At 47.2% G+C, this 102,500-nt stretch overlaps 1 protein-coding gene across 1 annotated transcript; it reads left to right on the forward strand.

Annotated features, from left to right (window-relative positions):
• Positions 1–7,124: 7,124 nt before the first annotated feature.
• LOC146182583 (uncharacterized) lies at positions 7,125–90,150 on the forward strand. The gene is made up of 3 exons (XM_084608868.1): positions 7,125–7,748; positions 64,255–64,427; positions 87,765–90,150. Exons 1-3 carry the CDS (start codon positions 7,277–7,279, stop codon positions 87,951–87,953), a joined length of 834 nt encoding a protein of 277 aa, XP_084464994.1. The 5' UTR covers positions 7,125–7,276; the 3' UTR covers positions 87,954–90,150.
• The last annotated feature ends 12,350 nt before the right edge of the window (positions 90,151–102,500 follow it).

Consider the following 102,500-nt stretch of genomic DNA (forward strand, 5'->3'; position numbering starts at 1 on the left):
ATATTCGTGATGACGTTGCCCTCCTTGTCCCTTATCGCATACATCTGGTTTTTGCCTATGCCCAATTTCTTCTTTACCGCTTTAAGGCTTCCCCCGTTCTTTACAGCATGCTCAATTTTCTCCATGTTATACTTCCTTATATCGGCCACCTTGCGCTTATTGATTAGCTTTGATATCTCGGCCAATTCGATCTGGTCTGTTTGATTGGATGCTTTCATACTCTGGCGTTTCTTAATCAAATCTTTCGTCTCCTTAGACAGCTTACCGGTGTCCTCTCTAACTATCCTACCGCCTACTTCTACCGCGCACTCAGTAATGATATCTCTGAAATGATTGTTCCTTGCCTCAAGGGTAATGTCGTCATCCTCAGTTAGAGCTGAATACCTATTCTGTAGCGAGATCCTGAACTCTTCTGCCCTCCCCCTCACCGCTAATTCGTTGATGGGTTTCTTTCTTACTAATCTGTAGCGTTCCTTCTTCAGATTTAGGCTAATTCGGGACCTCACCATCCTGTGGTCACTGCATCGCACTTTCCCGATTACCTCTACATCTTGCATAATGGCGGGGGTTGAACACATTATGAAGTCGATTTCATTTTTAGTCTCTCCGTTAGGACTTTTCTATGTCCATTTCTGGTTCTTCCGTTTGCTGAAGAAGGTATTCATGATTCGTAAGTTATTGCGCTCTGCAAACTCAACTAGTAACTCCCCCATGTTATTCCTAGAACCGATGCCCTAGTCACCAACTGCCTTGTCTCCTGCCTGCTTTTTCCCTACCTTGGCATTGAAGTCGCCCATTAGTACAGTATACTGCGTCTTTACTTTTCGCATTGCCGATTCTACATCTTCATAGAAGCTTTCAACTGCCTGGTCATCATAACTACAAGTAGGTGCATAGGACAGTGCAACCTCCAGTTTATACCGCTTATTAAGCCTAATTATGATGCCTGCAACCCTCTCATTAATACTATAGAATTCATCTATATTACCCGCTATATACTTATTGACAAGGAAACCTACTCCTAGTTGTCGCCTCTATGTACGCAGTCCAAAATATTCCTACAGCCTTGTCACAAACTGGAAAGGATTTAGTCAAGTGGGCTAGTTGGTGCATTTCACAGAAAAGGAAAGATTCACAGCGCTAGCAAGTACGCCCTCATAAATAGACACAAATAGAGTAGACGCCGACTCCAACTTTGTTTTTTGTTTTTTTTTTTTCGAAACGACAACAAAATGAAACGTATGTCTTTTTTTTTTTTTAAGAAGTTTGGAGTCAGCGCCTGTCCTGTGTGTTTCTATTTGTGAACGTGTATTTTTTTAGCGCTGTGAACCTTCCCTCTTCTGGAAATTATTGTATAAAATATCCATCCCAAAATTTATATCTGTGTGTTTATATCTATCTTTTTGGAACAAGCTTCATTTTGGTGAAAGGCACTTACTAGCTTAGCATCTGGTGTTACTTGACTAAATCATTTCCAGTTTGCGACCAGGTTGTAGGAAGTTTTTGAACTGCATACAGATCCTTTTTCTTTTTTTAAGAAGTTTCGTTTTGGTGTCCTTTCGAAACAGAAGATTAAGTCAGCGCCTTTATTGTGTGTGTGTATGAGTGTCTATTTGTTAGCGCTGTGAATCTCTCCTTTTCTGGAAATGATTGTATAAAATATCCATCCCAAAATGTATATCTGCGTATCTTTATTTATTTTATAAAATTTCATTTTGTGAAATGAACCAACTAGCCTAGCAATTGTTTTTACTTGACTAAATCATTTCCAGTTCACGACAAGGCGTAGCAATTTTTTGAACAGCATATAGAATTTTTTTTTTTTTTCAAACAAGTTTCATTGTGGTGTTTCGAAAAAAAAAAAAGAAGATATTCAGTGCCTGTCCTATGTGTGTGTATTTGTTAGCGCTGTAAATCTTTGCTTTTCTGGAAATGATTGTATAAAATACCCATTTCAAAACGTTTATCTGTGTGTGGTATCATAATTCTATGAATGCTGCTTTGTGTTTAGCAAAAACAAAACAGCCTGTAAATCTGAAAGCACCGGAATATATGAAATAAAGGTAATAATTTTCTGTGGAATTTAGGCGTGTTTAATAAACTGCGGACTTCATTATTTGAAAAAAAAAACAATTTCATAACTTCTAAGTCTTTATTGCTCCCTTTTATTGTCATTAAAAAAGTGGTTTTAGAATATGTCAATTCTGTAATACTTGCAGATCACTTTGCTACTGAATGGTGGAACTTTTGCCTCTGCATGGTTGTGAAAGAATTGAAAGCCACATTTCCGGGTGAGGCCAGTAAGTATAAATTTGCTATAAATTCATTTATGCCTTCTAATTTCATTACTTTCAATGTTGCATTTTAGGACATCTACCCAGCCTTTGAGCGCGTCCGGATGAACCCTGGTGAGGCCGACGCAATATATGCTAGGTTTGAAGATATCAAGGTCGAATGCTGGACGTCATCGTGGGACTCACGCATGCCATTAAGAGCTACTGGATATTTAATGTCAGGCATTCAACGCGCAACGAAAATGTTTGCGCAGTGCTACAGTATTTATTCAGCCTAAGAAGCTCATCGCCACTATGCCCATTAGCTCTCAGGGCGATTTCTGCCATTGAAAGGGGCACAGCCACACTGCCTTTAAATACGAATAAAGTGAGTTTTGTTGTCCAGAAATTTTGTCGTCATCATTGCTTGAAGACTGGTGCGAACAAGGTAAAATTAGCATCTTGTTTGTAGATCAGCTCAATGTTGCACCGAACTTGAAGCCGATGACAATTGACCACATATTACGAATAATACGATTAATTTTAATTACCAAATCTTTATTAAGATATTCAATTATTTATGCATATATTGGCTCCATACAGGTATCAATTGATACTAGGTTTCTGCCGCAGTAAGCACTAGGACCTATGTAGTGAGAACCTCTATGCCATGTAGTATTTTATACTAAAGAAAAGGTTGCACATTATACTACCTTTTCAATGGTAACCCATAATAAGAACTAGGTATATGTTGTAATAAGTACTACGACCTATGTAGTATACGAATCTCTAGGTGCGGTAGTACTGCGTACTACATAGAAGGTTGCATATTCCCCTACCCTTCAATGGCAAACTAGATTGCACGAAGGTGGTGTTCACTAACCTACTACTAACTGGCGCTAGTACTTCCTGGGGTAGTAAATTTCACTAGCTGTATTTTTACTACCTCGAGTTACTAAGAAGGTAGTGATCTATGGGACAAGTAAAAGGTTAGTAGTTAGTGAATTCACCAACCTTTTTTTTTTTAAGAATGTGGTAAACCTCGATAACACAGTACATGCCCATCCTTCAGTACAGTATAGGCCTCATTCGGCCTCCTAACCTCACTAAGCCCTATGACGTCCCATTTCATGCCCTCTAGTTCCTCTAACAGCATTGCTAAGAATGCCTGGCTCCGCTGGACAGGCCGCCATTGGAAACTGACCCTGGCAACGTTTAATGCTAGAACCCTAGCTAGTGAAGCTAGTTTAGCAACTGACGTGTTCAACCTTAACTCCCTTTTCGGCGACTTCGACCATATATGACGAAAGTCAACGAGTTCAAAAAGGCAGAAAGCAATGTCTCGTGAATTATTTCGTGAAACGTACGATCGGATTTAACTATACGTAGTTACGCGTGAGCAAATTACGCGCAGTGAATTTAGAATTCCGATCGATTTTTTGTTATAATGTCGTTGTATATGCGCGTTCACTAATAACCACCCATGCGATTCCTTTGTATTAAATGGACCACGGCACCATCGCGGCATCACGGAGAAGTATGTCGCTGAATTCCTATTCAATTGGCTCCGGTGGGTGTATTCGAACAATCCCTGCTCATCTCAAACACAAACTTGGACGAATACAACTTTCTTCAGTCATCTTCCGTGACCATGCGTATAGTACATAGTAGAGTTCTGCCTCTTTCCATTGCATTCCTGCCGCTTTGAAGCAATTTAAATTCTGATCGAGAAAGGATCATGAATGCTGCCTGAACGCTGTCTTCAATATTATTGAAAAACTCTGTCCTGACGCTTCCCGAACGAATTAATTTAGCTCTAAATGTTGACCGGAATTCTATTCACATACTAAGATCTATTGGGAGCCGAATTCTATTGAGAGCCGAAAGATGGCGCTACGTCAATGATTTTGGTGAGTCAGATTAATGAAGAAAATGTCAACGCAACTTTTTCAAAAAAACACAGACACAACACCGCACGTGTGTGTGTGTGTGTGTGTGTGTGTGTGTGTGTGTGTGTGTGTGTGTGTGTGTGTGTGTGTGTGTGTGTGTGTGTGTGTGTGTGTGTGTGTGTGTGTGTGTGTGTGTGTGTGTGTGTGTGTGTGTGTGTGTGTGCGTGCGTGTGTGCGTGCGTGCGTGTGTGCGTGCGTGTGTGTGTGTGTGTGTGTGTGTGTGTGTGTGTGTGTGTGTGTGTGTGTGTGTGTGTGTGTGTGTGTGTGTGTGTGTGTGTGTGTGTGTGTGTGTGTGTGTGTGTGTGTGTGTGTGTGTGTGTGTGTGTGTGTGTGTGTGTGTGTGTGTGTGTGTGTGTGTGTGTGTGTGTGTGTGTGTGTGTGTGTGTGTGTGTGTGTGTGTGTGTGTGTGTGTGTGTGTGTGTGTGTGTGTGTGTGTGTGTGTGTGTGTGTGTGTGTGTGTGTGTGTGTGTGTGTGTGTGTGTGTGTGTGTGTGTGTGTGTGTGTGTGTGTGTGTGTGTGTGTGTGTGTGTGTGTGTGTGTGTGTGTGTGTGTGTGTGTGTGTGTGTGTGTGTGTGTGTGTGTGTGTGTGTGTGTGTGTGTGTGTGTGTGTGTGTGTGTGTGTGTGTGTGTGTGTGTGTGTGTGTGTGTGTGTGTGTGTGTGTGTGTGTGTGTGTGTGTGTGTGTGTGTGTGTGTGTGTGTGTGTGTGTGTGTGTGTGTGTGTGTGTGTGTGTGTGTGTGTGTGTGTGTGTGTGTGTGTGTGTGTGTGTGTGTGTGTGTGTGTGTGTGTGTGTGTGTGTGTGTGTGTGTGTGTGTGTGTGTGTGTGTGTGTGTGTGTGTGTGTGTGTGTGTGTGTGTGTGTGTGTGTGTGTGTGTGTGTGTGTGTGTGTGTGTGTGTGTGTGTGTGTGTGTGTGAAACAGATGTAGTTGGTGAATCAAATTTGATGGCCATTTTAAAGCTGCAGTCCGTTAGGCACCCGTTCCCGGCTTCAGCAGCCTCGCCGTCTCCGCGACCGCTGGGAAGGTGGCCAAGAAGTCCACCCTACCACAGTTGGCAGCACTCACCATGGGGCGCATGCTTGACTTCCCTCAGCCCGCCATGGTCATCCGGAACACTGACGTCTCGGACAGTCTGGTGAATGGCAGCATTGGGATTCTGAGGGACCCCTCAACGCTGTCTATAAGCATACGTAGCCGGGATATAAGATGCCCCGTGTGGCCACCTAATTGCAAAGGCCGGCTATAGGGCACTAAGTTCCGCTTGATCGCGAGGGACCCCTCAGCGCTATCGCGTCCTGCTCATAAAAGCGAAGCTTAAGTATTCCCCAAGTTATTTCCATGTTAGAGAAATATCCGGTATAGAGTAACGCAACAGAACAGAGAGAAAAAAAGAACCACAACAAGTTGAATTCAATGACTGTTTTTCTCGGTCAAAAACACGGCTCTATATCATTACGCCCCCTACGCAACCATCGAGAAGTAGCGGCTTTATCTGCGCACTCATTCGTGTTTTTGAAATTGATCCGAGTTGCCAATAGGTGACGGTGCTCAACCGGAAGCACCGTGGGCTTTTGTAGTGCATCTTTGACTGAATGGATGCATGCTTATCACTCACACCGCTGAAGGCGAAGGGGTCGGGTTTTCTGCGACGTAATGAGCTGCTTTCCTCCACGTTCTCATTCTGGAATGACGGCAATCTTTAGTGTTCTTTTTTTTTTTTTTTTGCCAAATAGGGCAAGGTGTAGGGATCAAACCAGTGTTGAATAGTCATTTGTAGTCTCCATGCTCCATTGGCTCCTGCAACACATATATACTAAAGAGAAACATCAAAAACTAACTCCCCCGTGAGCTTGCTTGCCCATATTTTCTTTTTTTCTGAATACCTGAGCGTGCACAAGCTCATTCAAACGAGAAGGGAAACGCGTTCATCCTGAGATACTGCTAATTAGCGCCTTACAAAAATTCATTAGACTGTCTAAATCGCTTGGTCCAATCTGTATCGCAAGGTGAGCGCAGTAATGAGGCGCCAACGAGTACGAAAAAGTGCTGAAACATGGCTAGAAAATCACCCAGTAAAGAAACATCACCAAACGCTTTTGCAAGGTGGCATGGATATACTGTAGTTAATCAGCCTGCACGATGCACAGTGTGGAGCGCTTGAACAGTGCGCTGCATACAGGCTGCAAAAGAACATATCAAGCAGCAACAGATGATGTTGAAGTAAAATGCCTGTGCGCAGGATTAAGTGGGTGTGCTTCAGAAAAAGCGCCGTCAGCTAAATTTAAATCCGACGAAGAGGATTCATCTACTGGCAATATATATATACAGGGATAGTTTTATCGATTCTCTCTGTTTGTTGCTCGACTGCGGCCGTTGCACGGCTGCCGTCGAGCAAGCACGCTGTCGATCGCGATTGTCCACCAACGCTCCCGGTTCTCTACATTTTCACCCGAGGTACTTACGCACTCCGTATCCAAAAGGTAGGCACGATGCTTGGCTGCGCACTCACTGGAGAAACCATTTGTGTTTCCTCATTTGCCCCAAAAGAAGAGGCGTGCATACATATACAAGAGCCGTTTTCAGAATGTTTACTACCTAAAAAAACATAGAGATAGCACTGAAAGAGCGGCACCTCTAACCCGCCTCAAAAGTTGGCAGCGCGCGGCATACCTGCAGATGCGCGTCCCGAACAACCATGCTCGACCGCACACTCCGCGTGCGCTTCGCGAACGAGCCGAGAGATGGCGGCCGGCTCCCTGGATCTGCCTTCCGGAGCGGCGGCGCGCGTGCCACCTCCTTCGTCAAGGGCCGGTCCCCCTACGAGCCGTCCCCTCGCGAAGCCCCTCCCCGTCCGGCCCCCCGCCGGAACTCGCCGGCCAGAGCAGAGCGGACCGACCTGGCGAACCGTCGCTGCCGTGTGCCAACCGATCGTGTAGCAGCGGCGCGATGACGGCCGGTGTGACCCCGCAGTAACCCCCTCCCCTTCGCACCCCACCCTTGTTGGCGAACCTTAGGCTGGAAGATATCGATGCCGGCGGGCTGAGTGGCGGCCAGGCATGGTGTCACCGCCGGAGACCATGATGCCTACAGCGGCCCCAAACAAGCCCAAGCTCGGCTTCTCCATCGAGTCCATCGTCGGCAAGGATGCGGTCGACGAGCGGCGAGCCGACATCGCCGCCACCGCGCACCACCACCATCACTTGCCGGACTCACTTGCGGCCTCGGGGCCTCCCGACTCACCTCGGCCCCCTGCACCGGCCACTAGCGTGGCAATGCCCATGGCCACCTTCCCGCCGTTGGCGGCCGCGTACGCTGCCATGGTGGCCGAGCAGCAGCAGCATCAGCTCTCGCGGGGCCCGCCGCCCTACCTCGGGACGGCCCTGCAGCACCACCATCCGCCACCGCCATCCGCGCTCGGACATTTGGTGGGGCCCGGCGGCCCGTTCATGGTGTCCCGAGACCCTCAGCCCCTTTACCCGTGGCTGCTGGCGGCCAGGCATTCGAGGCTCTTCGCACACCGGTTCGGAGGTGAGCGCGCTCTTTCATCGGCCTGTACCAGACGCGTCGAGTGCACTGTCCTCGGGCATCGACGCGTCTGGTCGTCTCAGCCTTTTCTTCAATGTGCATCGGCGCGTATGTGCCAGGCGGATTTTGACCTGTCAAGCCACCTCCTGGCCGATCTCTGTATTTTGGGGCTGGCAAGTGTTCAAAAGACGTGCGTGAGGAGTGTCACCGTGCCGCATGTCGGCGCTATTCCGCAATAGGTAGTTCTTTTTCAAGGCTGCTAGCTGAGAGCTTTCAACGGCTTTCCAGCGGCCCTGACTGAGAACACTTGTGAAACGGAGTGAATGAAATGAATCGAGAACACTTGTGAAAGGAAAGCGCTGGGGCTATGATATTACTTTCGCAGCCCGATTGCCCCTGTACTAAATCTCGTAGCGGCCCCTTAATTAATGAAAAAGACGGTCATGAAAATGTAAAAATCGATCCATGCCACTTTGCTGCCGGCCGGGTTTCCTCTCCATCTATAGCTTCATTACCAGCTCACAGGTTTCCTGAGAAGCCGCATGTAGGCATGCGCATGCTTGCTTTCTAGCTCATGGTCGCAGAGGGTTGCACGCCATGTAGGCAGATGTAGGTTGTCGAGGATGAACCTACATCTTTCTACCATAACGGCGTTTCACACCGCTGAGCATTGTTTTTCATTTTGCTTGCATCGTATGCGCCTGCCGTCTTCTCCAGGTGCTTCCATTAATGGTTGATAACTGAAACTAAAGCCAGAGAGGCAGAAACGAGTAACTAGGGCCGACTGTCCTAGATATGACGTCGAATGAAAATCGATGCGTAGACTGATCGGGTTCACACCCGCGCATCCCATCACTTTTCTGCTGGAAAACGTGCACCCATGCAGTTTTCACATTCCCCGCAGTTTTCCCGGCCGCCGCGTTTACGAGTATTACAGAGTACGCTGCTGACAGCGGCACAATGTGGGTGGTTGCATGCACATTATCGAGCATTGCTTCACCAAATCAGGCATTGGACACCTCAACCTTTGTTAAATATACATGAACATGTAGGCGTATTTCACTTCATTGCCTTTTTTTTTTTTTTTTTGCATCTTCGACCCTATACCTAAATCTCTGTAAAGAAGACTCTTTTGCAGCCGACGAGCTCTGTCACCGAAGGTTGTCAGTCGCTGCCTACGAAGGCCGTCACCGTGACGTATAACGAGCGGCAGGCTTGAGTTGTTCTTCTTAGCCTTCCCCGCAGTTCGACTCACGCTCGGCAATTGACTCCTGCAATTGCAAGCCGAGTAGTTGAAATTCGTGGGGTTTGGCCGGGCATGCTTAATCATGACGGCTTGCCTCCCGCCAAAAACTGGCGCCACAACGACGTTACTTGTACGACAGCAAAGCGCTGCATGCTAGCTGGTCAAATTTCTTGATGGCCATCACTCTTATTCTGTGCTAAATGTGGAATATTGTAAGATGCTGCTATGCTGATGCCAATATTCCGATGGTAACGAACTTTTGCTTTTAAAGTTTTGTCCAGCGCTCGCACTGTGTAATTGAGGCACCACGGAAAACCATTTGTGTGCGTACGTTCGCCAACAACTTCCCTTTGAAATCTGCTTGTCAGACTTCATGGGTATTTTTTACACATTGCCTCAGTGTTGCTTTGGTAATGATATCAAATGTCCTAAAGCCCTCCAAAGGCAGGGAACGTCCTTGTCGTACAGACACCTGTGAGCCCGTACGAGGCGGAAGCCGGAAGTCATACACACGCACACACTCAGCAAATGAGATGACGTCATGACTTTTTGTTGAATCAGTGACGCAAGTAACCTTTTTTTTTTTTTTTTTTTTTTGCAAGCAAGTAGACTTCTTTCCTCATGAATGCCTTCATGAGCTTCTCTCACCGTCGCTTCGATGAACTTGAATCGGCTCGTCTTTATTTTGCCCTTTTCAGTATTTTGTTAGATCGTTTTCCCCATCACAGTAAAACATCTTTCCTGTTATTGTAACGTGCAGTTGAAATGATAGTGCGCGGAACTTAACCGATCTGAAACCATGCACGTGGGCGATAGGACGGGCGGCTCAGGATTCCATTCGATCGCTTCTAACAAGCTCTGATAACACAAAGCATTGTCTTTGGTATAGCAGTCGGAATGCGGCCCCCGAATTCTATCTCGATAATTTAAACGTGATACTGCTTCATGACGACGGTCGCCATGAAGCACTGCACGTTTTAAATTATCGAGATAGAATTCGGGGTCGCCATGCTTTCTAAAACGGGTGTTGAGGCGACGCGTGCTCGTTGCGTGGTTCAAGCAGCCATGCGCAATGTGCAGATTAATTGCAGTGTTCGCGAGAGAAGCTCTGAAGAATGTTTCAGATGTTTGCTAACTATGGTGATCGGCGTGCACATTGCGGACGGAGTTCAATAATCTATGCACCCCTTTGTACACAGCGGCAAGCGTTCATTGTTTCGTTTTGCTTTTCCACAGAGCACAATTTGCGGACGTCAAGGTGTAGGCTATGACGTCAGCAAGGGTGTACTCCAGATGCATGTCGGGATGCCATTTGTGTGCATGAGCCTGCGCGCAGCGTATACACAGCCGGAGCCAATATAGTGTGGCCTATCTGTATCAAGGGACGCCTGAATTATAGGGTCCGGATTACCTTCGGCCACATTGGGTTGCACCGTACAAGCAGAGTTTTGGTGAATCACTCCGAACATTATGCAACCAATTTCCCTGCCGCTATTGAATCCCCGCCCAGAGAAACATAGTTAACAATACCTCGCATGTTTAGGTAGAGAGTTGTATTAGGTTGCACATGTCGAGTGCTTCATCCGAGCATCTAAACAGGCACTTAAAAATGCCCTGCATCGGTTGAAGAACACATTTGTTTGGGATGTTTGTCACCGAAGCGGCCAGCTGGAAAACGGAATTACCTTCTTGGCTTTTTACCAAATAGAGCTTAACGCTAGGCTGCTATGCCGGGGCTGAATGAACATCATCCATAATTAAAGCGACAGTATTCAGGTAAAGCAGCGGGCTTTTGATGAGAAGCTGTGCGCAATGTCCATAATGCAGCACTGCGAAATGCAGGACTGCATGCTGTGTGCCTTGCCAGGGGAAGATCGCGCATTTACTGGCACGCGATGAGCCGTTTGTAATTTACGCTTCTCAATATGCGGGTCCGGATTGCATTCCCAGCCTTCGCACACACAGCGCAGCACACGGCCATCTTTTTCACCATCGTGAAAATGTTGACTCGAGCCGGCGACCTCATCCTCTATATACATCCACCGTGGCACGGTAACGGTAATCACTCGTTGCAGAGTGATGCACGAATATATCAGTTCGGCACAGACGTCAGATCGTGGATACATCTGAATGGAGGGAATTAGCTGAAGCAGCGCACGAATCAGGCCCAACCTTTTTCATTCTGTCATGGCTTACGCGTCACCATTTCTGGGCAGGTGGTTTAAAATAAGACATGTAAAATATGTCCCTGACGGCAAGTTTCGTTTTATTCTCTCGTGACATGGGACTTTTTCTACACAGATGCATGCAAATGTAGCATGCTCCATTCACCGCTCATAGACACTGACCCCGAGTTGCGTTTAGTTTGCAGCGGTACATACGGCGCTAGAGACTTTTTCTTGAAGGCCAGCACTGGGTTGACTATAATGCTAAGCTTCATCACGCAAGCTACAGCGTCGCCACCGGAATCATTATTGCTTAATGCTGTGATCGCTTAATTTGCGTGCGAGTATTCCTATGCAGACGACGAAAAGGGACATCCAAAATATGTTTAATATGGCAAGTTCTTTTTGTATGTTCACTCTCATTACCTTTTTTTTCTTTTCTGGCGCATGCCGGTTGCTGATTGTGGCTGCTTGCTTATTTATTTATGGAATACTGTTAACGTGCCCCCTGGAGGTGAGAGCAGCATCGGGTCCAAGCATAAAAGCCAAACACTAGTGACGTTCACACGCACGCACGCACGCACGCACGCACACACACACACACACATGAAGAGTGTTCCTCATCTAATAAAGAAAACAGAAAACCGTCAAATTAAGCTAACTCGCGCATACTCGTTGTCATCAGCCGACAGCAGAAATAGTTAACAAGAGGGAAAGGAAGTACAAATCAGGGGCGAAGCCAGGGCGGGTGTTTCGGTGTCAGAACATCCCCCGAAATTTTTTTACTGCTGCGCAACCCCATTTCCCGCTTTTCTTCAGTCTTTTTTCTGTTATAACACCCAAAAAATATATCTGGCTACGTACACGTGCATAAGCGAACGCCCATTGAAAGAGAGCAAAAGAAAAAATACAAGTGGTGCACGCCACAACCCAACACATTCAACAGGTGATGCTTCAGTACGCGAAATCTGGAGAAACGTTCGGAAACGGTATTACACATTATTTACAAAGTATTCGATCAATGACACGCTCATTATCTATGACGACAGTGTGGTACGCTCTGCTATACTTCGGCAAGAAAGGAAAAGCAATGTGCATTATAGTCAACCTTATTATAGTCAGTCGGCGGCATGACAGTTTTTGATCGCGGTTCCACCTCTGGATGGATCATTATATTGCTCATGCATGAGAGTATTGAAATCGAATTTCGTTCTCCAGTATGGGGTATCTAATATGGTATCCAATATGGCAAACCAATATGGTATACTTGGATCATCTGAATAAAATTTTGAATTTTAATACAAAGACTACAATTGATAGCATCCCAAGGAATGGTAAACTTATTAAGGGCGAAGAGCTTTCAAATGAACTAAACAGTTTTTTTTTTTTGTTAATTTCACAAAGGACCTTTGCAGTTCTTTCACTACTACCATAGGGTATGATTATCAGACACCAAATGTCCTGAATCGATGTTTTTTTATCCTGTAACAGACCACGAAATAATAACAGTATTCACAAACCTAAAAAATGGTACAGCAGATGAAAAAGACGGCTTTCAAATCGGGCCTTTTAAGTTTTTGATTAACTTGCTCGCACCGGTACTGGTAGGCATTTACAATCTTACTCTTTTCACTGGAACGTTTCCGGACCAAATGAAAATCGCAAACGTGGTGGCTATATATAACGGAGGTGCGAGAACAGAACTCTCCAATTATAGACCAAGCTCAGTTCTCCCTGCACTGTCTAAGGGCTTAGAAAAAAATTATTTCTACCAGACTAATCAATTTTTTAGGAAAACACTCGGCGGTTTCTGACTGTCTATACGGATTCAACAAAAGGAGCTGATCATAGATTCCTTTGAGGACCGAAAAATTGTTCTTGGAATTTATATTGACTTTACTTAGTCCACCATTGTCTGCTACTGCATAAGCTACACCATTATGGCATCCGTGGAATAGGTTTATCTTTAACTGAATCCTACCTAGGAAACCGAATGCAAATGGTTGTCAATGATCACACATCATCAACATTAAAGGCTATTTGTTCTGGTGTCCCATAGGGCAACATTTTAGGCCCCTTACTCTTCAATATCTATATTAATGATATATTTTACATGCCCTTACCAGTGACTTTAATAGCTTACGCAGACGATCTCACAATGCTTCTGCCAGGTGATAATGAAAGAGATCTATTATTGTATGGAAACCAATTTTTAGAATATTTGCGCGAATGGTCGGGAAAGAATAGTTAAAAAGTGAATGCTAGGAAAACTAATGCAATTATTTTCCATCCAAATAATAAGTCTACATCCAATAACTTTAATCTCATGCTGGTTAACATTAGAATCGAAGTTGTAGACAGTATAAAATGCCTCGGTGTGGTGCTCACGCAAACCCTCAGTTGGGACAAACATAAACACTATCCGCAAGAAAGTTAACCGAGTCAATGGCGTCCTGTGTCGACATACACACTTCCAGCCAAGATAAAAATACTTACCTATAATGAATACTCTCTTCCTATTCTTACCTATTGAATAAGTGTCTGGGGTACCACAACAAAACATAACAAACACAAGCTAATAATTGCACAAAAACGTGCTTTCAGATTGATTGCAAATATACCATGGCATTCTCATGCGATTCCTTACTTTAGGCAATATGGTATTTTGTCTGCTGATATGTTGCACCCGTTCAAATTATTATGCGCATACAAAAATACAGTTAAAACAAATAATCAACTGTTACTTGCAGCCTTTAATCTACATCAATACACACCAGTGTACAATACACGATGTCTTTTACTCTGGCTTCTACCCTTTTGCCGTACCTCATATCGTAAGCAGTCATTACCCTATAATTTAGGAAATTACCTTAACATATTGGCAGCAAATAATATAAGTATAGAAGACATCTCAAAAAATAAATTATTATCTGTCATGTGCAGTTTCGAGTCAATTGCGGAGTAATTGTTACATCGGTTTGTTGCATTGTAATGTATGTTGTTTCTATTATGTGCATTTATTTTGCTGTGTACGCGATCAGCGTTATACTGTTGTACTGTTTCTTTCTTTGTGTTGATGGGGATGTTAAGTTCACCATAAGCTTGATGCTCGCGAAACACATTGCTGCCCATGTATTCTTGGGGCACTGGGTGCTACCTCAAGCTGCATTATGCAGCTTTTTGCCCAGTGTCCCCTCTTCCCACTGTAATGTGTGTGGACAAATAAACTTCAATTCAGTTCAATAGAAAATTCTAGTGTTGATATCACAGTAATTGCTCACAATGAAGAAGTGGCCTCTTAATGCCGTTCTTTCCTTGCGATATATGTGCTTTGTAGATAAACATTAGCGCTCTTTGAACACTTTCAATGGCATTAATGTCATAGAATGTAGTTCCCCAACGACCCAGCCATATTCCAGTAAGATAATTCAGTGAAGTCAACTGCCACGAACATGACTGTAGGTGTGCAGTGTATAGGCAGTGATGTTTCACAACCCAGATGTCTTTTGAAGATATGTACCGAGACATTGCGACTGTACTGCAGTGTAGTGTTAATATGCTATACTTGGTATCTGAACCGTCAGGGACTATTTTAAGGGGATGGTTTATATCGTAAGGGCAGACAAACTGATTCCTATTACGTAGTTACTAACATTTGAGTGCATGTCGAGATGTACCACAAAGTACACGAGTTGTGCATTAATGCTAGGCAATTATTCAGGGCTAGTTGGTGTGCGGATGTCTGAATCTTCTAGTACGTCGTGCAGTCATTAGCGAGAAAGAACGACCGTGGACTACTGAATTCAACTGCACGTCATTATAGGCAAATCAAAGAGACTCGGACAGCACAGAATATTACAAAAACTCCAGAAATACCTGATGTCATGTATGTTCGAGGAGAAGTTGCTTATCTGAACATTCTAGAGGCGTGGTGAAAGATCTGCTTCGATGCAGTTGTCAATTTAGTCCCTGTTTAAAAAAGTGCGAAGCTTTCTCAATAACTTTAGCGAAGCCTGGAGCGCAACAAAGGCAGAAACGTCCTTGTCTTTTTTGCTCTTCAGGCTTCGCTAAAATGAGCAAACTCCACCAACTATATCCCAAGAAACAGCCTTGCTTTCTCAATAAGTTACTGCGCGATAGTCGGACAAGCGCTTTCTCAGAGTTTAGAGAAACCATGTCAATTTGTCACATTTGTCTAATAGCTCCATCGATTCATTTGCTTCTGGATATTACCCTCGGCACGCCGAAACCGGCAATGTGTTTTTGAAAGATGCTATTCGCTTCGAAAAACCAAGATAACTGCCTGACAGAAGTCTGTTAGATGAGTGCATGAGTACAGTAAGAAGACCGATCGTTATATATTGGCATTGAGCCATGATTTATGAATGGCCACTATACTGAGCTGTTTGTTAGTCTGTGGGAACTTGTGTTTTTCGCAAACGTTCATTAATTTTACTATAAAGGCGCGTGCCACATGGCATAAATGGAGCCTGCATGTAAACTTATTAGTCAGCAGAGTTTCGTTCTTTCGTGAATTAACGTGTTATCCAATTTGGCCATGTATTTAAAAAATACCTTGGGAATGAGATTTCCTCCATTCTATTGCGATGGTCAGCGCGCACTTACTGCACCCTCGGAACATAGCTTTCGTGTTACTTCGTCGAGTACACGCCTTTGCATCCGAAACAAACAAATATTCTAAAGGCGCGTCATGAGGGTGGCAGTTCTGTAGCGGAATACCCTCCTTCGCATTCGGAGTCACGTTTCTGTTCCCGCGCTGAGGACACACATAATTCGCATTTTCTTGCATGAGTGCACGAAGGGCTCGGGGAAAGGCGTCGCAAATTGGAAACTTCAAACCCGGGGAGCGAGGAGGGGTAAACGGGTGTGACCGTGGCCGCTTCACGCGAGTTATGCGACGTTGTAATTGGCCGGCGACTGCGCAGTGGGCCGTGACCGATTCGCACTGTTTCTGCCGAGAGGGGCGTGAGACTGTAGCGTAAGCGGCGCTGTCGATTTCAATGATCATGCATGAGTGAAGTGATGGCGCGGTCGCAACCCACGTCGTACTCCTGGAGAACAAGAGCCTAACATAACCATTTAGAGTTCCCAAGATAGCTATCAGGACGAATGTTCCTGTGCTTTCTTGGCCTATATGCAAGTGTTTCGTGCAGGTTCCACATTTCTTTGCCTGTTGGTGTTGAGGTGTTGCGTTCTCCCTTCTTACGTTTTTGGTGTCTGTTGTTAGTTTTGATGCGTTGCTCGTTCCTGATCCGTCTCATCATAGGTGTACTTGAGAAACAGTGTGCACACATTTGTGCTTTGCCAACTGCTATGTCCGTTATCACAGGGTGTCTGGTGAGAACTGCATGTTAGCGTATATACTTCCCATCATGTCGACAGCCTTGGGCAATGGATGCGGGAAGACAGTTCCGAGTGAACACATCGCCACGGCGCTGCACGCATGCAGTCGAGAGTGTCAAGATCGAGCTACTTCGACGAGCAAGAAATTTGGTACTTAAAGCCATTTGACGGCATGGGGCCATATGCATGGTGAAATGGTCGGCACTCGGCAGCAAGCGCCCAAGCCGAATGCGACGGTGCTCATGGGTGCATTCGATTTTCAAGCCTCGGACTATACTTGCTGATAGATCTCGGCTTCCGCTATGACAGAAAGCTTGCGTGAGGGTCACATGACCTTGCAAGCTCCCTCCATTGTTTGCTCTTAGCCGCTCATAGCAGACGATGCCAACCTTCAGTCACCCGACTCAGTTCTTTCTCAGTGACGCCGCGCACACTTTTATCTTTTGGTGCTACTAAACACAGATGACAGAGGTGCGAATCAGTCGTTGATTTTCGCGAGCGGAGCGTGACATGCGTGAATCTGAAGTGTTTTGTAGACCTCAGTTTGAGAGGTTTTCTTGCCGTTGTTTCTCACGAATTTCTTCCAAGGGCACAGCTCACTGCGCTCGAAAGCAGAAGAAATCGTTTGCAAAAGCATTTGCAACAAGCGTTAGCTGCTCCAGCACAAAGCGGTTCGCTTGCGACGCTTTCAGAAACTGCGCGCTGAAAAGATCGCAGAACAGGTGAACAATTTCTGGGCAGCACGAAATAGCAATCCGTGCTCGGGACTGTGGACGCTTCCGTGTACAGACAAATTCAAGACAAGAAAGCAAAGAAACAAGATTCAAATGTCTTACAGCTGCTTAGAGAGCTGTCATAGTTTAGCGCACGATATCGTATGCAGGAATACGAGAAGTACTGCAGAATGCGCTCGAGGTCTAACTAAAAATGGCCTCTAGCCCAGGATTTTACTGGTGGGCGGGGTTTCCGGGCTGCCCGAGGACGGCGGACAGCTGTCAGCAAATAGTCCCGGACAGTCCGGGACCGATAATCGAATGTACCCAGTCAGCCACTTCCGCTGTTTGCATGCTCTTCGTGTTGGCGGTCATTGCCTCCGAAAGTATCCGAGTGATGGGATTTTAAACTTGCATCCATCTTCCACCCATTCGCTCACCGCCTGCCGCGGTAGCGCGACAAGGTTAGCGTTGTTTTGTCTGCGCCAAAGGTGATCCAGGAGCACGCACACGCGCGCTGAGCCACGCGCCGAGGTTGAGCGCGGTCGTCGCGCAGCTGTTAGTTGGGCTGCCGTATGTGGGCCGCTGCATCGCGCCTGTTTTCAGTGTCGCCTCTTGTCTGGACGGAAACATCGCGCACTCGCGTAATCAACTGCGTTCAGTTGAACCATACGCGTGTCTGAAATGCAGTTAAAAAAACAAAGGCGTCTCTAACCACAGATATGGCTTTTCTGGGGGCTCACTGTGAAGAAATTCCACATGACCTTGTTGATATCGCCCCACGCACGGCGCATATACAACGAATCGCTGCAACGCACATCTTTATGCGGCCTCATTGCTTCCCCATAGGTTGTGTGAACTGCACTACATGCAAACATCGGAAATAGCAGCGCCGCTGGTGATGTCATGGCGAGAATGCGAATCAAACTGCGGGCAGCTGTACTACATTTACCTCCCAGATATGACAAACCCATCATTTTAGATTCATTAACAGCACTCATTAACAGTTATTGTGACTGCCGCTTGTGAAGTCTCTGATCATTCTCGTTAGTGGGGTGAGACATAGACAACACAGAAACGCTCGGTCGAGCAGAGCCTTTTAAAACTGCCGGCGTTTGCCTGGCACACTGTGATCAGTGCACACACCCATCTGGCAATGATGGCAGCAGACATTTGCCCAATATTGGCGCGTTCTTACGCCACTGAACAGCTTTCGAATGCTGCGAACTATCAGACGTATATACACAGGAACACATGTGCACACAAAACAGGTAAACCAAGGTAGATGCTGTCTCATGATCGACTATATTCTTTTTCCGAAATATTTTCTGAAAAATGTTTCGTGCGCTCCTTACGTGAATATATCAGGGAGTGTTTTAGATGGTGAAAGGAAAAAGAAAAAAGGATAGGGGGATACCCCTTCAAAATAAATCAAAACGCACACTTCCGCATGCTTGTCGTAGCGTGTGCAGAGCTTATACCTACAGCACATAAAACACAGTCCAAAGAGGCTACCGATGCAGTTTATTCTAGCTCAAGTCAAAGCATTCATTGCGAAGGGGTATACGATACAAATTTCTGCAGTCCGCAACATTTGGTAATGAAAGCCGCTTTTCTTTGCACATAGGCTAATAAGATGTGACGGAAGCTACCTAGCTTTCTTTGGATTGCGCTACCACCCCCATTTTCGCCCTATGGCTTTGTAGGCAACTGCTCACAAAGTGCCCCATATTTGTAGCAATGGCGAGCACAAAAAGAATAGTTGTATTTATTCAATTATTCAACCACTATTTGGGCCAACCGAGCTAACCTGTTAATTGCTGCTGTTAATTGCTGGGCAGTTAATCTGACCATGCATTTGGCGAACGAACGACAGTTGTAGCAGGAGTAAACTAGAAGTGTCAATGCAAGCAGACAAGCGACACAGACGAGCGCTTCACCAAGTCCCGCTGCCTTGTGGTTGTTTGTGGTGACATCCTGCAACATTCATCGACTAGCATAGCGAGTTTTATTCATTGCGATGTTACCGAAAAAAAAAACAATAACAACAACAAAGACTCTGTGCGTGAATATTTCGCAACCTAAAAAAAAATGAAAGAAGTTTTAGCTGGCTGTTTAATCAGGCCACCCGCCGAAAACGGCTGAATAGCTATAGGAGCGGTGGACTTCCTTATTAAAGGTATAAAACCTTTACTGTAGGCAAAGTGGTCGGGAAATAAAGGGCATGGAGATGAACAGGATATCTGCCCATTCACTTTAATTTCTCTGCGGCAGCACTGTCGCCAAAAAGATATATTTTAAGGCGCACTCTCAAGAGAATATCTTCTCCTTCGTTCACATCGATGAAATGTCAAATGGTGACCGAAGCGAAATTGTCACGTTGTGCTAATTCGCTTCCTTTTTCTATAGTCTGCGTGCAGAAAGTAGGCGTAATTAGAATCCGGCATTGTTTTATAACCAAAAAACAGCATTGAAAAGTACTCCGAGAAATAAAGGCACCAGTAATTGCTGAGGGCAGCTATATACCTACTGGAGGGAAGAGTACACTTCAGTTCCACCAAGGCGTCTCTATCAAAAGTATTGATGCCACCATTGGCGCGGACGGCCCCTCGCTGAGAATGAAGACGGCGAAAAAAACGTGGTCCTCGGGTGCCTCTTTGATAGCAGTTCTCGTGAAATACTACTGCGGCGTTCGTTCCGCCAGCTGCTTGCTTCTGGTACCAACTCAGAGGCTTGCGGTGGCCGTGGCGAAGCTGCCCACCGACAGCTTCACGCAGACCGCTTGGTTGTTTGTACTCCTCATTCACAGTGTTTGGCTATTTTGAAGCAGTTGTTTTAGTGGATATTGTTCAACCGAATTACATCGTTATCGTCATTTAAATTACATAGTCTGTTGCGAATGTTTTTTGTTTTTTTCTTGCAAGCGAACACTTAAGTATGTGTGCATAGATTTGTACGCGCTCGGCGACAGCAGTCGAACTGAGGTTATACTACTGCAGTACTGCTCGAAGCCGTTCGGAGAGCGCCGCTGTGGACTGCGTAGCATTCGCGTTATGTTGTTTAGAGTATATATTACTAAAGGTAAGGGCAACCTGTACCACTGATCAGGGCGGCGCATACCTATGGCCGACGGCAGCAAAGGGGAGTACGAGCGCAGTCGTGTAGAGCTCGCCACCTGATTGGCTCAAACCGCCCTTACCTTTCGTATGCAGTGCTGTAAAAACAGCTTGTGAAAAAGAATGTGACTTATACCAATGATTCAACACGGCACCCACTATCGCACTTCGCGCTATGAAGGGTAGTCGACGCATTGTGCAAATTGTTTGCGCGCGCGCCGCTCGCAAAGAAGTGTGTGTGTGTGTGTGTGTGTGTGTGTGTGTGTGTGTGTGTGTGTGTGTGTGTGTGTGTGTGTGTGTGTGTGTGTGTGTGTGTGTGTGTGTGTGTGTGTGTGTGTGTGTGTGTGTGTGTGTGTGTGTGTGTGTGTGTGTGTGTGCGTGTGCGTGCGTGCGTGTGTGTGTGTGTGTGTGTGTGTGTGTGTGTGTGTGCGTGCGTGTGTGTGTGTGTGTGTGTGTGTGTGTGTGTGTGTGTGTGTGTGTGTGTGTGTGTGTGTGTGTGTGTGTGTGTGTGTGTGTTTGTGTGTGTGTGTGTGTGTGTGCGCGCCAGTCGCGCAGAATTCCGTTGCACTGCGTACACGCGGGGCCTGTGAAGACTCATTGCTAGTTCATGTGCGTGATGACGCAACGGTCCCGCAATCGTAGCAAAGGATGGTTACAAAATAACTATCACTTTTATAAACTGTAATAGCGTGACAATAACTTGATAAGTTGACATTAAAAACTTTCCTCACAAATATCATGCATGGAGTTCTAAATTCATTATCAATGAAACATTTCCTGCTGCTTCATCATCACATATAACTCAGCACTCAAAAATTGTGATGGCCTTAAGTAAAATGTGTTGCAAAGCGCTAATTGAACAAAGGTTCATGCTGCAAGCTGGCCGCGCAAGAAAAGAAAAATCTTCCAGGGTAGGGACACTTAAGATGACCAAGCTTAACAGCAGTACATTACATATTGCATTAAAGGGAATAGATGGTGCACAGGCACCATGAAGGCTGTAGTACAGCCTGACCCGGGTGCAGATATGAAAAAAGAACGAAAGACGATACACGGCGCATCCTAGCAAAACCTTGTTTCGATGGCAATATGTGTAAAAACTTTTATCTGAAACAAAGAGAACCTAAATAACCGCGCTCTCCAGCTCATTCTGTCTTCTATTCTCTCTTTTTTGTTTTATATTTTCACAGCAGCTGAATATTCATGCAGAATGTCACATAGGCCAAAATTCCTGTTGCAAGTGCAATTTATTGCCTCGTGTGCCTTCTGTCTTTAGTGTGCACCCCGTATTACGCCGCGTGGTATACATCGAAATTATGGTTTCATTGGGTCGCGGATAGTTCAAATTCTACAGTCGGTTATTTTGAATTCCCTCATGATTTGCACTCTAAAAATAAATCTTATTTCTCACGGGCGAGCAACATGGCTATCATACATAATTTGCGTATGCTTCTCAGGCATTAGCCTTTGGTTGCTATTAGATACGTGCTGCGAATACTGTGCAAGAAAACGCCTTAACATCAGTATGGCACCAATGGCGATCACTGGCTCCTACAAAAATGTATAACCATGTGTACGTTTATGCCCACTTGGCATATTCTGTATAGGGTTTACCTTCTTAAAGCAGAACTGTGCATACGGTAGGTATAGTGTAGTGAAAAGGGAATTGACTCAAGCGACCTCTGGCCATTGCTATATGCCAGTGTGATACGGTAGCGGATAGATTTTATATTTTACTGTCACTGAAGCACGAACTGTTTCAGTGACTTTAGTCGGGTGTGCAGCATACGCTCGGCGAACAAATATCCTTGCATCTGCGCCACCATGACCCGTAAACAAGCAGTTGCTCAAATACGTCTCTCATAGCCTGAGTCGCTTTGAAATGTTAAACCCCACAAACCAAGTTCGTCAAATCTGAAAACAATATTATTTGCGCCGAAAAATGGCTTACTAAGCATTTGGACATACCTTTACTACATAGCGTGTTTGTACGCTTTACAGGCAGCATTTTTCTACAATACTCGGCTCTGCTCTAACATGTTGCAAACCGACTTACGTCCACATCGCGTAGTTCAGCCGCACACCTAGTGTTGCACCGGGACTACAAGTTTCGTTTCATTTGGAGCTTTGTTGCAGACTGCATCTATATGTTTGGTGTAGTATACAGAGACCATGGCGAATTAGGATATCCATTTGCAATAAGCACTATGAGATATTTCTTTTGCATATAGCCGTTCACCTTCTGGAAGCCGCTAACATACTTTTAGTGCCATCAATATTTTCTCATACTAGAAGCCCCACCTAGCGTTTGTGAGGGAAAGGGCGCAAAGCCTGACCCCATAGCAACCTTCACAACTACCTCTTTCAAGGGGCAATGCACGTTTTTACCACCACCTCCGCCTTCTATGACTGCATTCACTCCCCAAGAGAGCCTAGGTTACTATTTTGATTGACGATTTCTGCATTATTCTATCCTTTATAAGGTTAAAAGCCCAGCATGATGAAGGGGCCACTGCACGTAATTTATATTAGGCAAACTCCAGGATAGTGAACAAAAGCGACGTGCTTCGAGCAATAGGCGCCATATATGAGAAAGATTCTAGAGTGAACTTATCCATTACCAATTAGGAGTCAGTTATCAATCTCATAATTTACAAGGGACTACAAAACTTTCTCTCCGGTGGTGTAATTCGTTTCATTTTTTTTTTTTTTGCATGACCGCAGTATTTTAATGCATACCCAATGCAGATTCAGAAAAAAATTTCTAAGGCAGCCTTATTCATTCTTAAAGATATAATTATGGAAAACATAAATAACAGTATTTACGCTTTAGGACTCTGTTGATTTTATCGATGTTTTCAATCCTTTACGTCATGAAATAATTACGTCCAAACTACCCTAGCGTGACATTTGCGGTAAACAGCTCCAACCCCATAATGTAATTATATATAAGTCGTAGAAGGCAGTGTTTACTTACAGGCCCCGTGTGGTCACCCTCTCTCCGTGTTGCATGCGGATCTGCGCAAGGAAGCAAAGCATTTATAACCTCTACTTTTAAGATATATATATATATATATATATATATATATATATATATATATATATATATAGAAAAAAATTCTAGCAGTTCCTTTTCGGGACATAAATACAAACACTCAAACCTAATCACTTTGGTTTGGTTTGTGGGGTCTAACGTCCCAAAGCAACTCAGGCTATGAGAGACGCCGTAGGGGAGGACTCCGAAATTTCGACCACCTGAGGTTCTTTAACGCGCACTGCTATCGCACAGCACACGGGCGCCTAGCTTTTTCGCCTCCATCGAAAAGCGGCCGCCGAGGCCGGGATTCGATCCCGCGTCCTTGGGAACAGTAGTCGAGCGCCGTAACCGCTGCGCCACCCCGGCGTTATCAACTATAGTACCTATGATAGATATCATGCATGAACGCTTACTTGGTGATTTTTTCTCGTGTCTCAGTTGGGATTCACGAGCTCAAAGCATTTTCAAAAAGCTCTCCATGACAGCGAGCTTTATCTCGATGTCGAACATTGCTTCCTACAAGCTGAAAATTTATCCCACAATATTTTGATCTAATTTATATTACTCCAGTGTCTCTTGATTTATCGCCACCAAAACAAACATTAGAAAATACTCGTTGCACAAAAGAAAGCCATTCGTCACAATGGCAATGTTTTCTCTTGTACTCGGCGCAAGAATTGTTTGCCGTGTACAGAAATATGAGCGTTGCTAAAACGTTAATGCAGCAAATCTTACACCCAAAAACCACTTTATCTCTTTTCTCTAGCCTCCGCAAAAGCTATATGCTTCAGTTACTAAAACAAAGCATTCCATACGTGATTAATCAATCTCAATATGCCGAATAATTTTAATTTGAACAGCTGCAAGTATTCTTCTCTAACTAGTAAACAGAACTTCCATGACACATCAAGTTTTTTTATTATTTAATTCTTTTCTTAATTTTGCACAACCTTATTATTAAGTTGCAATTTCATCAGGGCAGTTTCACACACGTATTCATGCGTGTGTTGGTCATGCATTGATGAATAGGTGTATCCTTATGTTTGCGTAAGCGCACAAAAGCCATATTACTACAATGTGTGTTCTATTTTTTGCTGTTGTGCATCTCTTGTATATCATTTCGACACTACAAGGTAGCGTTCTCTGTACTATGCCAAGCTGGTATAGCTCCTTTTAACCCCTACAGATTCTAAAGCAAAATAAACGATATGATTAAAACACTGAAGAGATATCCAGCAGTGCTATCCTGGTCTCGGGGTCGAACAAAGCTGAAAGGAAACTACAAAGCTGGCATTACCCTTACAGTTTCTATCTAAATAAATGCGTCAGACATGTAGCAAGCTATCCAAGGGAGACTTTATTTTGTACATGCCGACGCCATATTAAGCTGTGCCGATGATGGAAGTGCAGGCATTTTAGAAAAATTTGCATTAAAAGTTGTACTTATTCTTTTTCTGGGTTAGAAGCTTATGCATATATGCTCGGACATTGTGCAAGGTGACGCTGAGCAGGTAGCACTCGCTTTGCAGCATTTTCTATTAATGTACGCCATTATAACCAAACAAAAAAAAACCTTTCGTTTCATTAGCGTCTAAGCTGCATGGGTAAAGCAGCATGCTGACGTTCCTTGTTCTGTATACCGTGCAAAATGCCAGTAGAGTGCAAGGAGTGCAGGGTAGTACTTTGCAAACTCCAAGCCTCAGTGAGCTGGAGTTTCTTTATCCAGGCCTGCTGAAGGAGATTAACACTCTCCAACAGCGGTTGCAATGGTCGTCAGAGACGCAGGCATACCAGGCACTGCTCTGCTTCTTGAGAGTGCCGGCCGGATCTACCCAGTATATAGACTAAAGCCTAACCTTACCTTTACTCTTGTTTAGCCTTTACCTTCATATCTCCTCATTCCTTTTTCCCCGTGCAAGTTAGCAGACCACTTTGTTCTGGTTAAACTCCCCCCGTCTTTCTAATCTCTATATTAGGAGGATTTATGGCAGCTGGGGCCCACGACTATAGTACTGTTTTTAAGCATAGGTGATCAGGCGTGTGTATATGCAAGTCATCTGTCCAATAAATTTCATATGCTCATCTCGCGGCATGGAAGTGAATTAGGGGTGGTGTTTGAAAACTGTAGCAATTTTCTGCCGCCGAACTGAACACTGCTGCCCTACAATGTCTAGCATTACACCGGACTGTGGGGAGTTTGGCTGGCAGTTCTCTGGCGTTATCCAACGTGTATCATGTTCTATCTATCACATGACAGGGCTGGTTACATTGAACCAAAGAATGAACTGCAATAAACTGGTGTTATTTTTCAAATCATAAGTGGATACTATCGGGTGTACACTAGTAGCTACATTACACCAGACGTTACTTGTCCCTCACAAACTAAACACACAAAACAATTCAAACCACTAAACTACGCAACCGATTGTTTCAAATATTCATTTTTATTTAAGTCAATAAATGGCTGGAACAACTTAGCAACCGCCAAGCGTAGGGCTGATACCGGACATCTGTGCGAGCTGTCCCTTTGTAACCGCGGTGCGAAGGGACCCAGACACGCTGTCATCTGCGCCACAGCTGGTGCAATCCTTCACATGCAGAGAATACAAAGGTTCTTTATAAATGATACTCTCCCCAGAACTTCCAGTGTTTGAAAATGCTTGTTCAAAATATTTCTTACAGGTGTGATAAATTTCTGGTATGCTGTACAATTTTTGCATAATCAGCACAACGTACCCCTTGCATTGATAGGATTATGATCGGTTTTCCTTTGTAATTGAAGCTGTGTAGACATTTTCTTGTAATTTGTTTTCTCGCGTCCACTGCGTAGGCACGAGTGGATTGCATGCTTTGTTGGCATTTGTTCCTTAAACGTCCTATGTATGCAACCTTCCACTCTTGTCTTGGCCACAGCTCACAGTATGAATAAGTAAATATACTTTGGTGCATGCATTCAGGAAGGTTGCTAAAAATGTGGCATTGAATGGAAATGATGCCGTCTGTGAAGACTAAGTGACCCTAAGTAAAGTGTCAGTTCAGTTCTATTCAAACATTCAGCCGTGTCCGATTCTTCGTGACCAAACCAATCTTCGTGACCCTATGCACAATATCACGCCATGCTTTACGGTCTGTCACTATCTTCCTAACATCACATAACTTAATCTGCAGTGCCTCGAGGATGCCATCTAACCATCGCGTTCGCTGCCTACCCCTTCTCCGGTAACCCTCAACCTTTTCCAACATCAAAGCTTTCTCCAGCGACTCCTCTCTTCTCATCAGATGACCAAAGTAGCTAATATTTAACTTTAGAATTTGACCCTCCAATGAGCATTCAGGGTTTATGGTCGACATTATTGTCTGATTTGATCTTCTGGTAGTCCAAGGAACTGTCAAGAGTCTCCGCCAGCACCACAATTCAAACGCGTCAATTCTTCGGCGGTAAGCCTTCTTGACAGTCCAACTCTCGCATCCATACAACACAACTGGAAAGACCATAGCACGAGTTATACAGATCTTGGTTGGCAGTGTAATGTCTCTGCTCTTTACTAGGCGGTCAAGGCTAGCCATGGCTCTCTTTCCCAGAAGCAGTCGTCTCCTAATTTCACTGTAAATTCAGTCGGAAAATATTCTCCCTTTATTGATTTGCATTTTACGGTTTCGCCAGTAAGGAACAAGCGCGCGGCGCCGCTCTAGCTTCATACCACAATGATATTTGTCTTTTTAAGACAAATATCATACCATGATATTTGTCTTTTTAATGTTCAGTTTAAGTCCAAACTTCTCACTCTCTTCTTGTACGCGCATCAGAAGTCTCTTGAGTTCCACTTCACTTTCTGCCATTAAAGTGGTATCATCCGCATATCAAAGGTTGTTGATACGTTTCCCAGTAATCTTCACTCCAGCTGCTTTTCACCAAATATATGGCGCATTGTTTTTATTAACAGAACACATCTACGCAAAAGCGCACGTTACATTTTATACTTCATCCAACGACCAATAAGGCATTGCGATTCGTTGCCATGTCCTATAATTCCTGCATTAAAACCGAGCTATAATAAGCGAAACACAGAACGACGCGACAGCGGAAAATATGCGCCTGTAGCAAGAGGGCGTCATGAGCTCACGGCATTGACGCGAGAATATGGTCCATCTCCAAATGCGTCTACAGCCGCACGCACAGCGGCTGCATCTCTGTTATTATCGTCTTCCCTTACATTACAGATAGCAGCATCGTCCAAGCAGGAAAGCGTGTCGCGGCCACAGGCTCTTAGCGATGTGTGGCAAATTAATCGCTGAATACTCCTGAAATCGCTTTTGTTTTCGTACTCGAAAGCAAGCACACCCTTAATATGCGCCGTATATGGACATACGTACGTGTTGGTCGAACTCACATACATGGGGCCTTCCTTCCTCACCGCGCGACACATATGCACACTTCCCGCATTTGAACTGGACAGGCATCCAAGCAAGACACATTGACCTTTGTCAATGCCTCCGTATAGCTTCGATATAATATATACGGCACATTACCTCAACATGCAAGAGCATAGCAGCAGATAGCCTATTATAGCAACACGCGAAGAGTCAGCCAGTTGGCATGAGCCTGCTCTGAAGACTGCTCAACACCTGTGTTGCTCGGCTTCTAAGACGCTTTATTTTCCTTAATTGCAAATTATTCGCGGCTCATGCGAGTATACAACGAATGAAGTGCATAGGCTGGGTGAATATTCATCGAAGCCGTTGGTGGTGCTCCCTCTCCTCGTCCAGCTATGTTATGGCGCCGCGTCACCGCCTTGCGGCACAACCTACGCCTCATCTTGTGAGCTCTGGCGGTATGTAACGTCCGTCATCGCTGCACGGGTGTCCGAGGAAGTGCTGACTTCGCAACGCACGAACAGGCTAATACAAGCGTCGGGGGGTGATAAATATATATATATATATATATATATATATATATATATATATATATATATATATATATATATATATATATATATATATATATATATATATATATATATATATATATGTGAAGGAAAGAAGCCAACAGTCGGCGAGGCCAAGGAAAGCATTCTGGATTATGTTTTATGTCTTTTTTTTTTAATTTTTACTTGGATAATCACAGAAATGAGTAATGTAGTCTGCTTAGGGGAAAGATAATTAAAATAATTAAACACAAAGTAGAAGAAAAAACAACGAGCACCGGACGCGATATTCGGAGGTCGTGGGTTCGGTCCCCACCATCGGCACGTTGTGGGACCGTTGTGGAAAGCATTGGGGATTATGTTTTATGTCTTTTTTTTTAATTTTTACTATATATTTTTAATATATAGTAAAAATTTTTAATATATATATATATATATATATATATATATATATATATATATATATATATATATATATCCTGCACATCAAACAATTTCGTGTTTCGTTTCATACATTCCCCGTCCCGCACTTCTTGACCTGCTTGCAGAATTGGCAGGCAAAAGATTTGTTCAGCGTCACTGAGGAGACTTTCCACGTACAATAAGTTAGAGCAAGCTGCCGTTAGTGCAGGTGGCTCTATATAGTATGAAGCCAGTTAGTCATGTGGCCTCAGTCTCGTATAATTACTCATATAATATGCCCCTTGAGCTGCAGGAGTGTTCCCTGCATTTCCCAGAAACACTGACATGCCTGTCATGGAAATTAAAAATTGGCCGTAGCATAGCTCAGAGAGGCCAGGATGTACGGGGGGGGGGGGGGGGGGTCGAAAGTTCCCAGGCCGCAGGTGTGCTTCTGGTCAGCACATTCTGACACGTGAGATCCCATTAAAGCTATAAATGATCTCAGAGGTTAGAATAATGCTTCTTCTACCCTCCACATGTATTTTGAGATTTGGGGCCGTCGTTGCTGCCCGACTACACTGCTCAGAAGCAGACCCTGTGGCCTGGGAACTTTTGACCCCCCCCCCCCCCCCCCCCCCCCCCCCTGTACGTCTCTGCCATTCTCAGCTTCCCTAGAAAACCGAGCCTGGCACTCGGGGTGGTACACGCGGGGAAAAGACAACGAGGTGCGCCTGGTTATCGGTCGACGGAAAGTAAGACGGGGGAAGGAGAGGATAAATTAATGGGCCGAAGCAAAAAGATGAAATTGTATTCACAAAACACAGTATAATGCGATTGGATGTGGGGCACTTTATAAGCTTATCGCACTGGGATTTAACTTATATAACCCAGTTTGTACAAGAATGCGGGAAGAACCTATCACTCGATATGTTTTCCAATAGGCTCTTCTATTGCCAATTGTGATCGGTGTAAATCAATGGCGCTCCATTTTTGTTGCGTAGGAACAACCTTCTAATCGCCTTACAGTCCTTGAACAACATCTCGGATGCGAGACGGACGCGGCACACCAACAGACGAACAACGCGGGTTGCGTCAACACCAACGCTGTGCGCATGCTCGCAACCCATTTTGCACTTCGTGGGATGCTGTCGAGAAGTGTACTAAAGAAATTGCACATAAAATATCCTACGCAACGTATAGGCGAACCTTTTTCATACAGGCATACAAGCGTTACACGCGGAAGTAGCTGCGATCGCATATCGCCGCGTTTCGCAACATGCGGCAATGTAGCGATTTCTAAAGCCGCTCAATTGTGACCAATTGAACACAAAGCAGCGCACGAGACGATCGGTTGCGCGCTGGCCGCCGTGCTTTGTTCGGGGCGATGCGTGCTCAGCGGCATCGGGAAACAACAACACGGGGTCCGCAGCTGTTGTTTTCCCGCAACCCGGGCATTGAGTTGTCAGTTATTACGCGTCTCTTTTGGGACGCGTTTCGCAACAATGCTGCAAGCTCTGTCCCCATTGTCCAGCAGAGGGCAAAAGCGGCGCTGTTTTGGAAATGAGCCGGCCAAATAGTCGCAACTGTCGCCGCAGATGATCGCCCGATGCGGCCATTGTTTCCGCCGAAGGGTGGAGCAGTCGCAGCCTCCATTGTTCGACCACTTAGAGGCGATCGCGAGACGATCGATGCTGATTCCTCTCTTCATATGTCATCGAGATCAGCGACGCGACCGCCTCCCCCATGATATATATATATATATATATATCGATTTGTATGTGTTTGTGTAGGTGCAAGGCGAAACTTTCTGAGAGCTCCCTTTCCATACTTTGGTTCATTCCCCGAAACTCTGAGTGCATACTGCTGCAGAAATACACTGTGTCGTCTCTTTTCGCTTTTGGTTTGCTTTGCCTTTTGGGAAGATTGATGCGGCATGGTTGCGTTTTGATGGACAAGTGTTTTAGCGTGCCTCTGTTTCTTTTGTCCACCGCGATGCTGCAGGTGCTATGCAGCTGTGGGCCATGGTGAGGAGCCTTTTATATCTCATTAGCCGTGAACTGCATAGAGACATGGTGCGCAACGGCAGTTTGCGTGCAACTGCATATGATTACACCCGCGTTAGGTATACGTCTGGATGCTTTGTACCGCAACTATACATCGCAAGAATCAAATTCGTGGCCTCTTTTCAAATTCTTCAGGATGACCAAGTACGCAAACGAAAAAATTAGGGAAATGAAATGAAAGTAAACAAATTAGAGTAGATAATAATGGCTAGGCTCTAAGAAGTACGTGGTTGGTAACCATAAACTTATTACGCTCAAACCACATGACCGCAAATCACAACAGGAACTACCTCCCACGCTATAAGCGCCCGGAATTAAAAAATTGAAGCTTCAAACCCGCACTCAGCGCATGCAGATAAGCGCGGGCAAATTGATGTGTGGCCGCTTTTCACCAAATATGTATATATCGGGGAACGTATCCTAAAGATTAAATAGACAGTACCAGACCATGCCACGGAGGATGACTATAGACTCCAGGGGAAGGCAAACACAGCAAGGTGGGCGAACGAGGTTGGCGCACTTTACGAGAAGGGAGGCCGTAGCGGGGACTGAGTTTAGGCGTTTGTAATGTTCACGGTGGACATTCTGCTATTATTGTTTCCAAAGTGCATCGCGGAACGGGGCAACACGTGGCGCGGAGACGAGGCCGCACGTGTCTCGTGCAGTTGGCGCTATCTTATCGCGGCCGCGTGCGAGAGCTGCTAGCCAGCCGCGCGTGACCGTGTACGATGTGACGTTGCGCGTGTTACGTTCATCGGATACCGTGCAAATGGCATCTGTTAGGCCTACCGCGCTCCTACCGTACCGAGGACAGTGCGTTGAGCCAGGTCGTATCTCAGCGGGTCGGTCGGGATGGCGAGTGAGTTGGGCGCTGCTTTCGAAGGAGGGTTCCTGCGGCGCCCGCGTAGGATCCCACAACCTCATTTGCCAGGATATACGGGACGGGATATATTCAGGAACACTTTTGATAGTCAGAGCTCGACTTTCGTCGGTTTCGCGTTGCAGACCACACCTTATAGTTTACTCCGAACAGAAAATATCCCGATTTAGAAATGCGGCTTTGGCAGCCGACTGCTGCCGATCACGTAGAAAAGAGCATGGGAATATATTTGTGTGAGGAAACCTCAAATGTACGGCGCAAGATATTGATTGAGGGGGTCGTATGCAAGGAGCTTATCTTGGAAAATGTTGCAGTGCTATGAATGCGAACGCGATACCATTGCAACGCGCAATTCGTGAAGACGGCCCCCATCCTCGCCTTAAGAGCACACCTGAGAAGACCGAGAAACGTCTAGACCGTTTTATCTGTTTCGAACTCGGTTGCAGAGGAAAAGGGGTATCGCTGACTGCTATGGAGCAACACATGCAAACGCTGTCACGAGAAAACTGGCACCGGTAGTCCATATTTGTACAGCGGCGCTGGCCCACCCTGGCTGTGCTCCAGGGCGTGAAACTCCTGCTGGCTGAGGAGGGTGCACTGTGTATAGTTTGTCACGCCCGGTGAAGTCTTAATGCTGCGCATCGGGTCGAGTGCCAACGAAGGAGGAAAGAGGCGTAAAGGGCCCAGGAGGGACTTGGTGGATGCCAAAGATATCTTAAACACCTCTGTTATTCGAAATGCATAGCTTAGGCCAAGGATATTTGTTTAGGTACTATAGTTAGCCTGCATTAACTGCATTGCGCTGCTCAAATTTGCGGTATTTACGTACGGCCATATAAATCGCAAGCGCTTATGAATGCTGTACAACTTTAAGAAATGAAAAAAAAAAAAAAAAAAAAACCTCCTTTCGCCCCGCTGCGGTGGTGGAGTGGTTATAGTGCCCGACAACTGTGGTCAAGGATGCGGGATCGAATCCCGGCCGCGGCAGCCGCTTTTCGATAGAGGCGAAAATCAAGGCACCCGAGGACTGTGCGGTGTCCGTGCTCGTTGAAGACCCCAGGTGGCCGAAATTTCCGGAGCCAACCGGCGTCTCTCATAGCTTCAGTCGCTTTGGAACGTTAAAGCTCACAAACCAAAGCCTTCATCCTTTTTGAACACGCAATGTGATGTTCTCTGATGCATTCGCGCCCGCTTTGGTATGTTTGGTATATAGCCTCCCTCGCACGTGCATCAAAGTGCCCGTTCGTGCTCACCGCGTTTGATAGCTTTTTTTATGTCTCTTTAGCGCGTCGTGTGCATATATGGTCTATAAATATGAGCGACAGCGGTCCTCGTTCCTTGCATGCGCCTGAGTGACCTTATCTCTGACGCGACTGGAAAGTAAACAGCGATAAACACAAAAAGCAACTAACACAATTATGACAGTCTTCAGGTGATGTGGCTTTGCAAGCAGTATCAATCCAATGATTTCGCCTCTAAAATGCCAAAAACCCCCTAACGTGTCGAAGAGCTAGGCGCTGTGAGGTAAGGTACACGGATATTCGCGCATAATGTTCGCTACATAAGTTCACCGTTTTGATACAGCTCGAACAATCTCGTCGCACAAAATTTGACCGCACTGGCTTCCTGCGTCAGGTCTTTTCTTTTTTTGTGTGTGTACTTCATAATATGTTAACGAAATTCGCATATGCAAAAAGCCACCGTCAGACAAAGCGATCACGCGAATCACTTAAAACCACGAACGCTGAGAGGGCTCTTTTGAAGCTTATCGAGAGTCGACAAAACCCAACGGGAGCGGTATAATGATGAAAAGCAGGAAAAAAACAAACGCGGGCTTTTAAACCGGAAGAGTTATTCTGGCGTGAAGGCAACTATAGTTAGAAACCAATGGCTCCACTTGCATAGCGCGGCAAGTGTGCGTGTTTTCCGTGCAGCTGGAATGCTGTTTTCGTATATTTTTTGTTCGTTTATTCCTTACCTGCGCTAACATTCGAAAGGACTCAGGCTTCGTGTCTGCGTCAAGGATCGGATCTTTTATCTGTTCCTGGTTTCTTCCTTCTTTTTTAGGGGGTGAGGGGGGCGAAACTTTTTTCGGCATAGCTTAAATTAGTCCGTCTATGTGTTAATGAGATGCGGGTAAACCGTTCACGAAGGAAAGCGTAGATAAACCTTATGCAATAGACCGATAAGTTTTCCTTTAAAAAAATCGAATTAACTTTGGTATGTCTCGCGTGCTGCTTGCTGCACTTACGAAAAATTATTCCCGCCGTTGGTTTCGGGAAAAATACTGACAAAAATTGTATTGCCTGGGTATGAAACCAATGCAGGATGGAATTAGGGAAACATATATTTCACAATAATTATCCGGCCCGTATACAGCGCCTTTGCGCCGTTCAGTCAGTCAGTATCTTGATGGACGTAAACGTGAACTTTCAAGTTCACCTTTGCGTCCGCTGCGCTTTTCTTTTCTTCAGTGCTGTGGTTTGATTCAACGATAGGAGAGTGCACTCCTGCACTTCAAATGTACGTGCCTGCGAAATATCGCAGAAATAAAATTTCGCTCACAATATTGTTAGCAGATAAAATTAGCCTGGGTTTTGCAATCAACGCGAACGTTGAATCTCCAAAAAGATTCAAGCGTTATAAATGTCCGACGTTCGTATTCTACTCAACGGGCATCCCTTCATGGGCTTGTCCAACTCCTTGAGCTGCAGTGGCAATGGGCAACTTATGGCAATATGGTTAGTTTAAAACACCAACATAAATGGCGAGACTAAACGTAATAGCTAGAGCTATTAGTTATGAGGCAACCATAGTGTCAATTTCTAACGTAAGTTTGTTCAGATGCGCAACCTTGAAATATCGCGAAGTATAGAAAGCGATCTTTTTTTAACGCAAAGCTCTTGTTTCCTAAAAACGGGTCTTCTGCGAACCACCTTGTTCGCAGCAGCGATGATGCACGCGTATTTCATTGTGCTGTAAAATGATGCTCGGACAGCGGGGCGCCTTGTTTGCCGGCGCACTCCGCAATTGCGTCGTGTGCGTCCCCGAGACCAGCTGCGCACAAACAGCCAAATGAGGAGATTTCGATTGATGGATGACAAACGGACGTTGTCACAACCCGGCCTCAAACGCTCGCCATGTTCCGAGCCTCGCTGTCCCGAATGCCTATCGCTTGATTAAGGTAGTGATTCTTCCGGCCGACCGCGAAGCGACAGACTTGGCCAGCCACAAGCACATGAGGAGGTTGCCCCTCCTCACTAAAAGCGACGAAATTTACTGACGAAAATAATTCTGAACTCTATTTTAAGGCGAAAGCCTTTCTCTGGTTTATGAGTGACGTCATCAAATTTCGTGCAGAAAGCGCCTTATACTGTAAGTAAACCTGCCGCCTCCACCCGGAATCGAACCACAGAGCGCGCAAATCACTACTCCACGGCGGGCTCGTGTGAGGCACATGTAATTCTCCTTCTCTAGAGTGAGAATTATACTAGGAATGACGATGCTGGTGGAGCTGGTAATTATGATATAATATGATTTTATTATGATATGATGGTATTATTTAATTGATATTGTTACGGACGAAGGAGTAAGAAGAGGGCAGTGGCGCGGGCAGGAGCGCGCGCGCTAGGCCCGCACACAAATTCATTAAACGTCATCTCACGACCGTCGAGCATCTTTCTGTCCTCTGTTCTCCTGTTGTCATCGCTTGCCGCCACGTAGCATTTGGTGGAGGTGCTCGGTACGTCATCCCCATCCTCGCCTTGGAGCATCGACGCCATCTGTAAGCCGGGACCAATGACTGAGGGTCCAGGGACATCGTTGAGCAGCTTCGCCCCAGTCCTTCAAGCCCAGATCTGACCAACTACCACCGCCCAGACCCTGCAGCCCGGACCTGAAGACAAGGAGAACAGACAGACCAATCAGAACCGAGACGAAAGACCCGAAGGACCCGAAGGAACCGATGGACACGAATACGCAACCCCCGCCCAAGCTGCCCGACGTGACCTCGAGCCATCGATCCCATGGACTCTGGTGACGGATGGTTGACAAGCTCCAGGGGAGACGGATCACCCACGCATCAGACATCGTACCGGCAAGCCGTTCTATTCTTACTTCTTCATCTTCAAGCATCCAGACACGCCCATCATCATGCCATAGAATCATCATCGGTAAACTTCCTCGTCTACGGTCGGGACGATCGCTCGGTGGCCCCGGGTCATGTTACGGACGAAAGAGGAAGAAGAGGGCAGTGGCGCGGGCAGGAGCGCGCGCGCTAGGCCCGCACACAGATTCATTAAACGTCATCTCATGACCATCGAGCATCTTCTCGCTGTCCTCTGTTCTCCTGTTGTCATCGCTTGCCGCCACGTAACAATATGATGGCAATTATGATAACTGATAATTATGATGAGAGTAACTATGACAGCGATGGCGCATTTACTAATATGGATGATGATGATGATAGTAGCGATGACAGTTACAATTGAGTTAATGAAAGGAGCAGGAGGAGGAGGAGGAAGATGAGCAAGAGAGGAGGAAAGGCAGGGAAGTTTACCTGTAAAAGAAACCGGTTTGCTACCCCGCACTGGGGGAAAGGGGTGAGTGGATATAAAAGTTGTAAGAGAGGAATGGGTGAAGTTAGTACAGTCACATCAGAGACATGTCACATCACGTCACAGTCATATCACGTAACGTAACAGCAAAATCATAGCCATTTTATTAGTTCCGTGCTTTTCATAAAGCGGAACAGTGCCTGGGAGGCCCTCACCGCAGACGATCCGTGGCCACAGCCCTGAGAAGTGACTTCCGCCATTTCCGCTCTTAACCGGGCGCAGTAGTGTAATTTGTAGTGCGCCAGCACTAGTTTTCATTCCGCCTTGGAGAAGTAGTACTTAGTGTCTGTGTACATCTGTACGCCTCTCAGTGTGTCCGTCCGCCCACATCATGGTTATCATCTCGGCGGTAATTACTTGTTGACTGAATATTTGAGATGGTAAAAACTACAAGTAACTCCTTACTGGAGATATGGAGGAATCCTCTGACACCGAGGAAAGCCTATGACAGTATTTCTATCTTCATTAATTTGTGCTGTAGATCAGTGGAAAATTAGTACCTCAGCTATCTATTATCCGAAATATAATTTATTAGTAGCCTGCACGTAGACGCTTTTAATTTGCCATTGATTAACTCCGGAATAAAAGAAAATAGGAACATTCCTCTATGCTTTGCTTGGTTTGAATGCTGGCTGCCTTTATATGTGTGTCATTACGAAAACTCATTCCCCATCCTTGTCCGCTGAAAAGAAAACATTTACCGCAGAGGATTTGATTATATATATATATATATATATATATATATATATATATATATATATATATATATATATATATGTGTGTGTGTGTGTGTGTGTGTGTGTGTGTGTGTGTATATATATATATAAACGATAATTGAGCTCCGGCAAAAATTAAAAAATAAAACAGCCCCCCCCCCCTGCGGAAAATTGTGTTATAAATAAACGTCGAAAGTAGTCCGCCGAATTTTCACAAAGCACAGCTCCAACACACCGATACCCTATAGATATGACCCCTCATCGCCAGAGCTTGGCCGAGCTAGCTAGTAGAGACTATAACCCGACGCGGCCACAACGCGTCTGTCTTTTGCTGGCGCTATTTTCTTTTCTCTCTTTTTTTTTTTTGCGGAAAGTGCCTGACGGGTATTCTGAAAATACCGCCATGCAGGCGCATTGATGTGCCGTCCACGCCGAGAAATATTCGTGTTCAGGATGGCGCGACGACCGGCTGTGGCCCAAATTTGGAGTCGGAAGCGCCTCAGACGTTCGCGCGGCCCACGCTTTTCCCTTCAAGGCCGCACATTCCTCCTCCGAGACTTTGTCCTTGGGACAAATCTGCTCTCAACAGAGTGCGAGACCGTTGCTCAGTTGGAGGCGACTTTTGGGAGCACCCTGGCCACTCAGTGGGCCAGTTCGACTTTTGAAAATGCTGTAATAAGACAGCCGGTTTGGCGCTGAGCGGACGTGGCGGCCGACGCGTCGTTAACACGCCCGCTATGGGGACAGCGGGGAAACGAATTGTCGACGAGGCGCAACTCTGTTGGGCGCGTGCCTTCCTTGTGGCTCGAAGAGCGGGCGGGAGATTTTCTTCCGAAAGAGAGGGGCAGTGATAAATAGCGCGGAGGAAACACATGTCAGGCCATTCGCAGGGCCGTCATCCATCATGTTTAAATGGCCGACATATTTCTACCCCTCCTCTTCATTTTTCCTCCGTCTCATCTCGCTCGGCGAGCAGCGCACTCTTCTCCGATAGCGCGCTCGGGAATGGGAGAGAAGAAAAAAAAAAAAAACTGGCGCGAAACGAAGCGTCAAGTCCCCAGCGGGGTGGTCTCTCCGACGGCGACACCCCTCCCCGCTTTGTTTTTCTTTTCTTCCGCTCGCTTGACCCGACCGCGCGTCGCGTTGGGTTTCCAGCGGCTCGCGTTTCGCCCGTGTCCTGCTGCGTTCGTCCGGTAGCCTGATTGCAAACTACGCGGCGAGGTGATGGACGGGACACCAGCACGCCGCCTCAGTAACGGAAACGCCGATGGAGGGAAAGAAACAACGTGGCCTCTTATTCTCGCCGTCGTTTAGCGTGTTTGCAGAGCATCTCCTGATCCCCTCCCACTAATAGTTGACCCTGGAGGAACTTCTCTGCAGCAGCGGACCAGCTAATAGCGCTCGGTCGAGCTGCCATCCTGAACCCGCTAAGCGGGTAATCCCCTGCCTTCTTAACATTTCGGGTTCTACCCACACGACGTGAATTTCGCGTGCTTTTGAGACGAAATGTGCGGCGTCGGGTGCTTTTCGGACGCGAGAAGTAGCGTTGACCCTAAAGGCGGGTTCCAACCGTTGGCCAGGCACCTGCATCCTGCGCGTAGCCAAATTCTTTTCTATTTCATTCCCCTTTTCACTTTCTCCGTCCTGCATCGAACTAGGGTTCCACCGTTACCACTGTGAAATTAATCGTGTCGCTATCTTGTCCGAGGTGTGACGTCAAACAATACCTACGCGCGTAAAGTGTTCTGCGCATGCGCGTGAGGGGATGCATAAAAGCAAGTACACTGAGGCGTCTGCCGGGTTTATATTCACGAATGTGCTTTAGCAAGCCATCATGTGCCACGAGTGAGCAGGAAGTGGTGTTTTCCGGATCGATTATAGCCTCCTTACTTCTTCGTGCATCGGTTCTGACGCTACTGTTAAAAATGTAAACGTATTCATTTTCTCATTTACTGCGACATTATATTAGCAATGCTATTCCGCAAAATCCCCTCGTCGAGGGAAGCCTTCGTGACTTATTAGTCCACCGCCACCTATCAGAGCAACGGCTTCACGTACGTACTTCACCTGCCTCCACTGTCCTAAAGCGCCGTCCAGCACCCAATAATTGAACCTGCAGAAGCCCGCCAAAATGATTAATGCAAAAGTCCTAATACTGGGACTCCAAATGTGTGACAGATTTCTGTTGACGAAGAAAGTTTCGACTAGAGTATATATTTGTATGCATTTTGTTGAATTAAAAAATAAATGTCCGGAAAATCCATCAGTTTTCCCTTTCGGTGGTAGTTCTGAGCTTTCCATGCACTCTTCTTACTCCGATGTTTCAAACTGCCAACGACGCCGTGTTTTTCCATAATTATCCGCTATTGTAAGCTCAATAAACCTGCACTGTCCTCTACATTTTTACTCTCTTTTTCTTTGCCGATGCTTTCCGTCATTCCTTTCTTCGTGGAGCGTTTGAAATGTCCACCTAAAATGTGTCTTCTCATCACTCTTTGTTCCAACGTAATTACCTCCTGTTCCCTTTCGTTGTGTCTGCTAAGAATTGAAAGTAAGACATGACAAATGGCCGCATTCACGGCAAAAAATGGCGAGTTTCCGGGCACAATACGCACTATAGGCTGAAACACTAGGGGTCCTTCCCATAGCGAACAGTCGAGCGTTTCCTCGGTTGGGCCAGAAAATAATCAATTTCTGGACCAAAGCAAAGCGTCGGAACGCATGCGCGCCACATGCGAGACCTGAGACGCAAAAAAGCAATCTTCCGACTATAGGAGCGCAGCTTAGTGTTCCAGCTTGCGTACAGCTACAGGGAACGAGCGCACCTGCTGTTTTGCGCGCTGAACGCGGCTGAATCGCCAGGTGCTACTTTCAATTTCACCGCCATTCTTATCGCCCCGTTATATTCCTGGCACCACCGAACGCGGCTACGCTCAGAACGATGCGTTTTGGAGCTCATGGTGTCGCGGAGCACTGTTATCTGGGATTTGTTTCGTACTTCATGAACTTTCTTCTCGACGCGAAGAAAACACGAGAACAAACAACAGCGTCGACCGACGGGACGGTATAGATGCGGTGGTCTTCAGCGCAATTGTATGCCTCCTTCTCTGGCTGTTATATATTGAGGACATACCGTGGCGCCACCTCTCGGAAGCGCCCGCATGACGAAGTGGGATAACGCACGTTGAACTGCTGCTGTAGAATGCTTTCCTAGGCAGTTCAGTTGCGCGTTAGCATTAGGTTCATTTATTTATTTAATAGACACTTCGGTCTGAGCCTGTATAAGCTTATTTTGAGGTATGAGAGCCACTCATGTGGCAAAAAAATGCACTTCACCGAATCAGAGTTATCGAAGTTGCCGAGCTTTACTGCTACGACGACGCGCACCGGCTGCAGCATTTCTGCTGTTATAAAAAAAAAAAATTAAAAGCTACCACACAACCAGTCAGATGTAAGCAGCCAGTGCACAGGTAATAGAATGCAAGAGCAGATAACTGTCAGGAGCCTGACAGATGCCGAGCGCCTTCGCAAAGCGCCGGCGGAAGCGGCACCATTCGCTTGCTCCCTTGAATGTAGTAGAGCAAGCAGGTTTGACTGCGGGGATGACAAGGATTGATTTTTAGCAAGTGTGAAGACATGTGTTCCACGCAGCGAATTCTTGCGCACTGACTACCGTCATTGGCACTCTTGGTTAGAGCGAATATTTGTTCTTCCCGCGCAGGGTAGGTTTCTTTTTTCTTTTTTTTTTACGCATATCTCGATAAGCACATCACAACATGCATGCAAAGCTCCATCTTTAGTTTATTAACGGACTCTGGCATTTGAAATTACTACAGTACTGGAGACGCTGCGTGAGACAACTCAACATGCATACCGCTGCCCGAGCCGGCAGAATATCTTCTAGCTCCCTTCAGTGAAATTTCCTTGTAAACGTGTTCATTCAGAATAATTTGAGACCTTCTGGCCTTCGCACGATCCCTCCTTTCTTTGGGAGGGTACTGCTCCATGAAGAAGCCAGCATCATTTCCATCCTTCCAGCAATAGTATTGTTAGAATGCAACAAGCGATAAGCGCAAATTAAAACGCGCGCGCCGTTTCTTCTGCCGCTCACCGAACCTTTAGCACCATCCACTACGGACAAAATCTCGCTCCCTGAAATTTCTGCAGCGCACGTCACGAGAATGATCGCTCGCTGATTTGCCCATTGAAATATTAATTAAGGAAGGAGAATTCTGTGAGCTTATGTTCCGGGTAGCAATGGGAGCTTAATTGCGCTGGGTTCCCTCGCTTACGTACGAGTACAGAGCAGTAACGGCCCGTAGCAACAGTTTAAATAAACTTCAGCAGCCCCCGTAACGATACAGGATCAAAAGTGCAAGGCTGGCACTCTATACCAATCCAAACTACAGAAATAAACGCGATTATTAGCTTTTAAAATGCACAAATTTAATCGAGCGTCTGCTTCAGCAGCAGTAAGAGGAGTCACGTGATCCCACTTTCTCCCCTAGGTCGACACTAGCGCCATTCGCTCCAGTGGTGGTGCTCGCGCCCAATACCGCAGTTCTCTTGAATCCGTAAATATGAACAAACAAGCTCAAATCAGCGCTCTTCTTGTCTGTACGAAAAAGTGATGAGTTTGTCCTTTTTTGGGACGTTGTATGCAGTTTGACCATGAAATGTTTACTGAAACCATAAAAGCTGGAAAGGTATTTCGCTTTCAACTATAGTGAAAATGTATGTGGGCCTATTTCATTTTTGAGTTGAACAAAATTAACTTGGACACCTTGCATAGTGTGATTGGGTGTATATTGCAACTTTGAGGCACGTGCTAGCAATATTGACAGAGATGCCGGCTTCCGCCGATGGTGCAAGAGATATGATATATCTGTATAGCAAAATTAAGCTCACGATCACCGTGTCCAGCGCGTTTCTCTAGCGTCGAACGAGCGCGAGTGCTTTGACAAGGAGGACTCCGAACGGTGAGCGAAGGAAACGACGACGGGGGCCGACGGCGCCCATCGAAGACAGCGCAGCGGGCGGCGCCCAGAGATAGCGGCCGCCTGAACACCCGTGACGAATCGATCGGCGCGCAAACGAGCGTCGCACTCGTGACACCTTTTGCGCGGTCGTGGGCACGAAGCCGGTGACAGCGATGTCACAGCCAATCACCGGCTCTCCTTCGGGAGGCCTCGTTTGTCAGCCGTCGAGGATCGTCTTCTCTCCGCTGCTTGCCCCGGGTGATTACAGCGCTTACACCGCGTGTTTCGGGAAGGCCTCTAGGGCCACGTGGATGCGTGTTTATCGCTGGGAGGCTGCCCTCGTATAGAGCTTTGTTTCCTAGGAACTCACGCCACTCGAGGAACACAGCAAGGGCCGTAGTGAACATCCAAGGAGAGAGGCATTGCTAAAAGGAGGGTTACCACGCACGGTAGTCACGTCAATGGCGCTTATTATTAGGCGCCGAGTGAAAAAAAAAAAGCGGGCGTAAAGCGTGATACATGAGCGCAGCTGCAGCATTTCGCTCGCGGCGCGAATGACTCGGGGAGAGACTCTCGTGAGGTTGGTTGGCCGCGTGGTCACCAGAGAAGCGGCGCGAATCGACACCGCCGCAGCCCGTTCGTGTTGACGACGACTCGGTCCGGACTGTCTTTGCAGGGTTTCCGCCCTCGACGCAGCTGATTATGTGGCCGGCGCGAGTCGTGCCCTCGATGAGCGCATGACCGACGCAGCTCGTGCGAGGTATTTGCTACACTTGGCCACCAAATTCTTTTCGGCACTATCGAGAAAGCGAGTGAAATGTTCACGACAGGAGCGCGTTTGGGCTCCGTGAAATAAACCGAAAATGCCTTTCCAAAACCAGCAAACTCAATCACTCGGCTGCGCGATCTCCTGTTGCCACTGGCCGGCTTCATCTCTCCCCAGCGAGTCTCCCTCAATTCCCTCCTACAATTAATATATGCCGCTCTAGAAAACATGGACGTTCACCTCTAGCGGCGCGGGCACTCAGTCGGGAGTTATTTCACCGTCTTTAAAGACTTTCCAAGTGGCAAGACATGCGTACACCTACCCGCGGTAGCGCTGTAATAGATTTCACTTATCCTGCAAACATTTGTCAAGATTTATGGAGTATTCTTTGAACGAACAATTTGCCCGATGTTCTCTTAAATCGCAAGCACGGCATCATTTTGAGCGTATTAAACTTGAAACCCGTGGTTAGCCGCATTGGGAACACGATGTTAATGGCGCAGTTGACGGCCGCCATGCAGCTGCGCAGCACGCGTCCTGCTTTAGACGGGATCCGCGCACCTGTAATGTGGATCTAGACTGTGAAAGCTGCTGCCATTTCAGTTTTGTCGCGAAAAAAAAAAAAACAATTTTCATCATTTAGTTAGCGAAAATAGCTTGTGCGGGGTGGCAGCGCTTAATTGTCATTGCCTGCCTTAAACGTGCACATCTAAGTGGCGCCCTTCTGTCTACAGAGGCGTAAGCTTGATGAGGTCTTCCATAGTGAAATGACGCCACTGCGTGACACACCTGCGTTGACCTGATGCTCAAAAGCATGAGGTGAGGGAGGTGAAAATATATACATAGACGCTCTCGTGAATATGCGTCGTGTGAGATATTTTGAAAACGTGTATTCTGAAGCACTCAGAGAAGGCGAGGGACGACTCATCTCTGCAAAAATGCCATGCTTAGCCTTCTCACGAGCTTTCTAGACCGCATCTGTTACTGCTGGGAATCATGACGGGGAGAAGAAAAGGAGGAGGGGGGAGCAAGGGGTGTTGATGCGCGGCTCGAATAACGGTTAAGGCCCACGTGCTCAGTGGAACCACGTTGGCTCTTCGTCCCTTACGCGAAATTACTGTGCGACTGTTGGCAACCGTGGTATGTCCCTCTGCAGTATCCAAGGATAGGCAAAGACGGCGGCCCGAGGAGTGCCCATCCAGAGGGGATCACCGTGTATGCATGCCATATGTGTAGTCGTTACGACTTTTCAGGTGGCTTTGTAACCCATTCCTCAGCTGTTCGAGGTGCTTTTAAACGGGTTGCCTGTTTTTCAGTATCAGTACTTGGAACTCTATAAATAGTGCATGTGCGCAGATGAAGGCCAGGCGGAAACTAGTCGCATCGACCTCACTGCTGCCTACCTCAGTCAAACTAATACTGATCCGGTGAGGATGAGGTCCTCATCACTGACCTCATTCAGGCTAGGGTTTAGCCGAGACGACCTCACCTCACAAGGTGCGGTCGAGGCCACTTGAGGTCGACCTCGTGATACCCCTTTTCACCCACCCACTACTGGTTGGAAAATTGCAATGTTTTCAAGCGATTAGCATTGTGGCAATTAGTGCGCATCAGCAAGCGGCATTTATGAGCGTCAAGGTCCCATAAGCGCACATAGGACCTTGCCCGACTGCAGCCACGCATGTACACAGCACAGTATATATACTGCGCGGTTAAAACCACGACCTCGCGCCGCTTATAGATTGCGCGCACGCATGTAGCGGCGCTGGATTCGTCGTGCATGGTCCCAGTGGCCCGCGTGTCTTTGGGAAGACGTGCCGAAAGACTTTGTTGGCTCTGAGTGAAAGCGTCACGATGGCGCGCTCCATAAACCGTTGAGTCGGAACACGCAGTTGGGCGATGCAGAAGGTCTCCGCATGTGGGGGTTCAAAAGGACGACCCTAATTAGCGGTGGCAGCCAATCAGCGACGGAAGGTGGCGCATGCCTGTTGTCGATTGTGACAGGCTGGCCGTGTAACCAAGAGTCAAGCAAGCTGGCCGCCTCTCTCCGTCAAAGAAGGCGCGGTCCCCACGAGGACAAAGGCTCGAAGGCAGCAACGCGTAACTGGAGCTGTCAATCAGTCTCATCGTCCAGCGGCAGAATGTGCGGCCTCATTAGTGGTGCCTCTCGCTGCGACCTTCGTGCGAGGGATATGCCCAAGGGCAACGCACGGACGGCTGCACCCCTCGGCTGGCAAACCAAGAACACCTGCTGTGTCGGAGCCTAATGCATGTCTGGTAATGTCACAATAAGGGAGAGATGCAAAATAAAAGCATTCGATCGGTATCACCCAATGATCCCATTCTCAAAGAGCGTCATGTAACGAACACACAAGTTCACATAGAATGCAACATTAACGGTATACGTGTAATCGAGTACGGACCCATGTCTTTAATTCAGTCGTCGAGGCCGGTTACCGCCCTCAAAAAAGAACGATTATTCTCCCTTGAACCTTGCCACACTGCAGCGACACGTATAAGCCTGTGCCTCTGAGCGTGGGCCAGTTAAGCACCACGCTTCCTTATATATATATATATATATATATATATATATATATATATATATATATATATATATATATATATATATATATATATATATATATATATATACGGCAGCAAATCTCTGACTTCACGCATGTCGTAGACGTGTGTAACTGCGCTGAAGGTGAGGCGCCGTGGAAGCTGTGCACACTCAAACGGTGGATGGTGCTGCAGTTCGACTACTCCAGACGGCATTCCAAAATTTGTGAGCGTCTCTATTGATGTTTCTTTGTTTTTTGTGTGCAAAAGCTTTAATCCGATGGTTGAGAGCCTAACAAAATGGTCTAACTTCGCCTAACGATCGCGTGTCCCCAAACTAGCCGCAACCGCGCGGCAGCAGCGCCCTCTCAGTCTCGCCTGGGCATTTTCGCTGAGGCTATACTACTCCGTCCAACCGATATCTCGGACACAACACGAAAACATCGGAACGGGTGCTTGCATTCGCTATAAGCGGGATTAAGTAGAGTGAAACATCCTAAAATTTTCCGCTCAGCCGCATCATTTATAGAGAATTTTGAGATATTCAAGCATTCAAATCTACATAGGCTGTAGATAATGCATGCAAAGTGTTTTTGCGCTAGCGGTCCAAACGATGGCGTAATCGACGATTATTCCTCCAGCTTCTCCTCACAGCACTGCTGTTCTGCGGAGAAGCTTCACAGATGGTACTGTTTCTTACGTTTGTTGCCTCCGGCCACATCCTGCACGTCCCATTTCTGACGGTGCTAACCAAAAATTCTAGGGCTTTGCTTTCGGCATCCTTGTTTTTACTTCTGCAGGCCAAGTATATTTATGTAGGAAACGTACCGGTATCGTCAATGACGTCATCGTGCGTCCCCCCTCCCCCCTCGTCGCGGTTCAGTGCTGAGAAGCCTGATAGTCGTCGCGGTTTTAATCGCTAATTGCGGCGTTTATTAAAATGACAGCGCCAAGATATTTCGCATTTAACTGCAAGCTATACGCATTAAACCGCTTGAAAATCATCCAAATCTATAACCTGGCAGTTTCCCTTTAAGGAAACACAAGTTTATTAATTGCTCTGTGTGACAAGAGCCTGAAGGGAAACTTAGTTTTCAATACAAACTCCGCGCTACAGTCAACTATATTATTCATATATTCCCCTATTCAAGGAAACCACGTATGAATGTATGTATCGGCCCAAGTCTTCCCTTCGAATCCGCTGATTACAAAGTACTGTTCTGTTCACTTGTTTACATCTCTCTTTAGAGATGCAGGCAAGAGCCACTAAGCGTAAAGAATATTATAGTCACGCCGTATTCCTGCAGGATCGCTCGCAGCCGACACAGAAGCCGATTTCGGAATAACTTGCCCTTCGTGTTTCCTGCTTCATGCAGTAATGCAAGATTCGTAAGCGTGCGCAACGAGTAAGCGAGGTTGTGAAGAAACATAAGTCAGTCTACTTCAAGTGTGCTGGCGGTATGAATTTAACGGTATAAAAATCCGTTAAGTTGTGGAAATCTCGAAAGAACAGAACAGCGCAACTAAAACAGAGGACGGAAGTAACGGAAATAACGGAGGAGGAAGTAAAAAGAAGTTTATATATATATGTGTGCGTGTGCGTGTGTGCGTGCGTGCGTGCGTGCGTGCGTGTGTGTGTGTGTGTGTGTGTGCGTGCGTGCGTGCGTGCGCGCGTGTGTGTGTGTGTGTGTGTGTGTGTGTGTGTGTGTGTGTGTGTGTGTGTGTGTGTGTGTGTGTGTGTGTGTGTGTGTGTGTGTGTGTGTGTGTGTGTGTGTGTGTGTGTGTGTGTGTGTGTGTGTGTGTGTGTGTGTGTGTGTGTGTGTGTGTGTGTGTGTGTGTGTGTGTGTGTGTGTGTGTGTGTGTGTGTGTGTGTGTGTGTGTGTGTGTGTGTGTGTGTGTGTGTGTGTGTGTGTGTGTGTGTGTGTGTGTGTGTGTTGGGGGAGGCTACATGAATCACAATCATGACACATGACACCATTTTTACTGTTACTGTCAGTGGTGGTCAGGACACATCTTCTCTGCCGTTTTGAAAATATCATTAACGAGTTTAGTTTACGAGAACATCACAGGGAGAAAATTAAATAAAGACTGCCCTATAGTGCGCAAAAACGGCACCTGATAATACCGCGCACACACTGCCACCGATTTCTCCGGATAGCGCCGTGTTGAGGCTTAATTCTCGGTGCGCGGTGACGGTGAAGACGCTGATTGAGCGAATTGTCGACGCTCGCGCAATTATATTACTCTTAGAACACTAACCTAAAGGTTCAAAATTGCCAGCGCTTGTATGCCCGCCTGCAGTACTTTCATATTTTTAAGAAGAAATTAATGCACGCTTAAGCTCGATCGCCTTAAGGGTGAACGCGACAGCGTCCCTGAGACACTTTCATGGCGGGAGTGTTTTTGTTTTATTTCGTTTTGTTACGTTGGTGTTGAGGTAAACGATCGCGAAGTATGTATGTCACTCCTAACAGAACACGTATACACTAAGAACTAAGGTAATGCAATCTCTGGTGCATATGTTGTCGGTTGGAATCCGCAAGCCAACTTGTGCGCGGGTGCATGGATGCGAAAGGGTTGTACATGACACCAACCTGAACTATTGCACGAGGAAGGTTGCCTGGCAACGTTGATACGAAATCACACGCGTATCTTTTTTTTTTTTCGCCATGTTTTCTGTCACGATTCTCGCGTGAGCTAAACTCTGGAGCGCGGCGACGGCTAAGGCTTTTCGGCCGAACCAACGCAATACGCTATCGCCCATATGCTTTGGAGTGGAGCTGAACTCGGGAACTTCTCTTTGGAAGCGAGTCACGGAAAGTCTATCGCAGCAACCGATCACGTCTCGTGTAAAACTGCAACGCTCCACTGCACGTCTTCCTCTCCGTCCGTTTCACTTCTCCTTAACCTGTTAACAACCATTTTTAAATATCATGCGTCTGTACTTCACGCTTGTCAAGCAGGTGAAACTTGCTTTCTCCTTGGCTAATATTTTTGTGTTCGTTTCGTGCACTTGTTGAACAATTTTGATTAATTTTTTAAGCGCTGCATTGACTGTCTGTTTAGGGTGCAGTTTTAAAACGCGCTTTGTGCAAAGTCTAATTGTGTTCTTTTGGCAAAACTCTTATTTACATTTATTTAATTTCCGAACTATATCCTGTAGAGAGTGATCAGAAACACTACCTTTCTTTTCCGCCGTATAGCGGCGCAACGGTAAGGGCGCTCGACTGCCCAAGGATGCGGGATCGAATCCCGGCCTCGGCGGCCGCTTTTTGATGTAGGCGAAAAGCAAAGCGCCCGTGTGTGGTGCCATGTAAGTGCACGTTTAAGAACCCCAGGTATTCGAAATTTCCGTAGCCATCCATGTCTCTCGAAGCCTGAGTCACTTTGGGATGCAAAACACAGCAAACCAAACCAAACTACATTTCTCCTCAATGTCAAGATAACTATAAGACAGTTAGTTGTTTCACGAATCGTCAAAGCTGCATCTCCCTGTGAGCGGCTTTACGTCAGGTGCCTTCGAGCACAACGGCGGAGCATGGGGATCGCTTTTTGTAGATCTGTCATAAAATGTGTGAGAAATAACCTCAAGAAATGCTACCTTCCTTTTGTATAAATTTTGTATAAAGCGATATGTAAAAGTGGCCGGCAGCCGCTTTCCCTGTTTCACTCTATACATGGTACTCAACATACCTTGCATATTAAAGTTCTGGTCATAAAACTTTCAGCTAATGTGACTAAAAAGTGTATGTTGAAGGGTCAGCTGGTCGCTTTTTCCACTCGTGGCATCGATGTGCACCCCCGGTTAACGAGGTATAAACCAAGCCGTCAAGTTCGCTTCGTGATGGCCTAAGTGGTTTCTGCCGCCGTTTAACGTGCGCTAACCGCCGTTTCGCCGGTAACGCTGTCCATATGATAAGTGCGCTAATTTGAGATGGGTTTAATACTGCTCCCTAAAGATTCCCCGATGCTTGGTACGTGTGTGTAATATTTGTCAAGTTTTCTTGCGTGGCCTCGCGGAGAAAGGCAAACGTAATCATGAAATGCATTCCTGCAGTGAATGTCGTGATCGTGTACGGTATACGATCAGAACTCTCGGCGGAAGCCGATCCTCTTTCTGCCAATTTTTCTTTTTTTTTTAATTAATTCGGTGCTTTAAGAAATACAGGACATTTGCAAACCAGCCGACTATAGCTTGGCGCTGCAGAAAGCGCACACTGGCGCTCGGTGATCACCGGAGCGCAGCACGTGAAAGGGGCTCTCTGAGATAGCGGCGTCACTTTTATGCCCGCAATTACATTCAAACGAGGGCCCGATTGTCTCCGCTGCCCATCGGCAGCGTGTGGGCGGCGGAGCGATGGACGCGACAAAGGGCTTCCTCGATCGGCGTCTGTCCTTGTGGCGCGCTTTAAACGCTCCTAATGTCAGCCGGCAGGCCCCGCGGCGGCGTCCGGCCGAGCCTCGGCTAATGAGTGCTGGCCGAAGGCTCGCGCTCGCTGCCCGCCTTTTCCGGCGCCAATTAGGCCGCATGCGCGCAATTGTCCGCACGCCCATTATACGGGCGCTAATTGGCGAGCTATGAGTCCGGAACTCAGGGCTGCCTCCCCCGCGGATAAAAGGCGGCTGACCGGACGTGCGCGCTCGTTTAATGATGAGAGGCATGCGTGACCTGCATGACCGCTCGATGGCTTTTTAACACCCTAAACGGTGTAATGGCGCCCCTCGTGTCGCTGTGCGCAAGTCGTGCCGTTGCGGACCACTTGCTCCGACAGATGGAGTTTGGAAAGCTTGGTCCGTCATGTTGTGGAGTGGATTGGGAAGTGGACACCCATATCACGACCTATAGACGCTGATAAACAAAAGGCCGAGCGCGTGCAATTTGAGCTTGCGGCGTATGCGCAGGATGCCACTGCAACTCAACTGTTCGATCGCCGTGTGTGGTTCTTTCCAATGTTACGTATATTTGCCTCGGCTGGCAAAAAACTTCTTCAACATAATCTACCAGCAGACCCGCCAGTTAGCCTTGGTTAGTATTCAACCTTACTAGTTGACTTGAGTTAGCCTCTTTGATAGGCCGTATACGATAAGCGACTAAGTGGCTGTTATCTCAGCCCACGTGGAAGGCTGCCATCCCCATTAGACGAATGTCACTATAAGCGCGATGCTGTCTAACCGATTGGAAGACAAAATGTGTGGCGCTGTACGCGAACCGACAGCGACCGGCGTCACTTTCGGGTTTTGCCTCGGCGCGGGCGTAGTTTTCAAGACGGCCGTCGCAGCAGCTGTCGCAACGGCGGCGCACACATCGGTCAAGTGGCCGACGCAGCTGCCGCGTCGTCCGTTGACGAGAGCCTGGCCGCTTGCCCGCACAGCGGAGCGTCGAAGGCGCCGTCTCATTAGCAGGTGTTTCTGTCCCCCCCCCCCCCCCTTCCCCATGGCGCGCATTGCAGTCACTCACACTCTGGCGAGCCGCTAATTGGCTCGCGCCAAACCCCGCTTTCTTTGCTGTGTGACGGACGGCGTCACTAAAATAGCGATCACCTCGCTGTCGTCGGATCAAGTCACGGCCAACAATTAGCTGAGACAGTTGAGCACGAAACGTGCCCATTGTTCTGTTTTGCTTTTCTGCCGCTGTTTGTGCGGTCAATTTCTGGGAATACGGGAAACACCAGCTTGCGCGCGTCGCCGCTGCTATATAGAAGTGGCTCGAGTGCAGCAAAGCGAAGAGAGACGTGCAGAGGTCATGGGCCGCTTATAAGGCAACTTATGTATTGCGTCCTAGCTTGGAAGCCATATATTTTCACAAAATTACTTGTCCGTTAAAAACAGAGCCAAATAAGTGAACCTCGTAACTGCCGCCTGTATCAATCGGCTCTCCCTTGTCGCTCTAAAACAGCTGATCTGCGGCAGCGAGCTTCGTTGAAAAAGCGTACATTTATTTCGTTAATATTTCGTCATCGCAATGAAAAACAAAATGTAAAGCGGCAAATTCAAAGCTTGCAACAACGAACTTACGACCGAAACAAGCATGCGCGATGTCCTTTGACGTTCGTGAAACCTGCAGCCTACAGCGATTGCAGGGCCATCAGGAATTACTCAAAAGCTACTGCATTTACTTCCTTGTAAGAGACGTACCTATATACACCGGCCGAAGAAGCTCCTGTTTTCAGCGAAGTTGATCTCTGTCGCGCTCACGGCTCTACGGCGGCGCGCGTAAGTTTATTGAAGCCAGCTAACGGAAGGCCTAAATACCAATCACTCTGGCAGTCGTGCAGCATCGCCTCTCAAAAGCTAGCCTTAGAGGAAACATCACTCTCAGTTTGCAGTAGCAAGACACCTCCACCCTTCCTCTAATATTTCTTCTTGCTTTCAAACGCTGCTGCCAACAGATTTATTCGATCGGCCATAATGAGACGAAAACTACGAAGACTGAGCAGCAGATGTCGAGGTGGCGTCCGCTTAGTACCGGCTGCATAACCATCGTACTAAACGGAGCTGCTGTCCAAGAGATGGCACGTTCGCGCTATAACGTGGTGCGCTTTCAGCCCCGATATGTTGACCTGAATCAGGTTTCCAGCCCCCCCCCCCCCCCCCCCTTTTCTTTTAATAGGCCCAGAATGAAAAGCAGACATCCATTTCTTGGCCCGTTCATCAAGATGTGGCGATAGGCAAAGGGTTTGGGTCTCATAAGGCACAAGGGCTGGTAACCGGATGCGCAAGGCACGAATATCTCTGATGAAGAAATCAAGGAGCATCTTAAGCGTGCGGTTTTTCCGCAGAGATGAAAACTTTTATCACAAGCCAGTCACGCGTAAATCGAGTAGTTCACTAATGACATGGACTGGACGTGACCATATCGTCCCTTCGGAGCCAACGTGGACTTTGACGAACTCGAATACGCAGTTTCACTCCAGCCGAGACTAACTGCATTCGGAACGTGGCCGCCCATGTGCAGATCTCAAGGACCAAATGATTAGCCCACAGAGGGACGGCCGACATTATTTGTGTAGTGCCCGCTCTGTTGTTATACAATGGTGTACCTCACCAACTTTGATGACGTTCAGCAAGGCTGTTTCTTGGGCTGCTTGGTGGAGTCTGCTCATTTTAGCGAAGACTGAAGCGCAAATAAGACAGACGAGAGAGACAGACACGTGTTTGCTTGCTTCTTCCTTTTATAATCGCTCACTGCAATAGTATGTGACGAGCAAAAAATAATGTGACAAAGACATGTATGCCTGGTAGTACTTGTGAAATTTAAGGAATCACATATATAGGCCTCACATCTATGCTACCTGCGCCCGTGCATGCTGCAGGTATTGCAAGACTGGGAAAATATACACTTGTTTCGATCGCCCAAGCTGGCGGAAAGAAGCCCTTCCTATAAACTTTGTTGAAAATGCATTGTGATTCTTGCGGTCGGAGTTGACGAATTGTATGTAATATTATTTGCAAAGCCATTGTGGGGGAAAACACTGAGTCTGCTTTAAAACTTTCTTTTTGAAATCAAAATCGGCTGATGCTCTGCACCTTTCTCGCGCTTTCTTAAGAATTCATATCTCACATTAAAATGTCGCCAAAAGGTTGTTCAACTAGTGTTGCATCGCATAAATGTGGGAACGTCGTTGCCGTTGTATTCAAAGCGGCTTTTATCGTGCAATGACATCGTCTGTGTTTCACTTCTAACAATTCAGTAGCTTAAAATTCAAGAGCAAATGCTGCGTGCGGCAAACAACTTGACGCAAGTCACATTTGCATTGTAAAATATCTACTCTTAGACAAAACAGCTACCGCAACTTGTATCTCTTTCTAATCCGTTCATAGTACGACGTGAAAAAGAGCTTTGTGACATTTACATTGTAGTACAATACCTTCAACGAATGGGCACCTAGAGAAGGATATAAAAACATTCGAATGTGACTAGAAGGCAGAATCGCTAGATATGTTTTTCAGTTCAAATGTCGTTTGTATCAAGTTATTCGCTAAGGATATTAAGGTGCATTCGCGCATGTTAAACTCCTTGCATTGTCAGAAATAAATCGCAGGTTTTGGACGTCCATATAAAGCGACACTTACAAAATCATGTTTCAGCAGAACGGCAATCAGTTGACGTTTCATTATTTCAGCACACATGACAGCAATTGAAACACATTTCCACGTTCTTTGAAATAAATATTAGACAACTAAGGAATGATTACCCTAGGCACAAATCGAATTGCTGAACAAAACTTCCACTATTACGTGTAAATTGTACCAGAAGTGGCACCAATAGCAAAGCAGCTAAAAGCGAATTCATTGCTAGCGAGGAATGCTCTCATTGAGCTGCTGTGTTTTAAACTTCTCGGAAGATATTTGCTGAAATGCGCAAATGCCACAATTATTTCGCGTGAAGACGGTGAGTGCTCGTGCATCCATGGATGTGACGAGTAAAAAGCAACGTCGTATATTTGGAAGGCCGCGCACATATTTCATTGTCAATTTTTGTCATTTGTTTTCTGTGTAGGTTTGAGGTTCAATAGTTTTAGTCAGCGTCCACTCGGTAATGTCTTTTTGTGTGCTTCTCTAAACAAAGCACATCAAGTTTTACTTCGCTTTTGATTTGTGGCTATAGTTTAAAAACCAGACTTCTAGCAACGATCGACACAACCGGGGGGACTGGGTATACCTTAGTGGTAGCGCGCTTGAATTTTTTCGCAACACTTAACGGAACTTAACGCAACTTAAGTCTGGTTTGGTTTACAGAGTTTAACGTCCCAAAGCGACGCAGTCTAGCTTCTTGAAGGCAATGTGATAGTTGCATAGAAGAGAAATATATATGACCATGATCACTTAATTTACACCTTTACATCCGCGACTATTTTTCCGCTCATGATTTTGTAATGAAGAAGGAAATTAATGATCGTTATGGTACAGTGATGCGTGTTGGTACACAAAAAAGTTGGGAAAGCCATTATATATTTCAGCTATAGATTGAAGCTGTGCTCTTTTTAGGCATTTTTGGTTGTGTTGGAATCATAGCATAGAGTTCACATGTATTTTGAGTCATAGGAAAAAACACAGTCAAAGAAGGGATACTTACTTCATTTGAATAACGGTATAATACGGCGAAGACATTAGCGTAATCCGCGATTCGTTACCGTGATCCGTCACAAATGCGCATGCCCGGATCCCCTCGACGGCTATAGGTGCTCTGCACACCGACCTGCCGCGTCGGGACCAATCAGCGAGACGGACCGCAACTCTCTATTGTCACTCTTTTTCACGCAATGCGTTTCCTTTGTGCTAGTAGCACAAAGGTTGAAAACTTCACATTGTGATGGTTGGTAAGAATGCATGTCATTTCGCATTTTTCTTGCGATTTAAACGAGAACAAAACTGACAATCACTAAGGAGCAGGTTTCCAGAAAAAGGTGACATAAGTTGCAAGGTCTAAGCAGATATACCATTCCTTTTTTATTCGTTTATATGAGGCAGTTGAAAACAGGTGCAAGTTTCTTAGTTCAAGTTTAATAGTAAGGTCTTGGAGAATGATCATGTCGCCTGCCACTGTTGACATGAAAGACGAGGAGTACTACTTGAAACTTCCGTGGAACCATTTATCTAGAGCAGATTGCTTTCTGGGATGATCTGAACAATTGAAGATGATGACTCAGTACGCCACATGGGGGGGGCATCATATTGGATCCCGGAATGTGCTCGCAGTACAGGAGCGCGCTAAGGGCTCCCCGACGCTCTCCCTTCAGCACCAGAAAGCTTTTGCAAGAGCTGTGTAAAGGTCTCTGCAGCTGCCGGCCGCGTTCTTTTCTGCGTTTCCGGTTCCTCGGTTTGCTTGGGCAGACAACGTGCTGACTACCTTTGGCGCTGAACCGAGTGGCAGGTACCAGAGCCAGCCTGCAAAAGTGCCACCGCTGCTTCCCTTCTGGACGCAAGCGAAGAAGGCGCGCCTAGTGTTCCGCCGTTTGCAGTAGCACACCCGACAGCCGCCGCCGCGCACAATACTCGTCGCCAGCCGACCGAAGAAACCCGCCCTCGACTGGCGCTGTGTATACACAGACGCGTATTCTCGCCGCGGTAATTGGGGGCAACCCTGGCGTTTCCGGAGGGCGGTTGGCTCTGAGAGCCGCGCCATTGTAGATATCTTTGGAAACGCGCCGGGTCGTGTGCCCGGCTCAGAACCGCGGTCGGAAGCCGTAGACTTCATTGGTGACGTCACGAGTGTATTGCGTGCGAGGGAGATCCCTGCAGCTTGGAAGGGGAGGACGGTCTCCGTAGAAGCCTTCGTGTCCTTGCACGATGTTAACAACGGTTTACGTACTCAATTTATAGGAGACTTTTCCGAGGGAGTCTGTAAGCTGGAATGGTCGCTAATGTCCTTCGGCTTCTGTGGAACGTCAGGGCATTAACCATCTTCCACGTCGAGTTTTGTGCAAACTGCAATGGCGTGGGCATATTTTTTCAGCCTACGGTGCCATATGGGCGGAAGAAGCCCAAAAGCACGAACCTCTGTGGTTCGGGGCCAGCCACCATAGCAGCATCCCTGGAACAGCGCGTTTTGGTAGGCGCACAAAGAACGCCGCACCCTGCAAATTCGCTGGCCCGACTAGCTTTTGGAAGAGTCGGCCAGTTTACTAAATGAAGCTAGCGCTGTGTGCTATTTTCTGCGCCGCACATGCGGTCGCACCTGCGCGGAGTTTTCTCCTGTCACATAGTATCCGAAGCTGCTTTGCTCTGCATGATCGTTCGTGTAAACGAGCCATAACAGCTGAAATTGGGCTAGATGGTGCATTGCTTGACTAAAGATAAAGCGCACTGGAAACACACACAAGAGAAGCGCGAGCCATAACACTTATCCGTGCTGTAGTGCGTTGCGCTTGCCGGATGGAATAGAAAAACAAGCTTCTTGACATCTCCTTCCCTATTACGGCAACGGCGGAAGGCTCAGCATCACGGCATCATTATCAACTTCTAGTTGTTTCGCGCTCAGTCAGTGCATCGTAATCCGTTTGCACATGATGCATTCAAATCGCGATGGTATACGATAATGGCGATCGGCGCAATAAACAAAGCTAAAAAAAAAAAGCGGGAAATCCCCCCTGCAAAAAAATAAAAACGCGCATTCCCACGTGATCGATATCGTTGAATGGGGGAGCGGAGGAGGCTGGGATGACAGGAGATGCGGGAAGCTTCGTGGCGAATGGGGTGTCGGCAAGATTTCATGTTGGGGTTACTTTTCGAAGGGTGAAGAGGTTTGACAGGGGCTGTCCTACTGCTGCCACCGGTTGTGCGCAGTCCGAACTGCGCTCTTTAAACGTTTTCTGCTGTATACAACCAGGCTAATGAGGATGATGCTGAAATAAGGCTACGAAACCGTGTACCTTACTGCAAACATGACAGATAGTTGTTTTTAAAGCGGTTTACAATTTTTGAATTCAAACGTTTTTCATCAGGCCAAAATTCAAGTTAGATAATTGGTCATTACTAATAATTAATTATGACGAACGAAAACTACTGCTGACTATAATGCGAGGCGACTCCGCAATTCTCAGATGGTTTCACTAGGGCTACACACTCCATATTCTTTGCTAGTTCCGACATCTGATACGCGTCCTGACTGAAGATGCCATTCGGTGTTTTGCGCTGCGTTTCTTTCCCGGCCCAAGGGGAAGCGCTAATCGATGGCCCAATTAGGTCCCAATCGCCGAAAGAAACTGTCATGTATTGTTCCAAAACGAGGCTGTGTTGTTGCTGCGCATGTTGCTAGGCTTGAGTGTTTCGTTAACGAAACACTGGTCATCGCGCGAATAATCGTATAGCCCCGGGCTGAGTAGACGCCCCCTAGCGCTCCTTCCTGGAACTTGTGCGAAACAACGTAGCGCATTGTTATTGGCGAAGAGTAACGCTCCGGCACCATCCATCATTCCGAGAGCCTTTCAGTTTGTCCATAAACGTCGGCTCGACCAGCTGCCGCTTGAGTCGCCCCTTTAAGCCGAGGGTCAGTCGCTGTTGTCTTTGTATAAAGACAGCAACAGAGGCAGTGACGTGTTGTTTTCGAGAGAGCGCCGTGGAAAAGATGTGCTCGTCGAACAATATATCGCGTGCTGCAGAGACACGGGGCCATGTTGCGAGATTGCGCAAGTGCTCCCGATAGCTCGCCTGAATCCCGGAAGGAGCGATCGCCGCCTGTGCGGCGTCGAGATACAATCGAGCGGTCATTGGCGACATTTCTCGCATGTTCATTCCCGCTTGTGCTCGCAGTTTCTTATTGTTCGTCGCCCGCGACAATGAGCGCATGTTTCGCGCTCTGCTTGTTTACGGTCGCGCGCCTTACTTTTTTGTTCATCCAATCTCAGACGCGCACACAACGTGGCAGTATAGCGCAGCTCTTTTGGCCTTTGATGGTCGACTGTTGTGTCATTTCGCCTTGTTTGCGGCGTAAGGGAGCTTCATGAAAGACTGATCACTCGCTTTTTCGTCCTTTTGGGCTAAAAATTGGCCCTTTCGAAGACTATCGGTCATCGCTGTCCTCGAAAGGAAAAAAGAAAAGCCACTTAAAATGATGATTATCCGTTACTCAGAATATCTAGCGTAAATCAATTGGCGCGAATTTCCGCGCTCGGTTCTGGTCTCGCAAGTGTCCATCCGCTCCAGGGTTTGGGGACGCCAATTGGGCACGGCCATAGGCATTTTGTGCAAAACACAAATATATCAAGTCGGTCCGAGCTTTTCCCGCGGAAAGTCAAATATCGATTTCTCTCTCGCCGAGAGGACAGCGCCAAAGGGGGAACAGACATAACGTCGAGATAAGTTCCCTTGACGACGTGGTTAATCTCAACTCCGAGCCCACCCAGCTCGATGTTGTGCGCGACCTGTGAACCGGCCGAGGTTCTCATCTGATCCACCTCTCCGTCACGTATGGATTAACATTATGGGTGATCGCGCCCTAGGAGCGCAAATGGGATCATTGAACGCAGAGAAAATAATAAACGTAGATGCTGAATCTCGGATCCCGCACATGGCGCACGATATCTTGTATTCTCCGCTCTGGGGGAAGGAAGTCATTCTTTCCAAAACGGTTGTCTGTAAAGCAAGTGAGCGTCTCATTTTTATCGGGCCTTTTATAGCGCAGCACATGTTTTGTCCCTGTAGCCTTCCACAGAAGGCTTATAATAATACGCAAAGGACGAGTTGTACGTTAATTTTCGTCACATGGAAGCGAAACTGAATGGACTTTATTTTGTGGACTAATATTTCCCAAGGAGCGCTCGGCAACGAGAAGGACATTGAGCATCTACTCAAGTAAAACGCGTCTTTTTGTTACCAAGTGCGAAGAGTTGTTCCTCACACGCTGTGAATCCGTCAAATCGCACATTCCGGCTTCAATTCTGAGTCGATTCTTTTCGGGCCTCCTTCGTTGGCTGCAAAATACGCTTAATAAGGAGAAATTTCAGTATCTGAAGGTAGAAAACGCGGAGGCTGTGCGGGTTTCGAACGAGCTCGACACGGTACTATGGCTTCGTTAACTATTGCGAGCTCAGCTGGCCTGTGTAAGTGGCCTGACGTCACAATAGAGTAGGGGCGCGTCAAAAACGATTCAAGGCGCATCCACACCTGCGTGTTACAGAATGGTTTTTGCCGATTAGTTATGATCTCTCCCCATACTTTCCTATGGCGCTCCGGGAGAAAGGGCATCCGGACCAATCATGGGACAGAACAGTGGGGAATCGGCTGGTCGCGTAGCCCCACAAAAGAGTGCGTAATCATTTTCGCCCGCTCCTTGTCTCGCCCGGGGCGAAGGGTATTTTATGTGGCGCACGGCTCTCCGCAGCGCCGCCGCTCGGACAACAAAGAGGCCGACCGTGTAGAAGCAGGACGACCCAGTTGCCGTCATCATTGCGCGAATGGCAGTGGTCGCCATTGGTCGGATGCCGCGCACACAGCTCGGCCGGGCCAATGGGCGGCCAGAGCGCCGAGCTAGTGCGGTACGCCGAAGGGAGGGTCGGCTTCGATCGGGGACATTAAATGCGCGAAACAGCGCAGTCGGTCGGCGCGGAGGAAATGAAAGCGGCTATGGAGTGGCAGAGCGCTAACACGGGCGCCAACAGAAGGGACGCGCGCTCAAAGGCCGTCACACTCGGATCGCCTGAATGGGAGATTTAGTCGGCGCTCTCTTGAGGGGGAGAGCTCATGAAGTAGATGGAAGCGCAGCTAATGCGCGCTGAAAAGCGGCCGCATATCCGCGACATATGTTCCCGCTTGGGTCTTTTCCCGTCCCCGGAGCGCGCTTGTCAGAGGGGAGCGTGCTCTGTTTGTTCGGGGACGCGGGCGTCTGAATTATACGTTTGTTAGGGCTCCATTGTGAGCGGCCCTCTCCAGTGCTATGTATACATGACACTCCCCCGATCTGCGCCCGCCCCTCCGGTCCAATAGAGACGTTGGCGTAGGGGCGGCGGCTTCTTCGGGGACCCTCGACAATGGCAGCAGCAGCGAGTTTTCATAGGGCGTCAATGGAGTCCTAATTCGGCGCTCTGGTTACCAACCGCCGCGACGCGTTGATGAGACGCGCAGCTATTTACAAAGCGGCGGCCCGTTTCGTCTCCCGCCACGGCTGTCGCGTTCTCACGCAACCCTCCGTCCAGGGGCAGACACTAAATGCCCCGCTGCCATATTGGCATTCATGACAGCAGCTGAATAAACACTGTGGCACGCTGAATTTTAATGCACCTAATGCTGCCAGCTTACCGCTGTACTTTTCTTTCCGCCAGGCCTCGCCTATGCATTCGGAAGCAAATCAGACTGCGTTTTGTTAAGCTTTCCCGTCTTCGATCAGCTCGTGCACTCGAAACGCTTTTTCGCCCATTCGGGAGCAAAGATGGGCCTTTCGGGGACGAACTGCGTTGCCATGTCTCGAGTATGTGGTAAGCGCTAGTTTGCTACGAATCATCCTTTTGGACTTCATCTGAGGCGAGCAACGTTCGTCCGAAGAAAGCAGCCGCTACAGAGAAGAAACAATGCGCGATGATCATCGAACCGCTGACTCATAGTTTGACTCTCCACTAGATCCTGCTTTTATCTTCATCGCTCGTTAAGACTATACGAAACACGGAACGCTCTAACATACTCGTAGCTCAAATCACCTGACTGCGAAATACGAGCACGCTAAAGCTCCGTTCTTGAACACCATCTTTCGCGGTCCTCTTTTATTTAAATTCACCAAGCTGAACACCAATTACGCGTGGCCATCACTTCAGATAGCAGATAGTCAAAGAAAGCCTGCGTACACCGCTCCCGGCTCTAGATAAGCCTGCTCATGGATGTCCATGCGTGTGCATACTTGGGCAGACTTATTTAGAGCGCGAAGAGCCCGGAAGAAGGCGCTGTGCGCAACTGATGTGCTAAAAGAACCAATCATTTAATCTCAGGCGCCCATTTTATTTTTTCGGTGAAATCGAAAGCTTACTTTTTAAAGCGATCTATCATCTATGCGGGTTTTCGTTGAAAAGCTCTATAGAGAAATTGTACCCAGAATTTCGCAGTGCATGAGCCCATTTTTATGTAGACCGATGCTGGATACCATGAGCAGAGACCACGATGACGACTGGGCGTCGGTAATAGTGATGCACCGGAAACTAATATAAACCTCGCCCGCCAGATAATAGTTAGACATATTAGGGCGGAGTGAAGTCCACTCCAGTTTTCGTACTATAGACTGTTCGTACGCTCGTCGACGAAAGGTTTACTTAGGCGTGGTCATCGCTTCACCCAATAAATTCGCAGCATAGTGGCGCCATCTAGTGATGAACGCTAAACACACACACACACCAGGGGACGCGGCGGAGCGTCGCTTAAAATACAAGGCCATGAAATACCCAGAGTAGCAGAGTATAAATATCTGGGGGTATGGGTAAACGAAGGATTGGCGCAATCACTTAAGGCCAAAGGGCGAAGGAATGCCGGGATAATGAAGCACAGGGCATTGTGGGGATACAACAGGTATGAGGCTTTGAGGGGTATATGGAAAGGAATTATGGTGCCCGGACTTACTTTCGGAAATGCGGTTTTGTGCCTAAAATCAGAGGTACAGTCGACATTAGAAATAAATCAGAGATCCGTTGGACGATTAGCACTAGGTACCCACGGCAAAACCACAAATGAGGCGGTACAGGGAGATATGGGCTGGGCATCTTTCGAAGTACGGCAAGCTCAGAGTAAAATATTATATGAGGAACGCCTGAGGAAATTGGACAGTAACAGATGGGCAGCTAAAGTATTTAAATACCTGTACTTAAAAAGCGCTGACTCACAATGGAGGAAAAGAACTACGAAACTAACTAGTAAGTATGCTAGTCGCGAGGACGGAGAAATTAAGAGCTTTAAGCAACAGGTGAAAAACACCGGATCATGGAAAAAGCAAGAGAGTTCCAGAAACCCATCTAGTTCTGATTTATTGATTATGCGAAAGCGTTTGACTGCGTAGATCACAGCAGATTGTGGCAAGCTCTCCAAGAGATGGGAGTTCCAATTCACCTCATCTGTCTCCTCAGGAACCTGTATGAAGGGCAAGAGGCCACAGTCAGAACTGGACATGGTCTTACTGGTTGGTTTCCGATTGAGAAAGGAGTGAGGCAAGGCTGCATACTGTCGCCCTGCCTATTTAACCTGTATGCAGAGTGCATCATGAGGAAGGCCGGTCTGGACGAGTCTTCAGCTGGAGTGAAGATTGCTGGAAAACGTATCAACAACCTTAGATATGCGGATGATACCACTTTAATGGCAGAAAGTGAAGTGGAACTCAAGAGACTTCTGATGCGCGTACAAGAAGAGAGTGAGAGGTTTGGGCTTAAACTGAACATTAAGAACACAAAGATCATGGCGTCTTGCCCTATCAAGTCCTGGAGCATCAAGGGACAAGAAGTGGAAGCTGTGACAGATTTTCTCTTCTTGGGCTCCAAGATTACATCGGAAGGAGACTGCAGCCATGAAATTAGGAGACGCCTGCTTCTGGGAAAGAGAGCAATGGTTAGCCTTGACCGCCTAGTAAAGAGCAGAGATATTAGTCTGCCAACCAAGATCCGTATAACTCGTGCTATGGTCTTTCCAGTTGTGATGTATGGATGCGAGAGTTGGACTGTGAAAAAGGCTGACCGCCGAAGAATTGACGCGTTTGAATTGTGGTGCTGGCGAATACTCTTGAGAGTTCCTTGGACTGCCAGAAGATCAAATCAGTCGATATTGTCGACCATAAACCCTGACTGCTCATTGGAGGGTCAAATTCTAAAGTTAAAGCTCAGCTACTTTGGTCATCTGATGAGAAGAAAGGAGTCGCTGGAGAAAGATTTGATGTTGGGAAGGGTTGAGGGTCGCCGGAGAAGGGGTAGGCAGCGAACGCGATGGTTAGATGGCATCCTCGAGGCACTGCAGATGAAGTTATGTGATGTGAGAAACCGGAAAGCGTGGCGTGACATGGTCCATAGTGTCTCGAAGAGTCGGACACGACTGAACGACTGAACTGAACTGAAAAACACAGAAGGTAAAAATTGGATAAATTCGATGGAAAAGAAACAGAGTGTGGAATTATACCGAAAGTAGAAAATGCAGATCAGGAAGGAAGATTTCTTTGCTAACTCAAGAGGCAGTGCCCTACTTTTTGAAGCTAGATCAGGGTGCCTTAGAACACGCAGCTACAAAAAGAAACTTAACAATGGAGATGACGCTTGTGCTGTATGTGGTAACTCCAGTGAAACAATTGACCATATTATACCCGAATGTAATGGTATCCATCCGGAAGTTGATGCAGGCGCAGTCACTGTTCCTGAAGCTCTGAGGTTTAGAAATGCCAGTGACCGGGTGAATAAACCGGCGGTGGAAGCTAGCAAAAAACGACTGGAAGATTGGTGGCTTAAAAGCAGAGAAGTGACATGATGCTAGTATTGTAGAAACAAAAATTTAATAAATAGAATGATGGTTTAGTTAACCAATCTAAATCAATAATTAAGATATAGGTAGAAAAATGAGCATGATAGCTACTGATACCACCCCGTTTCAAAGATACGCTCCTACATTCCATCCATCCATCCATCAATTAAACTCCAAATGAAATTAAACTCGACGCGCACTGGTCTGCTGCGTCGTCGGGGGAGGTGAGGCCTAACGGGCAGGCATCTTTTATTCTGCATTCATTCATCGATGCAGCCAGCTTAAAGCACGACGATTCATCAAATAAACTCGCATCGAATATCGTCAAACAAAATCTTTGCTTGGAAACATACAGAGGCGATAAAAACGAAACATCACGCTGTGTTGAGCCCATTTTGGTGCCTCAACGGACTCAGAGTGGTCAAGTGTGTGAAATAAACAACACACACAATGCGCAAGATGCGCACTAAACTGAAGAACCGTAAACTTGCCCGAGAAGTCAAGTGTAAGTAATACTATCGCTGTATATATATGTGTGTGTGTGTGTGTGTGTGTGTGTGTGTGTGTGTGTGTGTGTGTGTGTGTGTGTGTGTGTGTGTGTGTGTGTGTGTGTGTGTGTGTGTGTGTGTGTGTGTGTGTGTGTGTGTGTGTGTGTGTGTGTGTGTGTGTGTGTGTGTGTGTGTGTGTGTGTGTGTGTGTGTGTGCGCGTGCGCGCGGCTATAGTGAAGTTCCTAACAACATGGCACGCATAATTCCTCTTTCGTGAAAAAAGTTTACGGGTCGTGCCAGCCATTTGGGGAGTTTGTTTTGTGGGACGACATTGAAAGCCAGGTTTATAGTTACGCAACTTACGGTTTTGGCTTGAGACTCCTATAGAACGCGCATTATAGGAATGTCCATTCATCATGAAATTAAAAATCACCTTGGCAAAGCTCTCGTCGAGCCAACCGGTACAGATTTTATCAATCTTTGGTCCTGATCCAGCCGAGGCGCCGTCATGAATTTCGGGATGCGGGCATCTGCTGAGGGGCACCGTTGTTTGTTCGCAGGTCCCGAGCCGGCGGGCTTCCTGCTCCACCCGTTCCGCAAGCCGAAGCGGATCCGGACAGCCTTCTCGCCTTCCCAGCTGCTCAAGCTTGAGCACGCCTTCGAGAAGAACCACTACGTGGTCGGCGCCGAGCGGAAGCAGCTCGCCCAGTCCCTGAGCCTCACCGAGACGCAGGTGGGTCCCAATTGATTACCGAACGCCAGTGATCTATGGGCCTCGTGACAGCCGCGATTCCGCGAACTTGCCCGAGCGTCTCAGCGAAGTTGTGGCGACATGCGCCGGACGACGCCGCCCGCGCACACGGCCCGCACACGCGTGCCTAATTGGACAGGTGGCGTCCTAATGGAAAGGGCCGTTATTGCGGCTCTGTATCAAAGCCATCTCCCCCCCTCTGCCGTAATTTGGCCGAATATGGCGACGCGTGTGTAACGACGAGACCGTTAGAAGCGCAGCTCGGCTCGCGCTCTGTGCCCATCGCAGGTGGAAAAGAACCCGACTCGCGAGCTGCGCTCCTAATTGCCGGGTCGCTAAAAAGATCATGCACGGGCACTCGACCGAGATGTTTGGGTATATAGTAACGAAGTGAGCAGTTTCGCATTAGAGGACAGCAGCGTGCTTTTACGCCGGGCATCGCCGTCGTATAGCACTTGTTTCAGAAAGCCTCTCCCTTCCGGGCAACCGCTTCACTTTCCCTATAATCCGTGGCTTTTCCACAGTAACCGAAGAGGACAAACCGCGCATGGGTTGCACTGCCGAGTTATCTCCAGAGCTGAGAATCTCGACAGGTGTCAAACCTTCCAATAGGCCAAGCGCTGCTCTAATGCTCTGCCGTCGAGTGAATCGGGCTCGCGTTCAAGGTCTTCCTCCCTCCGGGTTTGGGCACTTGCGCTCAGTGTGGAGTGCACGCGCCTCGCGCTCTCCTGCAGTGCCGCAACGGTCGGAGCAGCGCCGAGTCGCCGATTACGTAATGGAACACCGCGTTGTGGAGCCGATGCTCGGTGGCGCAGGCAATTATTGCGCAGCTGAGCCGTATTCCAATTTGCGAACCTCAAAGAGCGGCCCCCCTTCTTTCGGACCACGTAATCCTCTCACCCTCCCCTCTCATTAGTTGGTATCGCGCATGTGTCCGCCGAGCGGACTAAAGCACATTAACGAGGTCGAGCCGCGCAAGGCCAGCGCAGGTGGAGACGCTTTGTGCCCGTGTTGACGAGGCGCTGACTGTCCGCACGCTCCGAAACGCCGACGGAGTCCCGCGTTATTATTCTTTTTACCTTCCACCTGTGAGGGCCGCTTACGTAATGCGACACAAGTAAGCAGCTGGCTGCTCGTCGGCGTCGCCTCACAGAGTATTCAGAAGTAGCCCAAAGCGGCTTATTCTTTCTAATATTTTTAGTTTGTGTTACTTGTTCCTTTCTCTTGGCGCGAAGTCAATCCAGCCAAGCGAAAACGTGAGCTGTGCAGGAAACACCAGAGGCCAGCATGCACAGTTACGATGGTGTGCGCAAGAGAGCAAGCTCACTTGAACGGGGTCGAACTATACAAGAGAAATCTCTGTCAGCGACTGCGTAGCAACTTGAGCGGGACCATGCAGCGCACTTGCACAAGAAATCAGTAGCCGCTTCTGCAAGGCGACCGGTTTTCCCTATGAGGACCACTCATTAATTGTTAGATTTTTAATTTTAGATTCCTAGTGAGTTTAGTAACGCTGGAGTAATTCCCCATCCAATGAAACGGCAGGTTGTGCTCTCCGGGCTAAGCAGCAAAGCTCACTTGTGTTACAGAGCTCGCACTGCTTTTATTGCGTAACAATGCTTACAAAATCGCGAACAATTTTGGATGTTGCCCTGCTTTGAAATTTGTGTCACATATTTTCAGTAGGGAAATAAAGGATCCTTTTTTTTCTCCCTAGGCTTCATTTAAATGGAATCGTATTCCAGTGGAACCACTTAATTTTTTGGCGTACGTTGTTAAACGTCCGCCATTACATAAGTTGTCAGCTACTTCCTTATCCTTGACGGGACTGAAGAATGTTTTGGGAGGCTGCGATGAGCGCTCAGCTTGATATATGTTGTGATGGTATCAGTATTTTTCTGCCCCTGTTACCACAGTCATGACGCTAAATTAAATCCGCATACTCACCAAAGTACATGCAGCTACATCTACCTAAACGTTTCTGAGCGAACTTGCAGAAAGCAGCATTTATCGATGTTCCCATTTTAGCCCTTAGAAACGAGGGGTTGTACATCCTGCATCTGTTATTACGCACTATAGAGACATAAGATCACAGGGCGTAAAAAGCCCAAAGATTTCCCAAAACGTAAGCCGAAGCTCCAAACGACAAGAACAAAAAAAAAAAAAAGCGGTATGCATATATAAGAATAAATCCCTAGGGATGCAATTAGTAGTGTAAGAAGAAAGAGTGCGAGTCTCTTTCGACCCCCCCCCCCCCCCCTCTCTTTCCTTCTGCAATAAAAACAAAGGCACCAACGCCTTTCGGCGCAGCACGCAGCTACCAGGTTGCGCGCGCCATACAGTCCATGCGATGGGGCGTCTGTTACAACGCCCGTCACCTTCGGCCCAGAGAGACGGGGCGACGCACCCAAGAGGAACCCCGACGGCGCGCAGTGTCGCTGCCAGCCACCGAATTAAAGCGAGCCCACAAAGAGGAAAAGAAGCAACCCCCCTCCCCCTTATGCCATATTCCTTACAGCCTTTCGAGGTGACCGCATACATGAATAATGTGTCGGTGCAACAAACCCGCGAAGTAGTAGATGATGTGCGAGTCGTTCTCGTCCCGCCTAAAACAAGCCCTTGCAGTTGTGTGCAGCTCAGGTGCCCCGTCGCTCGTGGAGACCGAGTAAGGTACCCTCAAGAGGCTATCCTAGGTTGGGTCACATCCTTGCAAGGTGGCATCGTGCTCATTGCGGATGATTGCGTCTCCGCCAGGTGAAAGAACAAGAATACGACTCGATGTAATCGCCGCACGAGGGATGGGTAACCCATTCGGACGTGTGACTGAAAATTGGAGGCTTCTGTCACTGCATGCTCGCCGTCTCTTAAAAAGTTTTTCTTGCGGGGAAGATTCTTTTTCCGCATACTGGAGATGCGGCCATGAGTGATGCACGCAACCGTCGAGGGCCAGTTCCACGACGCGCGCTGCGGGCGAGAAACAAAGGCTGCGGAGCGTCAGCCAACCTGACAATCCATTTCGCGCAACTCGAGGTGCGTCGGGGGTCAGCAGTTGTCGCTCGCCGTTGCTTGCAGGGGCAGCGTCAACATGACAAATGGTGCGAGCCAAGAAGGCCGACGCTCTTTCTCGCGCGGCGGCTGTCGAACCGAGGGGGGCCAGTTCGTCTTCCGGCCGCCTTCTCTTTGTCTTTGACTGCCGCCCGTCATCATCGTCAGCCTCCCTGCAGCTCACGAGGCAACAGCGGAGGCCTGTCGACGGGACTCTTTGCTCCGAGAGGCTTGTTGCCGATGGACCGCAGTGGTTTGCTCGACGAATCACGCCACAGTTTGTGGCAGCTGCGATCGCCGGCTGACCACCTGTGTGGCGGCGGCGCAGTTTCGGGGTTAGGTTATTGTGCCATTATTGGAGCCACCATTCGAGTCCCCAATCGATCAATGCCACTTTGGCAGCTTGGAATGTTTTCGAAAGTGTCTCAAAGCTGTCTTTCATTGCAAGCGAACGACAGCCGCAGTCTGGAGGAAACGCACATTGAAAACGCTCTCGAACCCCTTTGCAGCTACCTCTTCCAATGCCCCCGCATGAGAGCTCTCTGTACTATATAACCTGGCCTGCAAAATTGTCCCGTCGGACGCGCGGTGCATACTAACTGCGGACTTATCAAATACTCGGCCGTGAAATTCACTACAAAGCTCTAAATATGAGGTAATGAGCCGGAGCCAGAGTTTACGACCACGAGAGCGTAGTCTCTACAGAATTCGAGCTGTGTGAGACATCCCTCGGGCAAAGCTATCGCTGTCGCTCCTTCCCGCCGGAACTCAGGAAGGCGCAATCTTCCTTCCGGGTGCCGCAGTGTTGCACGTGGGACGCGCCGGCAAGTGGGCGCAGGTCGGGTGCCGTAAGTGCGGCGTGCATCCTCGGCACGCCCAGCGGCAGCAGCGGTGGCGCCTTCTCGACCGGCGAACAACGCCCACGAGTGCGCGGTCGCCAGAGGTCATTGATTGAAACCCGCCCCTATCGGCCGGACTGCGGGGCGACTCAAATAAGCGCCCTAATCTGCGCGTCTTCTGTCCGCGTATCGCTAAGTGTTCCGATGCCAGCCGGCCGGTTTTTCATTCACCCGCGGCCGAGATATCGGCTCCGCGGTACTACGTCCCCAGACGGCTGACTACAGCAGCAAGAGTGAATCGGCTCAAAAACGGCGTCGTTTAGGCCGCCGCGAACAGGAAGTCGTAAATTGAATCGCCGACTAACATTCACGCTCACTCAAGACCCTTTCGGGGCGACTGAAACATGGCGCGTGTCTTCCCCCTCTCGGCCATTCTGGACACGCACGGTCATTTTTTACTTGCAGTCCCTGCTTCTACGCTCCCCCTATCACCGATGCGTATCGATGACCGGCGTACATATACGACTGCATTCCGGCCCAAGAAGCAAACCCAAGTTGCGTGCAACGCCAACGACGATTCCGCTGGCCCCGATGGCTCGGATAACCCTCCATTCAAGCCTCTGCATGGCGTTGATGCCTTCGATCTGGCCGACCAGACAGACAAAACGAGACCGAGCACGGTTTTACCGAATGAGCGTTACGTTTTCTTGCGCGGAAGGGCGTTTCACAATGTGACAGAACAGGTTGCGCCCGACTTCATGGAGCTGGCTGTGAGCAGAGGTCGCCGACTGTCCCACAGCAGGCGGACTTTTCGAATTATCTGCCCAAATACGTGGGCAATATTTTTAGCTTTTTCCGACTGCTCATTGTTCAACATGGTGGGAGTTTTCTTGACCGTGCACTCTTCAGAAGATGCAGTTTATCCTGAAACCACAGAAGCTATGAGCCGCTGTTCAAGATGAGTACGAACTCCCGTCTGCTAACGTCTCTGCACCGTGCATGCATCTGCGCATGGCTGCAGTCCTGTCTCATGCAGTCAAAGCGAGACACCGAAGAGGCGCGTTCGCGACAGTGTCTGCTGGCATGGCGTCAACATCTCTGCCAGGAAGCTATTGCCGTACAGTGTATGTGGATGCTGTTGTATTCTTTTTTCCTTCTTCATTTCACCTCTCGTCCCTTCACTGCAGCCGGGACTGGTCAATTGTGTGAACGCTGAGAATTCTTCAGTAATGACACTAAGCCATTTCCTTTATTGTCGCGAATTTGACCCTCCAATGAGCAGTCAGGGTTTATTGTCGACAATATCGACTGATTTGATCTTCTGGCAGTCCAAGGAACTCTCAGGAGTTTCCGCCAGCACCACAATTCAAACGCGTCAATTATTCGGCGGTCAGCCTTCCCAATCTAATCTAGTCCAATCCAATCCTGTCCAATGCTAAGTACACGCTCGGCCGAAATGCGCCGCTGAATAGCCTATTATCGTCACTACCATCATCCTCACGCTGGAGGAGGAGAATTAAGATGCTCTGCTCACTATGTCTAGGTATGTTGTTGTTGCATTAAAGACGAGACATCCTCTTCTGGTTGCTTCTTGATTGCCAGATGGCGCCGCGTCCGGCAGCTGGGCGGTTGCTATCGGCTCCCGCAACGCAAAAACTCCTTGTTCGTGGCCAATGTAGCCTTTTCTAACAAAAAAAAAAGAACAAAAAAAAAAAAAACAATTGTGAAATGGCGGTTTTTCTCAGTCGCGTAAATTGAGGGTGCATCTACAATCGTCTTCTGTAATTCTATAGCCGCGGTCCTGATGTTCGATTTATTTTCTAATCGTGAGATGCATTAGTACGCTCTGTGCATGGGGATTGTATAGAGAGAGACGTGAGGTTCTTTCTGCAGACATCGCCGCATGCACAGCACACGCCGCCATCGAGGCCGGAATGGAACTTGGCTGCCCTATCAGCGCTGAGCCATCGTGGGCTGCTTTACGTTGCGTTGGATTCTCGTATGCCAACTTTATAAAATGGCGTCGCTGCTGCGGTATACAGCCGCTGAAATCGCGTCAACTGCTACTGCATCATAAAATACAGAAATGGCTTATGTATTTCTTTCATTCAAAATTTCAGCGGCGCACTTTTATCAGCGTGAAAAGCAAGATAGCCAGCTGAACGAGCTTACAGCTGTGTCTTTGACGATCCACATTTTGAAACACGTTGCTGATCCAGAACATCTAAAATTTGGGTTCGTCTTCCAAGTTTACTGCCTTTAATTTCGCCACGAATATAACCTCGCGCCGTCAAACCAGATAGTATAAAGTTGATTAGTGATATCTGTTCTCTAATCTTTTCTAATTAATTGAATTCTGCCAGGTAATAATATAAGCGTTGCTGTGCAAATCCACTTGCAAATTGGGTATCGACGTATTTTTCGCGATTTTTAGCATAGAAATCTGTTGGGATTAACAGAAATTACCTGTCGTCCATATGGCAGCATGAACTCGCTCATCAAGTGATGGTCGGTCGCCAGTGCACGACGCGGTTGGAAAGGCCGAAGGTAGTTCTGTTTTTCAGCCCGCTTAAGGTTATTCGAGGGCCTCCGAGTTGAGCTCGCGAGTTAGTCTTCAGGCACCAACGTGCATGCCTGTGGTTCGCGCAGTGGCGAACTTCTGAAAACTTCGTCTGCGAAGTCTCTCAATACATTCATGAAAAGAAATGAACAGTAGCTTTTCTGTTTCTTCCTTGTTATTTATTTCCTGCTGAAAAAGAAACGCTCAACAGATAGCATCTTGTTGTTCTTATGCACGGTGTCTGCACGACTGAACACGAATCTGTCGCCCATGTCTATGTAGTTCATGCCTAGGAATCAGACAACATCGGCCTTGATATTCGGCCGAATAGCGTCTTGCGTTATGTAATTTCAAAGAGGACAGTTTTATAATATGCAGTAATTCATTTGTATACGCTCAGTGCTGACTTAAAACAAGGCGGAAAACACAGAAGACGCTTTCTTTTTCTGTCCAAGAACAAAGAAGTTACCATCTTGGCTGTTTTAGTAATCGCTGGCGCAGAGAGAACTGCCTTACATTGCAAGCGCAAAATATTATATGATGGTGATGATCACAGCAGGCGAACAGGGCAACTGAGCACTCTGAACGGCCAAAAATTTAACAAAAGGCGGCGCAAACATCGAGCCCTGTTATCTGTGCATGTCCGCAGTTCAGTAGAGCTTGGTCACAACCCTTGCTTGTTCAGCACGTGTAAGAACTCAGGAGTGAGTGCATGGTACATATATTTTTAGCTCCTCTTTCCGCTCGAGCAGTGAAGTGTTTTGCAAAAAGCTAGCCTTCTGTTTACCGTCGTCGTTTAGCGGCCGCCTGCAAAGCGACGCGTATTTACGTATATATATATATATATATATATATATATATATATATATATATATATATATATATATATATCCTCATCAGAAATCATATACTACCCAATAGCTCTGTTGTTAGCAAGTGTCCGGACACCAGACTTTACGATCTGAAAATCGGTGATGTTGGGACATCAGCTAGTGAAATCAAAAGATTGCTGAAGAATGTGGTGCTTGTACGCCAAATTTGCTTTTCTCGTGTCCTGGAAACTCTTGCCCCCGCAGTACAATAATTTCTTTCTCAAATGCACCTCCTGCCATTACGGTTCAATGAAAGTATCGTTTTGATTTACTGACTGGATAAAGGTGAAGCAGCTTTTAAATTACCTCTCTAATGTGACATGCGAAGAGATACACGTATAAAAATGTGACACGTTATTATTTTTTTCTCTCGTTCGTCGTTTAGCGGCAAATAGCAATAGCTGTACTGCTACGCGTTTCAACGGGAAGGGATTATGTACAGTGAGGTCTTGCCCTCCCTCACACTCACAGTGTAACTGACATTCGCTTCCGGCGTTTCGAACATTCGCGTGAGGCCGGAAACGACGCTTTTGCTGAAAAACATCACTGCAAATACGAACCCTGGATATATATATATATATATATATATATATATATATATATATATATATATATATATATATATATATATATATATATATATATATATATATATATATATATATATATATATATATATATATATATATATATATATATATATATATAGAAGGATCCTGGTGGGCATTTTTTCATGGTATGAAGTGCACTCAACCATAATCGCATTCTCCTAATCGTTTAACTTTCGTGGCCCGGATCTGCAGTTACTGCTGCTTACCCTGCATAGGCGTAAGTGAAGCCTTAGCACCCCCGACTATTCGCTGCCTATAGTAAACAGGGTCTTCCTTTGGAAAGTGTTCAAGGTTATGCATTACCTTCTCTCATATTAGGATTTATACCCGCCTATACTTTCATTGCCGAGGCTGTGCAAAGTGTCGTCAGCATGTACAAAAGGTCGTACATTTGACTGCCGCCCGAGGCGTTGCCTTCAACGTGGGCGAAGCGCGAGTTTACACCTTGCTTGATATTAAAGGAACCCATGGAGATTGATCGTTAATCGTGTTTGTTCCAGGCATCCGCTGCACAAAGGCTGGCGCAAGTATATACACGCATAGTAATGGTACCGCAAAACGCCACTGGAGTGGTTAATCTTTCTAGTATATAGGCAGAGTGCTCAGACGAGAACGATGAGTTGAACATGCGGGGGGGGTCAACTTTGCATACCGCGGACGTTGTCTGTTCTATGCCAAAGGACCCAACAGTTTCAACGCCAGAGCGTTCGTTTAGCGAAAAGCACGGTGTCGCAGTTATCGACGTCATTATGTGACGAAACCCAGACTGGTCGAGAACGACATAGGGGATTGAAAGTGACACAACCATCGGAAAATTGATAACTATAAAATCGAAACATGATTAAACCGCCTTTAGCACATGTAAAAATGCCAAGCAACCAACCTGCGATGAAAAGAAAGTCGGTGACAGTGGTACGGGAATCGAACCTGTGATCCGTAGACCATCGACACACGTTCTTTCTACTTCCTTAAGCGAAGCCATGTGGATCTTGTGGCAAATAAATAAATAAGTAAATAAATAAATAACTGTCCACGTAGGCGAAGTGATGACCAAAGGTGTCGCGCAAGAGACCCATTAACGCTATCGTGTCGTGCCCTTAGGTGTCCCTCGAATTGTCGGACGGGCTTCGCTGGGTTATGCAATTTATGCCAATCTGGGCGTGAGAGTTGAGCCCCGGGCATCACTCGGCCCTCCTCTGTCGCGCAGCAGGCTCCGGTGTCCTTTCCGCGAAGCGACGACCGCCGAGAGCCACCAGTTCCCGAGAAGCCGCTGCAGATTGATCGCTCTGATTGCGCTCCTACCGGCCTCTTTCGCAGGGATCATTCGTTATCTCTTGCGCGTGTAAGCTGCTGTCCCCGCTCATCGTGGAATGTGCCGTTATCGAAATCCCCACACTCTGACGGATGGCGACGCGTCCATCCGCCTGTGATTCATGTGAAGAGGCCTTTTTGAGCAGCCACGAAAGACCGATGGCTTTTGTTTTCGTTCGTCAAGACAGGGGCTGGCAGGGCGGCTGCTTCCCATCTCTGGCACCCGCCACGCCGGCGGGTGCCAGAGATGGGAACCCCCACACGCACCACATGCGGCACAGTATGGCTTTGAAACCCGATAACTGTCGTGTCTGCTGCTCAAAATTCAGGCCACTGCGTCATGAACGATCAAGTTTTTAGGCAGTTCTGACACTCTTTAAGCACGTCAAGAGGTGCAAATTTTATAAGAGTAATATCAATTTCCACTGGGCACTTATAGGGTTAAAAAAGTCGCCGCAAAATTGTCGCGAATTGAGCTTGGGTCAAATCTGTGGATACACAATTCACGATTGTCGTCGTGTGAGTCCCAGCCTGAAAGGCATGCATTGTGGTATGTGTGTACAATATATTGTATACACAATATATTGCATATTGTATACACAGTTCTCGAAAGGAGTCCTTTCGAGAACTTGGGTACACTTCTGGCAGTTATCTGCCGAGATTCTGCGTGAAGGGCGATTTCCCAAGGACTGCACTGAAACAGGTTAGCCTTTGAGATGGGATCCAGAATGCCTGTTCGTCTTTTAGCGTGTAAAATGACAGCGTACCTCAAGCAAGGCAGCCTCGCTTATTCGGTCAGGAGGAGCCTTGTCGACCGGTGTCACCCACAATCGTTTTTAGCGCAATCACGTGACCAGTGCTGTGTGCAGCTCGAAAGACGTGTATTCGCGCGGCATTTTTCACAGACTGCATGGTGAGGCGTGTGACATCGCACGCCAACGTGACCACCGCGGTGGCCCCAGGTATAGAAGTTGCGTGGAAGCGCTGCTTCCTTAGAAGCCGATGCATTCAGAGGCAGCTTGTGGTGCGGAGCCAGCGCCGTCTGCGAATGGTGAGGCGTACTAAACAGTGACGTTAAAAGGAAAAAAAAAAAAAAATCCCGCGACGCACTTTTAGGAGCTAGAAGCGAATCTTCGAACAACTCGAGTTTTCGTTTTTCTTTATTTGTACAGAGAAGGCAATGGACGAAGAAGGAACACATGAGGGCTTACTGCGAAGAAAATATTTAGCCTCAGTGCTCATTGTTTCTTTTCCTGCATCCTCGGTTCGTATTTCGTGCTCTCCCCTGCCACGCAGCAGTGTCTCCTTGTAAGGCCTCCCTCTACGTTCTCTGCTAACGTAAAAACAGGCCCAGCTGCTTGTTGCCGATTGCACATAAGTTCTACTCGTGCGCCCTGTATACCCCTCTATGAGGTGCCGCTTTACTCTCTCCAGAGGTGGTTCAGTTTTAGGGACTCGACTGCCGATCCCAATGACGCGCGTTCAATCCCGGCCGCTGTTGGATGGAGGAAAGGCTCCCGTCGTACTTCTGTGGGTTTAAATTTCGGCAGCTCTTCACTACGGCGTCCCTCATTCGGGAGCATTAAAGTATATAAGAAATCTGAAACACCGCTTTTTTACTATAGATCGCATGACATGAACACTCGCTAATCACCTCACAAGCGCGTGACTTTTGTGGTGTGTCTGTTTCCGCAGCGGAAGGGTCGCGGGTTAGAATCCCGCGTAAAACCTAAAATTTTAAAAATGTTTCTTTAAGTGCAACCAATTTATAAAGATGAACCGCCTAAGACATTCGGCGAAATTTAATTCCCATCACATGCCATGTCTAATAACTTTTATTCCCGGCGTCACATTTGCGAGCGTTCTCCTGTGTTTTAAATTCCCGCGCAAAGCCATGTGGCTGTTGCGTCATACCTTGTAGACCAGTCACGCTTTTCGCAATACAACGGCAACGCCGGGTTTTTCTGCAACGCGAGACTTTTAGGCTATGGCGTAAAAGAGTATATACCACGATGGGAGTATGGACAGTTTTGTCCGGCTGGAGCTATCCGAAGGGGCATTTTAGAGGTGCGAAACGCCTTTACGAAGTGCAGAATTGTTCGCCAATCGCTGCACGCAACCGGGATGCTATCGATGCTGGGGAGCGTGTGCTCGGAGCGCCCCTTGTGTTCCCGCTTTTCATCAACAATGATAGCGAATGTCTCGGTTTCTCGAAGAAGGTGAATATCAATGGCTCCGCTGTTTTTTAACTATTCTACCCGCCCTTGCACTCTCCAGCTTTTTTACTTTCCATTTGAGCGGCCTTACTTGTTTGTGAGAGGGATAATCCACCGTGCTCACTGATGCCGCAAAATAGCGCCACAATTCTGTAGCAACTTGAGTTGTTTCGTGCTCAGCAGGGAAGTTTGACAGACTGCGTAAATCTCAACTAGTCCGGGGCGCGTTATGCGAACGTTTTCTCTCGAAACTGTCACCAACGTTTCTCTATAACGCTGTCAACCGTGCCTTTTCGTACACACAGATTTGTCGTTGGCACTGACATAATGAGGCCCATATTTAAATAGAAATAATCAGCTGCCATGGTGTAAATGGTGAAACCTTCCATTTTTGAACACCCTCATAGCAGGAAAGGGGCACCCGTTTACATTAAAACACACAAAGTTTAAGGAGGCGCTCAAGTTGAACAATACGGATGATAAGCATTGATTGTTCAATACACAAAAGCTAAAATACCCCGTTGTCGGAAGGTAACGCATATAAAGGGCTTTATTATTCAGTTCTCTCCGTTCTTAATTGTACAGCAAGCACGATTGGGCTTGCCTGCTCGCGGAGCAGGGGAAGCGACGCTTAAAGCAGCAACCAATCTTAAGCTCATGTGCAGTCGCTAGCGCTGAAACACCTAGATAGATAGATTCTGCTTCAGTTATTGGCCAGCACTTTGCTCACGGACGAATGGAGGCACTCAGCCGCTGGCGAGTCGCAGTATTTTAACAGCAGGATTGTCCACAGCGCAGGGAACCAGATGTCGCGCTGATTTTTAAAGGCCTCCGAAAAATGCCCAGACTGGGTGCACTTGCCGGCGAGGATCTCTATGGTCAGACTCATTCCTGCAGTGGCCTCTAAAGGCATCCAGTTAATGTTGTGCTTGGAACAAATGCACCCGCAGTTCCACTATAACGTTCATCACCTCCTTTGTTTGTCACGTACGTGGTTGCTGTCCGCAGTGTTTGACCTTCTTCGTGGAAGGAACGCCTTCTTGCTGGATCCATATTTACTACCAAAGCTTCTTGTCGCCTCCTTAACTCTACAACGAAGCCATTTCCCATGCGAGGGCTGTGCGGTGCTATTTTCTCGAGTAATTATACTCGTCCTTCTGTGGCAGGCTGTCCCTGATCGGATAGAGGAATGGTGTTTAACATAGTTTGCTCTTAGTGAAGTAACGCAAAGCCACCGACTCCGTGCTATAAACTTGTCCCGACACCACCGGAAACCAGCCTTTCGGGCACCGCATGTACAAGTCACGCATCGTTCGAAACTGCGACGCCTACACGAACCAGTGAAAAGCGTCCGACCGCTGATCCGCACGGGGAAGGAGGCAGCCGGTTCAAGCTCAGAGGAATGTAACCGAGTGCCAGCCCAGAGGTGTCGATGCATGCCGAGAATGTCAGGTTCAAGATGGCCCTTTTTCTGTCGTGCTTAACCCCCGATTGAGACGCAAAAAGCGGAGACCTTCGTAATCTTCTTCGAGGCTCTTTTCACACAACCTGAGACAGGCGGAAGTCCCTAATGAGATATTCTCTCGGTTTACAAGATAAAACGTGCCGCAAAAATTTCTCCTTAGCGGCGCTCATGTCAGTTGCAAAGATACGCGAGATTGTGCTGGCAGGAAATCGTCGCTTTGCATGGCATGCACAGGCTTAATAACCCAGACGTGTATTTAGCCGCAAAGCTCGGAAGACGGAGCGGGTAGTGTAGCCGCATTTTTTATGTTCCTATAGTTACGTGGCTGAGTCGGCCCTCCCGGAGAGAGGGAAACGGATTCAGTAGGCCTCCCATTACACGCTGCGCCGCCCACACTTCTCGCGCCGAACGAGTCAATGGTTGCTTTTTTTCCTCGAACGGGCTGCGTCCGGCATACTATAGGCATACTGACGACAATTCGCAGCGCCGGTCGCTGTTTCGCAATAACGCCACACCGCCCCTCGCGGGAAGAGTGTAGTGGTAGCGCCAGCATCGGAGCGTTCGCTGGGCCGGCGGCCGCGCCAGCTCTCGGTAGCCGTGCTAACTGCTCTTCTAGTTTTTCTCAGCCGGTAGAAATACTTCCTCTGCGTGTGCGTGCGCACATGCTTCTGTGCCGGCTTGAAATAAAAAAATAAAAAAAGGGGGGGGGGGGGGGGGAAGCAAGGGCAGCAGCCCCTTACTTATGTGTCTTTCTTGTCACGACGAAGCCAAGAAAGGAGAATTAAGGAAAGGGCGCCGAGGGTGCGTTCGAGGCCAGAGCCCGCGCTTCACCGAAGCGGGACACGAGTGTGGAAACTGAGCGTCGGAATACAAAGTAGCCCGGGAAGCGCGCAAAATGTATCTTTAGGCCTTCATGATCGCGTGGCCCGTGCTAAACAATAAAAAGGCCGCATTGGAGCTCTCTTTTCGCCAGCTTCGATTCCGACTCACATGGCCTCCAGAGTAGAAGCGACCGGTCTGTCGCGGGGCGGCCGCGCGGTCACCCCGCTGCAGATAAAGTCACTGGAACTCTAGCTGCAGGTTGTCTCGCACAGCAGCGCCGCTGAGAGGGGCAAAAGCAGCCGTGATTGTCGGGGCGAGCTTTGTTATTCACTGGCACGGTCGCCGAGAGCGTGACCCGCGCACCTGGCGCCCGGTGTTTTTGTTTTCTCTCTGATGGCCTTTAAAGAATATATTGACCCTGCTCGGGTTGCCCCAGCGAGGGGTGGGCGCGATTGTTCGAGTTGACGTCGAGGCGTTGGGTGCTAAAGGTGTAGCGCAGCAGCGGCCGCTCTCGGCTCGCCTAGCTGCGTTGGCCGCTCAATCGAAAGATTTAAAAAAAGTTTAAACTTGGCGCTTACTGTCGCTTACTTACTATCGCCTGCTTAGCAGCTTTGAGGGAATCATTGTAGCTCTCTTTTCTTTTACGGGTGCCTTTAGACCCACGGAGAGCTGTTCCGGCGCAGTAGTGGCGGTTGAAGCGGCTCTTGCTCGAACTTCTTGCAGTTGACGCGCTAGTTTGCAGTTGTAATATTGCTAAAGCGATAGTTCGTTCGAATGAACAGTGAGTGCGAAATTCTCGGTCACTTTCTTTGGGAATTTATTATGGTTTTTTTTTTTTTCCACGCGCAAACGCACTGCTGCATGCTATGCACTGCTTTGCGCATTGCTCCAGCAAATTTAAGCAATTCAAGTGCGAGCTGAATGCGGCTATGCAGAGGAGGCCATGGCATAAATGGAAAGCGGCCAGCAAGATCATCTGCATTTGCATAATGTATTGGAAATAAATTAAAACACAATAAAATTGCCAGTGCGCACTCTTTAGGAAAGCATGTCTGTCTCTACCTGAAACGAACACTAAAGCAGTGCCAAAGTGGAACCATTCTACAAAATAAGCGCAGTCAGGACATTTCCAAAACTATACCTGATCACCCGAAGGCTATAAGATTCCTGAACATATAAGCGGCAATTTTTCGTCGTGGCAACTTTGTAGTTCATTTAGTTTGCACGGTTCAACGTCCCAAAGCAGCTCAGCTTATGCGGGGCGCAGTAGTAAAGTGCTCCGGATAATTTAGATCACCTGGGGTTCTTTACCGTGCACTGACTTCGTTTGGTGGGTTGAGATTGACACAGTGATGTTTTTCTTCACCTAAGCAATGACGTCTTGTGTTGCGATGCGTGGACGTGTGCAGTTAAGTTGGCACGCTATTTGTGCGGGCTGCACACGTGCGAGAGATGGACGGGAAAAGACCGCGTTCGAAATAAGTATTTTCTGGGTTGTAGCTTGGCGCGTTATAGGCCACGATTTGTGAGCAACAGCAAAGAGCCAATGCGTGCGCACATTCGGCATTTAGAAGCGGATTTGTAGCGAGTGCTGTCAGCGCGAAGACACAATGGAGTTCAAATGAAGCGCGTGGTATTTTCGAGGCGGGTAGCGCGATTAGACAAGATGGGAACGTCAAGTTCGCGTCAGCGCAAATTGACAGCTTTATTCGGCCCCTTTAGCTGCGCTAATCGTGTACTTTGGATGACGGTTGTCGATCTCGCATCAGAAAACGTCTGCGCTTGGGTTTTAAGGGCAGCTTGGTTGTGAGATTTCTCGCTCTGCACAAGAAAAGCGACGCTGTATACGTGTACACCGCTCATATGGAAAGTGTGCTTGAAATTAAAACATTTGGTTCACTTTCCAAGCACGACCGTTGGCGTTAAGAAATAAAACAAAAGTGCTCGCAGCATCACTCCTTGGTATCCAAAATCCTTTCTGCGTGATGGGCACCACCAAACAACACTGCGCACTTGCCGATCCTGGAGCCGCTGGCAGCTGCGCCCGCTGTGGCTCCGGTCAGCGTTTCCTCACGCCGGGCTATCGTCTCTCTTGCGCTCCAGAGCAGTGGCGTGCAAAAACTGCTGCTATAATTAGTAGAAATTATTTGCAAGTACCCTAATACTTCGCCTAACGTTCCCATAGCAATATGAAAGAGCACTGAACACAGGGGGAGTTCCCAAGCCGAGCCGACGTTTCGACAAGGGGACTTGTCTTCGTCTTGGTGAAGCAAGAATTACGTTTGTATACCTTCGCATCATCGATATTGGAAGTGACTAATTGAATTCGAGAGCAGCTGGCCCAGCTAGCCTCGCAGAAAAAATACAAGAAGCGGGAAGCGAATGATTTTCGTAACACTTTTAAGCAGAAATGTTCGCGTCTATGCCGCAGCACAGGGGAGAGCCAGTGGCTTTATTGGGCCGCTCTAAACACATTGCCTGAGGGAGTTAGTGCTCACTGCCTTGCAACGTTGGGATGCGACAGCCATCTGCTTCGATGTAAGGCTTTTCTAGTGACCACCAGCGAAAAGTGTTTGCCGAAAATATAAACGAATCTCATCGAAGCCGCCCTAACAGAAATTTCCTGCAATATTCTGCTTTCCGTTTACAACTTTTCTCTTTTTTAGCATGATGTTTGAAATAAACACGATTTATGCAAAACTCTTTTCCGTTTTTTTTTTCGTTCCTTTTTTCCCCTTTAAACGTGGATTATGTAACGGAAGCTTCCTTCAAGATGCTGTTTTAGAAAGCGAATTTTTTTTTTTTATTAAAAGTCGTTCACGCAGACGTGAGATTCTGTACCGTCTTAAAATATATAAGCGCCGGCCTAAACCAAGAGCTCTTTTTTGTTATTGGCACCATATATGGCATAATGTACCACATGATGCAATTATTTTTCAGCTCTTCTCTCTCGCTTCAAAGAAAGTCGCAAAGAAAAAATGTGAAGGATTAAGGTTTGTTGGAGTTATCGGTACAGGAGATTTTGTGCTCGTGGGGGCTTCTGCATTATGCCAATCCCATTATTGACTCTGCGTGAAGGAAATAATGGTTCTAGGAGTCTTATATATATATATATATATATATATATATATATATATATATATATATATATCAAGAACTATATGTGCGAAAATAAACTCACAATATAATATTTACTACAATCCATAACTTGTACAGTAATCCTTATCTACTCTACATGAAGTAACACTCAAATATCAGGGAATTCAGAATATATCTGAATCGGGCGGGACGCCAGAACCCAGGCAGCACACCAACATCGAACCAACCCGTGCCCAACTTCGGCAAAAATGGCGCAACACCGGTTTTGGAAATTACATGTTTATTTATTGGTCCGGCGTATAGGCCAACATTGAGCCAGTCTTGGCACAAACAACATAGGCGACAAACCGGCCGTGCCGCTAGTATAACATGTTGGTATTTATTGGCATGTAACAAGGATTCATTGGCATACATGGCATTGGCACCGTCACAGTGTTAAAATTGTGGGTTTCTAATGCAGGGCTTTCTCGATATTATCTTGCATGCCATCTACCTAAGAAGCCACGAAAACCATGCAATTTAATGAAGCAAACAAAACGTTTTCCAAAAACATTTTATTGAGCGTCTTGAAATGAGGTGGCATTTTTTGCTTGTATAGGTGCATCCAGAATAAATTAGCATTCTTGAAATGCTCTAATGTTTTCTCTAGAATAGGTGCAATCTTTGGCGTGGCAAAAATAGAGCGACGGCCATGTATCCTACCATAAACGAGCGCAAATCGGGACACTGTTTTAACGCGAGAGATTAAGGACCCCTTCTGCCGACAATCCAGGGTTGTCGGTATTGTGAGCGAAAACTCACGGTCGTGGCCCTGGGCGTGTTACCTCCCAGCCGAATTGGCCGTGGCAATGATAGGTCGGTGGGTGGCGTGACGTGACGAGACCCTATGGCAGGAGCTGCCAACTATACTTTGAGAAGGGAGGAGAGTGAGACGGATCGAAACCACCGGTATCCTCGAACCGATTGAGTAATTCGGAAGGGTAGATACTTGGGCTTGTTGGTACATGATCGAAGGGAACAAAATGCAGCGCACCAAGACAAGGACAGAGAAAGCGCTGTGTGTGTCTTCTTTCTCTGTCCTTGTCTTGGTGCGCTACATTTTGTTCCCTTCGATTGAGTAAGACGCGTTGTACTCCTATAGTTAACGCAGGCATGTTTGTAAGGCTTCCTAAAGCGGGGCTCTATATCTATAGGGAACCTGTGAGTTTTCCGCGTACCGCCAGCGCCACCTAGTGGCCGTAGCGCCAGTGTCTTGGTAGGACGGCTGAGTCTGCCGCGGCTGGAGGCGCTGAAGAGCGTTTAATTTATCGCGAAACCAAAGGCATGCTGCTGCGTTTAAAAACGCTCGGTTACGATAGAAAGATTGTTCTGTACTCTATTCCAGCGCAGCTGTACAAAACACAGTGGCGGTAGAAATCAACTAGATTCAGGAGATGGATGAGTACGGAGGATTGTAGAGGTTCTCGTTTGAGCGCTGCTCACTGCGCTTCATAATGTGGCTTCACCTGCCGTACTGTACATATAAAGTTCTGTCTATTCGCTTTTATCATTTGCGGAACCTGATGAGAACGTGTTGAGGAGGATTCCTTTTAGAAGTGGGCGTGAGTAGGGCCATCGCAAAATGGACGGCAACTCAAAGCCAACAAAGGGCGCATCCTGATATGCATATTGCGATCACCTAGATTACTAACCGAGATATTTAGTAACCTATCCGAATACGCAGTATTTTGTAAGAACTGCAGAGTCGGGTAATGCCCTAACTGTGATGCTTTCAGTCTTCTTCCAGCATTACACTATCGCAACTCACTATAGTGACCCTTCAACAATTTTTCAATGGGTCAGTAAGTGAGCTGAGATTGAAAAAAAAAAAAACACTAAAATTGGATAATGAATTCGTTTGTTGTTTGTTTCGAATTAATGACAGAAAGCGCTTTTTGTTTTTAAGTTGGATGTTTTAGTCTGGTGGCTGACGTATCGCTGCAAAAATTCGTGCAATATTTGTTTTAGCACAGGTACAAATCAATAGGTAGATATTATTTATGTTCAATCCAGAACAACTTGCCTATTATAAATATCGCGCTGTACGATCTAGCTGCTTCAAGATGAATGATTGTTGTAAGGCAAGTATGCTGCTAACTGACCATGATTGCTCGATCTTTTAATTTGAGCACGAAATAGTATCGATGCGCCGATCTCTAGTCCTAGCACGGGGTGGTTGGAGGGGAGAGGGGTACAGGTGAATGTGCAATCACACACATCACACTTTTAACTGGTGCTTGCTACTATTTTCATTCTGTCCACAGAATGAAGCGTAGCAACTTTGTTGTTTCAAGATCGCGCTGATTTTTTTTGTATTAATCATCACCGATACTAACACGATTCTTCGATGCAGTTCATTCTTGGCTCTTACAATAGAGAGAGCGGGTTAGACTAAGATTTAAAGTATGACATCGCTCCCCCACGCTCTCATATTGTATAGCACCGATATTTTTCGCCCAATATTTATGCACAGGACTATTTAAGGTCACTATCTACAGTTGCTAGCAGTGTGAGCCTTCACAGCGGATCTCGGTGTTATTCACTTGCATTTGCTAGTCGTTCGCTGTTGTGAACAAACAAGTGTTTAAATCCGACTGCAGATTTATGTTTCTGACAGGTGCGTTCAACGGCATCGCCTTTAAAAACGGTGCATTATATTTCGCCACTCAGGAGACACCATTTTAGTTGAAACATTATCTCATCATGAAGCTAGTTGATTGCATGCATGCGTTCAATGCGCTTAACGCGCGCAGAATTCCAAAATCCTACCGAATGTTAATATAGCAGGGAAGTCGCTCCATTTTACTGCGATATATTTACCCTCCACTAGCGATGCCTCATCGCAGGTGAATCTTATTTGCTAGAAAGTGTGTACGTAATTTAGGGTACAAAGACACTCCACCTTGCCAGCACCCCACAGCGAAAAAAAAAAAAAAATCTGGAATGAACTTACGACAACCGCTTCAAACCTGCGCGTAGCGACGTTATAGCTTCCATAATACAGCGGCGGTACGGCTCTTAGACAAGCTGGCAGGCAGCTGAGGTGGTCAAGTTGCGCCTTTAAGCTAATCAAAAAGAAAAGTCAAAGTTGTTCAGAACATTAAATTTGTAATAAAAGCATGAGGCACGGAATACAAAGCTCGCAATCTGCCGATGGGCGCAGCCACTGCACGACGAGCGGCGTGCCCCGTCCTATACTATGCGCTTCCTTTTGAAACCAGGCGGCGCTGGGTGTCTGATCTATAGGACCGCCCCCTGGGCAGCGAAGGTTCCCTATACGTCGAGAGTACACTAAGTCTATCACATGATGGGCAGCGTACAACTTTATGTTAATGACTATGTACAAGATAACACAGGCACAAATTAAGAATTTAGTAATTAAGTGAATATCGAATTGTGCAGTGTTCTGCAACTTTATCGCAGCTGTTCTGAAAAACTGTCCCTTCTCAACCAGAGGTTCATTTGCGCTGAAGCCGCGCACAAAGCTCGTGCGGTTTTGACCTTTTTGTTACTTAGCAAGTCGGAACATAGTGCTTATCTGGTTTGGCCGTGCATAATGAAAGATCAGAACCCCCTGCAGCGAGTTTGACGAGCAAAAGATGCCAACGCCAAGTTTACGGCTGGACGGATGAATGGAATATAGGAGCGTCCCCTTTGAAACGGGGTGGTAGCAGTAGCTATCATGCTCATTTTTCCCCTTAATTATTGTTTTAGATTGGTTATCTATACCATCATTCTACTTATTGAATTTTTGTTTTACATTACTAACATTATGCCCCTTTCCTGCTATTAAGCCACCAATATTCCAGTCGTTTTTTGCTAGCTTCCACCGCCAGTTAATTCATCCGGCCATTGGTATCTCTAAACCCCAGAGCTTCAGGAACAGTGACTGCGCCTGCATCGACTTCCGGATGGATACCATTACATTCGAGTATAATATGGTCAATTGTTTCAGTGGAGTTACCACATACTGCACATGCGTCATCTTCATTGTTAAATTTCTTTTTGTAGCTGCGTGTTCTAAAGCACCCTGATTTAGCTTCAAAAAGTAGGGCACTGCCTCTTGAGTTATAAAAGAGCTTCCTTCCTGATCTGCCTTTTCCACTTTCGGTATAGTTCCATACTCTGTTTCTTTTCCATCGAATTTACCCAATTTTTACCTTCTGTGCTTTTCACCTGTTGCCTAATGCCCAATTTTTACCTTCTGTGCTTTTCACCTGTTGCCTAATGCTCTTTATCTCTTCGTCCTTGTGACCAGCATATACTTACTGCTTTCTTCGCAGTAAGGCAGTTGAAGAGCCATCTTGCGTCGCAAGAGGAAAACTTTGCGTTTCAAAAGCATCCTGGTGGGTGTCACATTTTCGAAATGAGGCTAGGTGGCGCCATCGCTGCCCTTCACGGAAAAACTGGCGTTCGCATCTTTCGCTCCTTCAACCTCGTCAAGACGGTTCTGGTTTTTTATCATGTGCGACCAAACTAGGCAAGCATCACTGCAAGACTTATACTACTCAACAACAGGGTGAATGACATTGACGTGCATTCTTTTTGCTCGGTATCACAGCAGACGAGCCTCCGGTTGAGGCGGGAGAATATTTTTAAATGGTTCCGATAAATTTGCAGAACACTGTATAATGTATATACGTGAATGGGCACCCACAAGAAATGTCGCAGGCGGTAACCATTAACGCTGTCGCAAGCTACCGCGTCGGTTGTTTAACGGGCAGTTTCTCGCGTTTGCCTGTCGCCTTCTTCATCTTTCATCTGAGCGTTCTGTGTCAGATATGATTGCGAAGAAAGCCGACAGAAGTGGCTTTGAGGAGAGGAAATTAGCGCAGTGCAGGTCTCATTTTTTCGTTATACACCACAAACGCGTTGAACACCTAAACTACGAGGCCTTTGACGGGCGGCTGAACAGCGGCTTCGACGTCAAAGGTAACAATGACATGCCGAAACAGACAGGCTGCAAGACGAAAACCTTACCAGCTAAAACAGATCATTGGCATCATGCTGCGTGATCATTGGTCAGTGTTTTTTTTTTTTCTACTCTGGAAGTTGATTTGCATTAACTTCCATGTAACAGGAACTTCGGGGACAACTGCTGTAAGAACAGAAGAAGGTTTTTCTCCTCAAGGGGATTTTAATGAAAAATCAAATGAATATGGCATAATTTTTAAATATACTATTTTTCACAGATTTTCTCCAATGTGTCTGCTTCCGCCGCATCTGCTAGATGAGATATGCCTGCCCATCAGTGCCACACCTTATGATCAAAGTCATTAGGTCGTGCCGTGGTCTGCTCTACGGACTGCACTTAGAAGCTCCGCCGAGCTGGGCTGGCGCTGTAGAAATAGAAAACGAGCATGTACAGGCAGCGCTGGTGGGAGATAGCGCGGACCTTTCATTTCTTTAATGAAATGGACCCTTGTTGCTTAAGAGGAGCAAACAAGTTCGCACACAGCTCACAGACGCTTGCAGCTTGGTCCTAATGAGGAGAGCCAGAAATCGATATGAGCAGGCTGAAACACGATGGCGGTGGCTGCTCGCTTCGCCACCACATTTTTGTGTATGGTATCTCGCAGCCCCAGCATTTTATGCCCCCAAAGCTCCAGCCATATATCTTGTCGCGGTTTTTTTTTTTTTTTTGACCTGGAGTTGTATAGTGAGCCTGTTTAGGGAGGAAACGCGGCGGGGACCGAGGTACAATGTCAAAAACGTGGAAACTTCTCACAACTGATCTTACTGGTTCAAGAAGCGTTACATTTACGCGGTATCATGTCACAAGTTGCTTGTTGCTAATGGGCTGATTTCTTTTTTTTAAATGTTATGTATAGGTGAACTTTAGGAAGAAGCATTCGCTTCTTTCCTAGAGTGTATATGCCGTTGAGGGTAAACGTACTGCAAGTACCCCTCATAGATGTATAGTTTTCCTACTTGCCACTCTTCCCAAGGTGGTGCCGTGATTTGGGTCCCATGTACCTTCATTTCCAGTATACCAGACATCGTATCCACATCAATCATTTATGCATCACGACCCTCTTTCACGTCATGCAGCAACATCCTTCGGTCGCTGTCTTTAACGTGGCCTACGAAATGTAAAGCTTATTAGGAAGTTTTAGAATAGAGGTAGCCTATCGGTTACGGTAACAGGGTAATTACGAATGCTGCGATGAAAGGGGGGGGGGGGGCGGCAATTACTCGGAGCATATGCACTCGCGCCCGGCTTTTCCATATATTCCCCTAACCGATTGGGTCACCCTGTTCAAAATCTCCATAATTTTTGTAACGTTTTTATGGCTGTTGACATCATGCCTGGAGCTGCCGCGGCACGCCCCAGAAAAATATCAGTGCCGCGAAAGACCTTTGTTTCATGACGTTTACTTTCCAAGCTTTGTGTATGGTCTTCGAAGAATCGCTGCTCATAACCTACGCTCTATTCGCAGGTGAAGGTGTGGTTCCAGAACCGGCGGACCAAGCACAAACGCCAGAAGCAGGAAGAGGAACACTCGACGTCGCACACAGGCTCAGACTGCAAGGCGTCCTCGTCGCCCAGGCCGCCTGCCGCCCTATCACCCGACATTCAGATGGACGACTCGAGCTCGGACTCGACGCAGCCGGACCCGCTTTCGTGACGCCAACCGAGCAAGTTTGCGTGCCCGCCGCCCGTGACGCAAGAACAGCCGCGGGCACCTTGCGTTCCGGGACCTCGCGCCACCTTGCTGTGGACGCTGGGCGGACCGCCGCAAATGTGAACATTACATACAGTACGACGGTGCGTGCGAGAACTGGTGTGTTTGCCAGCCACTGACGCTTCCATAGGCTCTGGAACCACGCTGACGACCTCATATACCTCCGCAGGCCATGAAGGCCTTCGGAATTAGTAATGCAGAAGAGCGCAGAATGTGACTGAGAAAGCGCGGAGCGCACGTATCGCTTGCCAAAGAACTGGCGCTTTCTCGTATTTGCTTGACCCATATGTGCAGCTGCTCAGTCGTCGAAATGGAAATCTTGTGACGGAGAAAGAGCGAGAGGCACTCGGGCCGTATCAAACCTGGAGCGGTGTGTTTGCGTGGTTCCTGAGCTTGGCGTCAGTAAAGGACTCGTCGGCGTCACGAATCAGCTACGCGCTGTGTGTACGTTTGGACTTGGTGCAACTGCGTTCATTCGGAAACGGAAGCAAGCAGCTGCATCGGAACTCAGCGCTGTGGCGTCGGCTATGGTGGCCTGTGCGCACGACACGGCAATTTGCCTTGCGAAAGAGTGTGGGATATGTGTTATGGTCTTATTTTCTTTGGTATTGTCATTCCGAAGGCAAATGGAGGACCCCGTGACAAATTAAGCTACACAATTGGGCCCTGACATTTCTCCGCGTATGGTAGTTTTAAATAATATGGCTACAGCCGCATAAATATATACTGGAAGCATTCGACTTACCCTGTAACCATGTGAAAAATGGATAACTGGGCCGACCAGTGGGCTTAGGCAGCAGGGGTGTGATATGAAAGTCTTGTCTTGAGGCTTAATCTACTCTGATTAAATTATGTCCACCTTGCTTTGAAGGACGCTACGAGTTTGGCTCTATCCTGCGGCGGGGAGCTTTATGAAGAAATAATGCCACTCTGCTAAATAACTACGATTTCCAGCGTCAGAGGATATCGTCATAGGCATCATCTTGGAACGCAGTTTATGCATGTTCCAGGAAAGGATCTTCGCCAGGCGAAATTAAAATTTAGACTCACGTGCTATTAGGGCACAGTGACCGTCCCTTCTTGAGTGACTATGTGCATGTGTGACTGCTTCCGTAGTTCTGAAACGGCCATCTATTTTTCATTTTTGCTGGACCATGTGCTTCGGCACTGCAGTGCAAGGAACAATGGTGGCTTAATGGAAAACGTTCTTGTTGCTCACTCATTGCCTTCCGTTCACCTTAGCAGAATGCATGTACCGCGCGCAACCTATTGGCGAGTCAGCAGTCCTTGCCTATTCCGCAGGCCAAGTGGCAATCGACGCTATTCCCCGTGCGTCGTTCGCAAAGTTGCCATTTGAGCTCGTCACTCAAGGGTCTCTCTGATACGCCCGGAATGAATACGTGGTGCTGTGGTGTCGCCGACGAAGCCAACACGTGCGTGGACTGAGCTGCTTCGTAAGCGACTATGAGGGCATCATTCGCGGTCGTGTACAGAATCACGTCTTTGCTTTCACCCTTCTTTTGCCTCTTTCTGCGCACCCTGTGCTCGCGTCAGTGTTCGTGCCTGGAGGGCACGGAGCCGAACTCACTCAACTATATATAGCCTCTGAAACCAAAGAAGCAGCTTCCCCCTCTTTTCTTTCGCTCGGTCGGTATTTGCAAGAGGCTGTAAGTTGCACCGCACTAGAAACAACGTTAGGTGCACAAGAAGAGCAGTGACAGAAATTATAAAGAGAGGATCTTGCGACCATGTTTGCGAAAACAGCCATTGCCGAGCCGCGTAACGATCGATCCTTTGTACTCGTCGGTTGTGCCGCATTGTGGGCCGAATCATCGTTTTTGAAATCAGACTCCGGCTCCCGGGCCAGTGTCAAGGGTGTTTGCTCAAGTGCGTGCTGGGTCTAGTGCGCGCGCAGAGAAGGAATGACCCCGATCTGCTGTAGTACGCAGCGCTCGACAGAACCCAAAGATGACGTTACCTTGTGTACGTACACCGCAGTACCAAAGTCCAGCGTGGAGCCGCGTGCTTTACAATATCTCAAGACTCTGGGCTACGCGGGACTCGTTATATTTTTGGCGCGGTTTTGTCGCACGCACAATGCGTGCGGGCGCCCGTTTTATTAGCGAACCCATGCCGCTCTGTGCCGGACGATGGGGGGAGGGGGGGGGGGGGAGGGGGGCGGGGCGCTTCCAAAAAGGCCCCCAACTTTCGGCGCGGACATCATTTCACACAATCGGGTGACCGATCGAATCATATGAATCTCGCGATCGTGGATTCTTCGGACAATCTGCTGATGGACTGTTGCCGTGATTTATGCCGGAGTGTTCTCTGTTCTGTTCTCGGGACGCGCGTATAGGGTGAATGCTGCTGAACGAAGCGGCTTCGTGCGAGTGCTGTGGAATCGTGTACAGACTGTTTGTTCTAGGTACGTGCGTTCTTTTTTTTTTTTTTTTCGTGTTTAAAGTGTACATATGTCAGTGTAATTTATAACGTGCAAACAAAAAAGAGAAAGGGACTCTCATTAAAGAAGTGTGCATCACCCAACCTACGTTGTCGCCTTTTTGCTTCCGCCAAGCGTGTCCTCCGTCGCAAGACGCCTCTGCTGGTATATAGGCGTCATTGTTACGTGACTGACGCGCATGTTCTCTTTGTACGCGTTAGTTAGTTCATTGCTCACTTAGTCAGTCATCGTAAAAGCGATTCTTGCCCCTTTTGTTCAGTGGCCTTACCGTGCCACTGCCAGGACTAGAAGTCCCACCACCATCCCTCCAATTCCCAGCCAAGCGCGCTAACCCCTACGCCGTAGGGCGCTGAGGGAAACAACAGCGCCAGTAAGAAAAAAAAAATTAAAATTAACAAAAATTTCAAAAAGCGGCTACCAAGTTAGGTTGACGTCAGTGGTTTGATGACGCCACTGAGACATTGTCGTAGTCTTAGCTCATGAATCATGTGGCGTCATGGGTTATGTGATGCCATAATTCAATGGCGTCGTACGATATGTGACGTCATTACTAATGAAATGAGTGGCTTGGTGACGTCACAAAGCCAACCAATCAGCAGGCTGCTTCAAACTGTACCCTGGATGGCACCCGGAACAGAGGCGCAACGAGGACAACATGAAGAGAGAAAACACAACATAGGCGCCTCTGTTGTGCTTTCTCTCTTCATGTTGTCCTCGATGTGCCGCAGTTCCGGGCCCCACAAGTTGTTATTCTGTGGTGTACCCTGGTTGCCTCGAGACACCGACGTCTGACTCCAAACAAAACAAATCATAGAGCGGAAGCATCGGAGGTCAAAAAGTGGCGGTCGGATCTTGACGGAGAGAGCGGCAGAAAGTCGTCGATATGTAGCAAAAAACGTCGCAGCAGCGCTAATATTTTGCATTCACCCAATGTACTTTCTGCAGTGATACCTATATTTTTCTTTCTCATGCCTAAAAAGTCCCAAGCCACCCGTCCATGACAAGGGCATAATTAATGCTGGTGGGGCAGAAGCCCATTTAATGATTTTGAGTCGAAAATTAAGGTGCCATGGAAAACGCTTACATGCCATAAGAAAGTTGAGAAGCTGCGAATTTATCATGAACGTCTACTCACAGTGTGGTGAAATCCGACTACTATCCCTAGTATAGTGATATCGAGTGCAAAAGTTAAAACAGCCTTCGTAAGAAAAGGAGTTCTTTATTTGTGCTGGTCGAAAATGAGAGCACTATACGCGAATGACGATATCTCTGGCCGTCCTGAAGCAGGGCAATAGATGTGACAGTTGTATGCAGCGCATTTGCATTTTGGCGCTGAGGAAATACGCTAACAACGTTAGATTCACTGAACTTTCTATTCGCGAACAATAATATACTGACGAAGGGCAAAATATCAACAGGCTCATAACAACCGCGCGCAGCCAACGTCGGAAACCCTTCAGACATCGCAGGGCGACGCCACAAAACACCAAACTTTCAATTTTATTTTCGAACACCGACGTGCGGAGATTTCTGGGCATCCTTTTCAGAAACAAAAGTACGTCGCACATGGTCATAAGGTAAGGCAAAAAAAGTACTGCGCAGAAACCGCTCCATACTAATACTTCGAAACAGACAACACCAGAAAGCCTGGCATTCTTAGGTGAGTGCTTTGCTAAACGAGCAACCTAGACTCGTTATTTATCTTTAAAAAAGTCCATTATCGGCAAAAAATGAAGTGTTCTTTAGCAGCTACCGGAAATGAGATAGGAAGTAAAGACAAAATCAGAAGAAAATACGCGCCGAAATGGGAGCAAAAACTGCGGAGGCAACGAAAGTTGACGCAAGAAAGGCACAGGTTATTATGAGGCAAAACATTAAGTGATGCAGAAAACATAAAATCATTGCATATGCATGACGTGAGGCAAACACAAGGCAGAGCCGTGTCGCTAGCGAGAAAGGAGCGCTGCAAAATATTTAAAAAGAGACCTTCAGAAAAAAAAAAAAAAAAAGAAAAGAAGGCGCCGAAAGCCTCGTTCAAAGTTAACAGGATGTTATTCAAAAAGGTTTGAAAAGGGAATCAAAATCCTTAATGTTTATAGCTGCAAACAATTCTTGCCTTGGATTCGAACGGCATTGGATAAAGAAGAGTCGCTTACCGACTAGCCAATGCTGTCGGAACTCCACAAATGACGGAAGGTGACAGCGAAATGAGGGATATTCTGCAAAAATGACAGCCTTTTTCTCCAATCATTCTCTGTCGCCACATGGCCTCAATAAATCAATGAGTCACTCAGCCAATCAATCAATGTTCATATACCATGCGTGGGACCAAGCATGCGGCGCTACCCAAAGTGAACAATAGGAAGCACAAGCGAAAGCCGTGCTTCAGAAAGACGTAGTTACGTGTAAAAAAAGGTCTAATCTTGTTGGAACGTTCTAAACTTGAGATATATGAACGAACCAGCGAGTTTTGGAAAATATGCAGATGATAGAATTGCATAAGGCTTTCATTCTGTGCAGTGTCGAAGTGCAGAATTTTGAAACAATTCGCAATCGCTTGCGAACTGATGGAGCAGAATGTGACCATGAAAGAGTTGGTATACAAAAAGAGAAATATTTATGCCCGGACATGTGGCTGTCATAACAAGGAAATGCGGTTAAGTGGTTCAGTCTCGAATCAGAGCTGAAGGTTGCACAAGAGAAACTATTTTTTAATATGACTAAAACATTCTGGGGAATTTTAATGCTATCATCAAATATCTTTTCTCAAGTTCTATCTCATACAAAAAATGGCACCCATGAGGAACCTCCGCATGAAATAGAGTGCGCTCACATGCAGCAAAAGTTGAGTAAGAGAAGGGCACGGTGGACAAATACACTGAGGTGATTAATTTCTTCAGACATGTACAACGCCGCAAAACTACAGAAGACTTCATTTTACGCCTAAATAAAAACAACCTTGTTGAAGCATCCAGTCTGTTCTCCGAACACTATTTAATGGGTAATTAAGGCCTACTGCAACAGCATACAATCCTCAATTTAGTGTATTAACTCGAATACTTAGTATTATCTGCACAAATTAGAAGAAAACGAGGCTGATCAGCCATAATTCAATAGCATACAATCCTAAATTTAAGGAATTACACTGAATATTTTACGTCGTCTGCATAAATAAAAAAGTGATCTTGCTCAAGCAAGGAGCGGGCCTATAGCGCAGAGCCCCGAGGAACTCAAACGCTTCCTGTTCAAGCCTATAGCGACCCTCCACTAATGATGATGAACCAGGAGCGATCAACCAGACAAGTGGGTGACAGCTGCAACTTTGATGCCAGTGAGCAAAACCTTTTCGAAAAGCAACGGGAGAGTAACGAAGTCCGAATATTCCTTCAAACCGAGCAAGCAGCATCAAACTTAGCCCTCTAAAAAACGACAGTTGAGGTATATGCTTTGCAAGAAACACTAGGTAAGTTATTCAGCAGACAAACGTTAGAAAATACATAATAAGGAATCAAAATGACAATGGAAGCAAGGAATCTTAAGAATTAGAAAATGTCCTATTCTTCGGTTGTTCACTGCTGAATCGCAGAATCCGGGATCGAATCCCTGCCGCGGCGCCCTCCTTTCGGTAGAGGCGAAAAGCAAGACGCCAGTGTGATGTGCAATGTCAGTGCACGCTAAAAATCCAAGGTGGAGGCAATTTCCGGAGGCCCCAACTACGCAACTACAGCCTCCCTAATAGCCTGAGTCGCGTTCTCTCTCTCTCTCTCACACACACACACACACATGCATGCGCTGGTGCCTCGAGCAGTTGACGGCGGCTCGCCACGATGTTCAAACTTGCTGTCGGTTCTCGAACTATAGGTACGAGCGCCATACTCGAATCTAAAGTAGACGTTCCTTAGTTTGGCAGCGTCGTCCCACTGGTTGAAAGCAGCGATACCTTCAAACTTAAGGAATCAGTCCTCCACATCCTCAAAGATATCCTCGTGGAAAGACTTCGGTACCCGAGGGGCCTGCAAGGTGTAGTCACAGGCCGGCGCGACGCTGGCGACTTGCTGAGTGAATATAGATAGATGGATTTATTGAAAGGAAAGGCAGAGAGGTTTGCCGGATTGATTAAAATCTGGCCTGCTACTCTGCACTGGGGAAGGGGGAGAATAAAGAAGATCACGATGGGTGACGATCTGGGAGAAGGCATATGAAATATATATACAGACACAGTAGCTTATTGCCTCACAAGCGCGAATTAAGTCCGCTGGCGCACAAAAAACGGCAAAGAGCACGCACTGCCTGGACACCCTTCCCCTTGTCCTGCCAAGCGCCCAGCAGCAGTTCCTCCGATGGAGGCCTCTTGTCCAAATTCTTCAAGGAAGCGGCTAGCACTATTTTATTCACACTTATACACTGGACAAATCAATAGTATATGGTCCACAGTCTCGGAGATACCACAAGTTGATCATTCCGGGGAGTCCACCTGCCTAATTATAGGCAAGTACCTGGGCGTGAAAGCCATGTTTAAGTGCAGCTTATGCCACAAGCGTTCATGATGGCACGGAATTTCACGCTGAACATAAAATGTCAGAGCCTTCTTAGACGAATGTGTCGGGCGTCTGGCTGGGCCCAGTAAGCTGCCGTAGCCTTTTTCTTATAGTTTATTGGAAGACACGTCGTATCCGCTCTTGAAAGAGGAACAGCTGTTTGGATGCCATTGCTGAGGGCACTATTTGCTTCAACATCTGCCTGTTCACGTCCATGGAGCCCGCAGAGAGCAGGGTTCCATTGAACATTATTGCTGAGCAAAAGCACTGGATGTCATAGCAGCGGCTAATGGCTGAAGACAGTCCCTGGAGCCGTCGGCTGGAGCGATGCACTGGGGTGTCAGATGGTACAGGGCTGGCGCGACGCCTTCAGATGGTGTCTCTGGTGACCGTTTTACCCAGCACCTCCAGAATGCCACGTACCCGGTCACTCGGGACCGCAAGGAGCTTTTATTACAGGGGGTCAGCCCAGAAAACACCACAGACCCGCCACCCTCAACCTTAGTGGTGGACGTAGGTTTGTTTATGGGCAATATTAATAGCTAAACAAGTCGCAGGACTGCCGTCGATGCAGCGCAGTTGGAAAGAGCGCCGGACTCAACATTCGGAGGTTGTCGGTTCGGTTCCCACCATTGTCTTTCCTTCTACTTTCCAGGTAATGAAGTCTTTGTTTCCAAATTGACTGCAGCATTAATTCTGGTCTATAGCACACAACCCCCCCCCCCCCAAAAAAAAAAAAGAAAAACATATCCCGTATACGCTTTCCTTGGCCTCGTCGACTGTTGGCTGCTTTCATCCGTATATATATATATATATATATATATATATATATATATATATATATATATATATATATATAATATTCAAAATATTTAGTTAGAAAAAATATATATGAAGGAGCGAAATCTGCATGTCGCGGCCACGGTAGACACATCTCCAAAATTCTTCTATTTATTCTGGTAAATAATTGGACCCCTGATTAGCGGTTAAGTGATCACGATTCCGACGGCGATTAGTAAGAATAGGGAGTTTGAAGTCATGAATAAAGCTATGTCAGACATTTTGTTTTTTGAAACGAAGAAAAGCTAATTTTAGGCAGTTTAAAGAATGTTGCGCAACGTTATGGGGTCAAAGTTGTGTTTTCTGCGTCCTTGAAGATGGGCCGTTTATGTGCACGTGTGCTGCAAAAAAAAGAAAATGAAAAGACACCTATTCTTAGTCCATTTGTCTGTCATGCAAACCACAAGGCATGGCGTGTTCCCTGCGTGTGCGCTGTGGTGTACGAACTTCCTTTTTCCTGTGGGCGTGTATATGTCGGGCAGACGGGACGTTGCATTAATATTCGTTTACAGGAACATTCTAACAATCGTTCATCCGATGAGTCTTCCAACATGGCAAAACGTTATAGGACTTGCAACAAAGAGACAAAGAAGGTGTGCCTTCAGCTTCTAGAGAAGGCAAGGGTTTTGTACCGTCATAGGGACCGCCGCACACTAGAGCTTTTCGAGGCGTATACTGTCAAGAAGAGAGCACGTATAGTTGTATTAACGATCCTTCGGTTGCACTTGTAGATTGTGAGGTGAAGTATTTGGAAGCAAATATGTGACGGCAGCGCTATTATACATTTGGACGGCCTCTGGGCATGATGTCTTTTTGTTCACTGTATATTATGTCATCTTTCGGCCATTAAAATTCATTTGTGAGTCTGCGCATGCTCTGTCCGCCATTTCTTCTTTTGTCCGTGTGGTTTTTAGCGCAGTACCCCCCTTCTTGAAAAAGGATGAACGTTAACCATTAGCCCAGCTTACCGCTCTACTTTGCCGAATTCCCTTGCGTGGCAGAACATATATAGCACCAAAACCTTTGTTGCACAAGAGGTAAGTGCCGTTTAGGAAATCACTTCTTACAGCAATCAGATGGCGGCCTATTGCGCAAGGGGCCCTGAAGTTGCGTTGAATCTATGTCTACACAGCGGCGAGGACACTACTCCTTTATAGTGAGATAACAACAATTATTCTGGTAAGCATACTTCAAGATTCGTCTTTGTCACCTTTCATCCTTCTCGTCACCAGTTTAATGCCAAAAGCGTATATATCCTGGCTGGAGCTTGCTAAAAATATAAAGCGTGTACCGTTTTCTTACGCTCGACAGATAGAACTGCGGCGATCAGCCCATCTGCTGACCTCGAACGCTTGTTTGCCGATATCATCGCCATCGAATCTCTTATGAGTGCCCTTACTCGCTCGCGGCCCACTTTCCTTCATAAAGAATTCTTCGCGAGGATGCTGGTGGATGTTGTCGCTAAATTCCACCGACATTAACTTCCACGGAAAAATGAACTATGTTCGCCTTTGCCCCCGTTTGCGCATCCTCGCTCTGAACCATCAGGTTGCAATATAAAATGTCCCATTTCTCGCGTAATACAGGCATTCAACAATGAGGGTCACTTCTACACTGTTAATATGACGTTAGGAAGCGGATATCAAGCTTCAGATATTATTTTCTCGCAAGCTGCCAAATTTATGACAGAACCGACAGCGCATGCGGTTCGAGTAAAAACATAAATGCCTATTTAAGGAAAAATGTGTTGAAAGGTTCAAGCATTTCAAGTCTAATGATTCATCCGCATGTCTTGCGCATAATTGACCCTCGATAAATGCCTGCAATTTCAGGTGGGAGTTAATACAGTATATATGACTAGATTCTTTTAAGGATGACGATCTAGGATTTAAAAGTCTATACATTGACATACTTTGCGCAGGAGGTAGGCAGTTTATTTTGTGTCATCAACTTATTTTTTGGAAACGTGCTAACGCATGGCTGCCAAGATTTGTACTGTTATTTTTTTTTTTTCACCCTCCAAGCCACCCCGTCGCGCGGCATTGTTACATTGTGTGTGACGCCAGATGCCGCTGAGTTTATATCTCGAAAGTACTCGAAAGATGCAGCCACGCGCAACGGCTACCACATTGTTAAAGACTGTTCTCGTTTCTTTCAGCGCCTTATAGCTCGAAGGTGTTTTGTCAGGTTTCTCTCTCGCACATTTCGGTGTGGCGCACGCGGTGTCCCTGTTCAGAGGCCGCTCTGTATGCGGCGCTGTTCCTAAGGTCTTCCTACAGACCCCATGCCTTCCACCAAGCGCAGCTAAGGAAGGAAGAAAAATTTGGTTTACGGAAGCATGGCGGAGGCTAGACGGTCGCAGTGAAGGGAAAGCCCTCCGCGATGGAACGGGAGGAGAGAAACATCGCCAAATTGATTGATTGCGGGAGTGTAACTGCGATAATAATTACCGTTTTCGAAAAATGTTTCTTCTTTGCCTTCCGGGGCCGAAGCCTCACAGCCACCGGGACGGATTTTTTTTTTTTTTTTTTTTAGAAATAGAAACTGCAGCACCTTTGATAGCGGCTGTTTATTCCGAGAATTTTCAAAAACTTCTGATACCTAATCCGTCATAAATTCTTTTATTAGTCTTAATGTGGCATCAGCGCACATTCCAAGTCCACGGTATAGTATAGATCATGAGCACCAAAACACGTTCCCTCGGTGCCTCTTATCTCGCTTCGTACCAACGAAGGCTTGAAAATCAATATGCAGAAGACTAAGGTAATGTTCAACCGCCTTGGGTAGCAACAGCAGTTTACGTTATGTAGCGAGGCACTGGTAGTAGTAGGCGAATATGTCTACTTACGACAGGTAGTAACCGCAGATCCGGACTATTAAAAGGAAATAGAGAGAATAAGATTAGGATGGAGAGCATTTGGCAAGCACTCGCATATTATGACTTGCAGCTTGCCGGTATCGCTCAAGAAGAAAGTATACAACAGTTGCATCTTACCGGTACTCACCTATGGGGTTGAAACGTGGAGGCTAACCAAGGGGGTTCTACTTAAGTTGTGGACAACGCAGAGGGCTAAGGAACGAAAAATGGTAGGGGTAACATTAAGAGATAGGAAGCGTGCAGAGTGGGCCAGAGAAATAACTCAAGTTACTGACATTCTAGTGGAAATCAAGAAGAAGAAATGGGCATGGGCAGGACATGTAGTGCGAAGAAAGGATAACCGACGGTCGCTTATGGTAACAAACTGGATTCTAAGGGAAGGAAAGCGTAGCAAGGGACGGCAGAAAGTTAGGTGGGCGGATGAGGTTAAGAAGTTCGCAGGGGTCAAGTGGATGCAGCTAGCACAGAACCGGGTTAATTGGAAAAATATGGGAGAGGCCTTCGCCCTGCAATGGGTATAGTTAGGCTGCTGCTGATGATGATGATGATGTACTAACGACTCATCGCAGCTCAACATACGAACAACAAAAAAAAAAAAACACATCGTGACGTATATGCCAACGATGAGTCAACCTATGTGTCAACGAACGTGCTCGCCTGGTATGCAGAGGGCTAGGGTTCGAACCCCAATGGGAACAACTTTCTTTTACTTCAGCTTCATCAGGTCCCTCCTCGAATTCGTTAGGTTTATTGGAATGTAGGGTGTTTGAAAGTCTCGCTCGAGGTCAGTGGTTGTGACGTCGTGACCCTGCCGGCTAATCAAGATCTTTTCCGGCCGCCGTCTACGCTGACGGTGGTTTTCCGTAGCCCCCCCCCCCCCCCCCCCTTTTTTTCTTTAAAAAAAGAAAAAAAAAAGTCTAACGCAGTATCGGCGTTCTGCGCACCTATAAAGCTATATGCTTGCTCCTTGCTCTAGCCAAACAAAGTTGAGAGAGAGGGTTCCGCGGAAAGCATAGGGAGCCCTTTGTGTAATGCTCGAAATGGGCGGTACCACTAAAATGCTGAAATGCCTACACAGGGCATAAGGGACGCTGCGCGAACGATGCGCTGGCGAGAATGCAGGTTCATTAGGTAAGGGAGAAAAATTAGCTTTGGTTTAGCTTGTGGTTAAACCTGGAGTTACGCGAGAGCTATCCGCATGGCTACACTTAGGTACGGCTTAAAATTAAAGACATGACTTTTGCACATAGTAGTGTACTATATGGTTGCAGCCTTATTTATGCCATAGGGGCACCTTTGACCACTGAAGAGCGATGAGGCCTCTATCGCGCGGTGGCCCGAAGCCCTCTACTACGACACCTCTCTGTTTTCACTCTCACCTTCGCGATAGCGTAAGCTACAAGCCGAGATATAAAGCGCCGCTTTAACCAGGCTGTATGAACGTGCCTAGGGATAACGTAAATGCAAGGGTTTCCGCAGGCTGATTATGATATCACCCTCCCATGTCAGCTGCCAGCTACAGACTCCCACGACTTCTTTCTTCGCTCTTCGGCCAGGCACGGACAGGCACCTGACAGGCTCTGCGAAATGGCGAGACTGTGGCCAATGTAGCTCTCGCTACAAAACAAGATTGCAGGGCATGTCGGTGTCGGCCACGATTGTATGAGCCAGATTCTTGGCAGGGACAGGGAGAATCGTCGCAGCGTGACTTCACGGCCGCCACTGGCTATAGTCTCGCGAGTCAGTTCCAGGTGATCCCAGCGACGGATCCCAGCTCGCCATTGCTTGGCGTGCTTATTTTCACCTTCCGCTGCCTTACGAAACCAAGAGGCTTTGAGGACTTGGCCGATATCAAAGGGCAGCACGTGGACTCGGCGGAAACAGTGCGCCGCAGTTGGAGTAGATGGCATCGATGGGGCACTTTGCAGAGATTAGGAGGCACATTGTGCGCGATGCCGCTTGGGAGCACCACGCCTCCCAATTTTCACCGTAGCCGAGCGTCAAATGCATTTAGGTCGGCTCGGGGGGCGACTGCGAAAGTTGAGCCACTTAGCGCACCTCGTCCAACGAATCCGCAGGTGCCCATTACTCCGCTGCTGCAGGGCGCGAGTGATTATCCGGCCGACGAGTGCGCCCGGGGCGAGCGATCGTTTAAGCGGCGTTCCAGTGTGTAAATGTTGGGGGTATTTACACTTCATTATCCCGGCCGTAATGGGTGCCTGCGCGGCGGAGGAACGGCTGCTGCTGCTATCGGAGCTGAGACACGACTCGACTAATAATCACCGGCCAACCGCGCCGGATACTCCCCCCCCCCCCCCCCCCCCCCTGCCCTCCTGGCGGCCTTGTATGTGGGCCGTGGGCCCCGCGGCCGCTGAGCTCTGCACGCTTCGCGGCCCCAAGGCGGGGATGCACTTGTGAAAAATACCTGAAAGCTCGCCCCGATCACGGCGTGATTGGCGATGCCCATCGCGGCTGCAGAACCTGTGTCAGCCTTCGATCGATCGAGAAATCAATCATTGAGGTGTGCACGAGCAGCTGCAAGATCCTTATGCCGCGTCTTTGAAGTGACACACACTATTAAGGCGAATCATTTTACAGCAACAAGGAACATTCTCGGATGAAAGTGTCGTAGCGTGTCATCATTGTTTCCCAAGCACATTGCTACCCATCTTGTCTAGAAACGGCCGTAGCGACCGGGTGCAGCGATCGGGCTTCCCTGAGACGCGTGGCATATGTTTTAAAGGAATACGGCGAACAAGCGATGTCAGCCATTTTACCACTTGTCTGAAGAGCAAGACGTTGAGTTGTATAAATGCTTACTAATTCCCCCGTTTTGTGTTGCTCATATCTTTTCGGATCAATAAGTTGAGTCATCAGGTTTCTTTTTAACGATAATGAATGCCTGAAATGAAAAGGACCCGTTTTGCGGGTAATTGTCATGGCAACAATTTTGGAAAATTGCGGACATCAAACCAAGGGATAAAGTTATGAAAAACCTACTTTTATCGTAACCGATTGGTAACAGTGTTAATTTAGAGACATCTAATTCAGTTAGCGACCTACAACTGAATGATTATGGAAACATTTCTGATAATACCATTAAAAAATAATCACGGGATTGATGTGAATTCGAAGCACAGCCTTCAGATGGAAAATCATGAGAACAGGGCTCGACGGCAATACTGTTGCACAGATATTCATAAGATAAGCTGAAATCAAATTTAGGAGTTTGGAGTTTATTAATAAAAACTCTTAAAGTAAACTTTCGTTCCAAACTTTGTTGAATGCTTTTGAAAAGACCGTGAAGTTGATTACCTGTGATAAATGAAACTGCGAAACTAGCAACAGCTAAAGCTAACGGGGAAATAAGAAAAAAAATCAAAGTTCATATGCAGAGATCTACAATTGTAGAAGCTTAGGATTATGTGCTTATATTTTATGCGCCCAAGTCCCTTCAATGGGGGTTAAACTAAAGAAATCAGAAGCGAGTTCATATAGTGACCTTTCTATCAAACGCTAATGTAAAGGCATGACTCTGACTTTTTCCCAGTCGTTCTAAACCTCGCCGACATAAATCGATTGAGAAATCTAAATATGCATCGTCTATGAGACGCAGTGAACACGTTTCGCAAATTCTCTAGCACTATAGCACTAGCAGTCAGGCTATAAAGATTTCTTAATCTCAAGATTAAGAAGCCAAGTCAACATTGCTTTTTCACGTATAACGCCCGCTGTTGGACGATACAGTTTAAATATGCTCACAAGGCATGCTA

The sequence above is a fragment of the Amblyomma maculatum genome, chromosome 7, assembly GCF_055883805.1.
Source record: "Amblyomma maculatum isolate TAMU_Amacu chromosome 7, ASM5588380v1, whole genome shotgun sequence".
In the NCBI taxonomy this organism is placed as follows: domain Eukaryota; kingdom Metazoa; phylum Arthropoda; class Arachnida; order Ixodida; family Ixodidae; genus Amblyomma; species Amblyomma maculatum.

Excerpts from the sequence above, each read along its gene's own strand:
- LOC146182583 (XM_084608868.1), top strand. The coding sequence starts at position 7,277 with ATGGTGTCACCGCCGGAGACCATGATGCCTACAGCGGCCCCAAACAAG. Across the intron at positions 7,749-64,254 it reads CTTCGCACACCGGTTCGGAG|GTCCCGAGCCGGCGGGCTTC; the intron begins GTGAGCGCGCTC and ends GTTTGTTCGCAG. Across the intron at positions 64,428-87,764 it reads TGAGCCTCACCGAGACGCAG|GTGAAGGTGTGGTTCCAGAA; the intron begins GTGGGTCCCAAT and ends CTCTATTCGCAG.